Source organism: Caretta caretta, chromosome 2 (assembly GCF_965140235.1).
Source record: "Caretta caretta isolate rCarCar2 chromosome 2, rCarCar1.hap1, whole genome shotgun sequence".
Classification (NCBI taxonomy): domain Eukaryota; kingdom Metazoa; phylum Chordata; order Testudines; family Cheloniidae; genus Caretta; species Caretta caretta.
The window spans coordinates 32,812,322-32,924,313 of NC_134207.1; the positions used below are offsets into that span (position 1 = coordinate 32,812,322).

General features: G+C 43.4%; 1 long non-coding RNA gene across 3 annotated transcripts; it reads left to right on the forward strand.

Moving 5' to 3' along the window:
- The first annotated feature begins 7,319 nt into the window (after positions 1-7,319).
- On the forward strand, positions 7,320-71,642 carry LOC125632763 (uncharacterized). Of its 3 annotated transcripts, none has more exons than XR_007355405.2 (4): positions 7,320-7,522; positions 26,012-26,111; positions 66,241-67,604; positions 69,095-71,642. It is a non-coding gene; the product is annotated as an uncharacterized LOC125632763 (long non-coding RNA). The 3 variants fall into 3 exon arrangements; XR_012666896.1 differs by having other exon boundaries at positions 66,241-67,251; XR_007355406.2 differs by having other exon boundaries at positions 66,241-66,355.
- Positions 71,643-111,992: the final 40,350 nt, after the last annotated feature.

Sequence of the window (111,992 nt, forward strand, 5' to 3'; positions counted from 1 at the left end):
ATACCGAGTACATTTGAGCAGCTAAAGTGCAGGAATTCTGCAGAGGGTTTAACAAAACTCCTGACTACCCAAGCCTACGGAATCGGTTCATGGGTAGGACTTATTGGTGACTCATGAGGGTAAATTTTAGACAGTAGCTTTCCCTCTTTTATGCTTAAAGAACTTGTATGTTGTGAAGACTAAAACACACTGTAATGCTGAGGGATAAAAGTAAATTATTTAGTGTTTATATAGCATTTTTCACCTTCAATCTTCTTTCCAAACATTAATTAATCTTCACAGCAAACCTGGGACTAGATCCTTTAAAATGATGGATGTCACCTCATTGACTTCAGTGGGATATAACAAGGACCAAACACAGGAGTAGGGGTGGACTCAATCAGGCCCCTTGAGGGTAGGCAAGAATTATTATTCTCATTTTGTAGATTGGTGAACAGGATCAGAGAAATTAAGTGACTTGTCCAAGGCTCCAGAATGAATCATTGCCAGAGCTCTCATGACTCCCACGTCTCTGCTTGGACCACCAGATTACATCTCTCTCTGATATAACAAGAAGGAAATGTTTTTGACTCCATGGAATGGGTTTTGTTAGCCTGGGTATTTCCTGTAAATAGCAGACCTACAACCAAGACATTCCAATCAGAGAGATTTGGACAGTGAACAGACTTTACTTGTGCCACATGCAGCATCTAAAAGGAGCCGTACTTTGACTAGAAGAATAGTATTTCTCTGAACTCTTGGTCTGGTTGTGTCACTGAAGATGAAACCATTGCTAATCTTACTCTTACATGGGTGACTATATCTCCTAACACATCATCTGTGCTGCATTTTGGCTGCTCCACCTCCCCATGTATTCTTTGCATTTGCATAGTTTTGATAATGATTTATTTTCTTGACATTTGTCTCATATCTGTCCTTTTTCTGGCTATTCATTTTGCTCAAGTGGCCAATGGAAAAATCCACTCATTGACTCATGCAGCAAAATATTATAAGAGGCATTGAAGTTTTAACTAATGCAACAATCTGATAGATAGAATAGTCCATAGATTCACAGATTATAAGGCCAGAAGGGACCAATGTGCTCCTCTAATTTGACCTCCTATATAACACAGGCTCTCATCTGTAACTGCCCATTTTCTATGCATCAGACATTTTTTGTTTTTGTGATTTCTTGAAAGCATGTGCTGATTCTGCTATTCCACACATTAACTCCTCTTTAGACAAAGATAGTAGCTGGGCTTCTGCCATTTTGTGTGTTCTTGCAATGTCTACTGCTTTACTGAAATGATAGCTCCCTGATTTCTCAGCTTCTTGCAAACCTTCAGTACATTTTTTCCCAAACACTATTCTCTTCCAAAACACCTCTGGACCATTCCAGTGGTCTTATGGTTCAGGCATTGAACTGATACTCAGACAAACTGGGTTCAGGTCTTTGCTCTGGCATAGAATCCCGCTGTGACCTTGAGCAAGTCACATGATTTCTCTCTGCCTCAATCCCCTGTCTGTGAAATGAGGATAATAAGCCTATTTAGATATTAAGCTCTTTGGGACAGGATGTTTCTCTTACTATGTGTTTGAACTGCACCTAGCACTATAGGACTGCTATTTTGGTTGGGCCTCGAGGCATTACCATAATACAACCACATGGGCTGTTGGGGGAGAGTGGATAGCGTAAGGAAGGACAAGGATTACAGCATTATGGTGGGATCACACATTCACTTAGTTGTGTTAAATGTATGATTTTTAAACTTGTAACTAAATTAACTTGCTTATAGATTCATAGATATTAAGGTCAGAAGGGACCATTATGATCATCTAGTCTGACCTCCTGCACAATGCAGGCCACAGAATCTCACCCACTCTTGCGATAAACCTCTCACCTATGTCTGCGCTACTGAAGTCCTCAAATCATGGATTAAAGACTTCAAGGAGCAGAGAATCCTCCAACAAGTGACCCGGGCCCCATGCTACAGAGGAAGGTGAAAAACCTTCAGGGCCTCTTCCAATCTGCCCTGGAGGAAAATTCCTTCCCGACCCCAAATATGGCAATCAGCTGAACCCTGAGCATATGGGCAAGATTCACCAGCCAGATACCCAGGAAAGAATTCTCTGTAGCAACTCAGATCCCACCCCATCTAACATCCCATCACAGGCCATTGGGCCTATTTACCATGAATATTTAAAGATCAATTAATTGCCAAAATCACGTTATCCCGTCATACCATCTCCACCATAAACTTATCGAGTTTAATCTTGTAAATATCACAAGAATTTCCACAGCAGTTTTTGTTTGAAATTCCTTTCCTATCCGCTCTTTCGAGGCAAGAGTTTTATGTATCGCATCTCATTATGTATATGTTTTTCTGCAAAGTTAGGTTTTTCCTTTCTTGGAGGAGAGAAGGTGGCACTGAGTGTTCCTCATTTATTCAAGCAGGGCAGAGTAGAGAGAACTGCTTGCCCCCTAATGAATTCTCAATTGGTATCCAAGTGGCAAAGAGTAATCAGTGTTTTGCCTAAATCAGACCTCCACTATGACGAACTGACACCAGGGAGTTGGTGCTAGTGAGAGAGAGAGAGTGGCTGAGAAGCATTCTCATATTGTCTGGGGGGCCATGTTAAGAGTTTTCGCTGATTAAATAAAATAATCCTTATGTTGGTTAAATTTGAGATTGCATCTCTTGTCACAGTTAAGCTGAGTCTGATGGATAAGTCTAGTCTGGTAATGTTTGTTGTGATCATCATCAGCTGGCACTTTGGGTCTGAGCCAAACTGCTCTTATGACGACATTTTTCTAGGAAAAGTGACATTACCAGGCACATAAATTAATATTTATTCGAGGGGACTGGAGGTTTAATTTTTTTAATTCTTATGATTTTGTTTGTGAAACTTGACATGCTGGAGACTGAAGTCCTCTATTTAGACATCTTCTCAAGACCTGAGGGACTAAAAAAGCTCCATTTGGTCTGGTTATTACTTAGTCCTGCCTTGAGTGCAGAGAACTGGACTAGGTGACCATTTATTGAGATCCCTTCCAGTCCTACCCTTCTATGATTTATTTAATCGAAGAGGCAGCTAAGAGGTAACATGGTCATTGTCTACATATGGGAGAGATTTCTAATAGTAGGCAGCTCTTTAATCTAGTAGAAAAAGGCATAATGAGATCCAGGGGTTGGAAGATGAAGCTAGACAAGTTCAGACAAGAAATAAAGTGCACATTTTTAACAGTGATGGTAATTAATTAAGCATTGGAAGAATGTGTTTAGGGACATGGTGGTCCATTCTCCATTACTTAAAATCTTTGTGTCAAGATGCACGTCTTCCTAAAAGATATGCTGTTGCTCAAACTGAAGTTATGGGCTTGATACAGAAATTATTGGGTGAGGTTCTTTAGTTTATATTGTGCCGGAGGTTAGACTAGATGATTACAATGTTCCCTACTGACCTTAAAATCTACCAGTCTCTGAGAATTCAGTTGTACTTTTATTGAATCAAAATGGAGTAATTGTTAGAACTGTGTTAAATCTTCATAACAGAACCAGAACAGAAAGAAAATTGTAGTTTGGGTTTTGCTACAACTCAAAATTCAGCAAAGATGGAAGTTTCACTACGGTTTGCAAACCGAAGCCTAACTTAAAGTGAAGTTTAGTCACTTGTATTAGAAGCATGATAAACTTGGTAGTTTCAGCTGAGTTTTGATTTTGAAGTTTCAGCATTTGTTCATATCTAGCCAATAGCCAAGAACCTGTACCCCACCAGTCAATGATTTAGAGTAAAATATTGCTTGTGCAGATATACATTTTTATTAATTTAGATATACACTCACTCCTACTAGCAGCAGCATAGGAGTCCTCTCTGATACTGTGTGTTATCAGGTAACATACATCAATATTGTATATCTAGGGCAAGATCTTTTGGTTGGGTAAATCAGTAAAACTCCATTGAAGTCAGTGAAGCTAAACCAATGTATACCAAATATCCCTAGCTTTATTTTGAAGGTATTTTTTTTTTGACATGCCAGTACCAAGTACAGTAATATTATTGCTTGTTGGATAGTGGCTACATAGTCTGATTTGCTTATTTGCCCATGCGGCCCTTAGTAATCCAAAGAAAATATCTTTATTATCTATGCATTAACATGGCTTAGATTCCTTTAGTTGTAATGTGGAAAAGCAACGATTCCCAGTGCACCTTTTTGTTTAAAATCAAATTGAAGGTCAGTAACTTTATTTGCATAGCTTCAGTTTATTTGACTGTTGGAATTTTCATTATTATTTCAAGAATGCAGTATATGATTGAGATTGTATAATGGCCTTAGTGCAGATATACAAATATCCTGCCAGCCATTTCTCCCTGAACAGGACATAGAACACTTCCAGTTTTTAAAGCAAAAAGTATTTGAGCCTTTTTAAAATTTGGGCCCATGTCTGAAATAGCAGTATCGGAAAAATGCATTCAGATCTTTAGGAATCAAAGATGCTGAACCAGAATCTTCTCTGCAGCCATAGGAAAGTGGAGATGGAAGAAAATAATGTGTGCTCCCGCTATTATTAGTTTTGAGCCTTCGTACTCAAACAATGCAACGTTAGCTTGACAGTCCTCTGTTTCATATTTTTATTGTATCATCTTATAAGCTGCACTTTTTTCTGCCACTGGATAATCAGTCATTTCAATGAAAAAAATGTATTGAACATCAAAGAAAAAGTAAGTATTTTTCCTTTATGAGGAAAAAGCTGCTGTAGTTACTTACAATGACATACAGTCCTGGCTTTTCACTTCCTTATGGAAAGAATAGCCTTATTCTCTGGCTTATGTTGTGCTTTATCTACTAAATATATTGGATTAAACATATTCAGTAGAAACTGCAGAGACACATATATAGGTCAAAGCCTACCTTATTTTATGTAAATTAGATTAATAGCAGTGCCCATATATTGAAAAATATTTCAGATGTTGGGAATTAACTGTGCCATACTTGCTTTTATATTTTTTTTTTAAATCAAGTTATATATTTAATTACAAAGAAACCTGTTTCTACTAAGGTTAAGGGTTTAGATTCTGCGATCACATGCATATCCTTTATTACGTAAAAGCAAATGCCTACCTAGGGCTGCAGCACTTCAAACTAGAATGTTAATAGCTGCCAGGTAGGCTCAAATAGGTATCTCAAATCCAAACTTCTGGAACTTTTGCTGATGGAGGGTTTGGATTTGAGATCCCTGAACCAAACCAATCCCTTTGGGTCTTGTTTCAGGGGGGGTCCCCAGAGAACGGGTCAGAACAGCTTTCCATCTACTTTGTATTTCTGGAGTGACATAAACTAGGGGTCTAGTGTCTGGCCCTACCTTTGCAATGTTTCAATGAATTTTTGTCACAAGGGAATTATTACTACTTGGTATTTAGTCTTGAAGATAAAACGGCTGATGATCAGACAGTATTTAGTGATATTCATTTGATTATGTTCATAGTAGCAAGCTATGAATCTTGTGATTCAGTTTGCTACTAGCTCTCATACTAAGATGAAATGAAGTACAGGGAGACTATGGGCTTGTCTACATGGCATGTTATTCCGCATTATAGCGGTGTAAGCTGTAGGGCACACTACTGTGTGCATTGTCTGGCACATGTGAACCCTGTTGGTGCACACTAAAAGTTCCCTTGTGCACTTTCATGCAGTCTTAATTTCAAATGTTACTACATTAATGCTCACTAGAGAATAGTCCAATTAGTGTGCAACACGCTTCTGCCCATTAGAATTTACACCCCTCTGGTGCAGACTAACATACCATGTAGACAAGCCGTTAATCACTGCTTAAAATACTGCAATCTTGTTAATATTTTTATGCAAACCCCAGTTGCTATGAATTTATCTGTCATTCAGCCGGCAACAGACACATCTGTAATTGAATGTTCAGCAGAGTTTTCAGTTCAAAATGCTAATCTAATAGTTTGGAAGAAAGTGTTTCATTTGGTGTTGCAAACTGATTAATTGACAGCCACGTGTTTTATCTATTGCTGGATAAATGTCTTCCAAAGAATCCAGTGAAAAGGCATGAGAAAAAAAAGAGTGCCTGAAACAACAGTTCTCAACCTGTGTGTCATCCACCCATCCTGAGATGGGGTGGAGTTGCATGGCCGCTGTTCTGGAAGTTTGGGAGAGTCATGAGCCCCGCTCCAATTCTCTGTGGGCCAGATCATCAGCTGGTGCAAATAGTAGCCACACTATTGCAATCAATGGAGCTATGCTGATTTACACCAATGATGATTTAGCTCTTGGTCTTTTACTGAAATAGATTGGCTCAGTTAAAAGTAACTGATCCTCTTAAACACACCACAAGAGACCCATGCATAAGCAATTTTACTGACACACACTATTGTTTCTATTGTAGCACAGCGATAATGGATGCAATGACATCAGCTGTGCATGGCTGGATGTTCCTGATAAATGAGCAAAAATAATACATTAGCTTAGATCTTTGGGACCACTTTGTCCCCTCTGTACTGCTGTATGGTACAGAGTGAGCAGAAAGCTCTATTATACTACTAACTCCTTCCCCTGGCACAGTGGACATTCTGGAGACACTGGTGGAGGAAAGTGGAGTGGTCAGGACATCTTGTGTGCCAAAGATGTTGGGCCAATGGAACAGTCCCTAGGGGGCTATTGCTTTTGGCATTGGTTATAGCAGCATCAAGACCCTTGGGGGGAGGGATAGCTCAGTGGTTTGAGCATTGGCCTGCTAAACCCAGGGTTGTGGGTTCAATCCTTGAGGGGGCCATTTGGGTCAAAAATTGGGGATTGGTCCTGCTTTGAGCAGGGGGTTGGACTAGATGACCTCCTGAGGTCCCTTCCAGCCCTGATATTCTATGATTCTAAGACTGCTCTAACTTATGCTGGGCAGTGGGGGCACTCTGCCTCCTTCCCCCCCTCCCCTCCCGTCCCCAGGCAAAGGGAGCAGAAGAGAGGCATAATTTCATTGTTCCCCTCCCTTGGTCCTGTGCCAAATGCAACTCAACCAAACCTTAGAATCTGGACCACTGTTTTTCAATTACATTGATTTGTCTTCTTTGGAAGATGGGATGTGATCAGCTAAAATTGAATGAGTCTTTTTTATTTCAGAAGGGACTGAAAAACGAAATTAGACATGCAACCTAAAAGGCAATATAGAGACGTATCCATGTGAGACAGCTAAATAGGAATATCTAATGTGCTACACTAACCCCAGACTAGCTAGGAAAGTGTTAACCTGCTGCTGTGGGCTCAATCAGCTCCACCCCACTACACATACAGTAGTGTCTGGTTTGGCGGGAGCAGCTGAAAGGGGAAAAACCAGCTCAGTAGGGAGCTGCCTAGGAAGGAGAGCAGATCTCCAGCTCTCACTCTGTGGAAGAGGCTCGCCTGGGGCTAGGAACTGCTTGAGAGACACTTCTTGCTGGACCCTCCCTGAGACGAAAGAGGCCTGATGTGGGATTGTTGTTGGGTCTTGCTATGAAAGCCTGCTTCCTGATACAGCCTCTCTGAAGGAAGGTAGGCCTGGTGCGAGCCTAAAGTTTGATACAAGTGCATTGCTTGCTGCTGTGGCATAACAGTGTGGAAATTGGAGCCCTGCCTGAATGGAGTGATGGCCAAAAAAAACCTCTTTGTTTTGCCACTTCTCAAGGTTTTGGTAGTCTGTCCCTGTAAGCCCTGCTTACAGAATAATACTGATCACAGTTATCCGAGGAATAAGTAATTTACATTATTAGAAATAAGCAAACTTTTGGATAACATAAATTTTACTTGGACTTTCATCCAAAACTCAGATAAATCTGAAGCAAGCATTTTTATTTGAGAAAAAGCTAGTTTTCCTGTATTCTTTCTTTGCTTGTCACTTTTATGCATCTTTGCATTCCAAGTGTGTTCTTTGCAAGGTTTGTTCGTCACTATTATTTATTTGTCAGGTGGGAGAAACCCTGGGATTGGTTCCCAGTTCCTAACTCCTACACCCTCTTACCCCACCCGGATTCAGTCCCCAGTGGGAGGCATGAGTTAACCCCAGGAATAAACACTGCTCTCAGCAAGAATGCAATACTCTTAGCTAAGCCAGGCAAGCCCTCAGGGATAATACCAGGAGGAAACCCCTGTGGGAAATCACATATATACATTCCCCAGCAATAATACAATGGACCCAGTTCCCCAACACCTAAATATAGAGATTAATGCTCTCTGACTCAATTAATAGTTCCAATAGCCCCTGCCCAATCTTTGTACCCTTTGTTGCAGTCACTGATGCTAGTGTTTCAGAGTAGCAGCCGTGTTAGTCTGTATTCGCAAAAAGAAAAGGAGTACTTGTGGCACCTTAGAGACTAACAAATTTATTTGAGCTTAAGCTTTCATGAGATACAGCTCGAAAGCTTATGCTCAAATAAATTTGTTAGTCTCTAAGGTGCCACAAGTACTCCTTTTCTTGATGCTAGTGTGCGCTGCAAACTTGTTGAGGGCTGGATTATAATTCCTGTTGCCTGGACAATCCAAGTCTGTTGCTGTCAGGTGGTCTGGACCTCCCAGCTAAATCCAGCTGTTCTTTGGATCAAACCCTTTGCTGCAGCTTCCAGATGAGTCTAACTGCTCTCCCTCTCAGTACCTAAACTCTGCATAACCGCAGTGTCTTTTCTAGCCTCTGCCCACAGTGCAGCTGGCTGGCTTAGCATCATCCAGACCCCCAGCCAATCTCCACACTTGGTTCTGGAATAACAGCACTCCACCCCCGCCACCTCCAGTGAAACTCAATTCCATTGCAAGCAAGTATTTGTCTTTGTTTGGGAGTGACCCTGCTCCCCCGAGGAAAGTCTGTTGGTCTGTCAGCCAATCTCCTTCGCCATTCTGTTCCCGAAATAGAGAGGACTGTCCTGGTAGACACAGTGTTGGTGGTGCTCTCTGATGCTAGCCAATCATAGATTTTGGGGGTGGGCCTGTGGCTCCCACACACTGGGTTGCAAATGAGCTATGGCACATGTAGCGAGGACTTGAAAAATAGCTTTAAATTATTGTAAAATATTATAGTTTGTGTCGTGATCATTTCTATAACCCAAGACAATCTGTTAGCAGAGGTGATAGACCACAGTCTTTACATCAGAGAACACTGTGTGTTAGCACTTACATGGCAAAAGGTTTTAAGCTAATTAATAGGTATGCCATTATTTTGCAAGACTAAAAATAAACTCTGATTGCTAGCATGATTTAAAGGACTATGTTTGTTATCTGTGCATATACATTTGTTCTGACCACTGTGGAGATTTGATATGGACTGAACAAGGTCAGAAAAAATCTGGTATATGATGAGTAATAGACTGTATGTGAATGGAACTTGTATGCAAAATTACATTCTTGGGCTGTTTCCTTACCCAGAAATTGTTTTCTTGTGAAATCCCTATGAAGCAGCAATGTTTCACAAGAGAAATATGTGAAATTAGAACTAATTTTCACCTGAAAGTAATTTAGGATTTCAAAGATTATGTCATTTTTTGCTCAAACATGCAAATGTGCTTGGTTTTAGACTTATCCATTCATTCTTGGATATATACAATCAAGTATAAACTATGGACAACAATTAGAATCCAAATACTGAAATTCTCCCAAATCTACCAGATCCTTAAAGTTAGAACTCCCCCATTTCCTTGAGTTTCCAATCAACTACTCACCCATCTCCCTGTTCCATACACCTGCCCAGGAAAACAGGATAAAATATTCATCTGAAACATGGGACCATAGGAACAATTTCTGACAGTAGTCAGCATCAGATGCTTCACAGGATGTGCAAGAAACCCCCCAGTAAGCAAATGTGGTATAGTTTGCCCCCATGAAAGTCTCATCCTAACTTAACCCAGAACCATGAAATTTTGTAGTTCTTCCAAAACCTTTTCATTAACATCAACTATTATAATTCTGGATGTTCTTATCTGTACGAACGTCCAATCTCTTTCACCTATTTTTCAGTGTGTGAAACTTCCACAGTACAGCACTGGTAGCTGGGAATAATTGAGTTCCATTAAATTCTCTGTTACAATAATAACTACTTTGTACTTACATAGCACTTTAACAAACATTTTTCATTATGCCTTACAGCAGTCCTTTGAGATAGATGAATGTCAGAATCCTCATTGTAGAGCCACTGAAGGCCTTTTGGCATGTTAATTTTTCACGATGAAGCATGCCAACAAACTGAAACAACAATTATTCTTAAAAAAATTCACTCATGAGTTTTCAACTTGAAATGAAAGCACGTGTGTACCCCTGGCCTTTATATTTTGCACTTTTCTGGCTTTTTGAAAGCATTATTTTAGCTATATCAAGAGTAAATCCAGTAGACCCTATTCATTCTTGTTAACAAACACAGACTTGATCTTGGTAAACTAACTGGCTCTGTCTTCTACAAAGTATCAGATCCATTAATTCCTTCAGCATCTAGAGTGCCTTTAAAGTTAAATCTATTGAACGCTGAAGGAATGGCGGGAGATACAAGGCTGTGTGAGAGCTAGTTTGCAAGATGTATAGAACAAATATTTGCAACATGTTAATTTCTTGCTGTTTCCCCTCTTCCTTACTCTCAAAGTTCTGTCTGGTTTTGTGGCACTTTTTCTGACCATATTAAAAGGCAAGAATCATGGTCTCAATTGCAACTGTATAATATGCCTTGAGAAAAGGGCAGTGCACAGCTGTACTCAGGACCATCCGCAGTGGGCCCATGACATAGGCACCACGTTTTAATCTGCAGGGAGGTGCTCCCCCCGGCTCTGCCCAGGCTTCCCCCACTCCACCCCTTCCCACAAGGCCTCCAACCTGCTTCTTCCCACACCTGCTCCACCTCCGCCTCTTCCCTACCCAGTTCCGCCCCTCCCCCAAACTTGCTGCACCCTTGCTCCTCTCCCCTTCCCCCCAGCACCTCCTGAGGCCACAAAACATCTGATCTGCAGCAGGCAGTAGGTGCTGGGAGAGAGGGGGAGGTGCTGATCGGCAGGGCGCGTCAGTGGGTAGGAGGTGCTGTGGGGGAGGGGAAGGTTCTGGTGGGGGGGGCTCCTCCTTGCCCCCCCCCGCCCACCTGCCCGCCTGCCATTCACCTCCTCATCCCGCTTGCCCACCCGCCTCACCTCCCTGACCGCCTCCTCATGATTAGCGCGGGGGGCCCCAAACCCTGGGGCCCAGGGCAGTCGCCTTGATTTGCCATACCCAAGGGATGGCTCTGGCTGTACTGCCCTACGAGCAGATCAGAGAACCAGAACAAAATAACCCCTGCTTTTTCCGCTGCAGCCAGTCACAATCTGAGCAAGGGTGAATGAGGGAGGATGTTGTACCCTCAGTGGCTGAGTAAAGGCTGTGACCCAGGTGATTAAGCTACTCATTCCATTTTAAATCGGATTAGTGAAAACAGGAGGCAAATATAATCTGTTGTGTTGATTTCAGTGTAGTATCATCTCCTGGGGAGATCTAGCCTGTTACAGCTTTTTATCTTTTTTCAAAAAACTGATCAGACACACAGTGGGCTGAGAGTGGCTCAGCTGTAGCTTCCTTGAAACGCATTGATAGAGAAGACAAGTAAAATTCACCAAAACATGCTGAAGATTAGAGAAGAGGTGAAATACCCTTGGGTAATCCAGTTATCAGTCAGGGTTTAGTCAGTGAACCAAATGAGAGACTCTCCAAAGCCACTAACAATGATTCCAGTCCATTTGCAATAACTATCAGTTTAATCTTCCAAGTGAATAGCAAGCCTTGGCTGTGTGGTCTGACTAGTTGTTACCAAAAAGTATATGTGATTCCTGTAGGCTAGAATCATCCCTTGTTATACCTGTCACATCAGTGGGGTTATAACCCAGGAAAGAATTTGGCCCTAACTGTACATATCTTGTTTGCATAACGTACATCACCATATATTAGGGCCAAATTCTGAGAGGATGTAAATGGTGAGGAAGTTATATGCCAGTAAACTGGTGAATTTGTACACCAAAGGGACAGAAAGGTGTGTTTTATCAGAAAAAGTAAGCCGTAAGAAGGACATAACAACTTGCCACATAACGTAGCTGGGCTTATTTTATACTGCAAATTCTTACATTTAGAGAATACATGGGTTTACAATAGGGTAAATCTGTAAATATTTTGGAGAAGGTAGTGAAAAAAGAGGTTAGGAGACAGGGAATGGTGGAAAAAAGCATTAAAATAGGAAATAGGAAAATATGAAAGCAGAGACATGGGCAACAAGAAGATTGCTGGGCTTTGCCGGGAAAAAATTTGACTCTGGATCAGAACATGATGCTAGGTAACCAGCAAAGTGATCTGAGAAGAGAAGTCACCTGGTACAAGTAGTGGAAAAGGAAAATTATTGTGGCAGGTGTATTTTGGGCAGGTGGGGAAGAGTGGGGCAGGTGAGGGGAGGCAGGTCAGAGAGGAGGACAATACAAAAGTTAAGGCGAGAGATAACTAAGGTTTGGGTGAGGATTTCAGCAACAGGGATGGAAAGAGAGAGAAGAGTGGATCATGGAGGAGCTGGAGAAGAAATAGGTTTTAGTGAGGGTTTGTATGTGGAGAGCTGGAGAGAAAGGAGTAAAAGCTGCCAAGAGCAAAAGCTTAGGTGATGGGGAGGATAGTGTACGTGCTCCATTTCCCTCCCCCCTCCCCACTATGGACCTGTGTAAGTCAGGCAGAACCTAGTTCACACGCCCCATTCAGAAAGCCAAGGAATAGTACACATCAAGAAAACCCATTCACATTCTTGTATGTTTATAGATATTCAGTAATAGGGGTTGCAAAATTCCCATTGACTTCTGTGGTATAGAATAATGCTGTGAAAAGTCAAGACAGTAGGTGTCTCTTTTTTGGGGTGATGTGGTGGTTAAGCAAAAGATTCCCTCTTTCCCCTCCCCCCACCCCCCCAGGTCTGCGGTAAATGTAACAGAAAACAAGCGCAGGAGACACCCACGCAAGCAGAGCATTTCTGTGAAACGACACACAGGATGTTTTGGGCTGAGTAATATCTGCATGAATGAATCAGTCTGGCAGCTGCCAGACCTCCCCCACTCAGCTGGGACTCTGCTCTGCTTGAAACGCTGAAGTCACAAGGAAAGTACCCTTGCTGCTGGTCATTTAAAAACAATCGAACATTTCTACTGTGGCCACTCCGTGGTCCTACTCTGGGCTGCAGCAGCCAAACCCACGCCGATGCCAAATTAATACCTACATCAGCACGACAGTGTTTCCCTGACATTCAGAGGTGAATTAGGAGCACTGCCGCACCCCGTGACTTGAAGTGGTTTCCATTATATACAAGGTTTACAGTTTAGTTCAATGGCTCTCAGCACCCACACTGTACAAATTGTTCCAGCACCACTGCCGACATTACTATTATTTGTATTTCTCCTTCTCTTTCAGATGGATTTTTCATCTTTGTTTTAACAGCCCCTCCTCTCCTTCACTCCAGATGACATTTCCGCTGTTGTACACACCCAGTTTGATCATCTGTAGACTTGTCTAGCACCTTTGAAATGTATAGTTGAATTAGAGACTCCAAGGGCAATGCCAGGCGCTCAGGGCCAAATTCTCTGCTGCTACCATTCCACTGAATTTGTTACGCTAGCAGAGAACTTGGCACTCAGCGTGAACATACAATTACTATTGGCAACAGTGCTAGGAATTGCCACTGGGCCTTAACTATCTTTGTAACTATAATCTTCCCAGGGCAGCCTCTTGGAAAGTGGGCATTAGTCCAGGGACTTCTACCTGAAATGAAACTTAGGAATCTTAACCGATACATTCTAGTGGCCATGATCAGAAGTCTGAGAACGATTATTGTGAGATTACCCATTTACTGTATGTCTACCAGCATTTTGGAGCCTGCAGCAGCAAGCCACCCAGCCCAGGTCAACTGATTTTAGACAGCTCTTTGATGTTGCAGCATGGGCCGGCGCTCGCACTCTGAAGCCTAGGAAGGGGGGTGGGCTTCAGGGCCCAATCTCTAGCTTGAGCCACAACTTCAAAGCACTGTATACACAGCTTGTTTGAGAGTGCTAGCATGAGCCCCACTAGCCAGAGCCTGTCAACCCAGGCTGGGAGGCTCCCTCCTGCAGGCTCCAAAATGCCCGTAGACATACACAGCCAGAAAAGTCTAAAGGTATCTCCTGCTGTCATATTACATCAGAGTGACCTTACTGGATCTGGATCAGTAGTTGGATGGGAGACGTCCAAACAGAGCTGTACTCTAGGTGCAATTTTACTAAAAGAGAACCCTTGACTGTGCGCACTTTTGGTGTTATCAGTACAGGGAGCAGGCCTGAAACCTTCTCTACCGGGGCTCATCCAAAGTTGAACTTCTTTGGAAAGCTTAAGCCAAATCCCCTCCATTGGTTTTGAGTTACATGCAAGTGACCAAATATGTCTTTCTGACTGTGAATTTTTTTTGCCACATTAAAAAAAAATGGTACATGGGTTGGGAGGTGGGGGACATGAAAGCTTGAAACATGGCAGGGACACAGTCCTCACTGTAGATTTCATAAGGTCTAATGAAACACTTCCTCCTTTGTGATTTCTTCCACTCATTCTCCTTGACCAAAATGACAGACCCAAGGGCTGCTTGCCTCAAACTGATGCAGGTATAATTTGTGTTTCCTGTCTATGTGGGCAGAGGTGATACAGGAGATGAAGGAGGACATGGAGGCAGAGCAGCAGATGGAGGAGGAGTATGTGGAGGCAGAACTCCCAGAAAGACTATCACAGCCGCAGAAGTAGCCTAGAACTATGGAAATCATAGAAATGTAGAGCTGGAAGGGAGCTTGAGATGTCATTAAGTCCAGCTTCATGCGTTGAGTCAGGATCAAGTAAACCTCCTAGACCATCCCTGAAATGTGTTTGTTCAATCTGTTCTTAAAAGCCTCCAGCAATGGGGATTCCACAATCTCCCTGGAAGCCTATTCCAGAGGTTAAACTACCCTTGGAGTTAGAAAGATTTTCTTAGTCTCTAACCTAAATCTCCCTTTTTTCAGGTTAAACCCACTACTTCTTGTCCTACCTCCTCCAGTAGACATGGAATGGAAGAATATTATGGGGAAAAAACTTTCAGATTCCAAGGACAGGGGCATTCTTTTTGTATATGGTGGAGAGGTACAGGGCAGTTGCTACTATCCTTCTTTGTAAAAGAGGACTGAGGCGCAGAAACTAAGCAACATGCCTAAGGGCACACAGGAAGTCTGTGGTGGAGAAGGGAATTGAACACAGACTGCCTGAATCCCAAAGTAGCATCCTAATCACTGGCTCACCCTTCTTCTCTTGATTACTCAACTAACTGTAGTTTCTATTGCTTTTTATAATATGCCAATGAAGGTTCATTCCCTACTGGATATTCTAACATGTCTCTTCCCCATCATGTTTTCAGTGAATCAAGGGATGGAGTTTCCTCGCAATGAGACTCAGATTATCCCTTATGAGACTATTACTGTGCAGAGTAGGAGAGCTCACAGTCAAAGGCCTCAAGCCTCTGAACATTTATGTACATGCATGGTAAGTATGTGAGCGTTCTATCGAAGTCCATGGGCTCAACCTGTGCAGGGTAGCTTGCATGTTTAGGATTTTGACACATGGTGTGTTCAAGGCACTTGAAGTCATTGTAAACCATATCAAGGTTCTTTAGTAGAAGTCCTTCAACTTACGCTGCATGTTTGTCTTTTTTGTGTATATGCTTTTGACCAGTATGCTGAGAGACAGAAATTCACAAGGAATCAGTCATTGTGAATGTTTCAGAAAAACAATGCAGTTTCCCTAGCAACAGGAACTACATGAATTGTCTCAATACAGATAATCTATCCAGCCAAGATGTAAGTCTCAAGTGGTTTGGGGGAATCTGGAAAACTCTGAAAAAGAGGGGGTGTATTTCCCAAAAATCACTGTTTTGTACTCACCAAATCAAACCCTGCTCTGTCAGCCTGAACTGAAGTTTAACAGTGTTAAAGTTTAACAGTGATATATGTTGATATATTTTAAAACAAACTTATTGGCTTGATTGTCCACTGCTTTATTCCTGGTGTTATTTAAACCTGTGAAAAGTAGATGTAAAATATGCTAGGAGATTAGAATGGTAGCATTTCGCACCACGTTTCCCTTGTCTGCCGCATGAATAAATGATTACATCAGGTGCAAGGTAGTGGCAAACAGGCTCCCTGTGTATATGAAAAGAAAAGGAGTACTTGTGGCACCTTAGAGACTAACAAATTGTGCCACAAGTACTCCTTTTTTTTTTTGCGAATATAGACTAACACGGCTGCTACTCTGAAATCTGTGTATATGAAGCTTTTCAGTGAGAATTTGTTTTCATATGTCTCATGAGGGCAGAAAAATTAGGCCTTGTCTGTGCTGATGTGGTCCAATGTTCCCTCTAATTTTTCCCACAAATGTGCAGAATGAATTTTGTTATGTGCACCAATATGGAGGTGATGTGTGGCGGGGGTGGGGCCGAGGGGTTTGGAGCGTAGGAGGGGGCTCAGGGCTGGGGCAGAGGGTTGGGGTGCAGGGGAGTGAGGGCTCTGGGTGGGGGTGCAGACTTTGGGATGGGGCTCTAGGGATGAGGGGTTCGGGGTGCAGGCTGCCTCAGGGCCGCAGTGGGGAGAGAAGATTCCCCCCAGCCCTCTCTCCCTGCAGCAGCACCTGGGCTGGCGGGGAGAGGCACCTCTCCCCGCTGCAGCAGCTCCGGGGCTGGGGGAAAGTCAGTCCCTCCAGGCCCTTCATCAGTTTGTTGCATCTCTTTGAACTCCGTCCAGTTTTTCCAACATCTTTCTGCTAACAAGGACACATGGGTGCATAACTTAAAAATGACCAGTTTTAGTTAGTTGAGATTTTTAAACCAGAATGACAGGAAGTCCTAGAGAACTCATTTACATGAGGGTCTGAGTCATGAGTTAAAAAAATGTTGAAGATACAAAAAGCAAAAGTAATAAAAACATAATCAAATTATCTACAAAGTCAAAAGTAAATAAAAGATTTTTAAAAAGTCCTAACTATATTTAGTCTTTAAAATAACATAACACTGTGCCTGAAATATTGGATAATGTATGACACCTGTAGTTAATTTATACTGGTAGCTCATAATATGAAAAAAATGCACAAGGCAGAGATTGTGGCTGTCAAGGTTCCTCCCCCACTCTGAACTCTAGGGTACAGATGTGGGGACCTGCATGAAAAACCTCCTAAGCTTATCTTTACCAGCTTAGGTCAAAACTTCCCCAAGGTACAAAATATTCCACCCATTGTCCTTGGACTGGCCGCTACCACCACCAAACTAATACTGGTTACTGGGGAAGAGCTGTTTGGACGCGTCCTTCCCCCCAAAATACTTCCCAGAACCTTGCACCCCACTTCCTGGGCAAGGTTTGGTAAAAAGCCTCACCAATTTGCCTAGGTGACTACAGACCCAGACCCTTGGATCTTAAGAACAATGAACAATCCTCCCAACACTTGCACCCCACCTTTCCTGGGAAATGTTGGATAAAAAGCCTCACCAATTTGCATAGGTGACCACAGACCCAAACCCTTGGATCTGAGAACAATGAACAAGCATTCAGTTTCTTACAAGAAGACTTTTAATAAAAATAGAAGTAAATAGAAATAAAGAAATCCCCCCTGTAAAATCAGGATGGTAGATATCTTACAGGGTAATTAGATTCAAAAACAGAGAACCCCTCTAGGCAAAACCTTAAGTTACAAAAAAGATACACAGACAGAAATAGTTATTCTATTCAGCACAATTCTTTTCTCAGCCATTTAGAGAAATCATAATCTAACACATACCTAGCTAGATTACTTACTAAAAGTTCTAAGACTCCATTCCTGGTCTATCCCCTGCAGAAACCAGCCTACAGACAGACTATAGACAGACACACAGACCCTTTGTTTCTCTCCCTCCTCCCAGCTTTTGAAAGTATCTTGTCTCCTCATTGGTCATTTTGGTCAGGTGCCAGCGAGGTTACTTTTAGCTTCTTAACCCTTTACAGGTGAAAGAAGCTTTCCCCTGGCCAGGAGGGATTTCAAAGGGGTTTACCCTTCCTTTTATATTTATGACAGTGGCCATGGCAAGAAACATGCCTTGTCTATTAGATGAAGTGTAGTCCATTCTACTTTTGGACTCAGTGTATGATGTAGAGCAAGTCATGTCACTTATCTGTGTCTTGTTTCCCCATCTGTAATACTTGAAGAATAATCTCTAATTACTACCTCACAAGGGCTTTGTCAGAATTATTATTGTTCCTACAGTGCTTCAAACATGGGGTTATGTATGTAAGAGGTGCTATGTTCCAAAGGATTAGGCACTTTCCAGAGAGCTGAGTTCTGGTCTCACCTCTACCAATTATCTTGGGGGAAATGGTTTCACCTCCATTTCTCCTTCCACATAGTGTCTGCCTTGTCTATATAAATTGTAAGTGCTCTGTTGCAAGGACCATTCTTCCTGTATTATTTGTACCGTGCCTAGCCCAATGGGGCCCTGATTTCAGTGAGGCCTCTGGGTATTGCAATAATATAAAGAAGAAACTTAAGTATTTTATGCAAGGCCATAGAGAAACTGATAGCATTCACTATTGCTGCAACATCCACTTCCTTTTGGTGGTGTAATGATATTGATTAATATAATAAGATATAGGATGTGTCCTTTGCTCCATTGCTGGAGAATAGGTACTGACACCAGGAGAAGTCAATGAAGTACTGCTACCATCTATTTGACCATCAGAGATTAGAGCACATCAGCATGAACAGACTGTTCTGAGGCAGCTATCGTGGCATTTTCTTTGAAAAGTACTTTATTTGAAATATACTAGTTCCTACGTATTGCTCCCTGACAGAAGCTGACTTTTGGTAATGAATATTATGTACATTTCAGACTACTGAAAGCTTACATCAGTATATGGTATAAAGAAAATAAAACCTTTATGTCCACGTTTGAAAGTCACATTCAAATGCATGTTTAGCCAAGCTCTGTGCAGAAATTTGAACCTGTACAATAATTACATAAAAAAATTTTGATCTCGCATTTCTATTGTCTGTGAAACTATTCACATGCTTAAAATTACATGTGTTTAAGTGCTTTGCTGGAGTGGGATCCTAAGAAGGATCTTTTCACCTATCACTAATGTTAGGGGTTTTCCTTCACCCCTTCCCTGGTTCTTGTCACGCAGACAGAAAGCAGAAGACCAGAAGTCTGAAGTGCAGGCAATGCAATGTTTATAGGGGTTAGTTTCAAGCAAGCATATCCATAGCTCTGACGCTGTAGAGCCTTGTTTCCCAGGGTCCTGTTACCTGTTCCCCCTACTCCTTCTTAGCAGGCCCAAATATACTTGCAGTGCATGCCATGGTCCCACCCCTTAGAGCTTATGGTCATGTTCCGTTTTGGGGGATCGTGAGTCTGGGGTCTTTGTACCACCCCTTTTGTATTCCAGGGAGGGGTAAGGAGTGAGGTTGTGCCTTGATCAGGGCTAGGGATTTCTTTGGCCTCAGTGTTTCTTATGCCTTCCCCCACGCCAACCCCTTTTGCCCCTCCTGACTGGTTGCTTGGCCTTGCCTTGAGATAGGAGTTGAGGCAGTCTTCAAGTGTACGTTTGTCTATTATACTCCTACCATGCCCAGTAACACTTTAGCTGTTCTTATCTGTTCCCATTATAGTACCAAACCTATCTGGCTAGGCAGAAGTAACACAACATGTCTTTGTTCTTTGTTTACACATATTAGTAAGGATACAAGTGTATCAAAAATCAAATGGGCAAAAAAGACCCAAATTTCTATCTCAGGTGAATATACAGGCCTGACTCCTACTTTGTCATCACTAACACTCCTAACAACTAAGAGGCAGCCACTTCTGACCTAGACCATACAAAATGTCAATAGGCACAAGAAGAATATGCAATGGCTCAGAACAGAAAGTAAAAGAATCTCATCCAACTGAAAACACATGAGAAACTGAGGTGGGCAGAATGTAATTTCCTGAGTTAGAACTGGGACAAGAAAACACAGCAAATATTCCAAATCCTGCAACAAATGGCATACAATCTTTAATGACAGGTACCCAGTTTCTCAATTTTACAGAGATAGGCACTTATCAGCTAGTGATTCACAACTGAAGGAGTCTGGGAGCTTAGGCACCTATGTTGCTGCTTGTGAGAATGAGTGAAAGACCTGCCTTGCTCCACACAAAATATGGGGGGAGGAAAGGAGGCGATGACACTGTATAACTTTAAGTCCAGAGGTTACAGCACTTAGCTGGGGATGTGGAAGACTCAGGTTCAATTCCCATCTCAGGCAGAGGGCAGGAAAGATGATTTGAAGAGGGGCTCCCACCTCTCAGAGTGTGCTATCTACAGGATATTCTGAGGTGGGGCTCCCTCAATCTCTCCTGTTGATGCTGCTCCACTATGAACACTATAAAAGATTGTGTCAAGGTTCCTTCCCCACTCTGAACTCTAGGATACAGATGTGGGGACCTGCATGAAAACCCCCTAAGCTTATTTTTACCAGCTTAGGTTAAAACTTCCCCAAGGTACAAACCATTTTACCTTTTGCCCTTGTACTTTATCGCTGCCACCACCAAGCGTCTAACAGATATATAACCGCGAAAGATCCCGCTTGGAAACGTCTTTCCCCCAAAAATCCTCCCCAAACCCTACACCCTCTTTCCTGGGGAAGGCTTGATAAAAATCCTCACCAATTTGCATAGGTGATCACAGTCCCAAACCCTTGGATCTCAAAAACAATGAAAAAAGTAATCAGGTTCTTAAAAGAAGAATTTTAATAGAAGAAAAAGTAAAAAGAATCACCTCTGTAAAATCAGGGTGGTAAATACCTTACAGGGTAATCAGATTCAAAACATAGAGAATCCCTCTAGGCAAAACCTTAAGTTACAAAAAGATACAAAAACAGGACTATCCATTCCATCCAGCACAGCTTATTTTCTCAGCCATTTAAGCAAAAAGAATCTAACGCATATCTAGCTAGATTACTTACTAAGTTCTAAGACTCCATTCCTTTCTGTTTCCAGCAAAACAACACACAGACAGAGAGAGCCTTTGTTTCTCCCCCCCCTCCAGCTTTGAAAGTATCTTGTCTCCTCATTGGTCATTTTGGTCAGTTGCCAGCAAGGTTATCCTAGCTTCTTAACCCTTTACAGGTGAAAGGGTTTTTCCTCTGGCCAGGAGGGATTTTAAAGGTGTTTACCCTTCCCTCTATATTTATGACAGGTTGTTACAAGGAGCTGGGAGAAGAATTGTTTTTCTTAACCTCTGAGATAGGACAAGAAGTGATGGGCTTAAATTGCAGCAAGGGAGGTTTAGGTTAGACATTAGGAAAAATTTCCTAATTGTCAGGGTGGATAAGCACTGGAATAAATTGCCTAGGGAGGTTGTGCACTCTGTCACTGGAGATTTTTAAGAGCAGGTTAAACAAACACCTGTCAGGAATGATCTAGATAATACTTAGTCCTGCCATGAGTGCAGGGGACTGGACTAGGTGACCTCTGGAGGTCCCTCAAAATTCTTTTCTATGATTCTATGGATGAATAGTCATTTGGAACTGGATCTGGGTCACCCATCTCTCAGAACCACTGGACTATAACCATTCTCACTTTCACCCTGTCTCTGGTCTAATGATTATTTATTTATTTATCTATAAGGGGTAATGGTCTCAAGTTGCAGTGGGGGAGGTTTAGGTTGGATATTAGGAAAAACTTCTTCACTAGGAGGGGGTGAAACACTGGAATGCGTTACCTAGGGAGGTGGTAGAATCTCCTTCCTTAGAAGTTTTTAAGGTCAGGCTTGACAAAGCCCTGGCTGGGATGATTTAGTTGGGGACTGGTCCTGCTTTGAGCAGGGGGTTGGACTAGATGACCTCCTGAGGAACCTTCCAACCCTGATATTCTATGATTCTATGATTTATTTATTTTTGAAATTTCTGCAACAGATTCCCTGTGCAGTTTTTGCTTATGGAAACCCTCTTCCATAGCTTTATAATGTGTGAGGACAGTTTGATCCTATAATAGGAGAGATTCTAGCAGGCCCTCATGTAGGTGCACAGCGGTTGGGGGAAGCCTGCAAAGAGAGTGCCACACTCAAAGACCCAAAGCTCAGGAGTACAGTGGAGTGAGCTGGCACACAGGGGATGGGGGTGGGAGTATGCATCTCTCTTGATGCAACACAGCAGCAAGTGTGCTGCTCTCCATTCCAAGCAGTCCTGGTAGGAATTCTGCCATGTGGCTCTGCTGCTTGAATGCAGGCTTGTTCCTAAATGCCTGTGTATTTAGACGGGGTCACATATCAAATGGATTGAATGTTTACAAATAAATCAGCAGTAAATTGCTAACTGCACTCAGACACTGATAATTGGTTCTTTATCACAGGGTTTAAAGACTTCATGCCTTTCAAATTTGTATTTCTTTCTTTTGTCATTGGCTTTGGGACCCTATTTTGCATGTATTTACAACATAATCTCCTTCAGTGAACCCATGGAAAACTAGAGATTTATGCCCATAATCCCTCCCCCACTTCCAGCTGCGTTCCTGTGAGGAATAAGAAAAAGCAAAAGGCTGTGATTAAATGTAAATGGCTATGAAAAAATAGTGTCAAGGATCCAGATGGTAATCAGGGTAAAAAGGTCTGTTGCTCCAGGTGTTAATTCCAAATTTCATTTCTTCATTTCCTTTACTTTATTAAATGATGTTCAAAACGCTTATTTTCCTTTCAGACAATGAAGGTGTCTGAAAGCTGAGGTAGACTCCTGAAAGCTTAGGAAGTGGAGTCTTAATACTAAACAATTAGAAATTGGAAGAAGAGAACGAGAGCAGGGAAATAGTGAGATAATACAGCACAGGCTTGTGTTATCTTTCTACCCTCATCTTCCTTAGCATTTCGGATGACATCTCTCTCTACTGCCATACAGCATATACCTCTAGGAGCGCTGGAGAGTAATGTTGTCGGAGCAGATGTTTGCCCTGGTCGCACACCCTCCTCTGGCCTATGCACTGCCCATCCCCATAACCTTGCTGGTGTCATGATGGAAGGGGTGATGCAGTCAAGATGACTGAGCCCCTTTTCTACATAGGAGGGGGGTGATCCATATACAGCTGATTATTCTCCATGTGTGTATCTGGTTAGTGAAGGGTGCTCAGGGCCTCACAGAATGCCTCCACGCTTGGTGTGAAAGTCCTGTAGGGGAGAGAGAGAAGCAGTACTCATAGAGGGCAGGCTGAGGTGGAGTACTCAACAGTTCAGCAGATTATGAACACAGAACTCCTGTGGAGCACACAGCGACCCCTTCTATGCTAGCCTGGTCATCCACAGGCTCAGGCCAGTGTACAGACCCATACTTGGGAGTAAAGCACTAATACACACCATCTCCTCATGCCATCTCCTGTGGCTACTTTATCTCTTGCAGAGACTAACACAGCAATGAGAGTGCAGTATCTACCAGGACCAGCCATGAGGGAAAAGAGACAGGAGCAAATTGTGGGATAACATGATAGAGAGATTCAGGGATTGTGCTGTCCCCTCTTGCAGGGAGAATCTTTGGCTACAGTGGAACTTTTCTTCCCATCTGTAGGCCATTTGGGCTAGTCTGTCTCCCTTGCTTTTCTTAGATGGGAAAAGTCTACAGTTATTCACCACCACATCTATTACTGTATGGGCCTGACCCAAAGCCCACTGAAGTTAGTGAGAGTTTCAAAGGGCTTTGGATCAGCCTCTGAAAGACTATGTGGAGAAATACCAAAAACACTTGGTAAGGAATACAGTTGTAACTTATAGCTATCACTGGTGTCTTCTCTCTATCTGATCTATGCTTGTAATGAGTCATTTTTATAAATCCGAGTCCTTCCTATTGCCAAATGCAATCTGCTCTGCTATAGACACAGTCATCATTTTCTCCCCCGTCTTTTGATCTATAACGTCCTTTCTATGGTAGTATCTAAAGCATTATGTTTAGGATCCTATATAATACCTCATATTATTATTTGCAAATGCACAAGTGGCATTAAAGATGGGAAAAGGTTCAAAATATTAAAGTAAGGAGATAAAAACAAATGTAAAAGTAAAAAGTGTGTAGGTAGACATCAGATATGTTTTAGCCATTCAATAGCTTTGGGTCAGTGCTGTGGACTCTGGAAAGTCCTCCTGATAGTGTGAGATGGACAGTGTGAGGCATCCTCAATCACACCACAGCTACACAGAGAGCTTTTCCTGATTCCACAAGTGTGGTCATAGGCTGCATATGTGAAACTGTTGAACTTGCACCAGTGATTTTTAGTTCCTCCACGGAGTTGCACACAATGCCTGGCCCACTAAACCACTCATAAACTTTATACAGTATGGTTCCCAAAGACATTGAATAGGGTTGCAATATCTGTCCCATTAGTATATCCTGGATTTTGTCAAGGAAGTTCTCTACTGCAACATAATGCCTAACGTTAGGAGGTAGGATATTAGAAAAGAATGGTAGCCACTTGGTGTTTGTTTGTCTCGTAGTCACTGTTATAATTTTATTATTTAATTCAACTGCACATCAGTTAGGTTTGTGTGGGGAGAATTTAACCCCACAGGAGCACAGTATTCTCCCACTGAGTAGCAGAGAGCTGGTGCTGAGGTGTGCATTGTTTGCACATTAGCTTCCCAAGTTAAACCTACAAGCTTATTTAAGAAGAAATTTCTGCTCTTTATCTCGATGAAGTGGTCCTTACTGATGTGTGCGCAAGCTAGATTTATTCCTAGATATAACAGCTTTGAGTCATGTGCCAGTCATTCTCCATTCAAGAAGATGTTGATTTCTTGTGTAGTGTTAGTGTGATAGAAATGGAAGCATGATGACACCATATTTGACACATTGGTCTTAAGTCTTCATTTCTTTCAACAGCCACTGATAACTGGCCATACCTTGGTTCCGGTTATCCTCAATCCTCTGTCTCTTGAGGCTAGGCAGATGGCACCTGCAGATTTAAATGGCCTTGAGATTGTTGGAGGCAGATCATTCATAAATATATGAAAAAGTTGGAGCAAGAACAGATCCCTGACATCTGTTCTTCTGGATCCTCCATGTGCTGAGATTATTTCCTAGCATTGCTTGGAATTATGTTTCACAGAATCACTTACAAGGCCATAACAAGCCATCAAGGTAACGTCTTTGACATCTTGACCAGCAGATAAGTTTGCTAGATGCTATCACATGCTGCTGTCAAGTTAAGAAACACAGCCTTCTGTTGGAAAACCTTAAATATTAGGTTAATATTTTTCATTACAGCAGATGAAAAGGAATCCAGATCACTACAAGTGTGTTTGTGAATGTGCATGCATGTGTCTTCGTACAATGTACAAAATTATTTGTAGGCGTTCTAAAATGACTTTTTATTCCTGGCTTTTTGCCTGTCACATAGCAAATTTTTCTCAGAAAAAAGCTAAACAATCTCCTTGATGACAAAGCAAAAGGTCAGTTTCTTATATTTAAAATAGTAAATCTTTTGAAAAATTAATGCCATAAGGGCTCATGGCTTTTCTAAGTATTGTTATCATGCAGAAAAGCTTGCAATACTTTTTCATTTACTGTTTCATTCTATGCAATTTGTATGAATCTGAATGTGTTTTCAAAATACTTAGGCTCTGATCCTGTAATAAGTTCAATGCAAGCAGATCCATTGATATCAGTGGGCTTGGAGCAGGGCTGCTTGCGTGGCATAACTTCCAGAATTGGGACATGAATGAGCATTTGAATATGATTTGTGTTCCATAATACCGTCAAGTATTATGGGGATTATATCTGTCAACTTAAATAAATAAAAATAAAGGTGACACATATAAGACCTGATTCATTTCCCACTAACAGTGTAAATCAAGAATAACTCCATTTAACTCTATGGAGTTACGCTGGTGCAAAAACAGAGTAAATGACTTCAGAATCAGGTCAATAGTGTCCAGGGGAGCTGCGGTCTGAGAAAATTTCCTGTATTCCCAACTCTTAAATTGCCCATTCCTCATTTTTCTCCAGAACACAGGATCTGACCCAGGGAAGGAGGCTAGAGAGAGAAGTGGTGCTGTTCACTCTGTCCGGACTCGGGATTTAGGCCTTCACTTCCTTCAGGATAGAGGTGAGCCAGCAAAGAATGAGGGCATCTTCACTTTTCTCCATCAATGTCTGGTGAGGGGAGCTGCAGGAGCATCTCCACTTTCCTGCCTCAAGAGCCCAAGAAGGGAGATAATCCCTACGTGTGAGGAGGCGCAGAACACTTGCTTAGGACACCCCTAACTTTACCTGAGATAGTTCTTGGCAGAAAGTGAAATTCTTCAGGGTAAGGACTTCGAGCAGGAAGCAGAAACAAGGGAATTTGGAAGGTGAAAGGGGTGAGAAACAGATTGTGGGTGGGTGATGGGCATCCAGGATTGAGTGGATGCAGTACCCCGTTTCCATGCAGAATGTTGGTGAGCTGACTCCCATTTATCTGAAACCCTATTATCCAAACCGCCACATTATCTGAATCCCTCCCTTGCCCCCCAGGATGAGATACATGCTTTTTGTAGTATGTACCTCATGCTGGGAGACAGGGAAGGGTTCGGATAACAGAGCAAAAACCCCTGGCCAGGACTGCCAGGAGGAGGAGGATAATAATGAAGCTGGCTGTGGGAGAGGCCACCCTGCTGCTGAATGGTTCCTGTGGCAGCTCAGGGAGCCCTCTGCAGCCCTGCTGTCATGACTGAGTGAGCAAGGCAACGAAGGTGAAGCTGCAGAGGGCTCCTTGCACTGCCGCAGGGCCAGTGACACCCAATTCCTTCAGGCACAAAGTGCACACTCGTCCTGGTGGGGCAAAGCAGAGACCTCCAGCCAGGAATGTGAGGAGGAGGATGAGCCCCCGGCCGCTGAATGGCTCCTGCCCTCTTGATTATCCAGACTCTGGATTATCCCAATAAAATCCATGTGCCCCTATGCTATTTGGATAATTCAGCGTATACTGTATTCTAAACATCAACAAGACTCAGCTGGTGACAATTTTGCCTCTTTGACCAACAGTATTAGGTCTGAATCCCAAAACTTGGCCTCACATCTCATGGTGACGCCACAGTAAGCTTTTAAGACTAGAATTTTCACACCTGGCCTCCATTTTTGTGACTGTAATTATCTGTAGGTGGAATTTCATGTCTAATTGTCTGCACCCACATAACACTCACTGCTCCTGTAATTGTCTGGGGGTGCAGAAAAGGAGCCACCAGAATATTCCAGAAACTGCTCCACTGCATCCATGGAAGTGGGCTGCTAAATCCTGGCAAAGACTACACATTGCTTATTCTTATCTGCCAAAGCGCACTTATTCAGCGGTAGTTGATGCTTATTAGTCTAGCTGGTCAATACTAGTACTACTATTATTGAAACATTATGCAGTATACTGGAGCTGCACTTAAGTTACATTAAAATGATCACTTCAGATAATGGTCCCTCAATTTGTTTCTGAGGAATTTGAAATGGGGATAAAAATAACACATCAATAAAGCATATTAAGTGCTGCTTATCATCCAAAAATCAGTGGATTAACAGAATGCTTTTTGTGGATATCAAAAAGGATGCCAGAATAAAATGAAGCATTATTTTGCCAATTTTCTGTTCTCTGGAAATTCCCAGTTAGCTTTGATACACCTTAAAACAGGTTCAGCAAAGGAATTGGATGAAAAACAGCACAGAGTAACGCATCTACAACATATGCTTCCCAGGATTTTATGCTCAGACCAGAGGGATTTGGTCTGAAATAACAGAAGTGGAAGGAAGTGGAGAAGAGCATACCAGTAGGAACAGTGACATACCAGGGTCAAGGCAAAAGAAATAGTGACCAGATGTGATGGATATTTATATTATGGAAGATTAGGATTCTGAAAGGAAAGAAGGCACTGGAATCAAAATTAATTGTAATGTAATTACTGGAAAGGAAAACAAGTATGCTTTTTATTGACCGAAAGCGGCGCAGGCCAAGGGACGTACCGCCGCTTCCCGCAGCCCCCATTGGCCGGGCACAGCAAACTGCGGCCAGTGGGAGCCGCGATCGGCTGAACCTGCGGACATGGCAGGTAAACAAACGAGCCTGGCCCTCCAGGGGCTTTCCCTGAACAAGCGGCGTCCCAAGTTTGGGAAACACTGCTGTAGACTGTAGAGCATGAGTCTCAGAATGTAAATGGGGAAATGTAAGAGCAACAAACACCGTAAGCTCCCTGAATCTGTGCCTTCTGTCCTAGCATAAATGCAGTCTTCCCAGAAAACTTGGAAGGATGGGTATATGTAACTGGTATCTGTTGTGGTGCTTGCCTTTTATTAAAACCGGTTGAAGATTTTTCACTAACATTTTTCCATCAAAAAAGACCATTTTGTCAAAAACAAAATGTTTCTCAGAAACTGATTTCAGTAAGAGGGAGAGGGGGAAGAGGTGGTTTTTCTATATAGCCATTAGGCTAGAGTAAATCAGGCAGTTTATATCTCTCTGGCTACATCTATACTACACATCACCAGTGGCCGTGTTTGTAGTATGTGTAGCTACATGCAGCAGTGACAGGTAGGCTGTGTCCACATTGCAGGGCCAGTGAAAGGATCTGGCAGGGGGGAGCTGCTGGAGCTGTGTCTACAGGGAGGTTAGGCTGACCTGACTATATTGCATAGGCTATGAAATTTTCCATAGCCCTAACGGATGTAGTTCAGTTGACCTAAGTTTTATGTGTAGACAAGAGCCTAGAAGTACAAGTGAATAGTTAAGGCTTGTAAGAGGGAGAGAGGTCTAAAATAAAGAGTGGTTTTTTAATGTATATCTGATTCTTTAGAATCTCTAGTTTTCTGGAATCACTTAGGAGTGAGTTAATCAGATTTTTTTAATGCAACCCCTTTTTAATTTAGAGAGCATGGCCCCTTAAAGACCTTATCCTGAGGCAGAGGAAGGGCTGGTTGTGCCAGAGGAGGAGAGTGACAGCTTCATGTGTGTATCTGGTGCTCCAGACAAGAGAGTCTACAGCAAGCAGGGTCTCACATAGCGAAGCAGCTGAGAACCATCTTGAAGCCTAGGAGGGACAGAGTCAGGAGGAGCACCATGCCAGGGAGAAATCACCCGAGAAGGCCAAACCAGAGCTCTACCCAGTATCAGTGACACCTGGACTGCATGAGGCTGGGAGTTCTGGGGCTTGTGACTTTGTAGTGGGAATAAAGAGGGAGGCTGTAGCTAGTTAAGTGAGGAGGTTGCTGCTCTGTGTGGTTTTCTAGCAAGCTGCAGAAGAGGCCACAGGAGAGCTTTGTTGGGGAAAGTTTACCGGTGCCGAAGATGACCGGAAGCACCCAAAACTCACTGCTGGCATAGGTGCTGGAACTAGGGTGCTGGAGATGCTGGTGCACCCATGGCTTGAAGTGGATTCCATTATATACAGGAAGAAAAGGAGTACTTGTGGCACCTTAGAGACTAACAAATTTGCATCCGATGGAGTTAGCTGTAGCTCACGAAAGCTTATGCTCAAATAAATTTGTTAGTCTCTAAGGTGCCACAAATCCTTCTTTTCTTTTTGCGAATACAGACTAACATGGCTGCTACTCTGAAACCTGTCATTATATACAGGGTTTACAGTTTGGTTCAATGACTCTCAGCACCCCAGCCGTAAAAATTGTTCCAGCTCCCCTGACTGCTGGACAGGAACTCTGCCCAGGATTCCTGACCTGTGAGTCTAGACACATTGCTTGGTGTCTATCCTTTTATAATATGGTACCACTGGGCCTGTGGGTCCTCATGTTGGATGTGACCCTGTTTTACCACTCTCCCTCTGTTTTTCTCCATTCACCCCTCTGTAAATAAATATTTCCCTTTGTTATATACATTGTTCTATTCTGTTGTGTGTTTACTCGGGGAGGGAGGGAGGTTTGGAACAGGTGCCCATGTGGTGTAAGAGGGTTTCCCTTCTGTGCTCCTATGCCTACCTTTTCTTGGCTGGAGCCATTTCCGTCTGGGCCACGAGAACACTATAGTTACATTTAATTAAATTAGAAATCTTTACAGGAAGTCCTAATTTCCTGTGTTTGGGAATTGGGAATATAAATGGGTAAGGGCAGGATGTATTCATTGTTTTTAATGATATTCTCTGTAAACATCTATTATCTGCAAGTATTTTGAGGGATTCACTAAGCCCCTTAGGGCATAATATTTACATGAGTTTTAAGCAAAGATTTCTATGACGGTTGAGATAGTGAGAAAAAATTAATTATAGGGAAAAGTTACTCCAAAGAGTCCCTAAACATAGAGGCCAGCCTGAAAGCCCTTATCGTACTCCAATGGAATAATTTACAATATGAAGCTTCAGCTGATATAAAGCAATGTAACTGTACTGAAGTCCATAGTGCTATGTCAGTTTAAACCAGCTCAGGATCTAGCCCACAAGATTTAAAGTCTCTTAATTGTAATTTTCCTCCAGGCAGACAGGATTCTGATTGCAATCCTCATGTCTCCTGATGAGAGAGTGGTCTTCCTGGTGTTTGGAACCAGCAATAATGAGTTCCTTTCTACTAACCATTTAATTATTTCAGTAGCTAATTATTTTGTCAACTGTTCTAACAATATCAGAAAAGAAATTCATGAAGTGTATGATGAGATAAATGATCTTTCTGATGAAACCAGATTTCTGATACAAAAGCATGCATCTCTCTAGTAATCCAGTTCTTGTTAACAAATGTCCTGTGATGATATAGAAGCCATTGTATTTACATTTTCACTTTATAGCAACCATTAGACTGTAATAGTGATTTGATCCAATCCTGCAATTGGATCTCTGATTCATAGATTCATAAATTCATAGATATTAAGATCAGAAGGGACCATTATGATCATCTAGTCCGACCTCCTGCACAACGAAGGCCACAGAATCTCACCCACCCACTCCTGAGAAAACTCTCTCACCTATGTCTGCGCTACTGAAGTCCTCAAATCGTGGTTTAAAGACTTCAAGGAGCAGAGAATCCTCCAGCAAGTGACCCGTGCCCCATACTACAGAGGAAGGCGAAAACTCCAGGGCCTCATGCAATCTGCCCTGGAGGAAAATTCCTTCCCAACCCCAAATATGGCGATCAGCTAAACCCTGAGCATATGGGCAAGATTCACCAGCCAGATACCCAGGAAAGAATTTTCTGTAGTCACTCAGATCCCACCCCATCTAACATCCCATCACAGGCCATTGGGCCTATTTACCATGAATATTTAAAGATCAATTAATTGCCAAAATCATGTTATCCCATCATATCATCTCCTCTGTAAACTTATCGAGTCTAATCTTAAAGCCAGATAGGTCTTTTGCCCCCACTGCTTCCCTTGGAAGGCTATTCCAAAACTTCACTCCTCTGATGGTTAGAAACCTTCATCTAATTTCAAGACTAAACTTCCCAAAAACCAGTTTATATCCATTTGTTCTTGTGTCCACATTGGTACTGAGCTTAAATAATTCCTCTCCCTCTCCAGTATTTATCCCTCTGATATATTTATAGAGAGCAATCATATCTCCCCTCAACCTTCTTTTAGTTAGGCTAAACAAGCCAAGCTCCTTGAGTCTCCTTTCATAAGGAGACTCCATTCCTCGGATCATCCTAGTAGCCCTTCTCTGTACCTGTTCCAGTTTGAATTCATCCTTCTTAAACATGGGAGACCAGAACTGCACACAATATTCCAGGTGAGGTCTCACCAGTGCCTTGTATAACGGTACTAAAACCTCCTTATCTCAACTGGAAATACCTCGTCTGATGCATCCCAAGACCGTATTAGCTTTTTTCATGCCATATCACATTGGCGGCCCATAGTCATCCTATGATCAACCAATACTCCAAGATCCTTCTCCTCCTCCATTACTTCTAATTGATGCGTCTCCAGCTTATAACTACAATTCTTGTTATTAATCCCTAAATGCATAACCTTACACTTCTCACTATTAAATTTCATCCTATTACTATTACTCCAGTTTACAAGGTCATCCAAATCTTCCTGTATGATATCCCGGTCTTTCTCTAAATTGGCAATACCTCCCAGCTTTATATCATCCGGAAACTTTATTAGCACACTCCCACTTTTTGTGCCGAGGTCAGTAATAAAAAGATTAAATAAGATTGGTCCCCAAACTGATCCCTGAGGAACTCCACTGGTAACCTCCCTCCAGCCTGACAGTTCACCTTTCAGTAGGACCCGCTGTAGTCTCCCCTTTAACCAATTCCTTATCCACCTTTCAATTTTCATATTGATCCCCATCTTTTCCAATTTAACTAGTAATTCCCCATGTGGCACGGTATCAAACGCCTTACTGAAATCTAGGTAAATTAGATCCACTGCGTTTCCTCTGTCTAAAAGGATTCATTAAAAATTCTTGCTAATGGGCTTGCAATTTCATGTGCCAATTCCTTTAATATTCTTGGATGAAGATTATCTGGGCCCCCCGATTTAGTCGCATTAAGCTGTTCGAGTTTCGCTTCTACCTCGGATATGGTAATATCTACCTCCATAGCCTCATTCCCATTTGTCATGCTACCATTATCCCTAAGATCCTCTTTAGCCTTATTAAAGACTGAGGCAAAGTATTTGTTTAGATATTGGGCCATGCCTAGATTATCCATGACCTCCACTCCATCCTCAGTGTTTAGCGGTCCCACTTCTTCTTTCTGTGTTTTCTTCTTATTTATATGGCTATAGAACCTTTTACTATTGGTTTTAATTCCCTTTGCAAGGTCCAACTCTACTTGTCTTTTAGCCTGTCTCACTTTATCCCTACGTGTTCTGACCTCAATAAGGTAGCTTTCCTTGCTGATCCTTCCCATCTTCCACTCCCTGTATGCTTTCTGCTTTTTCTTAATCATCTCTCTGAGATGGTTGCTCATCCAGCTTGGCCTGCAACTCCTATCTATGAATTTTTTCCCCTTTCTTGGGATGCAGGCTTCCAATAGCTTCTGCAGCTTTGATTTAAAGTATCCCATGCCTCCTCTGCCTTTAGATCCATAAATTCTTCAGTCCAATCCACTTCCCTAACTAATTTCCTTAATTTTTTGAAAGTCAGCCCTTTTAAAATCAAAAACCCTAGTTGCAGATTTATTTTTGTTAATCCTTCCGTTCAGTTTGAACTGAATTATCTCATGATCACTTCAACCAAGATTTTCCCCTACAACCATTTCTTCTATGAGGTCTTCACTACTCACCAAAACCAAATCTAAAATGGCATCCCCTCTAGTCGGTTCAGTAACTACTTGATGAAGGAATCCATCAGCTATCGCATCTAGGAAAATCTGAGCCCTATTATTATTACTAGCACTCGTCCTCCAATCTATATCTGGGAAGTTAAAGTCTCTCATGATCGCGCAGTTTCTATTATTATTTACTTTATTAAAAACATTAAAGAGGGCTCTATCCGTATCCAAATTAGATCCCGGCGGTCTATAGCACACCCCAAGCACTATCCCAGGGGAGGCTCTAGTAGTTTTCTTCCCCAATGTGATTTTTGCCCAGATGGACTCTGTCTTATCCATTCCATCTCTTCTTATTTCTTTACATTCTACCTCATCATTGATATACAATGTTACTCCCCCACCTTTACCTTTATTTCTGTCTTTCCTAAACAGCACATACCCTTCAATACCTGTAGTCCAGTCATGACTACTATTCCACCATGTTTCTGTTATCCCTATAATATCTGGTTTCACTTCCTGCACCAGTAGCTCTAGTTCCTCCATTTAGTTACCTAGGCTCCTCGCATTGGGGTACAAACATCTTAATTTTTGCTGTTTGGCCTCGCTCACGTTCTGTACCTTATTAGGCACTGTCATTCTACAGCCAGTATAACCTGTTAGACGGGTATCCACACTGCCCTTCCTCCTTATATACATTCTCCTACCCACGGCTGTATCCTTTCTTACTTTGTTTTCTTCCCTCTGAATGCTAAAATCCAGTGTGGAGATTACCTGGACATCTCCCAACCATCTCCCCCAAATTCCTAGTTTAAAGCTCTCTTAATCAGTTGTTCCAACCTCCATCCTAGAAGTCTATTTCCCTCCCTACGCAGGTGAAGTCCATCCCAACAGAACAGCCCTCTGTCCATGAATGCCTCACAGTGACCATATATCCGAAAGCCCTCCTTATAGCACCACTGCCTGAGCCTGTTGATAGTCATAATCTTGTCACACCTTTGTTGCCCTTCTCTAGGAACAGGCAGAATCCCACTAAAGATCACCTGAGCCTAGATTTCCTTAAGCGTCTTCCCCAGCCTAGCATAGTCTCCCTGCATACATTCCAGTGAGAATCTAGCCGTATCATTTGTTCCCACATGAAGGATAATTAGGGGATTCTTTCCCGCTCCCTTTAGGATCCTTTTCAACCTCAGGTCTACATCCCGTAACTTAGCACCTGGAAGACAGCACACCCTTCTATTCTCTGGATCAGCTCTGGTTACAGGCCTATCTATTCTTCTCAGTAAAGAATCCCTGATCACATAGACCTGCCTTTTTCTGGTGACGGTGCTATTCTCCAGTCTATCCCCTGTTCCCTCTGGCTGCAAGTTCTTTCCATTCCTATTCTCCCTTGTAATCCTCTTTAACCCATCCTGTATCCTCCTGGGGCTCATATTTGGTGTAGTCTCCATTGACTCTTCCCCTTTTCCTGTAGGACTAGCTGCTCTTCTCTTCTTCCTTGCCCTTCCACCTTCAGTGACTACCTGCTGAGCCCCTTCTTCATTTTCCAACTCTGCAAACCTGTTCTTGAGCTCTATTTCCCCTTCACTAGCCTGTCTTTTCCTCTGCCTGGTTCTTTTAGTCACATGCTTCCACTGACCACTTTCCTCACTGTAGCCAGACAGCCAGCCCCCCCCCCCCCTCAGACCAGCATTGCTGGAAACACAGGAGGAAGCAGGAACAGGGCACTTAACATATATTCCAGCACAGCCTTTGAAGCACAGGTGTGCTGCTACAATGTGCCTCTGGGAACAGATACGACGATTAAGCTCACAGCAGGCAGAGGCCCTGTGACAGACCTGGCTCTTAGCCCCTACTAAGTAGCGTGATGCACACACACCAACATCCTAGGTGGGAAAATATTTACCCTGATAAAAGAAATGTCCAGTAGTCGAAACTTATTGTTTCTCTCCCTTGCAAGTGTAAACTACTCTTGCAAAAGCTGGCGTCACCCCGACAGACCAGCCTCAATTTGGCATAAGAAAGGAGAAAGAGAATAAAGGAGTACAGAGGTATAAGTAGGGGACCTACAGCACCATGATTTTTGAGTGCTTTTCACTATCTATCTGCTGGTCAGATAAGTGACAGCCTCCCAAGGCTTCTGCAGCTAAGAGGGTCCCTACGCCTTGTCCCTTATTCGTCTTTCCGCGGAATTGAGTGACCGATCCTGGCTTGGCACCGCTGGAATCGAGAGATGCAAGGAGGGTAAGAAGCACCCACACCTGATCTCCTATCTTTAGTGTACACATATTTTGAAATAGAGCTCTATACTTTGTTTTCTTTCTTTGGGATTGTGGCTTCAGTTTTGTAACTTGTTTGTGTGTGTGTAACATCTCTACATTTAAGTAAGTAAGCACTAGCAATTTTGTAACCACATGATTAGAATCTAGTTTAATAAATTTTGGTAACCATTTATGCATAAGCCTGACTTGTTTTCTCTGGTTTACTGTAAAGCAGCCATCACAATTAAAGAACCTCAGCCGTTTTGGCTCTAAAGCCTGGCCATTAGGTGAGAGTACTAAGAGCCTAGCGTTGAGTTGTGCCGCCTCCACGGGGCAAACTCTTGGGGCACCTGTCAGTCAATCCTGGCTGCCCACTGCGAAGGAGCTCTGAGCTCTAGCAGTTAAAGTCACGGGTGTGGAGAGGCTCTTAGTGCTGCCATTGGGGCACCTGTCAGTCAGTATTGACTGCCCGCTGCGAAGGAGCTCTGAGCTCTAGCAGTTAAAGTCACGGGTGGTTAGGACCTTGGGGCATCCGTCAGCCTAGCCCGGGCTGCCCGCCGTGAAGGGACAGTGCGTCCTAGCGGTTAAAGTCACGGATGGTATAAACGGGCATAGCTGGCACCTCACCAAACATCCTTGGCCGTCGGCTAACACTCACCCAGCAGTCTCCCCTCAGAATTCCTCAGTCTCCTGCTTCCATCTGCAAGTCTGAGCTTTTCCCTTCAGATACCTCATGTCTTTGCTCCATAATCTGCTCAAACCCCTTCCTAAACTCAACCAGACTTTCCACCTGCTTCTCCAAACCTCGGATCTTTTCCTCCATCAGCTCTATCAGACGGCATTTCATGCAGACAAAACTCTTACCAGGTCCCCCCTCCAGGATCATGTACATACCGCAGCTTCCACGTCCAGTCATCTTCATTGTGTCTTCCACTACATGGGTCACTCCCACTGCTGCCTCTGTACCTGTCATAGCCTTCCCACCTAAATCCTGTTAATCTGGGAAACACAAACCACACCAAAACACCACCACCCACAGCAAAAACAAACCCCAAACAAGCACCACAAGACAAACTTCCCTGTTTACAGCTCTGTTTGCTGGCTCCTGTGCCGCTGCAGCTGATGATAGACCTTTGCACCTCCATGGAGCACCATGGACTCTCTTATGCTTGTGCAGATCTAATTACAAGACTGGGGCCTGAGCCACTAGATTGCTATGGTATATGGGGATGTTAAATCTCCTGTAGGTATAATGAGCAAATCCAGCTGGGTTGTCTAAAGCAAAAAGCAATTGTTGCACCAGATTTTATGTGTTTATGTTTTTTTATGAATGTCTTTCTGGTAGCTTTGCAAAAAACATAAGTTACTTGAGGTGTGTTTTGAAAAATATTTTATTCTATGGTCAGTAACATTATAACTGGAGCGAAAATGTATGCTTTAAAGATCTGAATTAATGCTATTTTGCTGAGACAGCAGGAAAAACAGGCAAGATGATGTGATTTCATCATATTAGAATAGGATTGATCATCAACAAGCTCAGATTTCATGCTCCCTAATTTGATTAGAAGGATTTGAGAATACCCACCAAGCACACTTAGCTTTTTCTCTTTACTTTCACAAAGTTATACTTCTCACACAATGCTTAGTTATATAATGAACCATGCATAATCTCAGAACAAGAAGTGCATGTCTTCACCCACAGATGCCTCCTTTATTTCATTGTTTAATTAAACTCATTTATTTTTCAGAATAAATGTGAAGATGGACCTGACTTCTATGACTCTTTCATGGCTTAATGCTCAGACACCTCAAGACTAATTAATCTCTTGTTGCTCAGGTCTCTTCCAGCTCCTTCTTACAGCAATTAAAACACCTTTTTTCTTTCTTCTTATAGGAGTGGGCACTAGATGATTTCTAATTAGCTAACAGGCTGTGTTCTCTAAATTCTGAAATTCTGGTAGTAGAAAACAACAACAAAATTTCAAGAGACAGCTTGAAATCTAATCATTTAGTTAAAACTAGTTTTGGGGGTAAAACCGGTTCCAGGGTCCCTCTGCCAATTTTTATGGTTTTGCAATTACATTGTCCTGTACTTTAAAATGATTTATTTTCCTCTCTTGCTGTGTGAAAGACTGACAAAAACAAAGAAGAAATTGACTAAGGGCTAGTCTTGATTGGATCTTAACTGACCTCGCAAAGCCAAGACTTCCTGTGATTGGAAAGACAATTTTTCATAAATCAAATCCTGACATACTTAGTTGAGGTCTGACTTTCCATATTGTTACACCACTTTTATACCATGTAACTCTGTTGAGCAGAGAATCAGGTTCTTTGTTTTTAATCTGGCAAACTCCCACAAGAGCCATGTGAGTCTCTCTTAGAAAAAACTTCAGGATTTGGTCCAGTGTATGAATTTCATTTGTATTTGGCTCAATTGTCCACATTCCAAAAATCAAGCATAAAATATTTTGTGGGAGTTGGGGATGGAGGACGGACAAAGCACAGATCTACTGGTTTAAAAATATAGTGAATCATAGCACATTTGAATTTCCTTTTAGCTATATTGTCCATAGTATAATGTCCACAGAGAACCCTGAGACTGTCAATCTTTAAAGTCTGTGCTCCTCGTGAGGATCCTTGCCTAAACAAATCAAACTGCTCTTCAAATTTCTTTCCTTTTTAGTCTGAGGGAGAAGTGATTGATTTCCCTTCCCCAAATCTTTAAAGGTACAGAACGATCACACTAAATTTCTTGCCTAACCCCTTTGCTCTAGAGTTGTTTTTACGCTTCTTTGCTGATGCATGCTGCAGCCCAGTCAGAGCAGAATGGCAGCATTCTTTGAAGCATAGATGTTCTTTGGAATATTAAAAATAAGATATCAAGTACATGGGAAGCATTCAAGGTAAGTTTTACTCTCTCTGTGGTACTTTCTCTGGTAAAAGAAGGGATAAAGAACATTTCCTTAAATTCTAATTCCCTCTTCCCATGATAAGCAATATACAGAATAATTTGAAGTTTAAACTCCATCTGTAGGCAAAACAGTTTAATAATGTTCTTTGATTCTTCGCTCTTGCATTTAGATAGTTTCATTAGATACAATTCAAATGGCCCAGTTCAATGGAAAAGTGTTTGTTCTCTCTTCTCTTTCAAGTTAATGATTTTCGCTAATGCCAGAGAGTGTTAATATTGTATTAGGCTGATATGCTTGTGGTCAGGAATTAATATTCAAAAGAACCGTAACATATTAGCCACCAGTGAGGTTAAATCTTAATAAGCATTTCTACTTCTGAAAATCAGTTTAGAGCTGGTTGGGAACATTTTTGATCAAAACTTTTGTGGAAAAATGCTGGATTTAATGAAATTTTCATCTGGAAAGTTTCTCGGATCCAGGATGGAATTTATGTTCAGAGAGGAAGATAAACCCTCGAGAATAACTACTAGCACCTCTGGGTGGCGAACTCATCAGGGACATAGAACACCCAGGCCCAACTCCCTGCTCTGCGTGATTAAATGCAGGGGATTGAATAGGGTGTCCTACATCCCACCTGGGCCTACCATAACCACTGAGCTATAGAGGCAGTCTCTTACTCATTTTTGCTGACCCAGTCAATATTTAATTACCTGTACATATTGGAACAGCTCCAACATGAGAAACTGACTGTAAGGGAGGTAGTCTGTCTCTTAAGGGTAGTGAGGTCTAATGGTCAGCCCACCCCTCATGTGGCATGGCCCTTTAAGAGGTTGAAAGATCTGGGTTTATACATATACAAAGACCTGGGAGACATTCAGAATAAGAAGTGTTTGGGAGGAAATCCCGTTACTGTTACTTTTTGCCAGGGGCCTTGCAGAGGGAGCGGGTCAAGACTCCCTCCCCCCAGCCAACAGGGGATAAGCTAGGAGAAGGGGACCAGACAAGCATGGAGGATGCCTCCTCTCACACAGCAGAGTAGACACCAGCAGGGAAAGGGTGGAGCAGCCTGAAAGCTAATTAAGGAAAAGAGGCTAGCTGTGGGAAAAATTGGTAAAGGCCACACAGCTGGCTAATGCTCACCTCAGCTCCTGAGAGGAGAGCTGACTAACAGCACAAGAGGAGAGCTGGGAATTTCTGCTTAAGGAAGGATTTGAAAAGAGGTAACCTTGGGAAGGAACCAGGAAGAGCTCTCAGAGCAGAGACAGTATTCAGGTATAGGAAAAAAAGAGTCTCATGAAGGAAGGAGCCAGAAACTGATAGTTGGGGAGACCCTAGGAAGCGGGCTGCTCTTTGATTAAAAAAGTCTGTCTGGATTTGTTTATGACCCAGGTGAAGGGAACTGAGGCAGGGCTTGCCTGCAGTGCCATACTGGGATGACCTCTGCGGCGTCACATGGACTGATTCTATAGTGCAGTGGTTAGGGCACTCACACTGGTACATAGGAGAGCAGGTTTAACTCCCTGCTCCACAGAAGCAAAGCAGAGAGTTCCCCTGTGTCAGATGAATGCCCTACCCACCAGGGTGGCTGAGTGTGTCTGTCTCTCTGGCTTCCCCTGTCACCCCAATTTTGAAAGGTCTTGGTATTGTTCTGCATCATAGTGGAAACAAATGGCAAAACCTCAGCATTTTTGCAAACTGGAATTCTTGTTCGCCAGCTAGCCCTAGCTGGTTTACTCTACTTTTCTGCTTTCCTCATTATATTCACTGAGTAACTCTAGAAATATTCTTTAACTGCAGTGACCCTTTCCATATACACTGTTAAATGTTTTCAGCACAATGTGTTCTGGAAATAGTGTGAAAAGGTAACTTTTCCTTTTCAGTGGTTTGGAATTCTCAGTGCAGTCAACCAGAATTCTTTTCATGCTATTGTCAAATGAGACTACTAATCCCAGAGGGATAGTAATTCCACTATAAACAGTTTTAGAATGGAGCCAGAGATAGCTTGCTTTGTTGTGACAAGTATTTTGTTCTCTGCAGGAATTTATAGAATATATTTCGCTGCTTAAAGCTATGTTGTATGTGTTGATCATGTAAGTAAAAGTAGTACTAATGGATTCAGAGCCATTACCTGCATATAACAGAGTAATTATTCTGTCTTGTGATTCTTATGCCCGGTTCCCTGTCTGTTTTACCATTGCCTTATTTAAGGCCAAATCCTTATACTTAATGTCAATGGGAGATTTGCATGATTGCATATTTTGGACCATAGAAAGTACATAACCTCAAAGGAAAAATGGAAAGAAGGAAGTCATAAACACAATAAATACAGGTGTACGGGACCGAATTCTGTTCTCAGATATTTGTACACAACTCCCCTTCATTACAATGGGAGTTGCTTGCTAGCATCTGAGACAAGAATTTGGTAATCTGAATCCTTCCTGTGCCATCAAATGTGCTTTAGGACATGAACAAGGTTCACCCATCCCTGTCTGTCTTGGTCTGTCTTTGTACGTTCTCTATGTTGTTAACGCCCATATATTTTCGCTCTCTAAGTAAGTACTGTTTGACGGAGGGATTCTTTTGGCACCTTTTATATGTTCCTCCAGCAGCCCAATAGCATGCCTACTATGGCAGATCATCTGGCATTTTTACATATCCCAGTTATTTCCATCTTTTCTGGATAACTTTGGAGATAAGATGTTGAACTCTTTGGTGAATCTCAGCATTTGATATAAATTAATTCATTGCATATGTAGTATTTTCCAAAGCAAATGCCTTAAGAAGACATTTAGATGTTACTTAGAAGAGCACTGTCATTAGCAGAACTGAAAACTTCGAATGTATCATTAATGCAATGCCTGCATATAATCTGTCTATGATCTATGATGATGAACTCAATGGCAATACGAAATGGGCAAGATGAGAGAATGCATCCTTACTTAATGCCTGTGTCTGTTTAAATCATTACTCAAGTCTGCATTTACTTTAATTTGTGCAAGATGCACCTTGATATAAAAACTTGATGTTAGTTGTTTTATTGGCATACCATAACAAACTCTTCATGATATTCCAGAATGAATTGCAATTGAGGTTGTCAAATGTTTTCTTAAAATCTATGAAGTTTATGATGAATAGTTTTTGTCATCTGATGCTCTCTATGATTATTCTTAGTGTAAAAATATGGCAGAAGTATTATCTTCTGGGTTAAAATCCAGCCTGCTCTTCCCATAGCTTTACCTCAACTGCTTCCTTAATTCTGTTAAGATGATTCTACAGAAGACTGCCAATTACTGAAATGAGTATAACACCTCACCAGTTACTACAATCACTCTTTTGGCCACCCTTTTTGGTATTTTGACGATAATGCAATTTTCCCTTGTTTTGGAGGCTTATCCTGGTTCCATACTTTGCTGAAATGTTCAGTGATTTTTATCAATGGTCTCATCACAAGCTTTCAACATTTCCCCAATGACTTGGTCTTTACCTGTAACTTCCAAGGTTTTAATTTTTTTTACTGCATCTTCCATTTCTTTGTTTGTGATGTGGGATGTTACAATGCCTAGTTTTGAGGGCTTAAATTCCTCCCCACAGTCAATACTTTCCTATTGCTGTTGGTCTATCTGGCACTTCTTGCAAGTCAGACTAGATGATCATGATGGTCCCTTCTGACCTTAAAGTCTAAGTGCTGTGCCCATTGCTCTCTTTATTCTTTATCTGTTGTTAAGATCTTTCCTTGTTTATCCTTAACAGGCCCTCCAGGTGGTATGAACTTGCCAGTTAGAATCCTGTGGAACACTTTATCTACTCAACTATCACCACTTTCAGCAGCCTCTTCAGAGTCTTTGGTGATGTTACCCATGTATTTCCTCTTGTCTCTTCTTGTACTGCTTTTTAGTGTTTTGTCCTTTGGCTTCTAAGAGCCAGGTTATTTTTTTTTCAGATTAAAGGTTTCAATTATTTTATTCAATGACTTTCATAAAGCTGGAAATTTGCTGAGGGTTGTCGCCCCCAAGGCGTGTATCTTTGATCTATGGGAAGTCACAAACCTGGTGAAAGTTGGTGGGCCTGATATCTGCCTTCTTTTCAGACTACATGAGGGAAAAGTTAAATGCCCTTTTGTTTAGCGATAGCTGAAAAAATAACTCCCACTAAATCACAGACAGTAAGGGTGAAGTAGGAGCTGAGCTATGTGGTCTGAGGGTTTTTCCTCTGGGGACTGGATGCAAATATAGGGGCTGGGTTTGTTGGGAGGAAATCTGTGTGTGCTTGAGAATCAAAGGCATCTAGAGGGGGACAGGTTTCAGAGCAGCAGCTGTGTTAGTCTGTATTCGCAAAAAGAAAAGGAGGACTTGTGGCACCTTAGGGACTAACCAATTTATTTGAGCATAAGCTTTTGTGAGCTACATCTCACTTCATCGGATGCATACTGTGGAAACTGCAGAAGACATTATATACACAGAGACCATGAAACAATACCTCCTCCCACCCCACTCTCCTGCTGGTAATAGCTTATCTAAAGTGATCACAGTGTGCAGTTTCCACAGTATGCATCCGATGAAGTGAGCTGTAGCTCACGAAAGCTCATGCTCAAATAAATTGGTTAGTCTCTAAGGTGCCACAAATCCTCCTTTTCTTTTTAGAGGGAGACAGAAAAGCAACCAGGAAGCCAGGAAAAAGCAGGAGGCGTGCTGTGATGATGGCCCAGAGAGAGAGAGAGAGATAAAGGGGGGAGAGAAAGAGAGAGAGCTTCTGGGGCAGTGCTGGCTGGAAAGAGGTTTGGAATTCTGAGCAAAGAAAATGCCTCCTGTTTGAGTCCCACTGCATTTGCAGAAATAGGACTTGATTTACATTTTTTGTAAATCCACAGGATTGTATCGGAGAAATAGCTGATTCTAATCAGTTTCTCCTCCTAATAGAAACAACCCGCATGACCCCAAATCCATATTGACTAGCTGTTTGGGCGAAAGAAAGGCGTAATTGTATGTACTTATTAAAGTCTCTGGTACCATACCTTGAATACCTTAGGCTTTATCATTTGTTGTAGTTGCTGCTTGAACGGTTACAAACTAGGTCAGAAAAAAGTAATATGATTCTACTGATGAGGACTTTATTTCCTTTTTTGCAGTAGATGCCTTGTGCACAATGGTTGCGGGTATAATAGGCAAGGAGAGGCTTTGCCTCCCCTAGCGCAGCCACACCTGCCACTTGGGCCATTGTGCCCCCTCTCTCCCGCCTCTTCTCCTCCCTGCTCTGACCCTTCCCCGAGGCTCCCGCAGCCAGCTGCTGCTGCCTGGTGAGTCTTCCTCCTCTCCTCTCCTCTCCTCTCCTCTCCTCTCCTCTCCTCCACTCCATTCCGCTCCACCCTCCTCCCCCTTCGGAGGTACCCGCAGCTACGCGCAGTCCCCCCCCTCCTCCACACCGCCCCTCAGCTCTGTGGGGAGCAGGGTATGTGTGAGGATGTGAGTGGCAGGCAGGGGAATGAGAAGGCCAGGGGAGAAGATCCCTTATCTCTGAGTAACCTTATACAAGTGAAGAAGCCTTCCAGAGACCTGGTAGCAGGTCACTGAAACTGTTAAAGGGCCATTAAAGTGATAATGAAGCCATTTAACAGGCATTTGCCAATGCCCAGGAAGCCTTTGGCCATATTCAGCTGGCTTTTATATTGTAGGAAAATGTGTCATTGGGGTTAAAATCAGTTTCCAAATGACCCATCAGTTATTCTCTGTACCCAGCAGAAGTATTTTTGGCTAACCTCGCTCAAGGAGGAGCTGACGTAGCCAGTGAGTTTATTTCCTGATTTAGTCATTTTATTACTTACAGTTTAAGTAAATGAGTTTGGCAGGGAATTCTGTGTAAAAAAGGTTATTAAACTACTGCCCTAATACATGCTATCAATGACAAACTTTTTAAAAAGAGATATGGGGTGCTGGAACAATTTTTATAGTGGGGGTGCTGAGTGCAATTGAACCAAACTGTAAACCCTGTATATAATGGAAACCCCTTCAAATCAGGGGTGCTCTAGCACCACTAGTTCCAGCACCCATGGGAGAGATTAGACTTCAGTTTGGAGCAGGTAGCATGGCTTTTCGTCTCTCTCTCTATATATACAATACACACGGAACTCCCTGCTATGCAGAGGAGAATCCATCTGGCAATTGATCTATAGCTGCTGCCTATTCAGTTCCCTTGGGGAATGTTATTAGTGCTTTAAGGTGAAAAGAGGAGAGGGTCTTGCAGGGAGGAGGGGGCGGGCAGCAGCAGGGTGAGGAAGTGAGCAGCGAGCCAGCTGCATGGCAGGTTGGGGGAAATCTGGTGGGGGGAATGAGGAGGCAAGCAGCGGGTGGGTTAATGGCAGGAGGGCAGGGGAGGAAGTGAGCAGCGCGTAGGACCTCCTGGGGAGGGGTGAAGAGGAGAGCAGCGAGTCAGCTGTGGGCAGGGGCAGGGCCTGGGGCAGAGCAGGGCTGGAGTGTGGGTGGGGGCTGTGGGTGGAAGAGGTGGAACAAGGAGCTAGCCTCCCCCAGGGGAAGTTTTACCCACTGCCCATGCTTGTGCGTCATTTGTTTATCTTCAAACCCAAAATGCCTTGAGGTCTTTTCTTCTCTGAAAGAGTCTAATTCTAATTTTAGTGGTTTGGTTTGGTTTTTTGCTCTAACCATAGTGGCTCACTTTTGGTGTTCTGCTTCAATAGTTACAACTGGGTTAGATAATGTACATATCATTTCATGAAAATAAATAAAGAGAGGCCCAGGTTTGCTGTAAGGATTGCTAACCTGGGCCTGTAATGAAGCTCAAAACCAGCCAAATTTCATCGTTACCGCAGGTTCACATACTCTACTCTCACTACCATTTTTAAAAAAATTTGCCTTATCCTCTGAAAAATGTCATGTTTTCATTTAGTTTCTCCGGTAAGATTGAACACATCAGTGCATCTATGACCATCAATAGCACTTCCTCTCAGCCTGTTTAGAGATAGACACGCTAGAGATAAGAGCCAGTGAAACTGTTCACAAAATGTGCAACAACTCAGTAGCACTGCTATCTACTTGTGTCTGCGCCATCTGAGTTGATTATTTCCTTTGGATCAATGATCTTGGATTGGCTTATCTATTTGGTTAAACAAAGAGCTTTAGAGATATTTCCAGCCTGACTTTCCAGTATGGACTCCAAATAGCTTCTTGTAAATAATCAATGGTAATCTGGGAAAGGAACAGTCCAGTTTTATTCCTACTTGACCTAAGCGATGTTTTTCACACTAGTGATTATTCTTCAACTTTATGAGATCAATGGGAAATTGAAAATGTCTTAACAGAAGAAAATAAGCGGGGAAGGTATATTGTGAGAAGGAGATGTGTCACTCAGATGTATCACCTTTAAATGCAGCACATAAATGTTGGGTGTGAATGATCACTGGCTGCTTGCTTTTACTGTCAACAGTGCTGAATTCATAATCCTCCTGCCCTTGGTGATATTTATCTCACACTCATGCCTATTCACTCCTTTCCCTAGTCAAGCCTTGTTAAAATTGGTTTCATCCAGTGAAATTTAACTTAATGAGAAAAAAGCAGCTCCTGCCTCTGTGCTTCATTTTAATAATTCACCAGTAAATGCCTGGTCTTGCCTACCCTTTCACCTCCTGGTCAGGAAAGTTGGAGCTTTCCTGTGGTGCCAAATTTTAAGTCCCTCAGTGTGCTCTCCTATGGTTGCATCAAATATTGCCTCATCAGCATTCAACACCGCAGAAGCAGCATAAGGGGGTGAGGAAAAAATGGGATGAGGAAGAAAGACAAGAAAACAGTGAAAAGGGAGGGAGAATAGCTCTTTAATTATGAGGTTGCCTCTCTCTCCCTTATGGGTCCTCTGCCCAGCCCACCAAAAGAAGCTGTGAATACGGAGTGTTCTGTAGCAGGAATTTCTTGATTTCCCTGCCCAGTAATTTTGAGTGCTCAGCTCAGTTTAGCTGTTTTCTTTCTTTCCTTGCAAGATTCTGCTATTTGGGCAACAGGGTAGTTCTCTCTAACCATCTAGAAATACAGTCATCAATATCTGCATATAGAATAATAGAAATGTAGGGCTGGAAAGGACTTCAAGAGGTCATGTAGTCCAGCCCCTTCTGCTGAGGTAGGATCAAATATGCCTAGACAATCCCTGACAGGTGTTTGTCTAGCTTGTTCTTAAAAACTTCCCATACCGGGATTCCACAACCTCCCTTGGCAGCCTATTTCAGAGCTTAACTACCCTTATAGTTACACATTTTTTCCTAATACCTAACCTAAATCTCCCTTGCTACAGATGAAGCCCACTACTTCTTGTCCTCCTTTTAGTGAACATGGAAAACAATTGATCACCATCCTCTTTATAATAGCCCTTAACCTGAAAAGTCTTCAAATATGTTATCTTTTCTCATGACTAAACATATCCAGATTTTTTAACCTTTCTCCACAGGTCAGGTTTTCCAAACCTTTTATTGTTTTTGTTGCTCTTCTCTGGACTCTCTCCAATTTGTCAACAACTCTCTTAAAGTGTCCAGAACTGTATACAATACTCCAGGAGAGGCCTCACCGGTGCTGAGTAGAGTGGCACAATTACCTCCTGTGTCTTACATACAGCTCTCTTGTCAACCTACCCCAGAATGATATTAGTCTTTTTTGTAACATCATCACTTTGTTGAATTATATGGAGTTTGTGATCTACTATAATCCCCAGATCCTTTTCAGAAGTGCTAACACTAGCCAGTTATTCCCCATTGTGTAGGTGTGCATTTGATTTTTCCCTTCCTAAGAACGGCCATACTGGGTCAGACCAAAGGTCCATCAAGCCCAGTATCCTGTCCTCTGACAGAGGCCAATGGCAGGTGTCCCAAAGGGAATGAACAGACAGGTTATCATCAAGTGATCCATGCCCTGTCACCCAATCCCTGCTTCTGGCAAACAGAGGCTAGGGACACCACAGTACTCTTGCACTTGTCTTTACTTAATTTCATCTTGTTGATTTCAGACTAATTCTTCAGTTTGTCAAGAGCTTTTTGAAGCCTAATCCTGTCCTCCAAAGCACTAGCAACCCCTCCCAGCATGGTGGTTATTTGTCTTCACTGTCCCACAACTCAGCACCTGAAAGAACCTCTGGAAGACAAAGGACTTGGAACGGGAGAGGGGAACCCAGGTGGCACAGCAAATGCAGCCTGTGCCTCAATAAAATCCTAGAATATCAGGGTTGGAAGGGACCTAAGGAGGTCATCTAGTCCAACCCCCTGTTCAAAGCACGACCAATCCCCAATTAAATCATCCCAGTCAGGGCTTTGTCAAGCCTGACCTTAAAAACTTCTAAGGAAGGAGATTCCACCACCTCCCTAGGTAACCCATTCCAGTGTTTCACCACCCTCCTAGTGAAAAAGATTTTCCTAATATCCAACCTAAATCTCCCCCACTGCAACTTGAGACCATTACTCCTTGTCCTGTCATCCTCTACCACTGAGAATAGTCTAGATCCATCCTCTTTGGAACCACCTTTCAGGTAGTTGAAAGCAGCTATCAAATCCCCCCTCATTCTTCTGTTCTGCAGACTAAACAATCCCAGTTCCCTCAGCCTCTCCTCATAAGTCATGTGTTCCAGTCCCCTAATCATTTTTGTTGCCCTCCGCTGGACTCTCTCCAATTTTTCCACATCCTTCTTGTAGTGTGGGGCCCAAAACTGGACACAGTACTCCAAATGAGACCTCACCAATGTCGAATAGAGGGGAACGATCACGTCACTCGATCTGCTGGCAATGCCCCTACTTATACATCCCAAAATGCCATTGGCCTTCTTGGCAACAAGGGCACACTGACTCATATCCAGCTTCTCATCCACTGTAACCCCTAGGTCCTTTTCTGCAGAATTGTCACTTAGCCAGTCGGTCCCCAGCCTGAAGCAGTGCATGGGATTCTTCCGTCCTAAGTGCAGGACTCTGCACTTGTCCTCGTTGAACCTCATCAGATTTCTTTTGGCCTAATCCTCCAATTTGTCTAGGTCCCTCTGGATCCTATCCCAACCCTCCAGCATATCTATCTTTCCCCCCAGCTTAGTGTCATCCACAAACTTGCTGAGGGTGCAATCTATCTCATCATCCAGATAATTAATTAAGATGTTGAATAACACCAGCCCCAGGACCGACCTCTGGGCACTCCGCTTGATACTGGCTGCCAACTAGACATGGAGCCATTGATCACTACCTGCTGAGCCCGACAATCTAGCCAACTTTCTACCCACCTTATAGTGCATTCATCCAGCCCATACTTTTTTAACTTGCTGACAACAATACTGTGGGAGACCATATCAAAAGCTTTGCTAAAGACAAGGAACAACACGTCCACTGCTTTCCCTTCATCCACAGAACCAGTTATCTCATCATAGAAGGCAATTAGATTAGTCAGGCATGACTTGCCCTTGGTGAATCCATGCTGACTGTTCCTGATCACTTTCCTCTCCTCTAAGTGCTTCAGAATTGGTTCCTTGAGGACCTGCTCCGTGATTTTTCCAGGGACGGAGGTGAGGCTGACTGGCCTGTAGTTCCCAGGATCCTCCTTCTTCCCTTTTTAAAAGATGGCCACTACATTAGCCTTTTCCCAATCATCCGGGACCTCCCCCAATCACCATGAGTTTTCAAAGATAATGGACAATGGCTCCACAATCACATCCACCAACTCCTTTAGCACTCTCGGATGCAACGCATCCGGCCCCATGGACTTGCGCACATCCAGCTTTTCTAAATAGTCCCGAACCACTTCTTTCTCCACAGAGGGCTGGTCACCTCCTCCCCATGCTGTGCTGCCCAGTGCAGTAGTCTGGGAGCTAACCTTGTTTGTGAAGACAAAAGCAAAAAAAGTATTGAATACATTAGCTTTTTCTACATCCTCTGACACTAGGTTGCCTCCCCCATTCAGTAAGGGGCCCACACTTTCCTTGACTTTCTTCTTGTTGCCAACATACCTGAAGAAACCCTTCTTGTTACTCTTAACATCTCTTGCTAGCTGCAACTCCAGATGTGATTTGGCCTTCCTGATTTAACTCCTGCATGCCCGAGCAATATTTTTATACTCATCCCTGGTCATTTGTCCAATCTTCTACTTCTTGTAAGCTTCTTTTTTGTGTTTAAGATCAGCAAGGATTTCACTGTTAAGCCAAGCTGGTCGCCTGCCATATTTACTATTCTTTCTACAAATCGGGATGGTTTGTCCCTGTAACCTCAATAAGGATTCTTTAAAATACAGCCAGCTCTCCTGGACTCCTTTCCCCCTCATGTTATTCTCCCAGGGGATCTTGCCCATCAGTTCCCTGAGGGGGTCAAAGTCTGCTTTTCTGAAGTCCAGGGTCCGTATTCTGCTGCTTTCCTTTCCTCCTTGTGTCAGGATCCTGAACTCAACCATCTCATGGTCACTGCCTCCCAGGTTCCCATCCACTTTTGCTTCCCCTACTAATTCTTCCCAGTTGTGAACAGCAGGTCAAGAAGAGAGCTCTGCCCCTAGTTGGTTCCTCCAGCACTTGCACCAGGAAATTGTCCCCTACATTTTCCAAAAACTTCCTGGATTGCCTGTGCACCGCTGTTTTGCTCTCCCAGCAGATATCAGGGTGATTGAAGTCTCCCATGAGAACCAGAGCATGCAATCTAGTAGCTTCTGTGAGTTGCCAGAAGAAAGCCTCGTCCACCTCATCCCCCTGGTCCGGTGGTCTATAGCAGAATCCCACAACGACATCACCCTTGGTGCTCACACTTCTAAACTTAATCCAGAGACTCTCAGGTTTTTCTGCAGTTTCATACCAGAGCTCTGAGCAGTCATACTGCTCTCTTACATACAGTGCAACGCCCCCACCTTTTCTGCCCTGCCTGTCCTTCCTGAATAGCTTACATCCGTCCATGACAGTACTCCAGTCATGTGAGTTATCCCACCAAGTCTCTGTTATTCCAATCACATCATAATTCCTTGACTTTGCCAGGACTTCCAGTTCTCCCTGCTTGTTTCCCAGGCTTTGTGCATTTGTGTATAGGCACTTGAGATAACCCACTGATCGCCCCTCTTTCTCAGTATGAGGCAGTAGCCCTCCCCTCTCACACGCTTCTGCTCGTGCTTCCTCCTGGTATCCCACTTCCCCACTTACCTCAGGGCTTTGGTCTCCTTCCCCCGGTGAACCTAGTTTAAAGTCCTCCTCACAAGGTTAGCCAGCCTGCTCGCAAAGATGCTCTTCCCTCTCTTCGTTAGGTGGAGCCCGTCTCTGCCTAGCACTCCTCCTTCTTGGAACACCATCCCATGGTCAAAGAATCCAAAGCCTTCTCTCCGACACCACCTGCATAGCCATTCGTTGACTTCCACGATTCGACGGTCCCTGCCCCGGCCTTTTCCTTCCACGGGGAGGATGGACGAGAACACCACTGGCGCCTCAAACTCCTTTATCCTTCTTCCCAGAGCCACGTAGTCTGCAGTGATCCGCTCAAGGTCATTCTTGGCAGTATCATTGGTGCCCACGTGGAGAAGCAGGAAGGAGTAGCGATCCGAGGACTTGATGAGTCTCGGCAGTCTCTCCGTCACATCGCGAATCTCAGCTCCTGGCAAGCAGCAGACTTCTCGGTTTTCCCGGTCGGGGCGGCAGATAGATGATAGGTGAGTCCAACCACCACCACCCACCTCCTTCTCTTGGGAGCGGTGGTTGTGGAACCCCCAATCCTAGGACAGGGCATCTTATGCCTTCCAACTGACGGAGTCTCCTTCTGCTCCCTTCCCTCAGACGTATCATCTGGTCCACTCTCCACATTGGTACCTGTGGAGAGAACATGAAAACGGTTACTTACCTGTATCTGCGTTGCTGGTACATGGATGTTCCCCTTTTTTCTTCTGGAGGTCACATGATGCCAAATTTCTTCACTGGCCTCCTGTCCCCACTGTGCAACCTGCTCTGAATCTTCAGAACCTTGTGCCCATAGAAGCATATCCTGATGTCTGTCCAGGAAATCTTCAGTTTCTCTTATGCAACGCACGGTTGATACCTGTTGCTCCAGACCTTGAACCTTCTCTTCCAATATGGAGACCAGTTTGCACTTTGTACAGGCAAATTTGCTTCTGTCCTGTGGAAGAAAGACAAACATGGCACATCCAGTGCAGGTCATCTGCAAGCCTGCTTGTATCATCTGTCAGGCTGAGATATTGCTCATTCAAATCCTACTTCGTATATTAGGCTGAGCCTTGGTATATTAGGCTGAGCTTGCATTTTCATTTGCTGACTTGGATCTGTTTGCTATCCCTTATAATCACTTAAAATCTATCTTTCTCTAGTTAATAAACTTGTTTCATGATTTATATTAACCAGTGTGTTTTTGAGTGAAGTGTTTAGGAAAATCTCAGCTTGGTTAAAACAGGCTTGTTGCATATCTTCCCTACATTGAGGGGGCAGTGAACTAATTTAATGAGTTTGCACCGTACAGATTCCTGTGCACTGCAAGAAGGTATAATTCTAGGCTTATACTCCAGTAGGGGTGCAAGGATGAGGAGCTGGGAAATTGGCTGGTGCCTCCTGTTTGTCCATGAGTGGCTTAGGTAAAGCACTCAGGTGACTCAGCTGGGAGTGTCATTCCACCTGCTGTCATGTTGGGTGATACCAGCTAGCCTCTCCAGGCCCTGTTAGCAGCAGCAGAGCAGTGTGAGAGAGGCCAACCCAGCTGAATTGTTAGGGGGCCCAGCGGTTCGAACGCCTCTCAGACTCCATCCTGGGTGTACAACCCATCACAGGGTGGTCTTATTGTTATTAATTTATTTGTATTACCATAACCCCATTGTGCTAGGCATTGTACAAACACAGAACAGAGACTGTTCCCGTGCCAAAGAGCTTGCAATCTAAATGTCCAATCTTTTATGACCGGTTTCAGAGGAACAGCCGTGTTAGTCTGTATTCGCAAAAAGAAAAGGAGGACTTGTGGCACCTTAGAGACTAACCAATTTATTTGAGCATGAGCTTTCGTGAGCTACAGCTCACTTCATCAGATGTATACCGTGGAAACTGCAGCAGACTTTGTTTATGTTTATCTTTTATGTTAAGGCACTGGCCTGGGACTCAATGTGGATTCAATTCACAAACCTGCACTAATATCTTGCGTGACCTTGGGCAAGTCACTTAATTTTGCTGTGCCTCAGTTCCCCAACTGTAAGTGGGGATAATACATCTTTTTTCCTACTGTTTGCCTATTTAGTCTATATGGTCTTTGTGGTAGGGACTGCCTCTTACTTTGTGTTTGTACATAGTACAGTAGGACTTCTAAGTACTAACATAACAATAACATTGTGACAAAAGTAAGGCTTTTATTAAATGAAGCACTCCCATCCTTGTGAGGGGAGTTACTACCTACTGTGTACAATAAACAGCATTTTGCAGATTAATCAATAACTCAGAGTTTGCATATTAAATGCACAAATGGGTTATTTTGAATTTACTAGCTAAGCTAGTCAGCAGCAAAGAGACTATTTTGGAAGAAGGGATTATTATCCATCACAAACAATTGTAGCCTAAGAAGATGGGGGAGAAACCATTGTGCCGGGAATTACTGGCAGCACATGTACCTCCACTACAAGACTTGTCTGAACACTGTAGACATGCCAGCAAATCCTTTCAATACAAATGGAGCACAGAGCCTTAGACGTTTCCCAAGTCAGTCTGGGAGATGTGAGGCTGCTACTCAAATAAATTAAATCAATAAATGTCAGAGATGGATAGGTAGGGGGTGCAGGACTGGCCCTCAACATTTTGGCACCTGAGTCAGGGAGCTCAAATGACACCCCCATGCCCCCTCGCTTGGGCCAAAACTTTGAAAGGTCTCAATTCTGTCTTCTTCCTATTCTTCTCCTCTCATTGTACTGCTGTGCTACCTACCCCAATTAAGGAGAACTAACAACTTAAAATGCCATGTTCAAAAATTTTAAGTAACACAACTTTCAAACGACTGAACAGCAAATATAACTTTTCTTGTCTGCACAGTAAACACTGGCATTTTTATCTGTTTGAATAATCAAAGTGGTGCTTTCCATGCCTTCTTGGCTGCAAAGATTTGAACTGCTTCCTGAAGGTCCACAGTCTGGGCCAGCTCATGCTCTGAGATGATTGCAAGGCTGACCAGCATCTCCTGTGTCATTGTGGAGTGTAGATGTGTTTTTATTAACTTCAGCTTGGAGAAGCTACGTTCTTCACTGGCAGCTGTTACAGGAAGTGTTAGAAGTATGCGCAGAGCAACAAAAGCATTTGGAAAGAGGGTGGTCACCTTATTTGTGTGCATATATTCCAGAACAGCCTTTGGAGTTGATCCTGCTGAAATGTATCTTGAAAGGGCTTTCAGTTCATCACCTAAATCACTCGCATCAATATCACGCCTGTCATCATGTGTCAACACAGTCTCTAGTGCCCTGCATTGCTGGTGTAGATCTTCTTCAGGTATAGTGAGGAGTTTTGGAATATCATACAACATCCCAAATATACTGCTGTGTACCTTGAGCTGCATGAAAAGTTCTTCAACTGACTGTACTGCACAATTTAGCACCTGGTTAAAGAATTCAACTTTGAATTGTTGTTTGGGGTCTCTTATGGGATTATCCCATGCCTTGTAATCAAAATGTCTTTTTTTTGGTGACTTGTATTCTTGAATGGGTGGGAAAATAGCTTCAGTGTGAAGTTCCTCTGCCAACTTCTGTGCATTCTTCAGAACGTTTTTGAAATACCTCATCTGACCGGTAAGACTGTAGGTATGACTTTGCTTTGTCCAGTTGTTCCATTGCTCCAGATATATCAAGGTCAACACCTTGGAGTCTCTCTTACTTACAATATTTATTTCAAACAGTATGTCATGCCACAACACTAAGCTACACAGAAATTTGAAGTTATTTATGTTTCTGGTGATTCCATGTCCCTCTGCCACTGTTCTCCCACGAACAGTTCCTGCCATAGCATTATCCTCCATAATGGCAACTATGGTATCATCTATCTTCCCAATTTGGGGTTTGATAGGCTTTATCACTTCCACTCAACTTTCCCATCGTGTGGCACTGCGTGGTTTCAGTGTCAGAGAGGATGTTCCCAGATGTTGCTTTAAAATTTGCCGTTGATGAGTTGATGCAGAGCAAAATACATAAATGCTTTGAATTACATTAAAAAATTCAGCAGCCTCACTAAAGCTGGTGCTGCATAACTGACCACCAAGTTCAATGAATGAGAACTGCATGGGACAAAAAAAGCTCGAGGGTTTAACTCTCAGATCCCTGTCTGCACTCCTCTGTTCTTTCCTCTCATGTTGGCACCATTATCAAAGCCCTGACCTCTCACATCAGCTATCACAATTCCCATATCTTCTAGCTTTTTAAAAAATCATATGTGTCATAACAGCTCCTGTAGTATCATCAATGTCAATAAATTCTAGAAAATGCTCTCTGACAGTTACCATTGCAGGGACATTTTCACTAGGTTCTGTTATTGTTACAAAACGCAGCATTAAAGTCATTTGTTCCATATGGCTGATGTCAAGTGTGCAGTCCAGAATAACAGAGTAATATCTTGCTGAATTCAGATCTGCCACAATCTTCTGTTTGACTTTTGTTGCCAGTAACTGTATGATCTCATTTTGAATTGTTTTTCCTAGGTAGTGGTGTGTGTGCATTTCTTGGGTGGTGACTCTTCCTAGATGCTCCTGGAGTACAGCATCAAACTCCGCCATCAGCTCCACAATTTTAAGGAGGTTTCCATTGTTTGGCACATACAGCTGATCTGAAGTGCCACACAGTGCTAGGTATGGGTAGCAAGCATTCTCACAATGGCAATGAGCCTTTTCAGAATATTTTGCCAGTAAAGAGACTCTGATGCAATCTTCTCTTGATGCTGATCATCTATGGTGGCCTTTAACCTTAGTCTCCTCTCAAGCTCTTTCCACCTATGGAATGCTCTCTGGTGATTTGCTGCCTTCTCATGGCATGCCAGATTTTTCCAGTCCTTTGTTCCTGTAGAACCCAATGTGGCTGGAACATTAGACTGGAAGAGTTTGCAACAAAAACAGTATGCAGCATTCTGGGTTTTTGAGTACATAAGCCATGGCCTCTCCATTTTGTCACCATTGGGGATTTCACATCAGTAATGTGTTGGATGGAAACTTCTATTTTAATTTTCTTTGGGGAACATGAAGTTTTTCACTTGCTGTGGACCTTGCAGTACAAGGAAGTCCCTCAGGCTACTGCTCAAGTGGGTCCACAGTCCTGGATCATCTCGACTTAAGGAACTAAATTCAGCAGCAGCTGTTTCTTGCGCCTCCACCACACTCTTCTCTGATCTACACTTTTATTCAGGAATGTGCATGGTTACATCCATTTGAGATGGAGATATGGATGCTGCAGTAGCTGCCAGGTCACCCGCATTCTAACTAACTGGAAGATCAGGCATCTCCTCACCACTCACATCCTCACTGGGGCCGGAAGGCTCACCGTGAACATTTGTGCCTATGTATCTCAGGAGACCTCCTTCCTACTTAGATAGAAAAGCTTCCTTTGCTTTCTTTCTTTTTCTGAATGCTGCCCCAGAGGGGCATTTTCTTCTTTCACTCATGACTGCTGTTCTGGGCGAGCGATAGTGGCTCTCAACACTCAATTGAAGGGGACAAATAAGCAGGCTGGTAGCAGGGCCTGAGTGAGGGAAGACAGCAGCGTCTTAAGGGCTTAACTGGCTCCTACTACTTCAGTTGACTGCCTGTTCTCCTCATGTGGGTTCAGGGAAGCAGCAGGAAACAGGAAGCTCCCTGAGAAGTTGGTGTTAATCAGTTCAGGCTCCTGGGGGTGTCAGAGGGGTACATAAGAGGCTCCTCCTCCTCCTCTCTCCCTGCAGCTCCTGCGGCTTTCTGTTATTCCCTTTCACCTTTTCTCCTGCCTGCCTGTTATGTCTCTAGTGCTCTCCTTCCTCCAGCACAGCACTGCACCATCTCTGTGCATCTCGAGCAGAGAGAATACATATGCACCAGCAGCAGACACAATTTTCTACACTCTGGGTCCTAGTAGTGCCCCCCCACAGTCTGGCACCTGAGGCGGCTGCCTCAATTCGCCTCATGGTAAGGCCAGCCCTTGTGACAGATTTATGTTACCAATTTGCCTGGGGCAGTAATTACTGCGGTGGCTGATGTCCACACTACCTTCCTGTTGGTGGTGCATGTCCTCACCAGGAGCGCTTCCACTGACTGAAGAGGGGCAGTGTGGGGGGGGCTGAGAGCCAGGGACCTCTGCTGGGAGTCCAGCTGTCCCCTGGGCTTCTCACCTCCCAGCAGGGAGCGGGGATGGCAGGGGGCAGCCATCTGGGCTTCTCGCCTCCCCGCTCCCAGTCAGGAGCTGGGGGGCTTCTTGGTTCCCTGAGTTGGGATTACTCTTATTTTAGCATACTTAACGACAAATGCTGTTGGATATTAAAATGATCCTGCCCCTTTTGAAAATATAACTACCGTGTGTTATGACTTCCCGCCCTAGAGATAGAACAGGCTAAACACATGCTGGATGAGGTCATATTTCCTTTTATTTCTTCTAAATGTACAGGCCATTAATTTCAATTGATTTTGTGGAGTGTAGGTGGAGATAAGTAGGAGGAGAGAAATAAATCCATAATATAAATATTTAGCAGCAGTCTTAAAATTGTGTTCTTGTGAACATTTCTATAATGTGATGCCTTGATTCACAATTTCTGATTGAAATAATTGGAGACTAGAAGTGAGGATAACAGGTGTGTGTGGGATGGATGCATGGTCCCTCAGAGGGACAACAGAGAGATGCATATGTTCCTGAATTATGCTAGATGGTATCATTATACTGGACGTTGAGCTGTCACACAGAAGGCATATGGTTTTCTATTTTCTGGGATGGCCAACTACAGAACAAGCCTCTGTCCAAAGTGCAACTAGGAGAATGTTGAAAATGGCAGAAGAATGACAGAGAGAGTGGATAAATAGTTGCATTTGATCAGTTTCTCAGCTGCCTTCTCCACATACATCATGGTAAAAAATGTAATGCTGTTTTTAAAGGGAATACTCCATTTTATTTGGAGGACTTTGGTTTCCCACAAAAATCTCAAGTGTCTCCACATTTTACTCTTGTTGTTGTTGTTGTTTGTGTAACCTGCAAGGAGCTTACTGAGGTTCCTGGGGGTCTGTGTGCTGGTAACTCAGGGAGGGGCAGTCAAGGGCAGACTCAGAGTTTGCTCAACAACCAATACGGAGTAAGATGCCTTTCCAAGGTCCCTCAGGAGAGGGGAGATGTCATTTTGAAGCAGTTTGGAGGGAGCCAAGGAAAGAGCAGAACTGGCTGTTGGAGAGGAGAGGGCTGGTGAGTCCCAGGCCTGCGTGCAGGGTTCCCCCTGGAAACTGGCCTCTGGGGACCTGAAAGCAAGAACCCTCAGCTTGGCCCTTTCCTTCTCCAAGACGACTCCCTATGGCCAGCTCTGCTCTGGCTGCTAGTCCAGAGCTCCTGCCTGCTCTGAGTGTGTCTGAGCACTAGGGTGGGAGACTAAAGTTTGGATTTTTAGTATAGTTTTCTAACCTGTACCTTGAGCCCTGAACCACTTTGTGGTGAGGGGAAATTCTGGGACCAGCAGTAGCCTGACTCCTGCATGAAGAGGACACCTGCCAGTAGTGATCTCTGCAGTGGCTGAGGAGTCCAGAGCCATCTCTGAACCCAAGGATCATTCACGGAGTTGTGCACCATCTTTTAGTTAGTGAGGGAAATTGCTTGGGGGACCCCCTGAACTGTGTCCTCCAGCCAGGGGGGTAAGGGTTTGGGGACTTTATTACCTGCTGCCTATTAAATCTGAGGAGGGACTTACCACCTTATCCCACGTGTGAGTCCTTTGGGCTTCTGAACCCAGTCAACCATATTGCTAATCGCTGCACAGAAGATCACAGGTCATCAATGATCCCAACAAAGTACATGTACTAACAAGACACTAATCTTACACTTGCTATATCAGGTCATGTGACTGAGGGTATTCATGGGTATTATCAGCATGGGCACCAGTGACCACAGAATAGTGTTCTACCCTGTGATGTTATAGTTATCTCCAGTTTAATATAATTACTGTATTAAATATATTGTATATGTTTGTTGTTTCTTGAGAGTCTCCAACTATGTGGCAAGTAAGTGGGGGTTATCCCGTGGTTAGAATTTTCCTCCCAAGCTGCCCTGGTGACCCTGCCAGGAAGGAGCGAGGGGGGGTGGAGGCACCACCAAATATTTTCATATGGGAAGAAAATAAAGCAGTTACACCCTGCTGAGTGAGTGGCAGGATCCAGAAGAACCCAAGTCTGTCCACCTGTAAGTAGATTGGCATTAAAGGAAGTAACCAGGTGGAGAGAGGGTCCTACATTTGTTTTTCTTTTGACTCTGCAAATTCACAAAACCTTAGCTTAATTTCAGTACATTCTGATTTGAGTTCTACACGTATTGCCAAAAAGATTAGATGAATATATGCCTAAATCAGTGGAGGATTGCCTTTGAATTACCTGCAGGTGCCGTAGCTCTAATTCTGGCATGTTTCAAAATTAAGAATCAATTTAGATTTCAGCACCTAGCATGATTGTCTTGCTCTTTTATGAAGTGATGAGTACACTCACAGCATGGGGCTATAATTATAATGCAGCAATGTGGTGAGATGAAAAGTGGCTACAGCAAAAATAGTGCTGCTTATCAGAGAGAGAGAGGGAGGGAGGGAGGATTGCACCTGCCTGAAGGTTCATTGAAGTGCTAAAATATTCAGTGAATAATTGAACATGGCAAGAGGGAGATGTCAATACAGCAAGAAGCCATGATAGTATCTGTTGCTTTTTTACCCCTTCACATTATGCGCAATTCCATTTGGGACTCTGAGCTCTAAAGACTGTAGGAAATGTGTAACTAACTCACCCTTCATAATCTGATGCAGTATTTCCTGCACATTAGTGCTGTCAGGCCCTAAATAGCTCACAGTTCCATTGTGAAAGTGGAACAACTCCCCTGGGTGGGTTATCAGCAGGAAACGAGCCCAGGCCATCTGGATTTAAAGGTGTGAGACTCTACTGTTTGAGCTACAAGTTAGCTTGAAGGTAGTAGCAGACTTAAACCTGTAGCAGAGAGACTCAAAAAGTCATTCTGTGCCCAATATGGGCCAGATCCTCAGAAGTATTTAGGTACCTAAGTCCACTTCTTAGGCAACACTATCATTTTCAACATTCAGGTTTCAGAGTAACAGCCGTGTTAGTCTGTATTCGCAAAAAGAAAAGGAGTACTTATGGCACCTTAGAGACTAACCAATTTATTTGAGCATGAGCTTTCGTGAGCTACAGCTCACTTCATCAACATTGCTGCTCAGCTGACACCTAACCCCATAGGTTTCTAAATTCTCTAGGAACTTAAATTTCCACTGGTCAGCACTTACATAGCCAATTAAGCTGTGATGTCACCCCACAGCTAATGAGCAGCTTGGAGCCCTAGTTCATGCCAAAGCCCTGGAGGTCCCGAAGCTGGGCTCTCAATGCCTATCTTGCCAGCAGGGCCTAATCCTGTAGGCTTGCTCTGTGCATGCCTAAGACTTGATACCTTGATAGCAGGAGGGCTAGAGGCAGGCCACTGCTTTTTTGGGGAGGGGGCAGCACAGTACCTGCACAAAAGGCAGCTGGGGGCTCAGGGAAATGTAGGGAATGTGTGAGAGGTATTGAGCATGAGCAGGAAACCAAGGGGAAAAGATTGATTGTTTCAGCTGCTAGGGCATGCACTACCTAAGCAGCTGACCTAGCTTAGGTAGCTAATTCCATCAGAGGGTTCATGGCTGAAAATCCTGAGCATAAGTAGATACTTGTCTCTGGCCTGTCTGCCAGGTGCATAGGTCAGCCACTTAAGCTCCTTTGCTTGGCATTTCACTCTGTCTAGTGTAGGTGGCTCCCCGCTCAGCTTGCTGGCTTTTGAGGATCTTGCCCTTAGGCACTTAACTCTTCTCAGGCATCGTATGGGGAGCCTAGCTGTGATGTTATCTGATTAAATATGACCACATAGAGCATTCTTGCAACCACTGTTATATATTTGCAACAAATCTTGTGCAAATGAGGTGTCTATGAAAAGGTTATGATTTGCTGGTTATTATTATGCTATCTGTATGCATGTATCTTTTTTGTATTTGAAGTTATGAGTGTTGGCTCTATACCTGTATTTCAAATGTTTGCTCCTGTGGTAATGTCCACGAGGTAGTAGCCTGCACAGCTTGAAGGGACTATGCAAATTAAGTGGCTCATCAAGAAACTTAAGTGACACTGGACCATGGGAGATGCCCATTTACACTGAATAGACTCTCCTGCAAACGTACTGTCTGGGGTATAGGTAATGGCTTCATGCAATGACTAGGCAAAATGCATGGACGTGTGACTTGTCCATGTGACTCTAACCACCATCTTCTTACTGTAATTTTCCACAGTAAGAACAAATGGGATTTCCTCCACATGCAAGAAGATATAAAAGGCCCTTGAAATGTCTCTGTTTTGCCATATTCCTGCTCAAATCTCTGGAATATGGACTTATACTAATAGGACTAACGATCTTCCAATGATTTGGAAGCAGCCAGAGACTTGACTTAAGCCAGCAGTTTATTCCATCATTGATACAAGCCTGAACCAAGCGCTTTGCAATTACTATATGTATTTGATTCCTTTTTACCAATTTTAACTCTCTCCTTTCTTTCTTTTTATAAATAAACCTTTAGATTTTAGATACTAAAGGATTGGCATCAGCATGATTTTTGGGTAAAATCTAAGTTATATATTGACTTGGGTGAGTGGCTGGTCCTTTGGGATCAGAAGAACCTTTTATTTGAAGAGATTGGTTTTAAAGAACCACTCATCTCTAAGTCTACTGTTTTTTCAGTGGTGATACAAGGACTGGAATGTCTAAGGAAACTGCTTTTGTGACTTCTTGTTAGCCAGTGTGGTGAAACAGAGGTTTACTTTTGTTGCTGGTGTGGTATATCCCATGGGGGATTAGCCACTAGTCTTGGGGTATATCTATCCTGTTTCTCAGCAGTTTGTCCTGAATTTGGTATTCTCAGGTGTGACCTACAGAGACACGGTTACACTAGTTTTGGTGCTGAGTATTTCATAAGGCCGCTGGGCAAGTAGGATTTAGGAGCTGCAGTGCTGAGCAGAAGAACACCTAAATATCTTTTAGGATCCAGGCCTATGTGCTGTTCAGAAGGTAGATCTGACCCAAAGATCATCAAATCTTAAAGACCAGACACTACACTTGGGTGAAACAAATGAGAAGGAGTGAGGAATGCAGCAATGCAAGCATGTTTTTTGCATATATTATATGCACACCTCATAGGTATAATAGCAGATCTGTAACAGTTGTCTCAGCCAAAGGAAAATCTTTGCATAAAGACAGGTAAAATAATTTAACTGATCCTCAATTATGCTAGAGCATGTATTGTTCTGGGAGGGAGAGAACAGAATAACAGGTTTGTTGGTGCATGATGTAGTGTCTAAAAGGACAAAGCTGCTCACACCTTCAGATCTGCTTTCTCCCAACATGTTGACTATTTAGCTGATTTGATTGCTTGAGTTGTCTACAGCTGTCATGGTCCTTTGTTTTTGTGGGGAGGTCTGTGGCTTTAGTGTGCATCTTGTTTCAGGTTTCAAGAGTTGTTTTTGTGCTGGTAACCCATGAGATTATGGCAAAGAGAGCATTAATAGCAGCAGTAAGAGCTCCATCTCTTGGCCAATGGAAGACAATGTAGACCAAGTGGTTTTGGCAGTCATAAAGATATGCAGTTTACTGATTAAAATTATAAAGGAAATGACCAGAAAAGGACATTAAATCAAGCGGTGACAATGTATGCTAACGGGGAGAAAATATGCCATTATTTTTGTGGAGAAAGAAAAGAAAACAATTGTTGATAGCAAACAATGAGGAGATGAAGAGTAAACTTGTGACCTCACAGGAAAAATAGAAGTGAAAATTGAGGAAAATTTATTTTGTATGGAGCAAAGAAGGTGGAGAGAGAAAATAAAAATACACAAGCAATATGCAAATGGCTGCCAAAGGCTATCTACTCAGAAACACATTGATACGACATTTAATCAGCCAGTGGCTTAGACTGTCCCCACTTACAGAATGTTATGGACCAAAAATAAGAATGCCTGATGCATTTCTCTTGCAAGAAAGGGGCAGAGCTTTGTTTGCAGTTACAGGCTTGGAGTGAAATCCTGGACCTACTGAAGTCAATGGGAGTTTTGCCATGGATTTCAGTAAGGCTGGGGTTTTACCCTTGAAGATTAGTTGTTCTATCTGTAACTTGTCATTATTGATGATAGGGCTATGTAAATACTTGGTTGAAGAGAAACTGTTGCTCCAGTTGTTCATCCACTGTGCTCTTTCAATTGTCTGATTAAAAGGCCCAGGTTATGTACTGTGACTAAATGGTCCAATACACTCTGAGACCAATCAGCTTTAGATTGCTAAAGGGCCAGTGAAGTGGCAGCTGCTAGAGATGTTAAATGACTTCTGGGTTCTGAAGCCTATGACCTCAAGCCTCTCATTGGACTAATAGCCTACTTATGTGCTTCCTGTGCAGTCTTTTTTGCTGTCATTCAGATTGTAAACCCCTCAGGATGGGGCTGTCTATTACACATTTGTGTAGCCCCTGGCACAATGGAGTCCTGATGGTGATCATAGTAACTTTTTACTGAGTCATCCTGCTTCTCTTCCGGTGACTTTAGTTGCCTGTAAAGGTTTGGAAAAGACCAAGGACCAGATTCTGATCTCATTTGTACTAGTGTAAATCTGATTTCAATGGGAGTGAGGAAGCACAATCTCTCTTAATCAGTGCTCAGAACCTCACATAATCACAGTCTAGATCCAGAGTATCTCCATTAATCTCAGTGACACCACTCTGAATTTACTCCCGTGAGTGAGATGATGATCTCCACCCTGGTACTGGAAAAGAACTGTATCTGTGGCAATATGCAGCTCAGGATTTTGTTTCCTAAAACATTTAATTACTTTAATTTTTACACCTTTTTAATTCCACATGGTTTGCTAATAGCAGTAATGACCTGCAGCCCACATCATTAATTTCCTGATAGTCAGTGACAAGCTGGACGTACCTATGACTAAGGGTATGTCTTCACTAACAACTTGGGCTGTGTAGAGACAGCACCAGTAGTGGGAGAGAGCTTTCGCAGCACTGTGTAAAAAAAACAAACAAAAAAACACCATCCCCACGAGGGGAGTAGCTCCCAGCGCTGGTGCACTGTTTACACTGCCATGTTACGGTGCTGAAACTTACATTGCTCAAGGGGGTGTTTTTTCATACCCCTGAGCAAGAAAGTTTCAGCTCTGTAAAGTGCCAGTGTAGACAAGGCCGAAGTCATCTCTCTAACTGATCATTAATTGGACAGAATGTCTGATCTAGAGGACATTAATGTTTAAACCCAAGAATGTAAAAAGTTGTTTTTTTAATTGAGAGAAACCATTCTATTGCTTCAGTACAGTAGCTAGCAAGCACCTCTATTTTCCTGCATTGTAATTATGTATTCAAAGAAAAAACTAAGATCAAGAATCAAAATGAAGGGTAAAATATTCAGAAGAAAAGAAGAAATTTTTATTTAGGATTATGACTATGTATATTTAAGGTTCTTTCTACAGTTCTGCGAAAGTTCTGTCTCCTGCACAGATGAGCTGTACCCTTATGGGAGAAAGTTCTCTTGTGCTTGAGGAGCATGTTTTTGACCACAGTTGCTTTCCTAGAGCTTTAATCAATCTTTTAGATACCCTGGACCCAGGCCATTGTGTGCTTTGAGGGTAAGGACTGAGACCTTGAACTTGATTTAAAATTCTATGGGAAGCCAGTGTAGAATGTGGAGGACAGCTGTGATGTGCTCCTGGTAGCCTGGGGTGCAAAGTTCTACACTAGCTGGAGTTTCCAAGAGCTCATGGCTTCATGCCCAGTATGTAATAACGAGGTGACTAGTTTAACATAAGAGAAATTAGCCCCCCTGCAGCCTTAGCTCTCTGTGAAATATCACTTGGTATTAAAGCAGCTGAAGGTGCACTTCCTGGAATGAAAAAGCATCTTTCTTCTGCTTGGAATGAAATGAAAGTTTTTAATCCCATGCCCCGGCCTTTGTCCTGAAGTATATCTCATACAATGTGGATTGGGTCATAACTCTAGCCCAAATGTACTACTCGTGTCCTACACACACGCACACACACACTCTGTGTCTCTGTCTCTGTGTGTATGCGTGTGTGTGTGTGGGGTGTATATATACATACATACACACACACACACACATATAAGCTCCTTTAGTGCTGTGGGAGGTACTGAGTGCAGGAGAGTCGACGCCCATGTACCCTTTTAAAGTGTTTGCTGAAAGTGGAAACATTTGCTCTTGCAGCCTGTTGCTCCTTCCCTTCTTTGAGTGAAAACAATTTGCATGAGGGCAGTGGTGGGGTGATTGTGTGAGACAGAACAAACATGGAGGAATACAGCAGAATAAATTCTGGAAAGAGGAAGTGAGCTGAGCTCTTTGCAGCTCATTGTCCCATCCTCCTGGGCCAGCACTTGTTCCCAGGGGGAGGGAGAACAAAGGAGGCATAAAGTATGAATAGTTCTACAGCCCAGAGGGCATGCTGTGCTGTTTCTCCTGCTCTGGCTTGGTCTACACTACAAAGTTAAATTGATGTAAGTTGCCTTGTGCCAACCAATTTGTGTATACGTCTATACACAAATCTGTCTCCGGCTGACATGAGCGCTGCATTGCAGTGACGTAGTAAAACAACCTTCCCAAGCAGTGTGGAGCCATGGTCAAGCTACTGAGGTTGACACAGTGCAAGTGTAGACACTGTAACCTATGTCAAATTTTACAGTCCTCCAGTTGCTATCCCACAACACCCCTATTCCCTGCCTGGGGGTCACAGAGACATGCAGCCATCTCTCTGCCCTTTAAAGTCCCCTATGTGTTTCTGAAATGTCTTTTCCTGGTTGCCCACTTTAGCAAGCATGCCTAGCAGTTCACTCTTGTTGTGTGCAACTGTCCAACACTCTGCCAGCTCCACATACTAGATGTGCTGCTCTCTGGAGTAGACATAAAGGTATGGGATCTTCTGGGCTTGTGGGGAGAAGAGGCTGTGCACGGAGAGCTATGGAGCAGCCGTAGACACCCGGATATCTATGCACAGCTGGCAGAGGGGTGCAGGCAGAAGGGTATGACAGGTAGCAGCAGCAGCGCTGCATGAAAGCAAATGGACATCACCAGGGATACCACAAGGCCAGGGAGGCCGACAGTAGAACTGGTGGTGCCCTAAAGAAATGCTGTTTTTAACAAGCTGATACACATGGGGATGTCCCTTTTATCCTCCTGAGAGATCTTGATCAAAGGTTTCTAATGATGGCTACCTCATTTCTTCCTCTGTGGTAGGAGATTTTCCCATACCACTTCCCAGTGAGTCTGAGTGTCACCATTGCTGTAAAGAGGCTAGCAGCATGCAGGCCCGGGTGGCTTTGGGACGCTGTAGCAGTTGTGTTTTCTCTGCCTTTGTAATCCTCAGAAGTGAGAGGTCTGCTAAAATCACCACTGCCTGTGGAAGATGGTGACAATATTCAGTGCCATTGACCTATAGCCCTACCCACGGAGCAGAGACCAAAATGGTATTGCTGCATGCAACAGAAAACCCTTACCCCAGTGGGTCACACTCCCCGTGCCGGGTGCTGGAGAGTGGTGCTGTGCCATGGCACTCCGCACCTGAAGTGTTAGGTGTTTATGGGAGTAGGGGAAGGGAGCTTTGAAACTTCTTATTCCCTTTCCCTTGTGACTGTAAATGAACCTGTACATCTGTCTTTTTATCAACAGCTTCTGGAGTGGCAGCGATGAGAGGTGCCCCCTCCACACAGACAGAACACCTGACCCTGATGAGGAGGAGAAGGAAGAGGACTATATGGAGGACATGTACTGCAAGATCCTGCAAGTCAGTGCTGCATTGGACCAGGAACAAAGGGCTTGGAGGGCCAATATGATCGACAGCATGGAGAAGGAAAGAGAAGACAGGAGAGAGACCCAGGCATCCCCCCTCACTCTTCTGCAGACTAAATAAGCCCAGTTCCCTCAGTCTCTCCTCATAAGTCATGTGCCTTGGCCCCCTAATCATTTTCATTGCCCTCTGCTGGACTCTCTCCAATTTGTATACATCCTTTCTGTTTTGGGGGGCCCCAAACTGGATGCAGTACCCCAGATGTGGCCTCACTAGTGCCAAATAGAGGGGAATAATCACTTCCCTCGATCTGCTGGCAACGCTCCTACTAATGCAACCCAGTATGCCGTTAGCCTTCTTGGCAACAAATGCACAATGTTGACTCATATCCAGCTTCTCGTCCACTGTAATCCCTAGGTCCTTTTCCGCAGAATTGTCACTTAGCCAGTCGGTCCCCAGCCTGTAGCAGTGCATGGGATTCTTCTGTCCTAAGTGCAGGACTCTGCACTTGTCCTTGTTGAACCTCATCAGATTTCTTTTGGTCCAATCCTCTAATTTGTCTACGTCACTCTGGATCCTATCCCAACCCTCCAGCATATCTGTCTTCCCCCCAGCTTAGTATCATCCACAAACTTGCTGAGGGTGCAATCTATCTCATCATCCAGATAATTAATTAAGATGTTGAATAACACCAGCCCCAGGACTGACCCCTGGGGCATTCTGCTTGATACCGTCTGCCAACTGGACATCAAGACATTGATCACTATCCGTTGAGCCCAACGATTTAGCCAGCTTTCTATCCACCTTATACTCCATTCATCCAATCCATACTTCTTTAATTTGCTGGCAAGAATACTGTGGGGAACCATATCAAAAGCTTTACTAAAGTCAAGGTATATCATGTCCACTGCTTTTCCCCATGTTCACAGAGCCAGTTATCACATCATAGAAGGCAAGTCAGGCATGACTTGCCCTCGGTGAATCCATGTTGACTGTTCCTGTCTCTAAAGTGCTTCAAAACGGATTCCTTGAGGACCTTGATTTTTCCAGGGACTGAGTTGAGTCTGTAGTTCCCCGGATTCTCCTTCTTTCCTTTTTTTTTAAAGGTGGGCACAATATTTGCCTGTTTCTTTCCATCAGAACAAAACCAATTTGAAATATTGAAATCCTCAGGGAATTGGAGTTACCTTTCTCTGCCCAGCTCTACTGCAAGGCTTGTGAAAGCATAAAATATTCACAGCCAAGTGTAAGTCATGCCTAGATGAGATTAGTGCAATTCAGTCTATTTCCTATTTCTAACAATCAGAGGGCCTGCAATTAGTAGGTTATTAACTGGTGGGCAGTAGGATTTCAAGTAATTACATTAAATTATTGGGGTACTGTAAGAATTGGAGTTTAACTCCAATGAGCTAGATTAATCCCTGCAGCTGCCTATCTGCACTAGGGGAGAGAAGCTGTAATTCTCAAGAGAGTCACTGCTTAGGAAAGCAGACAATGTTTTTGTAATTGCTTTCCCTCAGGGATTCTACCAAAGAGAGACAGTTTTCTAAATTTACAGCTGAGACTCAGTGGACTCCAAAGGAAGTGATGAATCAGTGCATTTCCCAACCAACCCCCTCCTTGGCTAGCTCCTAGGACTGGTTCAATGCCTATACCTATAAATAATTAAATCCATATTTACAATGTAGCGCACACTCTCTCTCTCGCCAATATAATGCAGTGTTGACAGGGTCTAAGGAGAATGTACTACCTATTTAAATAGTATTTTAGAGTAATATTTGTCCAGTTCTTATTTTTGTCAGAACCCACTCATCTAACTAATCCCCTCCACACAAAAAAAATATGTATTTTTAAAAATCTAAAGAATTTTACTATCCAGCACCTTTGTATGCATCCATCCTATGTGTGCCCTTCCTACTCCAGCTGTTCAGTTACACACCCAAGAGGGACCCATTTTTAATATTTTAAGTTCTTTTCAAAGGAATCCTGTGGAAATTCTGTATATGAAGAGGATGTACTGCTCTAAATATAGGCCAATTAGATAAATAGACTTAAAATAGCATCCAGGGGGTACAGTAGGGACCAAATCTTCCATTACCCAGCTGCAGAATTGTCATGAATGTCATGGAATGGCTGCAAAGCTGAAAGATCTTGCCACCCTTGTGTTCCCTGGCCTGAGGACTGAGGTCTGGAGATTCTGTGTAGTGAGGGATCCACATCCAAAATGCCAGACAGGGAGTCCCCATAAAGCAGGGCTCAGTGCTGAGTAGGGGATGCTCAGTGGTTCTGCTCACAGAAGACCGTGGGAAGGTCATGCAAGGTCTGTGAATGAGAGCCACCGAATCAGTCTCCTAAATCCCAGCCTTGTGTTTTAGTCAGAAGATATCCTTCCCCTATCACAGCTTCATTTAGCCATAGGGTCACCAAAAGCTGTTGAGAGGTGTTAATAGAAATAAAACCTGGAGAAGAAGCCAAGTAGTTAAGATGAGCTTATTAAGGCTCCAGTAGATAGTACCAGTGACTAAAAGGAGTATACAGGTACCTGTCCCAGGTACTCCATGTACATTTCCGGGGGGCATACCTTAGAAGTCATTAGACAGTTGGGATCAAGAACCTACATGAATCAAACAGGACTTGTAGGGAGGGAGAGAACACAATTAAAATCCCCACCAGAATACAATTATTTTTTTCCAGACCAAAACTATGAAACTAACTTCTATTATAATTTGGCCTCAGGACAACTATTTCCTACATGGAGGAAAGCCATGAAAAACAGTTGGGAGCAGCCTCAACAACACAGTTGTACGCAGAGCGGGGATCCCTGAATGATGGAATCCTAGGATCTTCCAAGGCAGCATGGAGTACTGGAGCAACAGAGCATCCGGTGAAGTAACAGTCAATGGGTAGTCAGAAGAATTTGTGTAAAGCATTTTCTCCACATGCTGGTTTTAAATATGTATGTAAACAATGCTGTGGCCCCCTAGCTTCCATGAAATTTATGGCAGCTGTTTTCACTGAAAGGCTTCTTTTCATTTGAGAGAAAAACAATTCTTACCAATAGACTGGCCTTATGGCATCCGGTGACACAAACTGATGCATTGTCCGGTGTTCAGAGCAGCAAAGGGATAATTCTGAAGGCAGCACTGAAAAAAAATTAAATAGAACTTCACTCTCCACAGACATTTTGATTAATTGACCATCTGCTTCTCCACTGTAGCTGTGATGTTTCTTGTGCAGTTCTGCCCTTAACATAAGTCATTGAAGAAATCATGTAGTGTTTAGCTACAAGAGATGTTTCTATTAAACCATCAAAAATAAATATTACATATATATTTTTATCAGATTAAGTGTGTAAATTCTGTCTGTGCATCTTAAAGCTGAACCCCTCACAATTAATTGTTAGTATCCATTAGTCCCTTAAACTGAAGTAAATGCTCTTCCGGACTAGAATGTATTAAATGTTTGTTTGTTTAGGTGGGCAATGTTTATCAAAAGAGACGCAAAACATACATAATGGAAAATGTTAGCAGAAAATGAGTTCCATAGACATTATAGAACATTATACCCTTGCTCTGCTCTCTTCCAATAACCGAATTGAGAGAATCCATTAAGACGTTTATTACAATCCACTAAGGGTCTCATTTTTATAGGGCATTACAATTCCATTAGTCTTATTATCTGACAAACTAACCAAGTCTGGATATGAAGGGCAAGTACCAAATTAGATGCTCTCACTAGATTAAAAAAAAATTTGATTTCAGCACTGGAGAAGCTGTGTATATCTGCAGTACCAAGAAAAGTAACTCATTGGTGAGGCTCAAAGAGAGCTCAGAATGGGCTTAATGCATGTTTCAGGCTAATTTGAAACACCCTGTATAGGATGTCTCAAACTAATATCTCATCTGAACATGGATGTATCATTGTTTAAAGGTAATTTGTCTACATAGCTTACAGCCTCATAGTTAGCGTAAGGAAGCTGTGAATATCTAAAATATAAGGGAGAGAAATGAATGTTATTTTCTTATATGAAGAATTAAAATGATTCTATCCCAGTCTCTCAGATAAATAAAAACCATAATAATTGGTCCAGTGACCACTTTATCAAATAAAAGACCAGCACAACTGGCAGAGAGGCAAAAGATTGAGGTCTCTATCCAAAAGAGCACGTAATTACATGCTTAAACTTAAGCGTGTGAGTAGTCCCATTTAAGTTTTTCTCATTGTATAATTAGACTGTAGAAACTCACGGCCACAGGATGTCATTGAAGCCAAGTACTTAGCGGGATTCAAAAAGGGATTTGAAATATATATGCATAACATGAATATAAGGAGTTGTAATAATTAATGCTAAATTTTTTTTGGAACAGCTATAAAATATCATGCTTCAGGACTGAGCCAATCCCTAAGGATTAGGGGAAGGATGAGATCTTCAGCGGGCGGGCGGAGGGGGGGCAGATTACCCTGCATCTGCTACTATGAGGTCTAGCACCTGGTACTGGCACTGTCAGACAGGATACTAGATTAAATGGTCCACAGTGTGATCCTGTTGGACAATTCCTATGTTCCTAAGCATGTGCTTAAGTGTTGTGCTGGATGGGGCTCTGAATGGGCATGGACACTGAATGATGCTTGCTCTTTATAGATAGTGGAAAGCTACTTGGGGAAGTGTGAAGTAGAGTAGATGGAAAGGACAGGTCAGCCTGCTATGTGTCACTGGGAGGTGAAATGAGCTCCATGTATGTAATATTAAAGAGGATAATGCAGGCAGATTGCTGACAAATTCCATACACTGATTGATGTTTTTGGAGAAAACCAATCTATTTTTTTCAGCACCAGGAATAAAAAGGTTTTGCAATTACAAGGCTTTATAAACAAATCAAAACCATTTAAAATCCTATATTAATGCAATAAGGTAGCTATAACCAACTGGTTACATGTTTTTATTTTTACCCTATGGAACTAAAATATAAATATTACTTTGCTGCCTGCAGTGACATTTTATAGTTGTGGTAAAATGTAAGTGCTGACCCCATCTGAGATATTATGTTCCAACTATATCTAATAGCACACCAGTTATTGGAAGCAACTTTAAAAAAAAAACCAGATACACACAAGCAGGAGTGCTATATTCATTTCAAGATGTTTCAAATGCTTTAGAAACACAACATGTACCTCTTGACATCTTGTGGTTTTTTTATGTAACTGCAGGGCTGATTTTTTTAAAAATGTGCTTGGAATTGTATATATTTAACACCAATTTTAAAGAACAGAAGTTTTACTAGAAACTGTAAAATGGCAAGAATAAAATGTGAAAGAGAACTATACATACAGGTGGATTTCATTAAGGCACAGAGGTCTTTATGCAAGTCCCTCTACATCACTTAAGAGTTGCTGTAAAATATGCATCATATTTACTACCTTGTCATAAGTTATCACACTTAGTTTTCAGATTTCCTAAGTCTGTAACCAAGAGTTTGATAACAGAGAATCCAACCTTACCTGGGATTCAATATAATATTTTCTTATATCATGTTCAGGGTGGTTAAAGAGCACTGTATTTTATTCATCCATATTTCCTGAATGCAAACATCATGTTTCATTGTGATCGCATGGGTTTACAGAACCTTTCCTGTCTTTGTCCATAGTTACTAAGGCTCTGATTCAGGACAGCACATAGGCATTTGTAAGAACCATAATTTTAATTTGTTATATTTCTGGTTCCAAATAGATTAACTGTTCATAAAAATGCATTAGCATAAGGTAGTTTATTCATTATTTTTACACTGCACTTTTTGTCAGTGATGGATTTACCCTCTCAATTGCTTTGAGCAGAGATTAAGAACATTTGTCCTCTGGTCTGCCTAAGGAAGGGCAAGATGTATTTTTAAAAAATACATGTCCATCCTCATCTTGATTTCCTGGCTTAATGGAATCAAATTTGGAAAACAGGCAAAACTTCAAGTATACATGAGAATGCATTGGACACTGTGTCCAAGTGATCAGAGAGGCTCCATTGGGTCAAATCAGGGAGAACCCCCCCGCCCCACACTTTCTTAATGCCAGAATGTTGCCCCAGACTTTGGTGCATCCAGTCCATAGGTAGTTTTTGATGGCCAGTTATCTCCCCACTAATTACAGCCTGTAATATTTTAACATTTCTCCTTGTGATAGGATGTTCTCCCCACACTTGCCCTGAAAGGGTTAAGGGTGACCAGAGGGGCCAGTTAGCCTAGTAGGTGGCAGGCTGGGGGTAAGTAAAACGGCTAGAGAAGCCTTAGTTAGGGGAAGCTCACCTGTGCAGAAACAGGTGGGGCCTATATAAGCCAGGAAACTGGCACCAGAAAGGGCTGTTGGGAAAAACTGCAGTCACAACCCGGGAAGAGGGAGGAGTGCCTGGAGGCTGCAGTTGCTCCCTGGGAGGAGGGAGCGGTGAAGCTGGTAGATCCAGAGAAGGAAAGGAGAGCTGGAAGGTTAGGAAAGGGTTCAGGGAAATGCAGTAAGGTATGGGGTGGAACAGACTGACTACCGACTAGAGAGTTCCCTAAGCTGGAACCTAGAGTAGAGGGCGGGCCCGGTTCCCCAACCAGTCACTGGGGAAGTGGCATCAGTGGAGCAGTGTGTAGGAAGACTGCCTCAGTCTGTTTGGTAGAAGACACCCTCCCCTCCCCAGAAGGGGAAACCACAGCAGTGGCCTAGACAGAGGGCTGAGTCAGAAAGAGGCCAGAGGAGCTCCTGGAGTAAGGGAGGGGCTACAGATAAAGACTGAGGTGGAGGGACAGCTTGCACCTGTGGGGAGAGCCGTTGACCTGATGAGCTATTCCCCACATCCTCCAGGAGGAGGCACCATATCTGCGGTGATTAGAGTGCACAGTCACACTCCTGCTTTATGCCCAACAGATATTCGGGCTAACGTGTCCATCCTGATGCATCACTGCATACCACTGATCTCTACTAACAGTATTGCCTTGAACGTTGATAGTTCCATAACTTGAAATTAATTTACCTAATACATCGGTTTCTGACCATACCATTTTACTGGGGATGGAATTGTTTTTTATTGGCTGTAAAATCTGGAAACGCTGCAGTTCTCTTGACTGGAAGTCTATCGCTGTAAAGAGCTGCTGGCACCATAAGAAGAGTTTTTTACACAAGTGTAACTTCCCTTAGAGAAGAAGTGGAAAGTGGGATCTATCTTTGGGGGCTTAAGTATGTGACTCACCAGCTAGTGCACTCCCTAGTGACTGGGCATGGCATGGCAGACCCTACTCCTGTAGCTCCCCCTACTAACAACTGGTCCAGCCCTGTGGTGGTTGGGTGTGACTTGGTCCTCCGATTGGGTCACACACAGTCCAACAACTTATAGTCCTTCAACTTCATCTTGGACCCCCAGTCCCAGTGTGGACTCACTAGCCCATAGCCCCGGTATCGGGGGGGTTTCAGCAGTGCTCATCGCTGGTTGTGGGGTGTCTGGAGGAGATTTGCACCACATTGTCAGTGGGCTGATAGAGGAACTTAAACCCTCCCCCTCCATTTGGTTCCACTCCAGGAACCCCTGCATAGGTACTCAGGACCTGACTACACAGAGCCATTCCTGCCTCCCTGGATGGTGTATCAACTCTCCTCTCTTTAAGCCTCTTCCCCAGCCTCATTGCAGAGCTTCTTAGCTAGGCAGCAGGTTCTGCTGCAGGAGATTTTTTTTTTTTCTTCCACTCCTCAGTGGCAAGGCAGTCCCTGGTTCAGCTGGACATTTCCTGCTCACTGCAGGCTCCTCCACTGTTCAGACTCCTGAGCAGACTCGCTTCCTGCCACATTTTTCCCACCTGTCTTGGGCTCCCTGTTGCAGGCAGGCTTTGTCTGCCGGCAGTCCCAATCAGCACCCTGACTCCTCTGGCTCTCACTCTGTGAGAGAAGCCTAGCTGATCTGTTCTCTTTCCTAGTCAGGCCCTTACTGAGCCAGGTTCTGCCCTTTTAACTCCTTCCTCCAGGTTTGACATTTACGGCAGATGTAGCAGGGTGAGGCTAATTGCATCCATAGGTTCTCATTAACCCCTCCAGGCCCAGCATGGGGTTGGTGCACCCCATCACAGTGGCACATAGTGGCTGGCAGTTTTAGAATGGTAACAAAATAGAGAGGACATGATTGAAGAGCCTTCCCCACATGTGCCTCATTCCCACCCTCATAAAGAAGCTAGGCACAGTTGCAGTCCCTGCACTTTCTTGGATGTAGGATTGCTCCTTCCTACTGTCCCTTGGGGTGCAGTAAGTAATTGAAAGAGGTTGAAGAAGGGAAAAGAAGATGAAGAAACAGGACACTGCCCAGCCTTGACCCTCATTCCCTTGCTGAGCTGGCCAGCCATGGAAAGGACCACGCACAGCTCCCTACTAAGGGGTACTGCAATGGACACACTGCCCCTACACACAGAAGAGTCCCAGGAGGAAAGATGCTCCCCAGATTGTCCCTGGGGTGGTGCATGTTTACATTGTCTCCAATATATGTTTAGGCCTTACTAGCACAATGTGGGTTTAAAGACTTCTGCCCATTTTGTTTGTTATTATCCCTCACCTCTGAAGTTGTAACCCTCTACTTAAAAAGAAAAGGAGGACTTGTGGCACCTTAGGGACTAACCAATTTATTTGAGCGTGAGCTTTCGTGAGCTACAGCTCATACCGTGCATCCGATGAAGTGAGCTGTAGCTCACGAAAGCTCATGCTCAAATAAATTGGTTAGTCTCTAAGGTGCCACAAGTCCTCCTTTTCTTTTTGCGAATACAGACTAATATGGCTGTTACTCTGAAACCCTCTACTTGTGAACCATCATTCCCAGTGCAACCAGTTAGGGGTTCCCAAGCTTTTTTTCCCTGAGGCCCACCCATGCAGCTGTGGCCCACAATTAACATGCGTCGATCAGGGAGAGGGGTCCCACAGGGCATGCACAGCCCCTTGCCTCCCCAGGGACCAGGGCCAGTGAGAGGGCTAAGGAGCCAGGCAAGTGCCACAGCCAGCCCCCGCCGAGACCTTCAGCAGCCTGCTGAGTACCTTGAGCTGCTCACATGGCAGTCCTGTTCCAGTCACCCACCCAGCACCCTGGTGTGCCTCACAGGCACCCGTTGCCCAGGAATGAGGGAAGGATTTGGGGCAATCAGTGCTGGGCTGAGGCAAACGCTTGGGTTGGGCCAGGCCCAGCCAATAACTGGATGGTCCCAATCACCGGCCCACTGAGCTCCTATCCCTGGAGTGATCACAAGGCTGATACTCTAGGGGGCCTGACAGCCATGGATCGTGGGGTGTGGCAGCTTAGAGCAGGATTGGCTGTGAACTCTCCAGCCTCCTCCATCCACCCTTGGAGTCAACGCCTCTTGGGGGGCAACCCCTTCTCCTCACCCACTGCCCAGCGGCTCTTCTTTGCCCTCTGCTGCCTGCCAGGGATGCTGGGCTCTTCTGGCAGTCATTGCTGGCCACAACTCCTCCAATATATACAGTTTTGGGGAGAAACTGTGCCCTATGCCACCCATGGCGGACCACCCCAGACTGTGTTGTGGGCCACCTTTGGGCCGTGACCCACAGTTTGGGAACCCCTGAGTTAGGAGACTAATGTAGGCATCAAAACAAAATTAGGTCTGTGCATGGGACTTCCACCTCAAGCCAGGGCCCAATGCAGAAATACAGGCCATCTTTCAGGAAGAGTTCACTTTATTGATACGGGCAAAGAAATGCTGTAGACAATGATATGGGAGAATTCCTGATGATGATGGAAATGTAATTTGTTGGAGACTTTTTTATATATGTAAGTAACAGATAAACTGACAAGGTGAGCAAAATTTCTAAAGCTGTGATCAAACTCAGCTATACGTAGTGGCTTTTAATTGTCCAGCAGATACTATGGAAGTAAAAACAATTACAAATATGGACTCTTGCAGAATTTTAAGGAAAAAAAGTTATACTAGAGTATCATTAGAAGGAGAGACTTGTATGTGACAGATGAAATGGAGCGAGTCTGATGTTGGAACATGTTTGTGTGTCCATACTTTGCTGCTGCTGTAAAGATACAGATGTTTTAGGCTTCATATAAATTCCATCTGTGAACGTGAGTTTAAAAAACCAGCCCCTGTCCTGAAGATTTACAGTCTGATGAAGTGTAGGAGACAAAGATTCAGAATGTACGCAGAATATTTGGAGCTGAGCCACAGAGATGCCCAAGATCCACAAAGGAGGTCTGGGGCTTTCTGGACTTCATTACACAGGGTGTGGGGGGGAATTAGGAACTTTAGGGCTGTCTAAATTACTGCAGGGTTCACAACTGCCCCTGCAGCAGCCCAGAAATGAGAGGGTGCAAGAGTGGCTAAAAACCAATTAGCCCCCTGTCCCTTGGATTGTGAGCACATCTCACCCAGTAAGCATTGTAGAATGACAAAAGCAGCAGTACCCCTGTTAGTGTAACCCATGGGCACTGGTGACATTATCATCCTACGCGGCTCGCATTAGCTTGAAAACAGTAGCAGACTCGTGCTTTCAGTTTCAGAGGTGGCAGATTCAATCCCTCCGATGACCTGATCAAGAGAATTGCCACTTTTTTGATGTTGAAAATGTTACCTTTGTGTTTAAATACACTACTCCTTATTAGTGTGTCTAGGCATGACACAGCCTCCGAGTGACCCCTGGTACTCTGTGAAATTGGCAAATTGCATTATGTGAAGTAGTGCACTCATCTGTCTAAGCTGTTCCCGTCATCCTCCTAATGGAGAGCTGGAATTCACAGCTGCAACAGAAAACACATTTTATCTCTACTAACTCATTTAGAAATTACACCATTCATGTCATTTATGTCCTTTCCCCTGATTCTTCCATGAAGCAGTCTCAGTAATTTTAAAAAAGTTATTTGCTCATTCATATGTAAATACAGGTAAATACAAACTACTTCAGCTGGCTATGGTCATAACTAACCCAGAGGTTACCATCTGCCACATAGATTTTTTTCACACACAGTATGGTAAAGCAGTGAGCTAATATAACCCACATCTGTCTTTTGGTTCTTATTAGTGTATTGTACTTAAAAAGTCATTTTTAATTAGGGGAATTTTAAAGCATACAATAATCATTTTAATTTTGCCCTCATTACACAATGGTGTCTGCACACAAGTGCTAGCAGATGGAGAAGAGAGAGATGTATTTCTGAGATGGCCCTAATTATGAGAAAAATTAAAAAGTTAATGACAACACTTTATTTGTAACCTTTTCACTCTTAATTATAAATTTGAATGCCCCTCCCTCCCTTAAACAATGTAAAATATCAAATGCCAGATTCTTATAGACTTTAAGGTCAGAAGGGACCCTCATGATCATCTAGTCTGATCTCCTGCACATTGCGGACCACAGATGTTCCCTTCCCCCCTGCATCCTCCCCCCCTCAAAAAATGTGTAAGAACAGGAAACTGCAAGTTGTGTCAGCAGAGGGATTTGTCCACCTTCTTCTTTGCCCTCCCATTCCTGCCGCCAGGTTGTTCTGCCCTCTAAGCCCACGTTCATCCCAAGAGCTGCAGAGAACTTGAGACCTGTGGAAAACAAGTCCCCAGGTCATCCCATGGCATCATTCCTCTGGAGCTGTGCTTCCCAGTTGTCACTATTGGTCACAGCCCCAACCCCTTCCCTGAATGGAGGGACAACCAGCGTAAGCAGGTGGAATGGGTCAGAATTATTTTATGCTTTACGGTCCTCGTGAAGCTGAGAGGAGACAATACTCTGGAGAGAAGTCCCAATCTCTCCTAATCTCAGTGCACCTCTGATATGTAGGTCAGGAGAAGTGGGGATCTTGCCCCATAGGTACTATAGCTCCCCTAGTCACTTCAGATCCACCCAGTCTGGGTCTCTTCCATAAGCAACAATGTAGAGGATGACCAGGCCCTTAAAGTTCTAAAGACATTTTTTTCATCAGATTGCAATGATGCTAAAAGAGGCTAAACTTTGGGGCCTAAACAAGTCATTCTTCGTCAAAGCTTTTAAACTATTTGAATGTCTCCTACGTTAATAGAACATTTTAACGTTCAGTTAACAAATATATTTTGCCATATACTAAGATTGTACTGCAGAGACTTGATACGCTGTTAAAGGTGAACGTCAAACATTGGCTTAAAGAAAAGTCTTCCATCTCTTTAGATTGTAAATCTTCAGAGCAGAGATTGTCTCTTAGGGTGTGTCAACATAGCAGCTGGAGCCTGTCTCCCAGCCCAGATGGACAGACATGTGCTAGCTTTGTTTGAGCTAGCACACTGAACATAACAATGTGGATATTGCGGCACAGGCCACCCTCCCGAGTATAAGCCCCTCCAACCCCCTCCGTCCATACTCGGGTGGCTAGCACATGTTGCCATCCATTTTGCAACATCCATGATAGGTGTAGCAGAGCTAGCATGTCTGTCTACCTGGGCTGGGAAGATCGCTTCCCGCTGCAGTGTAGACATATCCTAAAACTCACTTTAACAGATGGAATTTATGTGAAGACTATTCCCTCTCCTTCCTTTCAATACATTGTCTCCTATTTACAAGCCTTCTGATGAGTCTAACTTTCTCGAAGTGTTTGTCTTCACTCCAACAGTTAGCTCAAATTACTCCACTCAAGCAAGCCTAGCTCAAAGGAAAGCAGCCATATACAGTGATTTGGTTAGTGGCACAGCATGACTGGATTAGCAGCTGAGGGAGCTGTGCTAACTCAAACTGTAACTTGTGGCTACATCCCCACTGTAATACTACCTTGTCAGCGGCACTCATGCTTCAACCCACACTCCCTATAGGGCACCTAGTTTAAAGTACCATTTAACACAAGCTAGAGATTTTTGTGTGTGGGTGGAAGTCAGGTTAGGGACAACACTTGAGTTATTCTTTGAGCGAACACTGCAGTGAAAACTAGCCCTAGGTAGTCAACTGGCGCTTAGAAATAATGGGTGCCTTAAGCAGGCTCAAAGCTCTGCCATATGTATAAAAGGATGACTTCTGTAATAAAAAAAACCCACCTGTATTAGTTGGCAATAAGGACCTATGATCACCACAGACCCTAGCAAGTGGGAAAGTTTGAAACGTCAAAGCATCCTCCAGTTTGTGCCTACCTTGTGCCATTTCCTGTGAAGCAATTGTACTCTTGTCATTGTGCCAACAATGTCCCAAACTGAGGCAGATGTTGTGTGAGATAGATGGGTGTCCATGCCCGTGGTACACCTCATGATTCAGAGAATATCTTGGAGTTTTTAAAAAAACATTGAGTATTTGGACTACCAGGAAAATAGAACAATCATTCTCCCCTTTCCATGATAGACAAATTCTCCCACAGTTGCAGCCTTCTTGAAATATACTGTTCTTCAGTCAATATATGTTGACACTGCTGGTCATGGAGCTCTGCAAAGGGCCTTTCAGAAAGTTAAGCTGTACTTTTAGAAAATGGGTGAAATTCTGACCCTGCTGAAGTCAATAACATTCAAATGGACTTCAATGGAACCAGGATTTCACTGGGTATTTGCAATGCAATAAATACCCCAGAAAACTTCTCTTACTTTTTTCTCCCTTGTTAGCACAATCCTACTTGGTTCTCTCAGATGTGTTGGTTAAAAATTATTTTAGTCTTATTTTTTGTGTCCTTTTCAGGATAATCTTTTATGCTGAAGTGTGTTTGTGGATGTCCAATGTGAGTTCAGTTATTTATTATTTCTGACTGGTGTTACCACATCAGCTTGAAGGCCCAAATGAGATCAGAGCCCCATTGTGCTATGGGCTGTACAAACATGTCCTACGAGACAATCCCTGCTTTGAAGATATAAAGTGAAACCCTGACCCTATTGAAGTTCATGGGAGTTTTGTCATTGACTTCAGTGGGGCAAAGATTCCACCCATGTAGTCTCAACACATGAACATGTAAGCAAGGTTTGAGCTAAGGCACAAAGCAATTGAATGACTTGCCAAAGAACACACATCTGGGGTGGTGCTGTTAATTTTATCTCTATCTCCTTTGTCCTAATCTAGAGCCTTAAATACAGGGCCGTTGTTTCTCCCTGGACTTTTGCATTTTCCCTTGGTCAGTGATGCAACCTAGGCTCTAGGATGTAGCAGTTTGGGTCTCCCAATCCCTTCCTGATGTATTCCCATGACTTACTCTCAGTCATGTGCTTTTTTGTCTATATGGAACTGGCTGGCAGAGTTTTCCTTTCCCCTTTTCTAAGGTGTCAGCTCCCGATACAGGCATCATCATTGCTTTAGTTGCAGAGCATGGCTTCACTATTTCTACTATGATAAGAAATGGTATCTCCCAAATAGTTTGAATTCAGTGTCTTTCAGTTTTTCCCAAATGGCCTTTCATGAACTACTTCAGTGAGGTTTTTCTCCCACAGAAGTAGCCTGCATGGTGGGCTGTTATCTGAGCTACTCAAAAGTAAGGATATCATCTTGTCTTCCCCCCCACCCCCCGCAAAAAAAATCTCCATTCCATTCTGGATTATTTTTAGTGAATTTTACATTCAACTTCATTGTTTGTGTGAAATTTCAGGACTATGAGGAGTTTGGTTTTTGCACTGGATAATACACAACTCAATAACTCAAACATTTGTGAAATTGTTAGCAGAAACAGAAGGCAGGGAGTTCCCCATGTGTGAAACATATTTTATTGGGAAGAGGAGAAAGTGCAAGAAAGAGGGAAGAAAATTGTACTATTAATATACATTCTTTTTGTGATGGAGAACTAGGAGGCGCAGAAGTGGGTGGTAACCTACAGATGTAGCTGATGGTGAAGGACAGAGAAGGCAGTGTGCAAAGTTCACGCATATTTTATTTTGTATTAAGAGAATGTGGACATATTTGCATACAGAGGATTTGGCTTGTCAAAAATGGCATGCAAATCGAAAAAGAAACACCTATTATCTGGAAAAATCATCTTATATCCTGATCACCTTGCATGATTCTTTTAGTTTTGCATGGCAAAGGAATGAGACATTGTGAAGTTATTATTGTTTTCAGTTCTCTGAAAGCATGAATATATAGATGCCAGTGTTCCACATTAAGCATGTGCATATGAAGCATCTGCCAGGTTACATGCAAAATTTCCGCCATTGAACTGTCTTAGCCAATACACTACAGAGTGAAGGCATTCATTATTGATTTGATGCCAAGGGCTTACAGAACTGGTCCTTCCAGGAAGCATGTGGCCAAAATTTGGAATTGCTTGTCAACAGGAGGGTCTTCTTGCAGCAGATATGCCATGTGCCTTTTATAAACTCCCCTGCTGAACATATATTGAGCTGAACTTGGCACTCATTCACAATTTGCACATCAATTTATGATGTGAACAGGCACAATGCCACTCCAACAGATGGGCATGAGTATAGCAATACCAGAAAACCAGCATGTGCATTGAGTTTGGAAAATGTGTGTTATTTAAAGGAATTTGCCAGCCCCACTCTGACTCTGTGCTGGATTAATTTTAAACACAACCGTCTGCAATGATGGTCCTTAAAACATACCTTTGCCTTAGATATATCTAATGTAGTTAGATAATTTCAGTGTTTACAAGATTTCCTGTGGCACTAGAGAATTTTATAGCTAGACTCTGATCCTTGCACCATTATAGTCAATGGGAACTTTGCCATTGATGTCAATGATCATTGGATCAAGCCTGTAGTCAGGTAACAGCTATGTGTCTTAGGTAAAATTGGCACGTTTTTAAGAGTTGACACTTTGGGTGCTGCATTCTTTCAAAAATCTGGCCCCAAGTGTCACAGCAAGTACTGCTGGGTACTGAATGCTCTGGGAAATTTGGATTTTATTTAGGTGCCTAAAAGGCAGCTGAACTTTTTGAAGAGTCTAGCCCCAACTGTGGGGGCTCAACACATGAAAATCTGGCCCCCTGTGGTGTATGTATCTTCCACAACCATAGAACATTATGTTCACTTCTGGTAAATTGGGCTTGGTGTTCTGCAAGGGAAAAAGGAAAGTGCTTTGAACAGTTTTCTAAAACAGAAATCCATGCATCTTCACCGAAATGAATTGTCTGCTGAAAAGAAAGTAACCGGAGCTAACAGTTGTGCATAATTTCTGCTAACTACACGAGATCTTAATTTCAGGTGGAACAGGAATTTTAAATGAATCTGCATATTAATTCCTTTAGCTGTGAAATTTATTACTGCTGGTACAAGTACTTTATAGTTTTCTCAGAGCCAATATATTTTCACTTTTGGGAATAGCCCCCCACTCCCGACTGGAACTGCTACAAAATCTATTTTGAAATAAAAATAAAGCCTGAGCTTGGACACAATATCACCAGCTCCAAGGTTTGCAGGAAGATGTTAAATATATTCGATTGGCACTAATGACAATCCATGTAAACCAATTACATTTGACTTTGCTAGAGCAATTTCAGTACCAATGAATTTTTAGTCAATGCATCACCTGTTATTAACTTGAAGTCATGACATCTATTGGAATATTTATTTATAAATGTACATAAAGCAAGCTTATTGGAACACAATGAAATACATGAGTTACTTAGATAAATGAAAGATACTTTTTTCATAGATTAAAAATAAAACAGGTGAATCATGTCCTCCTATATCTTTCCCAAACAGTTGCATATGGTATCCCTGGCATTCAGCAGCGTTGAAACTGAGTCGCCCTTTGTCAAAAAGTAATATTTCACTCCAGCCCAGGCAATGGGAGCACATTACAGTGAATACAATCATACTACTGGGACAAAGTATTGCCTACAGCCTGGGTGTTCAAACTAGTTACCATATTAAAAAAATCCAATGAGTAAGGTACTGATCCTGCAAAAAAACTCAGTGCAGGAAGAAACCAGCAGTTGCATAGAACTCTGAAGTCCATTGAGCCCCAAGTATGTATTCTCACAGAGCTCGCTGCACAGAGGTGGATTATGGTTTTGTGGGACCCTGGGCCAGAGCAAGCGGGGGCCCCTCCCCATCCCTTCTGCCTGCAGTCCCCCCTTCCCTCCCTCCCAGTGCTCCTGCCAGGGAAATGCGGTCAGGGAGTGGGGGCTTCCCCCACTTCCTCCCAGCGGGCAGAACAGGTGGGGGTGCAGGGGTGCCCATTTTTCTGAGGGGCCCCCCATTGGCTGGGGCCCCTGGGCCCGGGCCATGGTGGCCCAGTGGCTAATCAGCATTGAAACTGGCTGCAAAATCTGAGTCTGAAATTTCAAAAACCAACCCATATTGAGATTTCCTTCTAGTTAGCCCCCTCATGTGGAGTCTAGCTACAAGAAGGAGTTATTGGGCCCCATGTTTAAAATTTTAAATTGTAAACTCCTTAGGACTGGAACTTTGTCTTCACGGTGTCTTGTATGGTGCTGAGCATTCTGTCCCTAGTTGCTTAACTGCTTTGTTGGATCAGGGTTGCCATTAATAATAGCAAAATCTGCTGATGAACCTAACTTACCATTCACTCCAGTATTCTGAATAACTAAAAATATACACATTGAACACCACATCGAAATAAACAGGCTTGTCTAATGACTAAGGCCAATATTTTTAAACCAGCGCGCCTCCAGTTAGGCACTTAAATCCATTTTTAGGCCCTTGAACAAGTGGCCTGACATTCCAAAGTGCTGGACACCAATAGCATCCACCGACTTCAGATCCAAATTTGGCAACATTCTCTTAAATGCTGTGTCACCTCTTCAGAGGGGGAACCTTCCCATACTGACATTGACACTGTAGATAAAGCAACTTGTTCTATAACTATAACAACTTGTTCTATAATGCAGTGGCAACCCATTCTGTGCTTACGGACTGAAGTCTCGGATTGAACTGATGTGCTCCAACTGTCATGCCACGCCATCGCAAAGTATTTGTTGGTGCTGCAAGTACAGGGTCACTGTGTAGTATCTAAAACGTGACATGATCATAATGTCACTTGACTGTGCTGTAAGTGCAATGTCGATACAGTTCAATGTCTGCACTATCTATCTATCTATGCAAAGATGCAGATAATTGTAGCATATACTTGACATTGCACTGTCACCTTGAATATTAATCATAGAATCCTAGGACTGGAAGGGACCTCGAGAGGTCATCTAATCCGGTCCCCGATACCTATGGCAGGACTCAGTATTATCTAGATCAGTGGTTCTCAAAGCCGATCCACCGCTTGTTTAGGGAAAGCCCCTGGTGGGCTGGGCCAGTTTGTTTACCTGCCGCGTCCGCAGGTTCAGCTCACCACGGCTCCCACTGGCCATGGTTTGCTGCTCCAGGCCACTGGGGGCTGTGGGAAGTGGCGTGGGCCGAAGGATGTGCAGGCTGCCACTTCCCGCAGCCCCCATTGGCCTAGAGCTGCAAACCGCAGCCAGTTGGAGCCGCAATGGGCCGAACCTGCGGACTCGGAAGGTAAACAAACTGGCCCGGCCCACCAGGGGCTTTCCCTGAACAAGTGGCGGGCTGGCTTTGAGAACCACTGATCTAGACCATCCCTGACAGGTATTTGTCTAACCTGCTCTTAAAATTCTCCAATGACAGAGATTCCACAACCTCCCTAGGTAACTTATTTCAGTGCTTAACCACCCTGACAGTTAGGAATTTTTTCCTAATGTCCAATCTAAACTGCCTTTGCTGCAATTTAAGCCCATTGCTTCTTGTTCTATCCTCACATGGAGGAGGGAGAAAAATTGTTCTCCTTAACCTCTAACAACCTATTATGTACTTTAAAACTGTTATGTCCCTCTCAGTCTTCTCTTTTCCAGACTAAACAAACACAATTTTTTCAATCTTCTCGCATAGGTCATCTTTTCTAGACCTTTAATCATTTTTGTTGCTCTTCTCTGGACTTTCTCCAATTTGTCCTCATCTTTCCTGAAATGTGGCACCCAGAATTGGACACAATACTCCAGTTGAGGCCTAATCAGCACAGAGTAGATCAGAAGAATTACTTCACATGTCTTGCTTATAACACTCCTGCTAATACATCCCAGAATGATGCTCGCTTTTTTTTTGCAATAGTGCTATACTGTTGACACATATTTAGCTTGTGATCCACTATGACACCAGATCCCTTTCTGCAGTACTCTTTCCTAGACAGTCATTTCCCATTTTGTATGTGTGCAACTGATTGTTCCTTCCTAAGTGGAGTACTTTGCATTTGTCCTTATTGGAAAAATGGTCTGAAATAAATAGAATGAAATTCAATTTGTCCAGATCATTTTGAATCTTAATCCTATTCTCCAAAGCACTTGGAACCCTCCCAGCTTCATATCATCTGCCAACTTTTAGTGTACTCACTATGCCATTATCTAAATCATTGGTGAAGATATTGAACTAACTGGACCCATAACTGATCCCTGTGGGATGCCACTTGATATACCTTTCCAGCTTGACTGTGAATCACTGATAACTACTCTGTGGGAAGGGTTTTCCAACCAGTTATGCACCCATCTTACAGTAGCTGCATCTAGGTTGTATTTTCCTAGTTTGTTTGCTTATGAGAAGGGCACACGAAACAGTATCGAAAGCCTTACTAAAGTCAAGATATACCACATCTACCACTCCCCCCTCCCATCTACAAGGCTTTTTACCCTGTCAATGAAAGCTATCAGGTTGGTTTGACATGATTTTTGTTCTTGACAAATCCATAGTGACTGTTACTTATCACCTTAATATCTTCTAGGTGTTTGCAAATTGATTGCTTAATTATTTGCTCCATTATCTTTCTGGGTACTGAAGTTAAACTGACTGGTCTGTAATTCACTGAGTTGTCCTTATTCCCCTTTTTATAGATTGGCACTACATTTGCCCTTTTCCAATCCTCTGGAATCTCTCCTGTCATCCATGACTTTGCGAAGATAATCGCTAATGGCTCAGATATCTCCTCAGTCATTTTTTTGAGTATTCTAGGATGCCCTGGTGACCTGAAGACATCAAACTTGTCTAAGTAATTTGAACTTGTTTTCCCTATTTTAGCCTCTGCTCCTACCCCAGTTTCACTGGCATTTACTATGTTAGATGCTCAATCACTACTAACATTTCTGGTGAAAACTGGAAAAAAAAAAGTCATTTAGCACTTCTGCCATTTCCACATTGTCTTATTGTTTGTTCCCCCCTCATTGAGTAACAGGCATACCCTGTCCTTGGTCTTCCTCTTGCTTCTAATGTTTTTGAAGAACACATTGTTTTCTTTTTACTCTGTTTCTAGCTAGTTTAATCTCATTTTGTGCCTTGGCCTTTCTAATTTTGTCCCTACATACTTGTGTTTGTTTATATTCATCCTTTGTAATTTGACCAAGTTTCCTCTTTTTGTTTTAGGGTTCTCTTTTTTTAGTTTCAGATAATTGAAAATCTCCTGGTTAAGCCAGGGTGGTCTCTTGCCAAACTACCTATCTTTCCTACACAGTGGAATAGTTTGCTCTTGTGCCTTTAATAATGTCTCTTTGAAACACTAACTCTTTTGAACTGTTTTTCCCCTTAGACTTGCTTCCCATGGGCTCTTACGTATCAACTCCCTGAGTTTGCTAAAATCTCCTTTCTTGAAATCCATTATCTTTATTGCGCTGTTTTCCCTCCTAACATTCTTTAGAACTCTAGCATTTCATGATCACTTTCACCCAAGCTGCCTTCCACTTTCAAATTCTACCAGTTTCTCCCTATTTGTCAAAATCAACTCTAGAACAGCCTCTCCCCTAGTAGCTTTCTCCACCTTCTGAGATTAAAAAAAAAAAATGTCTCCAATACATTCCAAGCACTTGTTGGATAATCTGTGCCCTGCTATGTTGTTTTCCCCAACAAGGTGTCTGGGTAGTTGAAGTCCCCTATCGCCACCAAGTCCTGTGCTTTGGATGATTGTTTTAAAAAAAAAAGATTTTTAAAAAATTGTCGTCTTCCTGGTTATGTGGTCTGTAGGAGCCCCGTACCATGACATCACTTTTGTGTCACCACTTTTATCCTTACCCAGAGACTTTCAACAAGTCTGTCTCCTATTTCCATCTCCACTGCAGTCCAAGTGCATACATCGTTGATCTATAATGCAACACCTCCTCCTTTTTTCCCCTGTTTGTCCTTCCTGAGCAAGCTGTACCCTTTTATACCAATATTCCAGTCATGTGCATTGTCCCACCCACTCTCTGTGATGCCAATGATGTCCTCGTTGGTGTTTATTCACTAGCATGTCTAGTTTTCCCTGCTCATTCACCATACTGCTCACATTAGTATACCGAAATCTAAGATACTGATTTGGTTTCCCCACTATGTTCTCTTTTTCTCTCTCCCTTATCCCGGCTATAATGGCCCATGCTCCCCTCAGATTCCTGTCTTTCTCCCAGGTCTCCATGTTTTTGACTTACCTGTGGGCTTTTGTACTCTGCCCCCATCGATTATATATTATGCATCTGTTTCATTATTATGTGCTCTATATAAACTTAGGCTGAACATTCCTGTTTCTTTCCAACTTGTCAAATTTTATCTAATTATTCCATTAAATGCCCCAAATTTATATTCAGATGGTGCTGTGGTCCTTTAACCCCAAATACTTTCACATATCCTGGGGATATCCTCATATATGGCTAGATTCTGCTTAGCCCTTACATATGTGTGTAGCAGGAGACAGGAAGCTTAGAGACTTCCTGCTCTTGCACAGCCTAGAGGCAGATGACAAAATGTCTCCTCCTCACAGAGATGAGTAGACAGAGCCAGGGCTCTCTTTCCAGCATGCTGATGGAAGCATGCTGCACCCCTGTAAAGGAGTATAGATTTTTGTGCAGTCCAGAGAGCAGTCTGTTTCTCAGGGGTTGAATGAGTACAGTGCTCCTCTTGGAGTGATATGGCCTAGATCCACCCCAATCCCTACAAGGCACAATCTAATCTTGAGCAGTATAGCAGCAACTACACTTAAGAGTTCTTAATTAAGAGTTCTTAATTGAGGTTAAGATTTTGTCATGGTTATTTTTCATAAGTCACGGGCAATAAACAAAAATTCACAGAATCTTGTGACCTATCCCTGACTTTTACTAAAAATATCTGTAACAAAATGGGGTGGAGAAATCCAGCGCCCACCACTGCTGCGCCTCCAGGGTCCTGCTGTGCCTGTGGTGGCTCGGAGATCCAGGGTCCCCCTTGCTGCCCGTGTTGGCTGAGAGTGCTGGGGTCTACCCACTGCCTGAGGCAGCTTGGAGATGCGGGCCACCCCTCCGCCGAAGGTGGCTTGGATTCCAAGGTCTGCTGCTGGGAGCTGCAGGGTCCTGCCACCTGAGAGTGGCAGCCTGACCGCCCCAGGCTGAACCTCTGTGACCTCCGTGACATAATCTTAGCCTTATTCTTAATCCATTAGAGAAATACATAATTTCTCTTGTTATGGTGCACGAGCCTCCCCCCCCACCCCCCCACCCCCGAGTTAAGACACTTTAGGTTACAGGAACCAAGGAGATTCAAAGCGGAAAGTTTCAAAGTAGTTTCTTGATTCTCAAATACAATATACTAGAAGAATGCATCTGGCTGTTTGGGCCCCATTACCTAAAGTGACTATACATCCTGGTTTTGCCAAGACAGTCGCTGTTTTTTGTATGCTGCCAGCATTTTCTTTCAGAACACTGGACACATCCCAATTCTCTCTCTTTTTTTCCCAATCAGGGGGTGGGGGATGGTAATATCGACAAAATATCTATTGCTATAGTGAGATGCATTGCCATACTGAACAGAATTTGCTCTGTTTTCTGGGAGCGAACAGGCCAGTGGAATAAGTGTTAACTCCCAAAATCATTCATCACATTTTAAGAGAAAAGACAAATAAGTGTAGAGACTATCTGACCTGTTCTGTTATTCAGTGGACATTTATTAACACCTTTTTCCCCCCAGTATTTCATGCTAAACTCATTCAGAATGCTGTTACCGAGGGGGAATCATCCACTGTGAAAAATAATCACATGTTGCTGTTGAGTCAGAGGCTGATACAGTACACGTTTTCGCACTAAACAGCAGTGCTGACATCCCCTCTGAAATGTAAGAAAACTCTTTTTAAGGAGCCATACTCTTTAAATGTCAGCATAAGACTTATTTAAGGTAATGAAGACACAGATATCCAAATCAAGGTTCTGTGGCTAGTACCTACCAATTACAACAGTGTAACAGCAGAAAATGGAGATAGTTGGCTTACTTGTCAGTAGGAAATATGCAGATTTATGTAAATAGTTTTATGCTGGTGGAACTCATTGATTTCAGTGGAAATTCTTCCTGACTTACACAAGTATAAGAAAGGAATTAGGCATAGAAAGTTCTGGAAATTTAAACTATTGTGATTTATATTTGCTTTGTTAAATCCTTTATTTTGTTTTTTCTGATTTTGTCTTCATTATTTTAAATGAATCCTAAATACAAATCCAAGCCTTTGGCGATAACCTGCACAAATCACATCAGTGTAGCTTTCAAAGTATCCTAGTCCAGACTGTCACCTACATGGGGAAAAACCAAGTAGCAGACACATACATTTAATCGAAAATGTACACATACATTTAATCATGTAATCTTCTCTTCTGGGGAACAAGGGGGATGCAAGGTGATCCTGTGTGGAATGGACAGAGAGCCAAGCCCTCTAATCATTAATCAAATGGCTGGTGGGGTAGGGGAGGTCGAATGCTTGAGAATCCCATTCACTCCAAGTCCTTGGGTTCAGGACTGTTGTACTAGGGATGGTAAGGGTCAGGGGCATGTCCCAACTCTCTGCAGCATCTTTGCCCTCTAAATCCAAGAGATTATGCTATCCTAAATCAACAGTGGTCCTATTAGCATTAACGTATACTGCTGCCTGTTCCTTTCCAGGACTCTGGCCCCAGACCTGCCCTCTTTAAATTCCTTCTGTTAGCAAAACAGTCAGTTCTCTTTCCATGAATTTCCACTCCACCCACTTAAAGCAATTGAACTTTCTGAGGGTGGAGTGTGGAGGGGTTTGGGAGAGCAGGGCAACTGTTCTGTGCCATTTGTATACCTTAGTGGATCTTCACTAGCATTGAGCCTGTGGCCCCTTCCCTGACCTGCGCCTGTCAGAGCTTTCCATAGTGCTCTATATGAGGCTGGAGAAGAGCAGATTTCCATGGCGTATAGAGGGTGCTTGGGCATTTCAAATAGACACTCCATCTGCAGGTGTGTTGGCCCTCTGTGTTGTGGGTGAATTTCATTCTTTATATGTAAATTTACATCTCTAGCTTGTTAAACTGATATTTCTATCTGGCATTGATATCACCTGTTGTGCTATACAGCTGTGTTTCAGTCCATATGAAAACTGTGGTGGGTTTTTTTTTCTGTTTTGTCGTTCTTTAAGATAAGACATTGATATTTAAGTTTAACATTTTGTAGAAAATCTTTGTTTAACATGAGACCAGTATGCCTGTTTCACAGACGATTTATGCTGCCAGTTCTCTTCTGCTGAAAAACTAATTTGCTTCACTGAACAAAGCTGTATTTATTTGGAATTTAAAATTCGATTCCAAAGAACACTCATGTAGCACACCCTGGACATAAAGCACAATGAAGAAAAACTGCACCATAATCATTTTTCCTATATGGGGTTGTAACCCATCAACTACATAGCTCCCCTCTACAGGTAAAACTGCTTAAGACGGTTACTAGAGCAAACTAGGCAGGTATGTAAACATCAGTCATTTCCAGGTGGGTTCCATGAACTAGACCTTCTCCCTATCTGATAGAGGAAATAATTCAGGTGTCAAAAAAACAAGGAAGATCTTTGCTTTGTGATGAGGATACGAATTCATCTGTGCACCCATTCACAATGGCAGAGAATGCTTTCTAGGCCCAAGGCAATGCTCAATCTCATGCATCACTGGTTAAAAGGACCTGTTGGTTTTACTGCTTCCAAATCCCTCCCCCCCCCCCAGCCATTCAGAGAAGGATAACTATTTTAACACCTGATTACAAGAATTTGTTTTCAGAGCACATATTTGTTAGCAAAAGAGATATCTGACATGGTAAGATCTCTTGGCTGCAGAATTCTGTTCTCTGGCCAGCACTGGAATGCCTTTAGCCAATCAAGGTTGACTACCACTGGCCTTTCCGTCAACATAGTTTTTTTCAGTCATCTGTGTCCCTACACCAGAAATCTAAAATAATTCTAACTGTGACCACCTACCTTGCATTTAACTGCTATTGCCACTATTCTGCAATAATAGTATCTCTGTTTATTAGGAGACAGAAGACAGAACCTGTCTTCAAGGGCTGAAAAATAGTTTCTCAGATCACTGAGTGCGTACTCATTAGAACTGGCTAGGTAGGGATATTTCCAATTCCTTAGACAATATATCTTAAGCCATGTCAAGACATAGCTTCCCACTGCATGACCTTCTCAAAAGAAGAAAAAATCCCTTTCTTAAATTATCATGGAAGTCTACTTAAAATTACTTTTCAAATATCCAAGAAGCTTAGAAGATTCAAATAAACATTTTACCACTTCCACATGCTGTTGTAGGAAGTTATCCAATTTATAGAAATGAGTTGATTGTTTCATAGGGATAGTAGATTTTTTTTCTCCACAATAGTCTTGTCTTCCCATGTCACTGAAAACACCTCATATGCATGGCCCACAATCAAGAATTTCAGTATAGCGTTTTACTCTCTGGTATTTAGTACCTATAGGACTGGGGTAGTCAAGAGGTGGACTGCGGGCCAAATCCGGACCGCCAGATGCTTTTGAATGGATCCTGAAACCTTTTTATTTACTTATTATTCTCATTACTGTTGGTATTTATTATTTTCTCTGGAGTCTGGCCCTTGACTGTACCTTGAAGGGGAAGGAGGAGAGAAAAAAGAAAAAAGACTACCCCTGCCCTAGGGTGTTTGTCACATGTCTAGTTCTACAAATCCTGCAGCCTATAAGTGATGGATGGCAATAGTTACATCTGTTCACACAACCCCCGCCAGGCTTAGTCTTCTGTATTTGGCAGCACTTCCCCACAATGCCAAATGAATGTCTCCTCCAAAGAAGAATATGCAGATGCCACACAGTTTAAGTCAGTGATCGCTCCCCAGAGCTAACCGATGGCATAACTATTTTTTTTCAGTTCCATGGAGTTGTGTATCTATGTACCAGCTACAACAACACTTGTTGTGAAGACCCCAGCAACAATCACTGTTTGAAAAGGTAATTAGGTGCCTAAGGACAAAGATGAGCACCTAGTGCGATTTTTAGAAATATATGGGTGCCTAACGCCCATTGATTTCAATTTGAAAACCCCACTAGCTACCTATCTGCTTCCTTATACACCTAAATGCTTTTTAAAACTCCTCCATTCCCAGAAATTCTGCATGTCACTGCAGAAGCTGGCAATAGCAACCACACTGCTTTTTTTTTTTTCAATTAAATATTTCACAACCCCATATATGTTGCCACAAAAGGTTCCAGTTTATTCTCTTGAAGACATGATCACTTGAGGCATAACCTAAAAAGATATCACGCTCTATTTCAAATATTAAAAAAGATGTTCGTGAACAATGCACAATTCCTCTACATGTTGTGCTCATATAATTCAAGAAGATTCACATCGTTCCGCCAATCCCAGGAGGAGAATATATTTTAGGAAGAGTCCATAATTGTTGACTACCTCACAGACACTTGACTGGTTTTCAGTTAACAATAGGAGAATGAGTCCGTTTGGCTACATTCGCTTTTTAGGTCCTAATAGTTTTTTAGTAAAGTTAAAGAAAAATTCTTACCACAAAAGCTATTTTCTTCCATAAGTGATATAAGAAAGGGCCCAGATACAAAAGATAAGGGAATTCAGCTGATTTGCTACAGCTGAGGTTAAAAAAGTTAGATTTCAGTAGCTATCTAGCTGTGCCTGTAGTCACATTTCTAGACATCCATAAATTGCACTTGAAATACACATGTAACTATCATGTCTGTTGAAAGTGAACAGCAATATTTATGTTGTAATATTACCAACAACAAAGTGGGTTCATAATTCCCAAGAATAGCTTTCACCATTTTGTTACATCCTCTTGTCAGACCAGCCTGGGATAATGAGCTTGTCCCATCAACATTCCCAGACCTCCTGGAAGAAAAACAGGCCTGTGATGACACACCTAGGTTGGTGACAGAGGGATATACAAGTGGAAGGTGTCCCTGGCACTCTGGACATTCCAGTACCCAAGCAAGAGATGCAGGGGCCTGTGGCAGTAGAGGGGGTACCCTCAAGGGAACCTGCACCATCCCTAGCCCCAGAAGAAGTCCCCACTGCCCCTGCCATACCCACTCTCAATAGGTGTGACAGGGTTATAAGGCCAGTAAACAGGCTAACTTACGATGCACCTGGAGTGGTTAGTGAGGAAGTGATACACTTAGCTCATCGGCTTGTGGCAGCCATAGTGGGTTTCCTAGACCCTTTGAGGAGAATTCATGTAGTTGGTATAATCTGGAGCGTGATTTGCTGGGACAACAAATTCTCAGCTTGGGGGAGAATGTAAGCAGGGTCTAAATGAATGCTTCCCTGACAGCTAGCCGGAAGAGGAAGAGATTATGGGTGTGTTTATGTAAATACAATTTGCTCCTGCTCTGTTTACCTGTTCATCATTTACAGCTGTGTCAAAGGATCAACTTTGGCTGGTGCTGGGTACAAATGACCTTAGTACTGAATACAGGGGTAGTGAAATATGGTTACCAGTGTTCTAATTATTAGCAATACAGGAAAGAAGGACTGTGCTTAACCTGTCCCAAATGAGGGGTGGCACCTTCAGTTTAAAGAACGTCCTTAAGCAGGGGCTCAAATGTCAGAGCCCTGTGAAAGTAAGAGAGGTGGGGACAGGAGTCCCAGTGTCCTAGTCAGGAGACTACACAACCCTTCCTCCCGCACCAGGGTCCTCTCTAGACTAAATTTAACCTGTTCTTCTCCAGTGTTTGAAGAACAGAGCTAAATAGTCTTCATTAGGAACCTCTTTTGTTATTTTAATTGCTCAATCAGAACTGAAACCACTTGTGATAGGTTTCAGAGAACAGTAAATATGAATAGTAAATATGGCAGGTGACCAGCTTGGCTTAACGGTGAAATCCTAGCGGATCTTAAACATAAAAAAGAAGCTTACAAGAAGTGGAAGGTTGGACATATGACCAGGGAAGAGTATAAAAATATTGCTCGGGCATGTAGGAATGAAATCAGGAGGGCCAAATCGCACCTGGAGCTGCAGCTAGCGAGAGATGTCAAGAGTAACAAGAAGGGTTTCTTCGGGTATGTTGGCAACAAGAAGAAAGCCAAGGAAAGTGTGGGCCCCTTAATGAATGAGGGAGGCAACCTAGTGACAGAGGATGTGGAAAAAGCTAATGTACTCAATGCTTTTCTTGCCTCTGTCTTCACGAACAAGGTCAGCTCCCAGACTGCTGCGCTGGGCATCACAACATGGGGAGTAGATGGCCAGCCCTCTGTGGAGAAAGAGGTGGTTAGGGACTATTTAGAAAAGCTGGACGTGCACAAGTCCATGGGGCCGGACGAGTTGCATCCGAGAGTGCTAAAGGAATTGGCGGCTGTGATTGCAGAGCCATTGGCCATTATCTTTGAAAACTCGTGGCGAACCGGGGAAGTCCCGGATGACTGGAAAAAGGCTAATGTAGTGCCAATCTTTAAAAAAGGGAAGGAAGATCCTGGGAACTACAGGCCAGTCAGCCTCACCTCAGTCCCCGGAAAAATCATGGAGCAGGTCCTCAAAGAATCAATCCTGAAGCACTTACATGAGAGGAAAGTGATCAGGAACAGTCAGCATGGATTCACCAAGGGAAGGTCATGCCTGACTAATCTAATCGCCTTCTATGATGAAATTACTGGTTCTGTGGATGAAGGGAAAGCAGTGGATGTATTGTTTCTTGACTTTAGCAAAGCTTTTGACACGGTCTCCCACAGTATTCTTGTCAGCAAGTTAAGGAAGTATTGGCTGGATGAATGCACTATAAGGTGGGTAGAAAGTTGGCTAGATTGTCGGGCTCAACGGGTAGTGATCAATGGCTCCATGTCTAGTTGGCAGCCGGTGTCAAGTGGAGTGCCCCAGGGGTCGGTCCCGGGGCCGCTTTTGTTCAATATCTTCATAAATGATCTGGAGGATGGTGTGGATTGCACTCTCAGCAAATTTGCGGATGATACTAAACTGGGAGGAGTAGTAGATACGCTGGAGGGCAGGGATAGGATACAGAGGGACCTAGACAAATTGGAGGATTGGGCCAAAAGAAATCTGATGAGGTTCAATAAGGATAAGTGCAGGGTCCTGCACTTAGGACGGAAGAACCCAATGCACAGCTACAGACTAGGGACCGAATGGCTAGGCAGCAGTTCTGAGGAAAAGGACAGTGGACGAGAAGCTGGATATGAGTCAGCAGTGTGCCCTTGTTGCCAAAAAGGCCAATGGCATTTTGGGATGTATAAGTAGGGGCATAGCGAGCAGATCGAGGGACGTGATCATCCCCCTCTATTCGACGTTGGTGAGGCCTCATCTGGAGTACTGTGTCCAGTTTTGGGCCCCACACTTCAAGAAGGATGTGGATAAATTGGAGAGAGTCCAGCGAAGGGCAACAAAAATGATTAGGGGTCTGGAACACATGACTTATGAGGAGAGGCTGAGGGAACTGGGATTGTTTAGTCTGCAGAAGAGAAGAATGAGGGGGGATTTGATAGCTGCTTTCAACTACCTGAGAGGTGGTTCCAGAGAGGATGGTTCTAGACTATTCTCAGTGGTAGAAGAGGACAGGACAAGGAGTAATGGTCTCAAGTTGCAGAGGGGGAGGTTTAGGTTGGATATTAGGAAAAACTTTTTCACTAGGAGGGTGGTGAAACACTGGAATGCGTTACCTAGGGAGGTGGTAGAATCTCCTTCCTTAGAGGTTTTTAAGGTCAGGCTTGACAAAGCCCTGGCTGGGATGATTTAACTGGGAATTGGTCCTGCTTTGAGCAGGGGGTTGGACTAGATGACCTCCTGAGGTCCCTTCCAACCCTGATATTCTATGATTCTATGATTCAGAGTAGCAGCCATGTTAGTCTGTATCCGCAAAAAGAAAAGGAGTACTTGTGGCACCTTAGAGACTAACACATTTATTTGAGCATAGGATTGTGTTTCTACCCTGCCTGTTAACAGCTAAAATCACTGAAAGCTGATATCACTTGAGATGGGGGTAGTGTTTCTACCCGGCCTGCAAAAGAGCAGAAAATCACTGAGAGACTAATGTGCAGAGGTCACAGCACAGAGACAGAAGGTGACTGACAGCCAGCAGGGCGGCAGCGGAGAGGCACGATGAGCCACCAGCAGGGTGGCTGGTGGAGGAGAATCGTGAGCAGGTAGCTGGTGAGTGGCCAGAGGAGCGAGTAAGATGCTTCTTTACCCTCCTCCTAGGGTGCGGGGTGAACTCTGCAGATGCACCTCTGAACTCTGGGTCTGCACCGACCAAGGACAGCAACTGTGAGTTGGGTGCAGAGAAAGGTCATGCATATGAAAGGGACTTTTGGGTTGCTGGACTTAAGAACCTGAGGGGAAAGGGGCAGTGCCCACCCTACTTGGGGGTGGGTCTTTTATTCATGGTTTATGTTTATGAACCCTGTTTGCAGTGTTTTCCCAAATTAATGCTGAGTTACTTCCTGACTTTTATTAAAAGTTTCTTTTCTACCCTCAGATGCTGTGCTTGTGAGTGGGGAAGTATTGCCTCTCAGAGGCACCTGGGGTGGTATGAAAATTTCCCAGGTTACTGGGTGGGGGCTTGAGCTGGTTCTGTGTTGTATCAATGGAAAGGACCCCCTAGATATTGAACCCGGCTCTGGTTGCCGCTGGCTCCATCTGGCAGAAGGGTTACACAAGTTATGCGTGGCCATTTTTGCATGTGACTCTTTAGATAAAAAATATTATTAGTTGACTCTGTGCTCTTCGCTGCACAAAACATGGACGTCCTTGCACTGAGGAATTCAATCTAAGCAAATAAACAACAGACAACAATTGAGGCACATAGCCCTGGGTGGCTAAGACAGAATCGTTACAGAGTGATGAAGCAGGTTTGATATTATTTATGACCTAGATTGTAAGCCCTTTGGGCTAAAGACCTTCTTTTTAATGAGTGTTTGTACAGTGCCTGGCACAATGGGTCCCCACCAGTGACTTGGTTCCTGAGGGCTAGATCCACCAAGAGACTTAGGCACTTCACTGCCATTTTAGATGCCTAAGTCTAACATTTAGTACCACTGAGATCCTCCAAGCCCCCAACAGCTGCTGCCTAAGCCTGTAGGCATCGAAATTCCCTAGGTACCTGCATTTCTGCCAGTAAAGTCCCATAGGTGCCTACATTCCTGACACTGGTCAAGCTCAAAACTGCCTAAGTCCTGAGATGCAGAGCAGCCCAGAGGCATAGCAGAATTCTCAAGCTAGACATTCCCTCACCTATCTTGCCTGATCTGGCAGACATGCTCTGAGCATAACTACCAGGGCAGGCCTGACACAAAAGACGGTCAGGGCTTGTCGACACAGCCTTGTTGCTAAAAGTCAGCATATGTGAATGCTCTCTGTTGGTATTTTGTTGGCACTTTTGCCAACAAAATACTTCCAGCCTCATGAGCGGTGTTAGCTTTGTCAGGAGGAGAGTGCTCCTGCCGACAAAGCCGTGTTCACACTGCCACTTACGTCAGCAAAACTTTTCTTTCATGGGGGGGCTTTTTTAAGTACCTGTGAAAGACAAAAATTTTGTCGACAATGTCCCAGTGTAGACAAACCCTCAGATTAGGAAGTTGGGAGTGTCCTAGAATACCCAATAGTCCAGGAGCAAGGGCACTCACCGGGGAGGGGAAAACCTGTTTTCAAATCCCCACTTGCACGGATGTGAAGCAGGGACTTGGGTCTCCCATATCCAAGGCCAGTGTCCACACCAGTGGGCTTTTGGGCTGCTCTTAATCTCTCCTGTTGAAGCTATTCCACATTTTGAGAAAATAATTAAGTATTCACTGGGTCTGAGAGAGAGTGACTATATAACTTGGCAGTAAAGGCATTCGGCCGAGATGTGGGAGACCCAAGTCCCTGCTCCAAACCAGGCAGAGAAGGGACTTGAACTCGAGTCTCCCACATGCCTTAACCACTGGGCTATTGGATGTAAGGGGGACGGAGAAAAGAGGTCTCTTACTATTGTGTGTGTGTGTGAGAGAGAGAGAGAGAGAAAGGGCTGACCTCTCTTAGGCACCTAAGTCCAGATGAGAGTTCATGTCTGAGAATCCAGAGTGGAGGAGGCACTTCCCTCAGCCCAGAGTTAGGCCTCTAACTACCTTTGTAGGCCCTCTCCTCTCCTCAGCATTTCCTACTGGCCATTTTAGGTGGCTCTTCGCTCAGTTTGCTGGCTTGTGTGACTCCCATTCTTAGGCATCTGACTTTCTATTGCATTGTATAGGGAGCCTAGGAGTCTAACTCAGGGCTGAGAATTCCACTGGATGGAGGACCTAAAAGTTAAGCATTGCGATGCTGCATCTAAGCCCCCTTTGTGGAACTAACCCTTAGACATCACAGTAGTTCAAATAATAATTCAGGTTCTGGATCAACACTGAATTGAATTTAGGTAAGAGGTATGTTTTCAGGTAGGAACCTGAAAGAATTAAGACTACACAAGAATACGGATGGAATTCAAGGCTTAAGGGGCAGCACAGAAGAAGGTAGGTGGAAGTGAGAGAAGAATACAAAGAAAGACGTTAGGCATGAGGTATGGAGGGAGTGAAGAGAAAAAAGTAGGAAGTGAAGAGAGAGAGGAGCACAGAAAATGGAATAGTGTATCAAACCATAGGCCATGTTAATTCAGATATAGGCTGTTCAGAGCCCTTAATAGCAAGGATAAGGGTTGACATTTAAAAAGGAGTTAGATGTCCTAATTCTATTGAATTTCATGGGAATCATGAAGGCCCAAAGAGCAGGGTGCATTAATCAGTGGAATACAGCTGATGGACTTTCATATGTGAAACAAAAGCAGAATCATTTAAATTCCAGTAAACTTGAAAAAAATTAGATTCTCTGCTGAGCACCCATTGTCTAGATACCCTACGTATATTCCTAAATTTAGACTTCTTCATAGCTATGCTGTTTAGCTAATGAGGCTTCTAGGCAGGGTGAACTATAGCAGCAGTTTCATAATAACCTGAATATTAAGGCTTTTTTTTGGTGTGTGTCTGCTTTCAGCCATTTTCTGAACGATTTGCTATAGGTACAGATGTTGACTCATGTAGTTATGATAGCATCTTTTACTCACACTGTATTATTCAGCACCTGTTGGTACCAGAAGCATATGTTCCATAAATCTTACTTTTGTTTAATGCTCACTCATCTACAGTTTCTCTTTTATCCTCCAGAATAACACATGCACTGCTGCTGACTTACAGCATTTTTCATTCAAAGATCTCAAAGTGCTTGACAAACCATAATTAATTAAGATCTCACAACATCAATATAAGGCAGAGAAAGGACGAGACAAACATTTAACAGTGCACAGAAACAATACAGAGATATTTTTATCTCAGGAAGTAAAGAAGCATACTGTATCAAATTGAAGCAAATGGTGCAACTGACAGGAGGTAGGCAGAATATACTGACATTTGGCCAGGATACTACCATAAACAAAATATGCCATAGGATCTCTCATGGTCACAAGTTGCCCTTGGTCTTACACATCCAAAATATGGATGTTTAAATTCTACTGATGTTAAGCATTATAAAAACACATGAAGAGACCAAGACTGTATGTCCATGACAATAATTTCTCAAAGATTCCAAAATAATACATGTAGAATAAACCACCTATACTTCTCAGCACAGCTTTAAGCAAGAGGAAAAATTCATTCTTTGGCGTAATCATATGTTGTTATATTGGTGGTACTCAGAGACCAAAGGGCTGATTATGTTATAAATACGTGGACAGATAAATCCCTTATATTAAGGATTAAACATGTCAAAATTGAAGAGAACTCAGCTAGTTATTCCTTCATCAAACACAATCTTAAATATTTGACTAGATAAAAAAAATCCATCATTGAAAATACATACAATATTGTTCTTCATTTGTGCCACTGGTAGCCTAGTCCCGCTGACCCTACTTAGACAAAATAATCCTATCTCAATTAATAAAATATTGAGTCCTTAGAATATTTTAGACTATTCCTTTCCCATTGATAGTTTATAAATCTATGGCACACACCATGTGTTAAGCCTGTAGTTTTGGACTTATATGCATGTTTTGTCCTTTTTAGAATTATGCCTTTGTATATGCTAAATTGGGGGCATTGCTCCATTCTTGCCTTTTTAATTTTCTATGCTAATTGAAAATTTGTTCAGATGGCACTGTACGAATGTCTTTCAGAGGATTATTGGCTTTTTAATACTTCTGCCCAACTCAAACTCCAGCATTTGCATCCCCTGGAGACAATATCCTTATTTGGTTTACTGTGTGTGTGGTAGTTGGGGTGGAGGGGCGATATGCCAACTACTCCTTGTCCCTTTGAAAATCTCCCCCGTAGAGGTTATATATTTTATATCGTGCACATAAATGTACACACATATATGCTTCAAAAGTAAGATTTAATGCCTATTAGTTTAATGTTTCATCTCTATGTAACCCTTTTGCCAGGGGGTTAACAGCAGCAAAAAGGGCTAGGTACAATATATCTAGGGTCCCCCTTGACAAATAATTAACCCAGCTTGAGCCCCAACCCAGAAGCCTGGAGAAACTAATCACTCTCCCTGTGCCCTTAATAGGCAGAACTTGCCCGAACACTGTGAGCGCTCTGAGACTGTGTACATCAAGGAAATCTGTATTAGGGGAAAGGGAACACAGTCATAAATCTGGGAAAACATTGCAAGAGAATGTATATGCAAATAAAGAGTTAAATATCCCCCCCATGCTTCAGGTAACGTTGGCAGTAGTTCATCTAACTCCCTTCTCACCCACTGGTGAAAATGTTCCACTGGTAATAGTCCCTTGATTGTACCACTTCACCCACCCATCAAACCCCACTCATGGCTGGGATCAGCAAGTAGCAGTAGTGCAAGTGCTCCTGCAGGTGTGTGTCCAGCCCCAAGAAGCTGCTTGCCTGATCCCATCAGCAGGTGCCACCTAACCCAGCTTTGTGATTCAGCGTTATTAAGGTGCTGGGTAGGTGGGGCCTTATTGAGCCCACTCAGCTCTACTGCTGCTGTACTTTGCCCAGGCTCTTACAACAAATTCCCCATGGAAGGAGAGCCAAGAGAATTTAAAACCCTTGACCAGAGTCCTAGCTGCTTAGAAATGAACTCTTTGTCACAAAATAAAAACTTTCCACCCTCTCTAGAACCCAAGCTCCCCTTTTCCCCTATCCCCCAGATTCATGTAGAATTATGATGACTCCCCAAGTGTCACTATAAGCATTGTGGGTAGGTAGCCTATGCAAATGAAGCTGCCTACGGTGAAGCAATTTTCCCTGTTCACCAACAGAGGTAATAGAGAGCTCTTTTCTCTCTGCAGCCGCTGGCCATGGGACTTGCATATATAATATAAACAATTATACAAACAAGTCTCCATTTTAATAAATAATGTACTGTGAGCTTTTCAGCTGCCTGAGTAATCAATTGCTCTTTTCATATAATTCCTCCTGATCCATATACATACAGTAGGTTTTATTACAATTGCAGTTTTGCTGCACACTCAACACAGCAACCAGCTAAAAGCAACATCGATGTATTGGAAAATAAATTTTTCTACAATATTTTTCTTTAGCAACATCTGAATCTGCAAGGCTCTAGCTGCATAAAAAAGAGGGTGGGGGAGAAAATGTACAGTGCTGAATAGGTCTATTTTTTTCAAGTACATTGATTCAAAAGAAAACAACCTCTCCTCCCTCAACCCCTCTCCCCCCACCATCATAAAGGGCTCTGTTTAAAAGTTTAAAGGACTATAGCATATTTCCTCTCATTTTCATCCACACTCTACCCAACCCCTATACCCCTCCCCACAAAACCCCATAAGTTCAATTCTGACATTTTCCTCTACTTTCTGATTTCAGGCATCCTCTCATGAAATCCAGTGTTGTTAAGAGGGGATGCTTTCACCTACTCTCATCAGAATGCCAGAAGGAAAGAGCAAAGAGTTGCCTGCAGTAAAGACACTCAGAATGAACTGCAGTTATTTCTTTAAAAGATAGCTGAGTGAATAGAAACATGACTGTTAAGAAGAGAGAACACTGACACTAAAGATAATTTATAAGCCTTAACAGTGGAAGTATTAAATGCTCAGAAGCTCTGTGGGGCTCTGGTCTGCATGACTGCCAGTGATTTTAATGGGAGTTGTATTTAAAAACCTCATATTCCAATTTCAAAATATAGTGGATGAGTGGGACTTTTAAAGGTCTGAAAGCTCAGAAATATGGAAATAACAGATTCGTTCTGATCAAACCTCATTTGAGAAACAGGCAAGCAGAGTGAAGTCATAAACGTAGACATCCGAGACAGAAAAATTCCAATGGATAATCTAGCTCATCCGCCTTGGCCAGTTCAGCATTGTACCTTATAGTATATTTTCTACTAATTGGCTCAATCTGGTTTTAAATATTTTAAGAAGTATGGATTTATCCAGCTCCCCTGAAAGACTCTTTAACAGAGCTCACTGTTAGGACCTGTTTTCCTGAGAAACTTTCCTTAGCCTACACTTTCCTTTTCTTTAGTTATGGGCTCTTTTGCTAAAGAATTCCTTTCCCTTGCTGGTTACAGCCTTCAAATGTTTGTACGGATAACCTACTGTGGTGGACGCATGCTGCTATCAGGATTTAATGGATAGGGCAATATAGTGTCAATGAGGAGACCTGGGGTGAAATTCTGGTCCCATTGAAGTCAATGGCAAAACTCTCATTGACTTCAATAAGGCCAGGATTTCATCCATGGGAAGAGATTTTGCACTGCATCTCTAAGGCACAGCAGAGAACTCTCCGTTCAAGGGGGTGGGGGAGCCGTGCTTTGTGCCCTCCTGTTTCTAGACTGCTCTGGGAGCTAGAGAAGGCCCTCAGGCCCTGATTAAGTTACAGCAGCTGCTCTCCCCTGACCTGTGGACTACAATGCTACTTGGAATCTCCCCAGTCTATGCTGCAACCCTACGCCAGGACTTACAAAGAGGTCTCAGAAGTCAACCTTATGGCTGTCCATTACAGTGCCCTTCCAGGAAAGCCTCCCTTTGAGGGAGACAAGGCTTTTAGATCTCAGTGTGGTGCTGACTTGCTGTTTGACCTTGGACAAATCACATGAACTCTCTCTTTCTGTTTCTGTTTTCCCCATCTGTAGAATGGGAATAATGATACTTTCCCCACTTTTTAAGATGCTTTGAAAGCTCTCGAAAAATATTACATAAAGAAAAAGTATGATTATTATTTAATTTTAATACAGACACATTAGAATATATTTTTCAGCATTATTTTCTATAATGTGAACGCAACTTCAATAGTTAACAGTATTCCTCAAACACTTTGCTGCATGTATATAAATCTTTGTCTAATATCCGTGATAACTCCTATAAAACCTCATTCTGTCACCAGCAATATATATTCTACTAAAAGCTGTGTGTCCTTGGCTTGTCAGAACTGCTGCCTTCATTTTCTTCTTTCACCCCATAGTTTTATGTGTAGTAAGCGTAAGAAGTATTACAGCAGCCATAATTATTTTTTTTCCAGATTCAATGTATAGAAAAATCACTGCAATCAGCTATTATTTCATAATATGTCTGGTTGATTTGTTTACTAAGCTGTCTTCTTCCTTTAAATTCCTTACAGCCTACTTTAATGTTGCTTGTTACTTGGTTTATTACTATCCTTTTCCTTTTCTTTTGATGCCACTCATTTTCAGGTGTGTTTCCCTGTCATGTAGCCAACATAAGAATGGCCCTACTGGGTCAGACCAAAGGTCCACCCAGCCCAGTATCCTGTCTATTGACAGTGGCCAATGCCAGGTGCCCCAGAAGGAGTGAACCTAACAGGTAACGATCAAGTGATCTCTCTCCTGCCATCCATCTCCACCTTCTGACACACAGAGTCTAGGGACACCATTCCTTACCCATCCTGGATAATAGCCATTAATGGACTTAACCTCCATGAATTTATCCAGTTCTTTTTTGAACCCTGTTATAGTCTTGGCCTTCACAACTTCCTCAGGCAAGGAGTTCCACAGGTTGACTGTACGCTGAGCGAAGAAGAACTTCCTTTTATTTGTTTTAACCTTGCTGCCCATTAATTTCATTTGATGGCCCCTAGTTCTTATATTATGGGAACAAGTAAATAACTTTTCCGTGTTCAGATTCTCCACACCGCTCATGATTTTATATGCCTCTATCATATTCCCCCTTAGTCTCCTCTTTTCCAAGCTGAAAAGTCCTAGTCTCTTTAATCTCTCCTCATATGGGACCCATTCCAAACCCCTAATCATTTTAGTTGCCCTTTTCTGAACCTTTTCTAATGCCAGTATATCTTTTTTGAGATGAGGGGACCACATCTGTATGCAGTATTCAAGATGTGGGCATACCATGGATTTATATAAGGGCAATAAGATATTCTCCATCTTATTCTCTATCCCTTTTTTAATGATTCCTAACATCCCATTTGATTTTTTGACTGCAGCTGCACACTGCGTGGATGTTTTCAGAGAACTATCCACGATGACTCCAAGATCTTTCTCCTGATTCGTTGTAGCTAAATTACCCCCCATCATATTGTATGTATAGTTGGGGTTATTTTTTCCAGTGTGCATTACTTTACATCTATCCACATTAAATTTCATTTGCCATTTTGTTGCGCAATCACTTAGTTTTGTGAGATCTTTTTGAAGTTCTTCACAGTCTGTTTTGGTCTTAACTAGCTTGAGCAGTTTAGTATCATCTGCAAACTTTGTCACTGCACTGTTCACCCCTTTCTCCAGATCATTTATGAATAAATTGAATAGGATTGGTCCTAGGATTGACCCTTGGGAAACACCACTAGTTACCCCTCTCCATTCTGAAAATGTACCATTTATTCCTACCCTTTGTTCCATGTCTTTTAACCAGTTCTCAATCCATGAAAGGATCTTCCCTCTTATCCCATGACAACTTAATTCACGTAAGAGCCTTTGGTGAGGGATCTTGTCAAAGGCTTTCTGGAAATCTAAGTACACTATGTCCACTGGATCCCCTTTGTCCACATGTTTGTTGACTCCCTCAAAGAACTCTAATAGATTAGTAAGACATGATCTCCCTTTACAGAAACCATCTTGACTTTTGCCCAACAATTTATGTTCCTCTATGTGTCTGACAATTTTATTCTTTACTATTGTTTCAACTACTTTGCCCAGTACTGACGTTAGACTTACTGGTCTGTAATTGCCAAGATCACCTCTAGAGCCCTTCTTAAATATTGGCGTTACATTAGCTCTCTTCCAGTCATTGGGTACAATAGCTGATTTAAAGGACAGGTTACAAACCATAGTTAATAGTTCCGCAATTTCACATTTGAGTTCTTTCAGAACTCTTGGATGAATGCCATCTGGTCCTGGGGACTTGTTACTGTTAAGTTTCTCAATTAATACCAAAACCTCCTGTAGTGACACTTCAATCTGTGACAATTCCTCAGATTTGTCACCTACAAAAGACAGCTCAGGTTTGGAAATCTCCCTAACATCCTCAGCCGTGAAGACTGAAGCAAAGCCTAACATCTCCTTTTCTTTGTTCACCACCTCATATTGCTCTAGTCTGTACTATGCATTCTGCATCCTCTGCTGGACATGCCATTGACTAAACAGTTTGAAGACTTAAAAAGCAATTATTGGAGGTGCATCCATAGTAGAAGTGAATGTGTGATGCGAACCACCACTTTTTGTACGAGTGATGAGAATATCCATCCTTGAGTGTGTCTGGAAAATGTAGTTACCCATAGTGTTGTGTCATGTCATGTACTACTTATGTCATGTAGTGAATCATGACACTTATGATGTGTAGCAACCAAAGCTGGACTGATGCAGTCCAGGTCCCTTGACAAAACCCCTTCATTCACGCCCATGTCAGAGACCTCTTTTCCATGCAGTGGCTGTGACAATGAGCCCCTCTTCCCTTCCTGGCAAGGCAGGAATAGACTCTTATCCCCCAGGAGCGGCAGTTGGGTCTCCTCTCCCCTTGGATAGAACAGGGGTCTTTTCTCCCAGCAGGCGTGGGTGACCCCAGGAAGGCCTCTAGTATTTACTCCAGCTGCTGGAGTAAATATCTGCTTGGTGGGTTGACCAAAGCTCTGCTGGAATGGTGTTCTTAGGGTTTCCCAGAGTATGTTTACACTGCAGCTGGGAGTGAGCCTTCAAGCCTGGCTAAACAGGCTTGTGCTAGCTGGGCTCAAGCTAGCATGCTAAAAATAGCAGTATGGAGGTTGCAGCTCCAGTGAAGACTTGGGCTAGCCACCAGAGCTCAGACCCACAGGAGCACTCGATGAGCTTGAGAGCCCGAGCTGCGGCCAAGCCATAATGTCCTCTATGCAGCTATCTTTAGCTCTCCAGCTCAAGCTCCAGCTCTAGCATGAGTCTGTCCAGGGCTGGGAGGCTTGCTTCCAGCTGAAGTGTAGACACACCCCACAAGCCAAGTGGATCTTGCAGTTAACACCCCAGTGAGCTGCATGGGGCAGTTCATACCTCTCAGAGCCAGTGCAACTGGGCTTAGCTCTGTTACTAGTACTGTGTCATCAGCTGTTCCCTGAACAGGCCTTTGCACACTCAGTTATTTTAGGCCTGGCCTACTCTACAAAGTTAGGTCTAGCTACTACATCACTCACGGTTCATGCCACGTCCAGTGTAGTTGAGCCGACCTAAGTCCCAGTGTAGACACCTCTAGGTCGACAGGAGAATACTTCAGTTGAGCTAGCTGCCATCTCCTGGACTTACCTGGAAGGATCTTTTCCATCACTGTAGTATGTATCTACACTACAGCAGCACAGTTGCATCATTGCAGCTGCACCCCTGAAGCATTTCTACTGTAGACATATCCTGGCTTAAATACACACAGTATGAATTCTATTGTGCACTTGTAGCCCAAGGTCCAGTGTACTTCAACAGCAGCCATGGGACCTAAAAGTTGTGGACTATAAGCTGCAGCATGTTGGGAGAACTTCCTGGTTCCTGCCAGGATATACCTTCTGCCCCTCCCAGGAGGAAGTTTCAGCACTGACTGAAGCTGGGAGCATGAGCAGGCAAGCAGAGAGGAGGCTGCTGGTCTGTAATCCTGTTCTGTGCTTCCTTATGGAATAAAACCTTGTTCCTGGTGGTTTGTCTGAGTGGGTCTGGTCTGAGGTGAATACACACTGACACACAACGCAGAGCACACAGAGGAGCCTCAGGCCCAGTTTTCCAAAGTTGTGTAAAAAGTCACAAGGCAGACTTTCCCTATCTTGAACAACCTCATACTGGGCCAGTGAATAGGAGTGGGGCGACACGCTCAGAGGTGGATGTTTGCAACTTTGGGGAAACCATCGCATAGGGAGTTGAAATGACTAGACCTAAATGTGGTGTACATGTCCATGTTATCTTGTGTGGGTCCAAAATGCAGTGGCTCTTGGCAGTACCAAATGCTGTAGTGCCATTCAAAGGATGTAGACAGGACTAACTGTTGCATCTGCAAAAAGCAACAAGAAAAACAACTAAACTAGGGGTGAGAATTCACAGGACAGGTGATAAAAGCAGAAAGAAGGGTGTGAATGAAAGAAAAGTATGGACAAAGAGCACCCTAGAAGGACAGAGCAGAAAGGCATGGGCTGTGTAAAACGGGTATCTCTTCCCTAATGTAAAGGGCTGTATTCAAAGAGATACTTTGCTATAAAGCTAGATAGAGCTCCTGATCCAGGGCCCCCCGCTTCCCATAGTGCCCTCATCACACAGGAAGTGCTCAGCACTTTACAGGATTAGGCCCCAATAAATCAGAGAGAAAATCCTGAATCTTGTTGGGGGGTTGCTTTCTCAGAATCCTTTTGTTGGTACATCTAACCTTCTTGGCAGCAAAAATGCCTTATCTTGCAAATTTCAGGACAAATCCTTCTGTCAATAGTAATTCTCTCATTGCCTATGGGGAGTTAGATCAGAGACTGCTTCCACAATTCTGGCCTCTCTCCAGCTCTTCTTATTTAGCTCTTCCTGATAACTAGAAGCTCTCTGGGCCAGATTTTTAGACGTGCTTAGGTGCCAAAAGATGCAGACAGGCATCTAGTGGGATTTTCAAAAGCACTTATTGCCTAAGGTCCACTAGATGCCAGCCTGCATTTCTCAGGTACCTAAATACCTTTCAAAATCTGGCCCTTCGCTCACACTGAAGTTAATGAGAGTTAGGCACCTAACATGCTTAGGCCCTTTTAAAAATCCCACCAGGTGCCCATCTGCATCTTTATGTGCTTAAATACTGGCTCTTTATCTCGATAGTGCTTCCTGATTTTAAGCCATTTATTCCATTCTGATCTATTTCCCTCTATCAGGAGTGCTAATTATCCACTTTCTCAGGCATGGGAAGCAGGAGCATTTAGCAAGGATTGAACTCTCTGTTTGACAGTTCTGGTGCAGCATTTTCCCCCCAGAAATATTTGCTCGTTGTGGGTTTTATAAATGCATGATGGATATACATTAGAGAGTGCAACCAAGGAAGAACTAAATAGCTTCTTTTTATCTATTTTTGCTTTATGAATCAATAGCTCTAGCACAGTACTGTGTTTTAAACACCTAGCAATGCCTGACACTTCTTTGAGTAGGGAGATCTCCAAATATTTGCTTGGTATCGTAAATACTGACGTCCTCTAAGCACAAAAATTGCATCACTTTATTCTCTCTCAGTGTAGACAATAGTCTTATTTTCCATCTTCAGAATTTTTTGCGGTCTTCAAAATAGTCTTGACAATCCTACACATAAATCTTGACATTTCTTTTCTAGTTGCTAAATTTTTCTCACTAAGCCTTGTTATTGCCTCCCTGGCCAATTTAACTTAGCTAATAATATGAGGAGTTCGATGCAAAAGGAACAAACAAAAAGCCATGGGCTGGCTTCTATATTATGCTCCAGTCTCTTTATGATGTATCAATCTGTGGGAACTCCCTATGGGGGAAATACCTCTGGCATGTTTTCTGGTGGTGCAGAGCCGGTGGAATACTCATACACCAGCTCCTCTCAGAGTCAGGGCGCAGGCAGCATTCTGGGGCAGGCGGTGCATGTGATCAGACTGTGCTTCTCTCTGGCTATACTTAGCTGTGCACTGGTTCTTCAGGAGCTGCTACAGCTTGTTGTGTTCATGGGGTACACCAGTGGTTCCCAAACTTGTTCTGCCGCTTGTGCAGGGAAAGCCCCTGGTGGGCCAGGCTGGTTTGTTTACCTGCCGTGTCCGCAGGTTCGTCCGATTGCGGCTCCCAGTGGCTGCGGTTCACCCCTTTTCCGAGGCCCTGCCCCCACTTGCTCCATCCCCCCCCCCATAGCTCGCTCTTCCCCACCATCACTCGCTTTCACCGGGCAGGGGTTGAGGTGTGGGAGAGGCGTGAGGACTGTAGCTGGGGGTGGGGGCTCTGGTTTGGGGAGCCCGAGAGGGCTCCGGGCTGGGGGAGGGGATTGGGGTGCAGGAAGGGGGTATGGGCTCTTGGCTGGGGGTGTGGGCTCCGGTTTGGAGAAGGGGGTCGGAGTGCAGGGCAGGGTGAGGACTCTGGCTGGGGGAGCAGGCTCTGGGGTTGGGCCTGGGATGAGGGGTTTGGGGTGCAGAGGGGGCTCTGGGCTGGGGGAGGGGGTTGGGGTCCCAGCGGGGTTGGGGTCCTGGCAGCGCTTACCCCGACTCCCAGGAAGCTTCTGCCAGGTTCCTGCAGCCCCTAGATGCATGGGTGTCCAAGGAGGCTCCGCATGCTGCCCTCGTGCCCGCAGGCACCACCCCTGCAGCTCCCCTTGGTTGTGCTTCCCGGCCAATGGGAGCTGCAGAGCCGGCACTGGGGTGGGGGCAGTGCACGGAGCCTGCCTGGCTGCCCATGCATCTGGGGCTGCTGGGACCTCGCAGCCACTTCTGGGAACTGCACGGAGCTACGGCAGGCAGGGAGCCTGTCTTAGTCCTGGGCCCCTGCTGCGCAACCGATCGGATTTTTAATGACCCGGTCAGTGACCCTTTTCAACCAGGCATTCCGGTTGAAAATTGGATACCTAGCTCTATGAATAGTACTGGTCCCAGTACAGACCCTTTGGGGACACTACTATTTAACAAGCGACACCTGTCCCCATGTTTCTGACTTCACAACCAGGGCTGCAGTAATTCCTGAACAGCAGCCACATGGTATTAACTCATTAACCAGAAATGAAGCAAAAGGTAACTCTAAATGTGGTACCGATCCTGCAGGTCTGAGCTGTTTCCATCTTATTAAGTCATCCAAGGAAGTATCTTATGAAACAAACACAAGAGGTCACAAATATTGCATTTTTAAAAAAGTGTAATGCATTTTTAAAGTGACATTTCAGTAGTACATGCTTGCACTGTTATAGCTGTGTTGGTCCCAAAATATGAAAGAGACAAGGTGGGTGAGGTAATATCTTTTACTGGACCAACTTCTGTTGATGGAGGATACAAGATTTCTAGCTACCCAGAGCTCGTCTTCAGTTCTGGGGAAGGAAGCAGAGTGTCTGAGCTAAATACAAGTTGGGACAGATTGTTAAACAGAAGGGGTAACACGTGGGACACGGGCACTTGAAATGAGGGCAGTTGAGGGTTAGATTGTTATGCATAAATGGCTTGAAGTGGGAAATTAAGAGTAGCAGGCAGTGATTTTATATTTACATACATATGGACAAAACTTCCAACACTGCAGGCACCCAGTGGTGGGACCATGTGCTGTGGGAAGGGATTTTAGGGTTTTCCTCTCTCTGCTCTACATCCAGACCTGCTCCCCTCCCCACAGGGTCCCTAGGAGGGAGTTGCCATTGCAGGCTGGAGCAGGCAGGAGCACAGGGACCAGGCACCCCTGCCCAGCGTGGTCAGCAGCACAGGTTCCCTCTTCTCCCATCCCTCCCCAGTGCTGCTGGGCTGCTAGGGGTTCATTTCAGTACTACCAGCCCTTGGATGCTACTGCATCAGAGACCAGCCTCTCCACAGCCAGCTCTCTGTGCCCCAAGATAGAATGGGACCATGAACAGCCTCCCTTCGGACAAGTACAGCCCAGCTTGAGTTGGTGAACTGCAGCATAGGGAAGGCAACTGCTTCCCTCACTCTGCTTCTTTCCCCTCGCTGCTGGCTATGGCTTTCCATGGCACTAAGAGGAGCTGCTGCGGGTTCCAGCATGAGGGCAAAGTGGGACCAGATGCTGGCTGAGCTCCCTCCAGAGCTCCTGCCTCTTCCACCCCTTTCCTTACCCCTTCACATCACAAGAAATTTGCTAGAAGTTACAGAACTGGGCCACAGTGGGTTACTTCAACAATCATCAAGGTCACTGGTCTCATCTCATACAAGGTTCAACTGACAAGTTTGGCATCGCCATGTCAACCAGCTGAGAAGATGCTCATCTCTGAGCAATATTACTCCAGAGGAGCCTTCAGATATGCGTCCTCTAGAGCCAACCATCATTACCACCTCCAGTCTCTGACACTACGAGTTCATCAAAGCTGCTACTCAAAGGGGATAACACTCCTGTCTCTCCAGGGGTTCATGCTGAATCAAAGTCACCAAAGA